The sequence below is a fragment of the Macaca nemestrina genome, chromosome 19, assembly GCF_043159975.1.
Source record: "Macaca nemestrina isolate mMacNem1 chromosome 19, mMacNem.hap1, whole genome shotgun sequence".
Lineage (NCBI taxonomy): Eukaryota > Metazoa > Chordata > Mammalia > Primates > Cercopithecidae > Macaca > Macaca nemestrina.
The window spans coordinates 73066760-73188655 of record NC_092143.1 but is presented as its reverse complement, the minus strand read 5'-3'; the positions used below and the strand labels follow the sequence as shown (position 1 = coordinate 73188655).

The following is a 121896-nucleotide window of genomic DNA, read 5'->3' as shown; positions in this document are numbered from 1 at the left end:
CTAAACTGTAATTTTCTCATTATGAAAATGTATAACAATTCCTGCCCTGCTTAACAAAAGATTGCTTGAAAAATCAAGTTACTTCATATGAAAATGGTTTTAAAATTATAAAATATTAAGGAATAAAAATATGGCAGAAGCTTGTTCATGATTTCATAATACCTCAGCTAAAGAAATGAAGTTAAACCATTCTATTCTAAATAAACTAGAGCTAAAATTTGAATGTAATTGATAAAAACAAATACAAACGAAAACAAAAATGATTTACATAAACTTTGCTAAACTTTATTTCAGGGTGTATTACTCAGGGTTCCCTAGAGGGACAGCACTAATATGTGTACATGAAGGGAGCTTATTAAGGAGTACTGACTCACACGATCACAAGAGGAAGTCCCACAATAGGCCATTTGCAAGCTGAGGAGCACGGAAACCAGTCTGCCTCCCAAAATGTCAAAAGCAGGGAAGCTGACAGTGCAGCTTTCAGTCTGTGGAGGAAGGACTGAGAGCCCCTGGCAAACCACTGGTGTAGGTCCAAGAGTCCAAAAGCTCAAGAATTTGGAGTCCAATGTTTGAGGGCAGGAAGCATCCAGCACGGGAGAGAGATGGAGGCCAGGAGACTCACGTTCCTTCCACGTTCCTCTGCCTGCTTTATCCTAGCAATGCTGGCAGCTGATTAGATGGTGCCCACTCATATTGAGGGTGGATCTGCCTCTCCCACTCCATTGCCTCAAATGTTCATCTCCTTTGGCAACACCCTCACAGAAACAACCAGGAACAATACTTTGCATCCTTCAATCCAGTCAAGTTGACACTCAATATTAACCATCACACAGGGGTCAACCACTTCAGGAGGTATTTGTTTTTTTCTTTTGAGATAGAGATCTTAACACAGGATATTTGATATTCCTACTTGTAGTATGTGTTATAAAACATTTCAGCATGAAAGTAATGAGAAGAGGCCAGGCGAGGTGGCTTATACCTGTAATCCCAGCACTTTGGAAGGCTGAGGCAGGCAGATAACTTGAGGTCAGGAGTTCGAGACTAGCCTGGCCAACATGGTGAAGCCTTGCCTCTACTGAAAATACAAAAATTAGCTGAGTGTGGTGGCACGTGCCTGTAATCCCAGCTACTCTAGAGGCAGAGGCAGGAGAATCACTTGAACCTGGGAGGTGGTGGTTGCAGTGAGCCAAGATCGCTCTATTGCACTCCAGCCTGGGTGACAAGAGCAAAACTGTCCCAGAAAAAAGAAAGTAATGAGAAGAACTCTCTCATCTTGGGTTCTTCAGTAGAACCCTCTTCAAGCACTGAAATAGAAATAATAAATATAATTTTTTGGACAGCCCAGTATAAAATTCTTTCTAGTGTAATTATAGCATCTATCTCAAAGGGGAGTTGGGAGATTAAAAGAGAAACAATATTTATGAACCAGTTTGAGTTCCCATTTCTTTAAGGAAGAATATTCAGAAATGCTGCCTTCCAAATATAACTTTATATTTTGCTGTCTAAAGATAAGGAAATGTGCCTTTTGTGGAAATCAGATGATATGTATTTAAAAAAAGCCCACACAAAGCAATACAATAAAATTTGGTGGCAGACAATAAGATCATAATAAAAAGTGGAAATACTTTGTACTCCTATCACTGTCTGTAACACTAAAATGAGCTAATTTTGAGCATGTTCTTAATTTAGTATCCGCAATAATGGAAAGTGATATTCATTCCTACAACAAAAACTCTAGCTATTAAAAAACTTACGAAAAAATAAAACTCCCAATTCAAATGTCGAACCCAGGAACTATGTTATTCTTTGGATTTGGAAATACGGTGTTCTTATCACTGGATGTTTTCGTTAACTAAATTTTAACTTTGGGCAAGCAAGCACAATTAGTTGTGCATTTCTGAGGAACAAAAAGAAAAAGGGAGGGAGGAAGGAGAGAGAGATAAAGACTTAACACTTAGCGTGAAGTTAAACTTCCAGATCCTTCTGTTTGATGATCAGGCTTATCCCTGACTGACCCAGGTTCCCTGTCATATTACCGGGCCATTCCTTCTGGGTTTGTTCTTACCCTGTTGCTTCAGAAGGCCTTGATTACACTTTTTTGTATGACTTTTTAAAAAAATATAAAGTGTATGAAAAAATGTGCACCACCAGATGAGCTATCTAGAATAGGAATATGTCATAAAGTTTGAATTTTAATTTCTATTTTTAGGCATAGCAGGACCCGATCATTAAAAAACGAGCCATCCCAGCACACACGAAGGTTTTCCTGCAAAAAAGTAGCAGCTGAATAAATATTTGAACTCAAATGAGATTAATCAGCCATTAGGTCATGAAAACAGAAAACATCTCAAATATCTAAAATAAATCCCCGAGATAAACAAAAACAACAAAAAAAATTAAACTGTATTATTTATCAGTATGATGCATTCAGAGTCCATGGACAATGAAAATATTTATTTAAAAAAACCTTTGAAACTTAATGAAGGTAAAAGACCCGTGTATAAGCAAGTGATGAAACAATGGGGAAAGATTTGAAATCATCTCTTGAGGTCTCATTATTGTTTAAAGATGCTGAAATTCTTAGTCTATAGAAATATGTAATGGAGTTTAAAACAGCATAACTGAGTCTAGAATAGATATTATCATAGCTTTGATAGGATTGTTTTCACTTTTATAGAAAAGTATTTTAAAATGTTATATATAATTACCTGGACCCAAAGGAACACTTGCTACCTGATTGGCCTTATTTGTTAAAGAATGATTTAAAGGAAAAGCTTTATGTTTCATGACTTAGGAATAATCTCATATGTCACAAACATCTTCTGCATGGCACATATCATTATCTGTTAGTGCCAAAGAGATCACTACAGCATATGCACGTGTTTTGAGAAAGACTGCTAGGAATTCATCTGTGGAGTGGAACTGAGAGTCATTCTGTCTGGGGTTAGAAATCTCAGGTTGTGAGAAAATAGAGACTTCATCTGGTATGCACACATCAGCAGATGTCTATCTACGAGTGCTGTTTCGAAGTTCAGCAGATGCACATCTATAAACAGAGTACATGTACACAATTTTTTTGGCTAATGCTTTTCTAATATTTCTCTTTCTTCTGAAATTGTGTTGGATTATGGAATCTTTGTCACTTTCTGGGAGGGAAAGAAAATTATTTCCTGGAGTATATAATTTTTGGTGTGAGCCAAGAATACTTCCAGACCTTCTGGGAGTGAGGATGCAAAGATAAAAACTGGGCTCTCCTGACAATTCTGGAAAGGCTAGGCAAGCTATTAGACAGCAGGTCTGTGTCCTTGAAAATAATTTCTATCTGTATAAGAGGAATGCATGATTCTTTCTTCCTTAGTGTTTCCATGTTACCTAAAGTTGCCATCAAAATCATGCAATAATTTATGATGCTGCATTAAAATTGCATGTTGCCTTTGTTTAGAAAAAAACACTCACTGTTTTAACTTTATAAAATCATAGAGTCGAGAGAAACAACAGTAAAACTATTTTTAAAGCACATCTATTTTATTCTAGGGTTTAGTATAATACGTGAAAAAAATGTCAATTTTTATTATTCTCTGCCTCAAGGTTTCTGCTGCATCCCTTTATCTTAGCTTAGATCCATACACATAAAAGAGGAATGTTTGTTTCCTTTTTTTTTTTTTTTTTCCTTTTTGGAGGCAGAAAAATATTCAATATGTACTGTAAGTATAATGAAAGGGGAAAATCATTTATACATTTGTTCAATACAGTCATAAATCTGCTGTGAGATGTTTGATGATTCAAATGCTTAATATTCTGTACAGTCAAGAAGAGAATCATACAGGTGCTATCTGGAACTATCTTTTTTGTATTTTGTTTGCTTTTCAATCTGATGTTGGTTTTCATCTACTTCTGATTCAATTTCCTTTAGCGCTTTTAGCCTTTTGTAGGAAATTGCTTTAAATGTTTCTATACGGGAATAAAATATCTTTAAAATGACATTTATGCTCCAATTTAAAAGTAATACATTTCCATAACTTTGGAACAAACAGAAAACTTTAAAGAATAACATTATAATTAGGCCTCTTTCACTATCTAGAGATAATCCTTGTTAGCATTTTGCCCTCTGGTCTTTTAAAGTTCATATGGAAAATATAAATCTATGTATAATATACATTTTTATTCATAGGAAATAGAAAAATACATATAATGTTACAAATCAGAGCTGTTTGTATTTACATATGTATATATTTAAAATTAAGTGAAAAAATAGCATTTTTTCACTTAATGTTATATTATTATGGTGGATTAAAGATCATTTGCCAATCCTTCTATTAAAAGAAAATCTTCAGCCAAATTAAATTTAAAGGAGTTTAATTAAGTAATGAATGATTTGCACAATCGGGCAGCCCCCAGAATCACAGCAGATTCAGAAAGACTCCAGGGTTGCCTCGTGGTCAGAACAAATTTATCGACAAAAAAGGTAAAGTGATGTACATAAATCAGAAGTGAGGTACAGAAACAGCTGGATTGGTTACAGCTTGGCGTCTGCCTTATTTGAACAGAGTTTGAACACTCAGCAGTGTATGACTGGTTGATGTATGGCTGCTGGGATTGGCGATGACTCAGGGATTGTTACACGGCATACTCCTAAATTAGGTTTTCAGTCCTGTCTACCTATTAAGTTAGGTTGCAGTTCATTCACAAGGACTCAAATATAGAAGTATCAAGTCCCTCTCAGGCCGTATTTAGTTTGCTTTAACACTTCCATTGAGAAGCAATCTCTTTTCCCTTCCCTTGAAACAAGGTTGGCCCTGGAATTTAATTTGATGAATAAAACACAGCAGCAGAAGTGATGCTGTATAATTTCTGAGACGAGGCCTTACGAGATCAATGGTTTCTGTCTTCGCTGCTTAGAACATTTCTTCTTAGGTTCTAGCCCCCATTCTTCCAGGGAGTGTAAGGAGCCACATGGAGAGGCTCATGGATGATAACCCACGTGCAGGCACATGAGGGCGGCCATTTTGGACCTTCCAGACATCCCAAAATTCTAGCCAAAATCTTGCAAAGCAGGAGAGTCACACAGTCAACCCATAGGACTGGGAGAAATAATAAACTGTTATAGTTTCAAGGCATTAGGTTTTGGAGTGATTTGTTATATAGCAACCTGACTGAAACAAATATTTTCATGCTACTAAAATCTTTATAAACATAATTTTGATGGCTTCATAATATTGCATTAGATATACACACTATAATTTACTATTTTTCTAATGTTAGACATTTAAGGAATTCTTATTCTTTTCTATTATAAAAATGTTATAAAATAATATTTGTACACAGAAATCTGAGGATGGGATTGAATCATTTCCTTGAGCTGGATCTCTGGAAAGGGTATTATTGCTTCAAATAATGTCAGCCTTTATAAGATCATTGGTAAAGCTTTCTAAATTGCTAAGTGGCTTCTGCTATCTCTCTCCTTTTTCTTCCTTTTTTGTTTTTGTATTTCCTTCAGGAACTTGTTCTACATAATTTGCGATTTGTGCAGTAAATTGAAGTTTTCTTTGTGGGCTGGTCATGGTCTATTTTTGTAAACATCTGATTTATAGAAGCATTTTCTACATCTGGGTTACAAAGTTCAGTATTTATTAATGTAACCTTGTTATATAGTTCAATTCTTTTCTGCCCTTATTTATTTTTTATTCAATTGATTTGTCAAAGATGGATAGTAGTGTGTTAAAATATCTCATGATTGTATAACTGTCATTTCTACTTTCACTTGTTACAGTTTTTCGTTATGTATTTTGATGTCATGTTATTTTTTGCAAAAGATTCTTGCCTCTGTCTCATTCCTCCATTCACCATTTATCAAATGCTGGAGATAAAAAGGTAAAAAGATATGGTCACTCCTCTAGAAGAACTACAGAGTTGTGGGGAACCCCACCAAGACAAATGATGTCAGTAGAGAGGGTTGCAAGAAAGGTGAGGGGGTTAGGCAGAAACCTAAACCAGGTTGGATGGAGAGAGGAGAGCTCCTGGAGGAAGTATCACCCGTGGAGACATTGCCTTCTTATGAATTGCATCATTTCGTCAAAGTGATTCTCTGATTTGTTTCATTATTTCCTCTTGAATTGTACTTCATTTCACAATTTCACCACTACATTTCCATTTTTTTGTATGCTGCATATAATTGGATTTTCTTATAAAATTTAACCTGAGAGTATGACTTTTAGTAAAACAGATACTGAGCTCCTACTGTTACTGGTGGAGGGTGTCCAGGTTCCTGGCATCTTGAACAAATAATTGGATAAAACGCACAAATGAGGCAAGGAAGGAATGAAGAAACTTACGGAAAATGAAAGTACACTCCACAGTGTGGGAGCAGGCCCGAGCATAGGGGCTCAAGGGCCCCGTTACCAGAATTTTTTGGGGTTTAAATGCCCTCTAGAGGTTTTCATTGGTTACTTGGTGTATGACCTATGGAGAGGATATTTTCTGTCATAGCTGAAGTGTGAATAGGCCATATGTTTCCTGCCTCCAGACCCTATTTTCCTGCCTCACTGGTATGTGCCAGGTGCCTAGCTAAGCCTGGCCATAAAGGACAAACCCTCCTCAAGGAGCTTGTAGTTCACTGCAGGCGTGGCAAATAAAGAAACTCACAAAGCACAAATGAAGCCCAGAGGAAAGGTTCCTAGTCTAGACATAGTCTTAAACCCTGAGAGAGAAGTAGGAGTGATCAACTAGATGAGGTAGGCAGAGGTGGGTGTTGCAGATGGGGCACACAGCATGTCCTTTGGCCAAGAGCTGAGAGAGCACGTGCTCCGTTTCAGGAACCGCAAGTACAGTAGTCCCCCCTTATCCACCGGGATACATTCCAAGACCCCCAGTGGATGCCTGAAACCATGGATAATATTAAACTCTATATATACTATGTTTTTTTCCCTATACATACATACTTACGATAAAGTTTAATTTCTAAATTAGGCACAGTGAGAGATTAAAAACAGTAATAAAATAGAACAATTATAACAATATGTCAGCATTGCTACTCTTGTGCTTTGAGGCCATTACTAAGTCAAATGAGGTTTACATGAGCATGTGCACTGCAGTACTGCAATGGTTGATCTGATCACTGAATCGGCCTCTGAGTAATAAATGGGTGGGGAGCTGAGGCACTGTGGAGACACTGACACAGGGATGATTCCCGTCCCAGGTGGGATGCAGGGATGGCATGAAATTTCTTTTTTTTTTTTTTTTTTTGAGACGGAGTCTCGTTCTGTAGCCCAGGCTGGAGTGCAGTGGCCGGATCTCAGCTCACTGCAAGCTCCGCCTCCCGGGTTCATGCCATTCTCCGGCCTCAGCCTCCCGAGTAGCTGGGACTACAGGCGCCTGCCACCTCGCCCGGCTAGTTTTTTGTATTTCTTAGTAGAGACGGGGTTTCACCGTGTTAGCCAGGATGGTATGAAATTTCATTATGCTACTCAGGAGGGTGTGCAATTTAAAACTTAGGAATTGTTTATTTCTGGAATTTTCCACTTAATATTTTCAGATTGTGGTTGATCATGGGAAACTGAAACCTGTAAAGCAAAAGTGGGTTGCAGGAGACTACTGTAGTTCAGTATGGGGGATCACTGGGGCTGAAAGACAACAGGAGTGAGTGGTGGGAGTTGTGAGATGGAGGTAAAAGATGGGGGCAGATCATGATGGACCCCATGGGAGGTTTAACTTTAAGTTGGTGAGTGGCATGACTGGATTAGCTTTTGAGTGCTTCCTTTAGCGATAGTGTCTTCTTCCTAACAGCTCTGATTCCTGCTCTTCATCCTGACTAGTACTGACTACTGCTGTGAGATACTATGCTAGTACAGTAGCAGTTTCTGCTGCTGTGTAACTCAACTTAATTTTAATTTTGACTTGCCCACGGCACCTTTCAGCGCAGCTTCTCCATTTTAGTTACCACTCCTGAGGGCCTGAATACTTCTGTAATTTCAAATTACAATGTCAGAGATCAAGAATCAGATCGATTCAAATTGTTCTCACGAGAATAGAGCTTTTTTGCTGTTGTTATCACTAGAATATCTCACGGAGCACCAGATGTTCTCATACATTCATGGGCTATTGCGTCCTGGCCCTCAGTTTCAAATCCCTTGCCAAATATGTTCCTGGATGCTCACTTCTGTACTCATGACTTCTTAGGAGACATAGGAGAGAGAACATTAGGGCATGTAAGAATCTCAGGGGATTTTATTGAAAACTTTTTGAAGGTTAGCAAACATTGAAACAGGCTATACTCAAACTTAAGCTCTAGTAAGGAAACTTATAACAATTTTTACATTACCCCATCTATGTCCGTGATATCTTATCTCATGTTCTTCCAATGATCTCCTCTGCCAACTCCATGACCACTCACATTCCATAGTGGACAGTTATAGCCATTGGCAAAAGACATAGGGTGAGAGAACTCTGATATTTGCTTTTTCAGGGGTCTTATGTGGTATATTTTTTCATTCATCATTACATAATGATTATTTCACCAATTTAGACAGCTAAATTAATGATGTCACCAACTATTCAGAATACCCAGGACCTCTGCCATAACATATCATCGCTCCTTACATGACATATCAAAGGGTTTAAATTGCCTATTTTTGCATATCAAACAGAGTCAGACTAAGTCAATAAAACCTCAAACCACTACAGAGGAAAAAGGCAAAGTCTAGGAAAGGGCATTATAGGCCAATGAGCTGGAAAAAGAAAGAAAAATCATTAGAGAAGTTAAAGAAGACAATAAAAGGAAAGACATCCGGTGTTCACAAATGGAAAGATTTATTATTAAGATAGCGATGAACTACAGATTCAAGGTGAACTACGGATTCATTGCAGTCTCTATTAAAATCCCATTGGTAATTTTGAAGAAATAGAAAAATCCATCCTAAAGTTCATAGTGGAATCTCAAAGGACCCCAAGTAGCCAAAACAATCTTGAAAAAGAAGAACAAAATTGGAGGTCTCACACTTCCTGATTTCAAAACTTACTACAAAGCTACAGTAATCAAAATAGTTTGGTACTGGCATAAAGACAGATATATAAACCAATGGAATAAAATGGAGGGCCCAAAAACAAACCCTCACATATATAGTAAATGATTTTTCAACAAGGTTAAGACCATTCAGTGGGGGGAAAGACAGGCTTTCAACAAATAGTGTTATCCAGCAATTCCATTTCTGGATTGTACCCAAAAGGATAGAAAATAGGGACTTGAAGAGATTTTGGTAAACCCATGTTCACGGTGGCATTATTAACAATAGCCAAAACATGAAAGCAACGGAAGTCATCATTAATGAATGAAGGGATAAAAAAATGTGGCACATTCATGCAACGGACTATTGTCCAGTCTTTAAAAAGGAAGGAAATTCTGACACTTGCTACGTCATGGATGAAATTTTTTTGTTGATGTTGGTCAAATGGTATGTCCTTTTAATTTAAATTTAATTTAACGTAATCATTTTTTAAAACTTTTATTTTAGAATCAGGGGTCCATAAGAAGGTTTTTTACAAAGGTATATTGTGTGATGCCAAGGTTTGGAGTACAAATGGGTCTGTCACTCAGGTGGGCAGCACAATACCTAATAGGTAGGCTTTTAACTCTTGCCCTGCTTTCTCCCTCTTCTTGTACTCCCCAGTGCCTATTGTGCCTAACTTTATGTCCACGTGTACCCAATAATTAGCTCCTACTTATAAGTGAGAACACATGGTATTTTGTTTTTCTGTTTCTGCGTTAGTTCACTGAGGATAATGGCTTCCAGCTGCATATGACGCGGATGAACTTTGAGGCCATGATGCTAAGTGAAATAAGCCATTCACAAAAGGACAAACACAGCAATGATTCCATGTATATGAAGTATCTAGAGTAATCGAATTCCTAGAGACAGAAAGTAGTACGGTGGTGGCCAGGGGCTTGGAGGAGGGGGTAGGAGTTATTGTTTAATGGGTACACAGTTCCAGTTTTGCAAGATGAAAAGAGTTCTGTGGATGAATGGTGATGATGGTTGTACAATGTGAATGTCACTGAATTTTACAGTTAAAAGGGTTAAGATAGTAAATTTTAAGTTTTTTTTTTTGTTTTTTGTTTTTTGTTTTTTTTTGAGACGGAGTCTCGCTCTGTCGCCCAGGCTGGAGTGCAGTGGCGCGATCTTGGCTCACTGCAAGCTCTGCCTCCCGGGTTCACGCCATTCTCCTGCCTCAGCCTCCCGAGTAGCTGGGACTACAGGCGCCCACAACCGCGCCCGGCTAATTTTTTGTATTTTTAGTAGAGACGGGGTTTCACCGTGGTCTCGATCTCCTGACCTTGTGATCCGCCCGCCTCGGCCTCCCAAAGTGCTGGGATTACAGGCGTGAGCCACCGCGCCCGGCCAGTAAATTTTAAGTTATGTATATTTTACATACATACATTTCAAAAAAGATATTAGACTGAGATTTGGAATGAATTTTAGATCCTTGGTTATGACAGAGAACAAGGGAAAGTGGGAAATCAAATTTTTTTCTTACCATTCTACATAGCCCACAGTAAAGATCTCTATAGAACATTAAATTTTTCTATGATTAAGATTAGCCCTTTGCAACAAACAACAGACAGTAGCACGATTAAATAATGGGCGAGTCATGTGTTCTGCCAAGAACTATTCCTCACAGGATCTTAGGTAGGATATAACATATTAGAAAAGAAGGCTTTGTGTGTTTGGCACCAGGACAGGTGTGCTACGGAAAGGAAGGATGTTTTAGGGTCAGTGGGGGAAGGGTGGAAGTTTAAAAGATGTATTTTAGGACAAATTGTGTTCAACATGGATATATCAAACATGGCATATATTACTATGGTCACAGATGAGTGAGCATAGGAATAAGAAAAATCCATTCTCACTCTTTTTCAGTCACTGAGAGCCTTGGCACATACATCCTTTTAGGATATTTTCTACCCTGAAAGGATATTTCTATTATTCATCTTAATAAAAGTCTTAGTGTACATCGTTAACTTTTAAATAATGTAATAATATATTTGACTCTTTCCATGTTGGAAAAAATAATTCTTGAACATCACCATAATTGGTTTGTAGAATTCCACATGATAGGGAGGCACAATTTGCCTAGTCAGTTCTCCATTATTGAACCTCTAATTTACTTACTCTCTCACAGGGAGCAGGATATGCTTTACAGTTTAGAAACATCATGCCAGTAGCTTGCAGTCAAGTTTAATTCTGCCACTTCCTAGCCCAGCTACTTTGGACAAATCACCTAACTTTTCTGTCTCATTTTCCTTGTTACAAAGTAATAATAATGATGATAATTATAAATCTAATTTTTACTGAAAGCTTATACCATAGGTGCGGTGCCACGTGCTTTTACATCCATTGTGTCTTTTATACATTAAACACAGGAAGTAGGTACTATACTGTTATTACCATGCTAGAGATGAATGCTGACTTAGGTATCTTGTCCAAGGTCATACATCTAGTAAACAGGAAAGCCAGGACAGTACCTGCTTCAGAGTTTCCATGACGACTAAATGGGAAAATATATGCAAACGTATCTTTAAAAGTGATTTTTCCGTGTAAACCCTGAGATGATTCCTACAGTTTTCACTGGGAAAATAAAATAGTGGCCAGAAGGTTTAGATAGTTTTTTTTTTTTTCTATTTTTAGAATAAAAACTAAATTCTGAAGCATGGTTCACATCGCCAGTTTGCTTAAATACTAGGCAATCATTTCCTGTGGTTGCCAGGATTAAACACCAATACCTCACTGACAATTTCTAGTTTGACCTAATGGCTCTGACAGTTCAACTCCATCCCTCCCCATGCTGTATACCTCAGCCAGAGTGGGTTCCCTACAGTTTTCTTCTTTTAAATTTATTTTTTTGATGCGTAATAGATGTACATAGTTTTGGGATCCATGTGAGAATTTAATACATTCATATAATTTGTAAAGATCCAATCAGTGTGCTTGGGATGTCCATCACCTTACATATTTGTCCTTTATGCTAGAACTATTTGAATTATCTTCTAGTTATTATGAAATATACAATAGATGACTGTGAACTAGAATGACCCTACTGATCTCTTTAACTCTGTCTTATTTCTTCTATCAAATCACATATTTGTACCCATTAATAAATTTTTTTTCATCCCCCTCTTCCCTACACTTTTCTGAACCTATCAATCTGTCTTTCCTTATCATCTTTGCATGTTTTCCCCTGTGTCTGGAATATTCTCCACCAGTCTCTAATTATTGATATTCTTCGAAATGATCTCAAGTGCCAATGTAGCCATGAAATCCTTTCTAATATTTACAAATGAATATACATTTCCACTTCTGCTGTTCTGAATTGACACTCACCTTACTGTGCCTTTTATTGTGAACATTCATTTCCTGGTGTGTAGGTGCTTACAAGCCAGGTTTAATGTACCAGTCATTTTTGCATCTCTTTCAGAACCTGAGATTTAAAGAACTGGAAGAAAGCCAGTGTGTGGGGATATGTGTAGGTGCACACATGTGGGAGTGCTGACGGAGGGATGGATCATTTCGTTAATTTCTTTCAACAGTACCTGAACAAATTATTAGATACCTGCCTTGTGAATTTTGCCTTAGGAATGTTATTCCTTTCAACGAGAGAAATTGAAACCAGAAAATACCAGGTCAAATAAGAATGAGGAAAGTTACTGTCACTTAACTGTAATTAAAATCTAGCCTAACAGTGAGAGGAGGTTCCAGCTGGGCTTCCTGGGTCGAGTAGGGGCTCAGAAAGCTGTGAAATTCACTCCTTTCCTGCATCAGGACTTACTTTGGTCCTGGATGAATAATATTAAAGATATATGCTTAAAATATTCCTAACATCAAAATTTGTGCATGTGTTTTCTTCCCCCAAGAAGCTATAAACAGCAAAACTTTTTTTTTTTTTTTTTTTTTTTTTTTTTTTTTTTTTTTTTTTTTTGAGACGGAGTCTCGCCATGTCGCCCAGGCTGGAGTGCAGTGGCCGGATCTCAGCTCACTGCAAGCTCCGCCTCCCGGGTTCCCGCCATTCTCCTGCCTCAGCCTCCCGAGTAGCTGGGACTACAGGCGCCCGCCACCTCGCCCGGCTAGTTTTTTGTATTTTTTTAGTAGAGACGGGGTTTCACCGTGTTAGCCAGGATGGTCTCGGCCTCCCAAAGTGCTGGGATTACGGGCTTGAGCCACCGCGCCCGGCCAACAGCAAAACTTTTGCCGTAAGCTTCTCTGTGTCCTCGCTCCCTCTTTCCCTTGCCCCTCCCCTGGAACTAAAAAGAATGTTAAAAACCCGTTTTTCTGTGACCAGCGGACCTTATTTATGCTCCCAATTCCAATTCCTTGTAAACAGGATTTGTAAAATCCTGTGAGATCCTGTCTCCTTTGCCATGCCGCTGCAAGGTTATAAAGTAGATAAAACTTAAGTTACAATTCCAGTTTTCCTCAAGATCTAAGACATGTTAATTGTCTTCGTTTCTCGCTCTGGTAACATCTTCCCGCCTCACGTATTTCCCGCCTTAAAGAGTTTAAAAGGTGATCGAAAAATCTAACACGGGCCCCCCGCTCGGGACGCCTTCCACGCTGTGGAAGCTTTGGGCTGTCGCTCTGCTCAGTAAAGCCTCCAGCTTTTTTCTCTTGGTCCATCCGTGTCTCTCTGTCCCCTCAGGCTGCCCCACACCAAATCTTTGGCGTGGTTAAGGCAAGAACCTTTGGCGTTACATTTTTGGTGAGCCAGCCAGGAGAATCTCCAGGAAAGGCATCTAGATCTTCACGTGGTGAGTAGGATCGGACCTCTTTCGCTTGCTATTCTGTCCTGTCCTTCCTTAGAATGCGGAGGCTACACCGGCAGCTGTCGGCCACTTAAGGGCGATTAGCGGCAGCTGAACTGAAGACACGGGTAACAGGCCGTCCGGAAAAGGGCGCTCTAACAACCCCTGACCCTGCGGGGCTGGGAATGTTGGTTAGTCTGGATCCAGTTCATACTCTTTCACTTTCCGTGGCGGTCCCGAAGTACACCAGGGAGTTAGCGGAGGTTCTAGTCTCCCAGACTTCCTGGATGAGACCATGGCCCTGCCAGAGGCTCCCCCTGCAGGGGTTACTGAGCGTGAGACCCCTACATCTTCTGAACCCTGTCTCCTGGGTCCTAATGTCCGCCGGCTAGACGTCTTTCCTCATCTCGCAAGCAAGGTTATTCCTGCTAGGCAGGATCAAGATTCCCTATTCAGAAGTCTTAAATTCTTGGGGTGGTGCCCAGAAGATCCCTGTTCATGGTGCCCTCCCGGGTTTAGGCAGGTGTCACCATTTGATGGCTCTTTGGAAGGACCAGTTCCCCACCGTAGTATACGGTCCCCCACATCAGGACAATTTAAGGACAAGTCTGTGATTTTCCTGTGGATAGTAGAAGCCTTAGGGCATTTCCTCCATTGCTCCCCAGGGAGACTTTCCCCTTCCTTGGGGCCTCTCAAGTACAATCTGTGGTGCACAGGTACAGCTCTTAGAGCCATCGAATTGCTATTTGAACCATTCAGTAGTTGGTATCGGAAGGAAGAAAATATAGTCAGTTAGGACACGGGATACTGGTACCGCCTTAAGAGAGGGGCTTACTCCTTTGATGGCAAGTGGGGACGGAAGGCTAGAGTATAGCAGCAGTTCTCTCAGCCCTGGCCTAGAGGACATCCACCACCCCCTTAAAGCTTACTAAACCTCTTGTCTCTGATTCAGAGATTCCTCCTTGAAGGACAGTTTTATGGCCAGGTACATGTAAATTGGGCCTTAGCATGCAAGCATCAGTGGTGTCCCAGACCCAGGCCTTGCCACCCTGGAACAGGTAGGATGCATTGGCAGAAGGACCACAATCAATCCAGCAGTCCTTCTGCCCCATTTAGTGGTCAGTGGGCGCACGGCAGGGGCAAGGGAAGTTTCCATCCCGCTGGTAAGCATGGTTAAATCTGGTAAGCATGGTTAAATCCGGTAAGCGTGGTTAAATCCGGTAAGCGTGGTTAAATCCGGTAAGCGTGGTCAAATCCGGTAAGCATGGTTAAATCCGGTAAGCATGGTTAAATTCGGTAGATGGAGGCCTCAGGAAAAGCGGCCATGAGCTTTGAGCCCAACTGGACCTGACCCTTGGGGGACGCCCTAAGGGAAGACAAGTCCAGGACTAACCAGGGGTGCGAGCATCCCTTTGTTTAAAATTCCAGATGGGCACCATACCTTCAAATCCGGACACTCCCTTGAGATGTATCCTGAATAACTGGGACAAATTTGACCCTGAAACCTTAAAAAAGAAGCAGCAGATTTTCTTCTGTGCCACTGCCTGGCCACAGTATTCCTTACAAAATGGAGACACTTGGCCCTACGAAGGAAGTATGAATGATAACACCCTTCTACAACTAGATCTTTTCTGTAAACAGGAAGGTAAATGGAGTGAAGTCCCTTATGTACAGGCTTTCTTTGCCTTTGTGACAATACTGCCCTGGGCCAAGCCTGCAAGTTTTGCCCAAATGACAGAAACCCACAAGTGTCTCCATACTCAGGGCCTCTTCCCTCAGCCCCAGTCCCCCCTCCCACTGACACTCCTCCATCCGGCCGCACTGAAGTGTTAAAGGCACACTGGAAAGAGAACATAAACTCCTGAGCCAGGCACCCAAACTATGTCCCTTATAAGCAGTAGGAGGAGAATTTGGGCCCATTCACCTGCATGCCCCCTTCACACTCTCAGATTTGAAACAAATAAAGGCAGATTTAGGGAAATGCTTGGATGATCCTGATAACGATATAGATGTCCTACAAGGATTGGGGCAGTACTTTGCTCTAATATGGAAGAGAGATCATGTTGCTTCTTGATCAGACCTTAAGTTCTACTGAAAAAGAAGCAGCTTTAGCAGCAGCCCGGCAATTTAAGGATCTGTGGTACTTTAGCCAGGTAAACCATCGAATGACCCTGGAGGAGAGGGAGAAAGTCCCCACAGGGCAACAGGCAGTCCCCAGTGCCGACCCTCATGAGGATACTGACTCAGATCATGGAGATTGGAGCCGCAAGCATTTGCTAACTTGCATTTTGGAACGGTTGAGAAAGACTAAGAAAAAGCCTATAAACTACTCAATGCTATCCACAATTACACAGGGAAAAGAGGAAAACCCTCCGCTTTTACTGAAAGGCTAAGGGAGGCCCTAAGAAAGCACACCTCCCTAACTCCAGATTCCGTAGAAGGCCAACTTATTTTAAAGGATAAATTTATCACCCAATCAGCGTCTGACATTAGGAGAAAACTCCAAAAGTCTGCTTTAGGCCCAGAACAACATTTGGAGACATTATTAAACCTGGCAACCTCGGTGTTCTATAACAGGGACCAAGAGGAACAGGCCGAAAGGGAAAAGCAAGATAAGAGAAAGTCTGCAGCCTTAGTCATGGCCCTCAGACAGGCAGACCTTGGTGGCTCAGAGACAACCAAGAGAGGAGCTGGCCAATTGCCCAGTAGGGCTTGTTATCAGTGTGGTTTGCAAGGACACTTTAAAAAAATTGTCCAACAAAAAACAAACCGCCCCCTCGCCCATGCCCATATGCCAAGGCAATCACTGGAAGGCACACTGCCCCAGAGGATAAAGGCCCTCTGGACCAGAAGCACCCAACCAGATGATTCAGCAACAGGACTGAGGGTGCCCGGGGCCAGCGCCAGCTCATGCCATCACCCTCACAGAGCCCTGGGTAGGTTTGACCGTTGAGGGCCAGGAAGTGGCCTTCCTCCTGGACACTGGCACGGCCTTCTCAGTTTTAATCTCCTGCCCGGGATGGCTGTCCTCAAAGTCTGTTACTATCTGAGGAATCTTAGGACAGCTTGTAACCAGGTATTTCTCCCACCTCCTCAGCTGCAATGGGGAGACTTTGCTCTTTTCACATGCCTTTCTTGTTATGCCCAAAAGTCCCACACCTTTTTTAGGGAGGGACATACTAGCCAAAGCTGGGGCCATTATCTACATGAATGTGGGGAACAAATTACCCATTTGTTGTCCCCTACTTCAAGAAGAAATTAACTTTGAGGTCTGGGCCTTAGAAGAACAATTTGGAAGGGAAAGAATGCCCATCCAGTCCAAATCAAGCTAAAAGACCTCACCACTTTTCCTTATCAAAGTCAATATCCCTTAAGACCTGGAGCTATCAAAGGTTTACAGAATATTGTTAAAAATTTAAAAGCTCAAGGTTTACAGAAAAAAATGTAGCAGTGCTTGCAACACCCCAATCCTAGGAATACAAAATCCCAATTGTCAGTGGAGACTAGTGCAAGACCTCAGAATCATCAATGAGGCAGTAATTCCTTTATATCCTGCTATACTCAACCCCTATATACTGCTCTCTTGGATACCAGAGGAAGCAGAATGGTTTACTGTTCTAGACCTCAAAGGTGCCTTCTTCTGCATTCCCCTGCACTCTGACTCCCAGTTCCTCTTTGCCTTTGAGGATCCTGTAAGACCCCACATCCAGCTTATGTGGACAGTCTTGCCCCAAGGCTTTAGAGATAACCCTCATCTGTTTAATCAGGCATTGGCCCAAGAGCTAGACCAATTCTCAAGTCCAGGCACTCTAGTCCTGCAATATGTGGATGATATACTTCTGGCTACCAGTTCAAAAGCCTCATGTCACAGGCTACTCTAGACCTCTTAAACTTTCTAGCTAACCTGGGGTACAAAGGGTCTAGGACAAAAGCTCAGCTCTGTCTACAACAAGTTAAATATCTAGGCCTAGTCCTAGCCAAAGAAACTAGGGCCCTTAGCAAAGAGCGTATTCAGCCTATATTGGCCTATCCTCACCCTAAGACATTGAGACAGTCGCGGGGGTTCCTTGGAATCACTGGCTTTTGCTGACTGTGGATTCCTAGATACAGTGAAGTGGCCAGGCCACTCTATACCCTGATAAAAGAGACTCAAAAGGCAAACACCCATCTAGTAGACTAGGAACCAGAGGCAGAAACAGCCTTCAAAACTTTAAAGCAGGCCCTAGTGTAAGCTCCAGCCCTGAGCCCCCCCACAGGACAAAATTTCTCTTTATATGTCACCGAGAGAGCAGGAATAGTTCTTGGAGTTCTTACTCAGACTCGCAGGACAGCCCCACAACCGGTGGCATACTAAGCAAAAAAATTGATGTAGCAGCCAAAGGCTGGCCTCGTTGTTCACGGGTAGTTGCAGCAGTAGTCATCTTAGTGTCAGAGGCTATTAAAATAATACAAGGAAAGGATCTCACCATCTAGACTACTCATGATATAAGCAGCATATTAAATGCTAAAGGAAGTTTGTGGCTCTCAGATAACTGCTTACTCAAATACCAGGCACTACTCCTTGAGGGACCAGTATTTCAAATGGGCACGTGTGCAGCCCTCAACCCTGCCACTTTTCTCCCAGAGAATGAGGAACCGATCGAACTTGACTGCCAACAAATTATAGCTCAGACTTACGCCGCCTAAGAAGATCTCTTAGAACTCCCCTTAGCCAACCCTGACCTTAACCTGGACTCCGATGGAAGTTCATTTGTAGAAAATGGGGTACGAAAGGCAGGCTATGCCTTAGTTAGTGATGCAGCAGTACTTGAAAATAAGCTCTTCCCCCAGGGACCAGTGCTCAGTTAGCAGAACTAGTGGCGCTTACCTGAGCCTTAGCGCTGGGAGAAAAAAGTAAATAAATGTGTACAGAGATAGCAAGTATGTTTATCTCGTCTTACGTGCACATGCAGCAATATGAAAAGAAAGAGAGTTCTTCACCTCTGGAGGAACACCCATTAAGTACCACAGAGAAATCATGGAGTTATTGCATGCAGTGCAAAAGCCTAAAAAGGTGGCAGTCTTACACTGCCGAGGCCATCAAAAAGGTGAAGGAGAGGAGGCAAAAAATAAAAACCGCCGAGCGGACACTGAGGCCAAACTTGCTGCCAGGCAGGGCTTTCCTCCAAAGCTGCCCATAAAAGGCCCCCTGGTGTGGAGCAACCCCCTTCAAGAAGTTAAGCCACAGTATTCCCCAACTGAAACAAAATGGGGACTTTCACCAGGACATAGTTTTCTCCCCTCAGGGTGGCTAACAACAGAGGAAAAAAAGATGCTCATACCTGAAGCCAGCCAGTGGAAAATACTTAAAACCCTCCACCAAACTTTTCATATAGGTATTAAAAGTACCCATAAGATGCCCACATCCCTATTTTCAGGGCCACACCTCCTCAAAACCATCTGGCAAGTAGTCGAAGCCTGTAAAGCGTGCCAAAAAGATAACTCCTGAGCCCACCATAAAGCCCCTCCAAAAGGACAAAGAACAGAACATTATCCTAGAGAGGACTGGCAGTTAGATTTTACCCATATGCCAAAGTCAAGAGGATTTCCGTACTTATTGGTCTGTGTTAATACCTTTACAAATTGGGCGAAAGCCTTCCCTTGTAAAACAGAAAAGGCCCAAGAGGTGGTTAAAGTCTTAGTTCATAAAATAATTCCTAGATTTGGACTTCCCCAAAGCTTACAGAGCAACAATGGACCAGCTTTTAAAGCTACAATAACTCAAGAAATTTCCAAGGCACTAGGAATACAGTATCACCTTCACTGTGCCTGGAGGCCACAATCCTCAAAAAAAGTCAAAAAGGCTAATGGAACATTTAAGAGACATTTGAAAAAGCTAGTGCAAAAAAACTCATCTCCCATGGCCCACTGTCTTGTGGTGGCAGGCACCTGTAGTCCCAGCTACTCGGGAGGCTGTGGCAGGAGAATGGCATGAACCCGGGAGGTGGAGGTTGCAGTGAGCCAAGATCACGCCACTGCACTCCAGCCTGGGCAATAGAGCAAGACTCTGTCTCAAAAAAAAAAAAAAAAAAAGAATTCGAAACTCTCCTCAAAGAATGGGGCTCAGTCCATGTAAAGTGTTGTATGGATGGCCTTTTCTCACAAATGACCTCCTGCTCGATCAGGAAATGGCCAATTTAGTCAAAGATATAACTTCTCTGGCAAAATATCAACAAAATCTTAAAAATTTACCTGCAAAGTATGACAGGAAAAAGGGAATAGAGTTGTTTCAACCAGGAGATCTAGTATTGGTCAAGTCTCTCCCCTCTGCTTCTCCATCTATAGATCCCTTATGAGAGGGACTACACTCGGTAATCCTCTCTACCCCCATTGCAGTTAAAGTGGTAACAGTGGAATACTGAATTCACCACACCCGAGTCAAACCTTGGACACCTCCTGAGGAACTTACAGATCATCAACTCAGGAGTCACAAGGTCAGCCAGACCAGCTTCAATACACCTGTCAGCTACTAGGGGACCTGTGTTTCCTATTTCGGGAAAAAAAAAAAACCTCCGACCAGAACAACTCCTGTAGTTAATCCTAAAGAGAAACTTCTTCCTACTTAAAAGTGGATAAGTAAAAAAACCTACCTGACCTTTGACATCTCTCCTTGCTCTCTTTAATAGAATCCTTCTACTGTTTCGTTACATTATTAAGCAGTATACTAACTATACTCTTTGCAGTAGGATTATATACTATAGCTCTGGCCAGGACAAAAATCCTAATCACATCAACCTTTCTTCTATCGTCCTTCCTTCTAACAGCAATTTACTCCTTTTTCCCTCCTCTTTCCTTCGACCGTCCCACCTACCACACGTCATGACTCCTCTTAGGTTTCCGGCCACCCTCTTTGTACTTATGTCCATTTCTCCAACTACAACACACCTCCCGTGTCAGTGTGCCTCCCCTGGAGGAGTCACCTAGCATTCTCTCAAAAACTCTTGAAGATTAGGTAGCCCCTTCCGAGCACCCACATTTTTTGCTGCATATACTTACATAAAAAAAGAATGTTATAAAACTGCTTCTCTTTGTTCTAACAATAGCCATACATCTCACACACACATACACAAAAATGATCCGAGGTGACTGCCCTGAGAAATGGGGGGCCAATGCTTGTTGGACATATTATACCCATATAGGTATGTCTGACGGAGGGGGTGTCCAAGATGAGGCTAAAGAACAGTGTATCCAACAAGTAATTAAAAACTTAGTCCAGCTCTCCAGTACTTCCAGTCCATACAAAAAATTAGACCTTTCCAGGCTACAAGAAACCCTTAACTCTCATTTTCATCTCTAGAGCCTGTTTAACACCACCCTTACAAGAATACAAAAAGCCTCTCCTAGTAATCCAACCAACTGTTGGATGTGTCTCCCATTGCATTTTCAACCATATGTCCCAGTCCCTGTCCCCGGACAGTAGAACTTATCCACCCCAGTCCTAAACACCACCAAATGAATCAGTCCCATAGACTCCAATTTACCAGCCACGCAGGCCTCAAATCTCACATGCATAAACTTCAGCATGGCTCTCAATAAAAATACCTCCCGAGGTCAGTCCTGGATATCCACAACCTCAGGTTTCACCTGTCTCACTTCAGGCATGTTTTTCATCTGTGATAACACAGCCTATCGATGCCTAAACGGCACTCCAAAAGAACTATGCTTTCTCTCCTTTCCAGCACCTCCCATGTCCATATATACTGAACAGGAGTCACAAAGTCCCGTTATACCCCAATCTCGCCACACGCGAGCCCTTATTGTCTATTGTAGGAGCCGAAATACTGGGAGGGCTTGGGACTGGAATTAGAAGCATAATCTCCTCTACCAATTCTATTATAAATTATCACGAAAATTAAATGATGACATAAAACGAATTGCCGACTCCCTATTGACCTTACAAAGCCAGCTTGATTTTCTAGATGTGGTAGTCCTTCAAAACCCAAGAGTCCTAGACTTATTAACAGTGGAAAGAGGAGAAACCTGCCTCTTCTTAGGAGAAGAATGTTGCTATTTCGTTAACCAGTCAGGAATCATTACTAAAAAGGTCAAATAAATAAAATAAAAAGTAAAAAAAAAAAAAAAAAAAAAAAGAGCTTGAACACTCAGGGCCCTGGAATATGTTTAACCAATGGATACCTTGGCTCCTCCCCTTTCTAGGCCCTGTGACAGCCATCCTACTATAACTTGCGTTGGGGCCTTGCATTTTTAACCTCCTTGTCAAATTTGTTTCTGCCAGGATCGAGGCCATCAAGCTACAAATGGTCCTACAAATGAAACATCAAATGAGCTCAACTCATTCCTTCTACCGAGGACCCCTGCATTGACCTGCTGGTCCCTCGCTAGCCTAAAAAGCTCCCCTCTAGAGGACACCACACCTGCAGGGCCCCTTCTTCGCCCCTAATCAGCAAAAAGTAGCCAAATCGAGTAGCCAGATCGATAGCCGCCCAGTTCCGGACAGCAGCTGGGGTGTCCAGTCTAGAGGGGGGACTGAGAGGAGGTTCCAGCTGGGCTTCCTGGGTCGAGTAGGGACCAGAAAGCTGTGAAACTCACTCCTTTCCTGCATCAGGACTTACTTTGGTCCTGGATGAATAATATTGGAGACATATGCTTAAAATATTCCTAACATAAGAATTTGTGCATGTGTTTTCTTCCCCAAGAAAGCTATAAACAGCGAATCTTTTGCTGTTTCCCTGTGTCCTCGCTCCCTCTCTCCCTTCCCCCTCCCCTGAAAACTAAAAGGAATATTAAAAGCCCGTTTTTCTGTGACCAGCAGACCTTATCTATGTCCCAATTCCAATTCCCTGTAAACACAATTTGTAAAATCCTGTGAGATCCTGTCTTCTTTGCCATGCGGCTGCAAGGTTATAAAGTAGATAAAACTTAAGTTACAATTCCGGTTTTCCTCAAGATCTAAGACACATTAATTGTCTTTCTTTCCTGCTCTGGTAACATCTTCCCGCCTCACGTATTTCCCGCCTTAAAGAGTTTAAAAGGTGATCAAAAAATCTAACACGGGCTCCCCGCTCGGGACCCCTTCCACGCTGTGGAAGCTTTGTGCTGTCACTCTGCTCAGTAAAGCCTCCAGCTTTTTTCTCGTGGTCCGATCAGTGTCTCTCTCTCACCCACGGCGGCCTCCACACCAAATGTTTGGCGTGGCTAAGGCAAGAGCCTTTGGCCTTACAACCGCATGTACCACCCAACCCAGCCTGGCCAAGCAATCGGACTTGATTTTCAGATCATCTTACAATTGGTAACAAATAGGGGTCATACAAGGAGAGAAAGCTTTGTCAGTTGATGTCTCAATCCTATTTTGAAGGAATAGGCACAGGACGGACCCATTACATTAGCACTGTGGATAGCAGCAAGCTTCCTGCTCACCTACAGAGAATACATAATGCTGCCTTCCTCTTCGGCTTGTAGTTTTACTCAGGGCCACACACACACACACACATTCCCACACACACTCCCACACACTGACCTTTCTTTTACCCGCTTGTCTCAGAAACCCCTTCTTCAGGAAAAAGTTTTTTCTGACTTTTTGAAAATGTAGCCTAAGTAAGGGATGAGCAAGGCTTAGGCTTCTGCTGAAATGGTGGGTGTGGAGAGAAGTGGACGGATATCAAAGGTTTCCCCTCTCCGGCTCTAGTCTCCAGCCACCGTTTTAGTTTAATCTTTCGTTTCTCACCCAGATTATTGCAACAGCTTTCTAATTCGTCTCTTGTCTGATATCTCCCTTTCAAACCAACGTACACGTGGCTACCAGAGAGAGATTTCTAAAATTCAAGCCTGAACATAACACTTCGCTTTTGAAGTGGCCCGATAACGTTCCACTACTTTCAAAATAAAGTTCATAATTAGTTTGGCATGCAAGCTTCTCTATTATCCAGCCCCTAGTTCTGGCTCCTGCCTCATCTTCAGATATATTGAACCTCTAGCAGTGCTGGGATACGGTCATGCCTTATTATGCTCTATGGCTTCCCACATGTTCTTCTCTCTCCTCTGAATGACTTCCCACCACCTGTTTTCCTAATTAACGTGTACTCTACCATCAGATCTCTGCTCAGTATCACCTCCCTTGAAAGGAATCCTGGTGCTCCTAATCTGATTTACATGCTCCTTGCTACCCAAGCAAGAGCTGAGCTAATTACCTGACCCATTTGCCTATCCCAATTCATTGTGAAATTCTTGAAGTCAGTGAGTATCTTGTTTCAACTTTGTACTGAATGGATTGTTAAGGTTCAATCGTCAATGGAGATGTAGTTGATACTTACCAACTATAGTATGTTAAATACAATTAAAATTTTATTATTCAGTATTAATTGATTATATGAAATAGATCTTTTAGTTTTTCAAATGTAGAGCTTTGTTGTAAATAATTTACAGTTATTTTAAAAGTGTTAGTTGCTGTCTGGCTTGGTGATTCCCTGATTGCTCAAACCATTGTCCCTTTGTTGTAGACATTGTTCCTTTGTTGACTGAGGCATTTTCCAGCCATCTGTTGGCACAAATGTTGGGCACCTTGGAAACAGTAACTAATGCTATAAAAACACAAGATAAATGACCACACTGAGAAATCACCGTATTTGCCTCTGATGATGTTGTAAAATTAGTACCAACTGGGGAACTAAAGTGTTGCAAGTGAATCTTAAGCTCCATGAGAAAATGATAATTTAATAAAGGCTGTTTTCTTTTACACTTTGACAATAGAAAGTTTCTGTTGTCATTTAGGGTTATAGCCATTACAGGTCATTCTAAATATTCTCTACTGTTCATTTTTAATTAAGTAATTTGCACAAGTTTGGAGAAAAATCTGACTACCCTGATTAGATTCTTAGGATTACCAGTATGGTTGTGAAAAGATGATTTCTGAGTTGTGACTTTTGTTTTTAGTTAAAAAAAAAAAAGTGAGATCCCTGCTTATAATTATTTTAACCAGTGTTGCAATGAGTGGCATGTAAATGATTTATTTTAAATACTTGATGGAAAAGCCAAGGAAATAAAAAGGGGTGGACCATTGGGGCAATATAAACTGAAAATAGTGAAACTTTGGTATACTAGAATCCCTCCATTTGGCCAGATAGATACACTTACTGAATTTTCATGTAAAATAAATAAGAAATATTTTAATTTTAATTTAAAAATAAATGTGAATTTAATAGAAATCTTAATAAATTTCTTCTGTTTGCGTAAAAAATAACTCACATGTCAATACGTACAAAAATGTACATGTTATCTTCTCCCATCAAAAAACAGAAAATATACCAATAACATTTTTAAAAGGCCCTATTAAGAGAAAAAGAGAAATAACATAACATTAATAATGTTTTGTTGAAATAGAATAAAGTAATTTTTTTTAAAGAACAAGTATGGTTTTACTTGGGAAAATAAGAAATTACTGATGTCTTATTGAACCCATGGAATTTGAATAACATTAATACTGCATTATTCAAGAGATCAGTGTATCAGACATCAGCTCACAATTCTAGGTGGATCACATTTGACTAACCATTGATACATGTCTCAAAATTAAAATTGTGACAAAATAATCACTTTTAAAACTACACCATTTCATCTATTTTGTTCATAGTTTTGCAACTTGATTAATGAAAAAATCATTTGCTTGGCATTCAAATTAAAGCTTTTAAATATACATATTGGTGGAATATATATATATCTCACATTAAAAAAACAAGGCATCAAACTATTACATAGTTACAGTCTATGTTGATAGCAAATTGTGGTTTGTAATTAAACCACAGGAAAAAAATGGAGAAATTTGATGTTTTAAGATGCGACATAAAATGATATTTTGAATTCAGACAATGAGCATTCTTATCAGAGGATATTTTGTTCAACACTTTTTATTGTTCACTCAGATAATTAAATGCAATTGATATCTTTAGTTAAATACTGAATATATTATAAAAATAATATTCAAGATGTTCTGAGTCATTTACAGAAAATGTTGTATCCTGTAAAACCAGTAATTAATGGCAAATTAAAATCAAGGCAAGCAGCTACTAATAACTTTACTATCAATTTAAGATGATATTAAGTTATAATGCATGATGAGTCAGATCATATTTTATTAAAAATGAATAGTCTTTGCACGTGAATAGTTTAGAGATGGCGAGTAGTCAACCTGCTCTTTTCAAAACTCTCACTTATGACTGTTCTTAGACATCACAAATTGATCATAGCACTGTTTTTATGGAACCTGAACTGAGCCTCATATTTCTTTCCACAACTCAAGGCATCATTACCAATCAACTGGATTTGACACTTGAGATGAAATTTCTTTACCGTCCCTGAGACAGACAATTCTTTTTCTCAGAAAAGGGAACTGAAAGAGGGATTATGTGACTTGGCTCAAATCACATCACAGCTCTGTGACTACATCCCAGATTAGTATCTGTCAGTCTACTGAGTTCTTTATATTCCCCAGTTTATTATTATTATTATTTACTGTATTTGATTCTCTGGGGGGGTTTAGTAGAGATTCTACATATAGTAGCCACTCAACAAATATTTTTAAATGACATGCTTAATACTAAGCTTAAGTTTCTCATTTCATTATAAAGTAAATGAAGCACATTAACTATTATGGAACCCATTAGGTAATCTTTCTCTTACACACTTTTGGCTGAGTGCAGATTCTGAGACACTGGTGCTTAAGGGAAAAAGGAGCACGTGAGTGACAGAAAGAGTGCTTACCGTTTACTTTTAGAGAAAGTGAAGCTGTGTAAATTTAAGGAGGTTTTCTGTGAAGTCAAGAATATACAAAATGGGAAGCCAAGATCATAAAATGTTAATTCATTTATTCAACTGTGGGGTTATGAAAAAAAGTAGGTAATAGCTTCTGTTGAATAGAGATATAACATAAGTTAAGAAAACAGCTTGGGTAAAAGGTATTAAGTTATAGTATAGATCTATATTTGCTAAATGGATAAAGTATTGATGAGGACATGCAAAGTAGGTTAGAATTAAAGCTGGGGTAGGGTTAGTTTGGGAAATTTGTGTTTTGGAGTAGAATTTTAGCTCTAAAGTGATTGTCTTCTCACAGAGCCAACAAGTTATATTAAATGTGTGTTGGTTTTTTTTTTTTTTTTTTTGAGATGGAGTTTCACTCTGTCGCCCAGGCTGGAGTGCAGTGGCACAATCTCCGCTCACTGCAACTTCCACCTTCCTGATTCCAGCGATTCCCCTGCCTCAGCCTCCCGAGTAACTGGGATTACAGGCGCCTGCCACCATGCCCGGCTAATTTTTTGTATTTTTAGTAGAGATGGAGGTTCACTGTATTAGCCAGGATGGTCTCCATCTCCTGACCTCATGATCTGCCTGCCTCGGCCTTCCAAAGTGCTGGGAATACAGGCGTGAGCCACCGCACCTGGCCATTAAATGTTAATTGCAGCTCACACTGATGGATTTTAATGTCTGATAAGCCAGTTGTTCTCTTGCCTTGTTGCCCTGGCTACAACCTGCAGTACAATGTTGAATAGAGTTGGTAAGCCTGGATATCCTTGTCTTGTTTCTGATATTGGAGGAAAAGCATCCAATCTTGCACCGTTAAGTATGATAAGTTAGCTGTGGGTTTTTGTACATGCCATTTTGATAAACCTCAGCCTGATGGTTGAGGAAGTTCTCATCTGTTACTATTTCGTTGAATGTTCTTATCAGGAAATGATGCTGGATTTCGTCAAATACTTTTTCTTCGTCTATTAACATGATCATGTAATTTTTGTTTTTTCATTCTATAGATATGAAGTATCTTTCAGATGTTAAACCAGCTTTGCATTCTTGTGATAAATCCTATTTGGTTATGATGTATAATTCTTTTGATACATTGCTAGATTTTGTTTGCTAATATTTTATTGTAAGTTTTTGTATCCATATTTATAGTTTTCTTTTTTGTGTGATGTTTTAGTCTGGTTTTGGTATGAGAGCAAAGCTGGCCTCATTAAATGAACTAAGAAATGTTTTCTCCTCTTCCATTTTTTAATGAAATGTTTGATAAGAATTGGTGTTAATTCTTTAAGTGTTTGATAGAATACAGCAGTGAAGCCATCTAAGCCTAGGCTTTCCTTTGTGGGTGTTTTTTTGTGCTATTAATTCAATCTATTCACTTGTTATGTCTATTCTGATTGTGTATTTCTTCTTGAGTCCGTTTCACTAGTTTGTGTCCTAGGGATTTCATCATTTAATCTAATTTATTGGTATACAATTTTTAATAGTATTCTTCTATAGTCTTTTATTTCTGTAGGTTCATTAGGAATGTCCCCTCTTTCATCTATGATTCTAGTAATTTGCTTCTTCTCCTTTGTATTGTGGTCAATATATTAATAGCTAATGGTTTGTCAGTTTTATTGATCTTATCGAAGAGTCAACTTTTGGTTTCATTAATTTTTCATATTTTTCTATTCTCTATTTCATTATTTTAACTATAATCATTATTATTTACTTTATTTTGCTTGCTTTGTACTTAGTTTGCTCTTCTTTTTCCAGTAACTTAAGGTGAAAGTTTATGTGATTTGATATCATCTTTCTTAATAGAGGCATTTACAGCAATATATTTTTCTCTAAGCATTGCTTTAGCTGTATCCCATAAATTTTGATATGTTGTATCTTCATTTTGATTAATCTAAAAATATTTTTGACTTTCCATTTTATTTCTGTTTCAACCCATTGATTATTTAGGCATGTGTTGTTTAATTTTCACGTATTTGTGAGTTTCTCAAAAGTTTTCCTGTTATTGATTTCTAATTTCATTCCATGGAGGTCAAATAATACATTTTGTATTATTTTTGTTGTTTTAAATTTGCTGTAGTTGGTTTTATGGCTGAACATGTGCTCTATCCTGGAGAATGCTTTATGTGTACTTGGGAAGAATATATATATTCTGTTGTGGTTGGATGGAATGTTCTATAAATATCCTTCAGGTCTAGTTGGTTTATAGTGTTATTCGAGCCTTCTATTTAATTGTTACTCTTCTGTCTAGTTGTTCTATCCATTATTCAAAGTGGGATATTAAAGTCTGCAACTATTATTGTTCATTTTTCTCTCTGTTTCTGTTAGTCTTTGTTTTGTGTATTTTGGTATTCTGCTATTATGTGCATATAGTTATAATTGTTATATCTACCTGATTGTCCCTTTTATGTGGGTGACAATAAATTGTTCCTTTTATTTCTAGCTTTTTTTTTTTTAAGGCGTATTTTGTATGATAGTAGCATAGCACTCCAGTGTTCTTTTGATTGTAGTTTGCATTGTATAACCATTTCTATCCTTTTACTTTCAATTTATTAGTACCTTTAAGTCTAAAGTGTGTCTCTAGTAGATAGTATATACTATAGTATATAGTTGAATTATGTTATAATAATATTATTATTATTATAATAACATAATTGTAATTATAATAATAACATAATTGTTATGCAGACTAACAATCTTTCCCTTTTGACTGGATTTTGTAATCCCTTCACATTTAATGTTTTCATTGATATAGTTGTATTCATGTCTGTCATGAGTAAGGGGTACCTGGTAGGTATCCTCTGAAGAAAAGGTAAAGGAAGAGAGAAGTGTAAGTAATGTGGACCTTTGTCTTTATCTCATGCAAATGACTTACATGTATATCTAGCATATGGTGAACTCTCAAGTACTTAGGATTATCAAAGGGGAGGGGAGAGGTCGACAGATCAAGGCACCAGCCACTTAGTGGAGTTATTCTACGTTCGGTACTTACTGCATGAAATTGAGTAAGTCACTGTTCTTTTTGAGCCATAACTTCTTTATCTGTAAAGTAGATGTAGCATTACCTACTTTGCAGGGTTGCTGTGAAAATTAAGTGCCCTGTTGTGTGCAATGGCACCTGGAACCGGGCCTAGCTTGTGGTATGTGCTCTCCACCCTTCTCCCTTTAGTGCTCCCCTTCGTGGAGGGATTTGAGACTATAGCATTGAATAGACACTTAAAAAGTTTTGCGAGTGATCCAGTACCAATTTTAACACATATAGCAACTCTCAGTAACCATGCGCATTACACTCTTGTGTATCTTTATAAAAGAAAAATTCTACCATGTGTCACTTCAAATAAATAGTGTGTAGGCCAAAGGGCCTGTTCAAAGAAAACCAGTGAGGATGCAGAACCTTGTTTAAATAAAACAAGATTCTAGATGACTAGAAGGTGAAAAACTAAACTAATAGTTCCAAAGTTCATGATAAATGAATTAGGAAAGTAATCAAAAAGGCTTAGCAAAGCAATGCAGTCATTCTTCATCTTAATGAATCTCTTAAAGAGTAAATAAAAGGAAGAAGATGAAAGTAATTATTGACTGTGTACCTAGTTGTTGGAGCTGCTGGTATCTCCACGGAATACAATTCATAAAGCTGAGGCTTTAGGTGAATATACATATATATCATGTAACTGCCTCAAAGCTGGGGAATGATATATCATGTTTACGTAGTGGGCGTATAAATACTTAGTTTAATGAACATGTTATGTAGAACTCCATCCCTCTGCCAGGACTGCTGAATTTATAGAGTGAGTTTCTTGGGTGTTAGGAGGGCTAGAGAGAACATGGCAGTAAGTGTCAGATGCTTGAGTTAGCTCTCATTTTAGCAATCCTTGCTGGATAGAGAAGACTTTAAATTTCCCTGCCTGCCATTGAACAGCAAAACAGTCAGAGGAGACAAATGAAGAAGAAAACATTTTTGACAAGTGTTCCATGAAAGGAAGAGGAATGATCCACAAAGTTATTATCGCTATGAGGAATGTAATAAATGTTCTTTCTGACTATTGGGTCGGAGGGTGGGTTTGCTGGTGCAGATTTTGTTTGAGTCAACCCCATAGAATACTATTAGAGCTGCCAAATTCCTGTTCATTTTAATGATGAATAAAGAAAATGCAGATTAGCCTGGTCATTTGGACTGACACAAAAATTAAGTCATCTTGTCCAATAAGTTGTATAATAACTCTGATTATATAACGATCACATTACTTTACATAGTGGGTGGGGATCAGAGCAGGAGGAGACCACACGATACTTCGGGGCTGGTTGCAGTAAAGTTCTGGATAAAAGGTAATGTGTCTAGGATGTGGTAAGACACCAATCAGCAGCTGGAAGTTCCAGAACAGAGAGAAGATCTGTTAAGGGCAGGTTGCTGGGGACCCAGTCAAACAGAATTCTAGTTCCAGCCCAGTTTTTAGTGTGGGCATATCCTGGTGTGTTGAGGATATTGGAGTCCTGACTGTAGCTGTTTTAGGAGCTCAAGTTGCAGACACTTGACTAATTTCTCTCCTCACCTCCTGGAGAAGGGAAGGTGCTAAATATCCAACAGATTTGGTTAGAATTGACAAAAAGATTGAATGTAGTTACTTTTTTCCAGCTGAAGCTCTTTAGGGCCTGATACTGAGCAGGGCTGAGCAAGGCTGAGATTGACATACTCTTTGTGTAAGTGTGGTAGAAATGACAGATGTGTGGCCCAAGGCTGCCTTTCGGTTTGCAGATACAACTGATATTTACAGAGCCTCTTATTGGCTGCCATTTAGGTTATGTCTAGACAGAAAAATAAGCCTGAAGAACAGTCAATCCAAAACTTCAGACATTTTCATAGCAGAATTGAATCAATTGTAATCAAATAGATATGTTATGTTTAAACCAATCCTAAGATGACCTTCCTCTAAAAATAAAGAACCATTCTGAAAAAGGTCAATTCTGTTGTACTGTGTGGTCAAGGTCTAAAATATTTGCCTCTTAAAATCTTTGTTCTAAAAGAATGATGTTACAGGGATGGTCACTAGGAACACCTGCCTCTTCTTGTTGTTTCCTTGATTCAGAACTATTATACTGTGGTAACATGGAGCCCATGACAGCAAAAGCTTGCCTCACGATTTCTAGGAAAACTTCTAGACCACATCCTCTCTAGCCTCCAGTCCATGGTGAAAGCTATACCTAGTTTGTTAATCACCAGGAAAACCATGTTCTTTCTTTAGAATCTCTAAAAGTATGACAATGGAAAACATGTGAACTATGTTTAATTTTGTTTGCTAATATTTAATAAATGAGTTAATCAATATGTGTAATCTTTTCCCAGCTTTGCCAAACCTTCAGAAAATTTTTAACAGTTAATATTGCTTTACTGGAGGAGATTTATATGAAAAAAATCTACGTTTTCCCCAAAATTAAAATTATGACGGCATATTAAAGGGAAATATACTACACATTGTGGGTGTCTAAACTCTAGGGACTACAATTTTGGCCAAGATTGAATTTCTACTTATACATAGTTTGTTATTATATTCTGTTATAGTGGTGAAATCTTTAAGATAAGGGAGAGAAGGAAGAAAGGAGAATATGATTATAGTTTATATGCTGTAACAACATATTTCTTATTGTTAAGTAAATTAGATCCGATATTTAAAATAGTTAGTGTTGGGTGATGTAAAACATTCAGCTATAGATTTACACGTTTATATCTCAAATCAGTATCATTGCATTCATATTTTGCAATGTGAAATTCTTTAAATTTAAGATAAACGTAATGAAATTCTGACCATTTTCAATGAACCCTATACATTTTCATGTACTATGATTCTATATTGCTCTCTCTCTAGTAAAATCAAAGTTTGGTTTAGTGGAAAGGGTGTTGGTCTTGCAGTCAGAGTATCTGGCTTTGAATCCAGATGGCTCTGTCTATTAAGTGTGTGAAATTACAAGGGTTAAGTTATTTAATCCTGTCAGGTCTCAGTTCTCTCATCTGTAAAATGGATACAGTAATAATTTCCTCACTAGGTAATGATGGAGATGGACTTTGAAAGCAACTAGACTAGTGTTGATGCTTGGTAGTGCATCCATGTGGTGGATGGATGGCTGTTCCAGGTAACCTTGAAAGTCATACCCAACTTTATTTTCTTTGACCAATGGGTTATATAGGGTCCTTTGCACTGTTTTTCATTCAAGTCACATACTGTTAGGCATTTACTATGTATCAGTTACTCGGCTGTGTCCTTGGTAGGTACATATGGGGGACGTGAGCACATGGGGAAAAGGAATACATTTGCCTCTTTTCTGCTTTGCTTCCTTGCCTTCACTGTGTACTATCACCTTCCAGCTCATCCAGAACTTGTCCCTTGTCTGTCTCCATTGACTGTGTCCAGCGTCCTATACTTTTTAGGACTCATTCCCCATCCTCTGAGGTTTTCTTGGAGGGTAAATGAATTAATACAATCAAACACTTAGAGCAGTTTCCTGGTATTAAGTAAATACTCCATAGTTTTAGTTATTATTGTTATCTGCTCATTTCTCCTGAGCTGTGGTTTATTCTACTGGGTTGGTCACCTTCTATTCAGGTTCTTTCTGGGCGAGAAGTTCCCTTACTGTCTGTGAGGAATACAAGAAAGATGAGAGCAAGAATAAGAGCGTTGATATTTAGGTTAAAAACAACATTGAGTATGACCTTTGTTAGATAATAAACTGCAGAGTTATCCATAGGACAAGCATGTCTTATGTGATAAAATGTTGATAAATAAAGTATTATTTGTAATTTATCATAAGTTTTATTTATTTCTCATACCTTTCATATTTCTAAGTTTTACAATCAATGTATATAAGATATCAAAAAATGAAAAAGACTACAGAGAAAAGCATCCATGCGCGTCACATATCTTCTGCATTCTCTAAACAACTCAGTTTACTTCCAACAATTGCATCAAAAAATTTCTTATCAAGGAAGAGTGACCTTTGAAAGGAAGGACCTGACAACCAGAAGAACTACACACTATTTACAGAGGGATTCAGTGGAATCTATTTCCCTGGCCCCTGGAGGAAATTATTCATTCTGGAAGGGCACAGTCGATTGAGGAAGAAAGACACTCAGATTGAACGAGACAATGCTTTGAACTGTGCTTTTGGGAAAGACCTTTAGATTCTCATCTATAAAGGGAGGTATTTGGACCAGGTTATTTTAAAGGAGCCTTCCAGGTCAAACAAGGTGAGCTCTGTTGTGCTAAGCTACACGTGTTTGTGCCACTTAGGTAGAAATCATAAGGTTGTTACCAGACTGCAAAGGTCTAGCTAGAGGAGTCCAGGAACTTCAGCGGACTAGTTCTTGAATGCCCAATGCATAGCCCAATACCTGGCCAGTCTTCTGTGCTCCGTCTGTGACACCTGCAGAGAGATACTTCCGCAGAGATGTTTTACCTTGCAGGAGTGTAGTGAGGGGGCAAGTAAGGTAATGCATTTAGAAGTGCTTAGAAAGCTGAAAGACTTTTTCCCCTTTAGAGTTATAAAATGAAGGAACTAAAGATAGAGTGAGGATATTTCTTTGATTTTAAGAAATCTAGAGCTGGAAGAAAATGTAAGCATAATCCAGTGCAACCTACTCATTTACAATGGTAGGAGCAGTTCTAGAGGTAAAGTGACTAGCCAGCAAGGTAGTTGGTGGCTGACAGATAATAGAAAGCAGAAGGTCACAGTTCTGAATTCACGAACCTGCAGTTTTGATCAGTGAATATCAACGCTTATAAAAGACCATAAAGAGACATAAAGCAAAAGAGATTACTTGCACCAGTATAACACTCAAGGTCATTGTGATGTTTGCACTTGAAGATTTCAACTAAATAAGTAATAGTCATTTTATGAAAGAAAGCTATATTGCAAGTCAGGCTTTTTTTTCATAAAACAGTGGAAATATAAGTTTAATTATGGGAGTAGTTCTACGCATCTTTTAGTTGGTGACTTTTGCTTTATGATGGGAGGCTTTGTACAGAAATTGCATTTATTTGCCCTCATTGAGTTCATTTGCATACATGCAGAGCACAGTTTAGTAGTAATAAACAAGGTCTTCATTTGGTGGTAACGAACCAGGTCCTCAGTTTGTTTCTTTTTTTTTTTTTTTTTTTGAGACAGAGTTTTACTCTTGTTGCCCGGGCTGAAGTGCAGTGGCACGATCTCAGCCACTGCAACATCCGCCTCCCGGGTTCAACTGATTCTCCTGCCTCAGCCTCCTAAGTAGCTGGGATTACAGGCACCCACCACCATGACTGGCTAAATTTTGTATTTTTAGTAGAGACGGGGTTTCACCGTGTTGGCCAGGATTGTCTCGAACTCCCGACTTCAGGTGATCTGCCATCCTCAGCTTCCCAAAATGCTGGGATTACCGGCATGAGCCACCACACCAGGCTGGTTTCTTTCATTTTTAATGACTATATCTAGTTATTTGTTTACCAGTGTACCAATGTATATTTTCAGCCCAAATCATTGAGAAGTTTAAATATATTTACTTCTTGTAGTTGCAACTTTTAAGTGAAATGTTTGAGAATGTCTTTGATTATCAGACTCAGAAGTGATTCTATAAGCTCAGAAAAATGCAAAAAATCTGCGCATGTTGTATGTGTGTATGTCTTTAGGATAATCTGAATTTTCAGAATTTATGCACAGGTAATTAGCATTGGTGTTCATTATCTCTCTGGAGTCTTTGCAGTGGGGATGGTTTGAGTGGGAACTGGCAATGTGGCCATTAGCAGGTGCGTGCTCAGAGAGACCAGATAGAAGCAGAAAAAAATCGGAAGGGTTAAGCATACTCTTCACATATATCTTTTAAAATAATGGTCTATTCTTATACATGCTCATTTTAGAACATTTAGAAAATACCAAAAAGCACAAAGAAATAAAGGAAAACAAATCCTGCAATCCTGTTATTCAGAGATAACAACTATTACCAGTTCAGTATGTAGGACCCCCAGACTGTTTTTTAAAAAAATATATTTAAACAATATGTATAAAGAAAAATGAAATCTTACTGTCTTATAATCAGTCTTCTCTACCTACAATACCAGAATTATATTTTATATAATTAAATACAACATATGCTTTCAGTCACATATTGAAAAAAGGATTTCTTAGGATCATTCGAACCAAATGCCACATATAAAGACTGATTTGTAAAATACCTTAAATTGTTTAATTCCTATGAAGCTTCCACCTTGCAGTGTGCCAGGGATATAAGAGATTTTACAGTGATGTTTTTTTTTTTTTTTTTTGTAATGCAGTACTAAGAGAGACAGTTTTGAGGATAATGGTTTGGATTTTTGCAGGTAACTTGTGGTTTTTAAACCTACAGCACTGGTTCTCAGAAATACTTGTAATTTAGAAGTAACAAGTCTTCTTCCCAGAAGTATTCCCTATATGTTTTTCCTTCGTAAGGTGAGGAGAAGTAGGGATTTCAGAACTTCTGGACAATGCATTATATGAGACAGTGTAATAAAGTTAGCTAGATTGTGATGGGGTGCTGTCTTCGCCTCAAGGAGAAATCTGTTTTGAGCATAGAGAATTTTTAAATAGCTAAGGCCATGGGCAAACCGTTTAATAACATTCTCTATAGAAAAAGAGAATTCTACTCATAGAAATGAATCTTAAGAGATTGTGGGCCATGAGGTTGGTCCATGAAGAGTAGAGTAGGGTGGGAATTTTAGATAATTGGGATACTTTATTTACCCCTGAGGTTCAAATTTGGTGTTGTGGCCATTATTGAGAGTATCCAAAATAAAAAGAGTGGGTACACATTTACATGGATAAAGACAGAGGTTCTTTTATTTACATTTGTTTATTTTGAGAGAGTGCCTTGCTCTGTCACCCAGGCCGGAGTGCAGTGGTGCAAACATGGCTCACTGCAGCCTCAACCTCCTGGGCTCAAGAGATCCTCCTATCTAGCCTCCTGAATAGCTGGGACTACATATGCATATATAAATATATATATATTTTTGCCTGGGTACTTTTTAAATTTTTTGTGGAGGTAGAGTCTCACTATGTTTCCCTGGCTGATCGTGAACTCCTGGGCTCAAGCGACCTTCCTGCCCCGGCCTCCCAAATTGCTGGGATTACAGACATGAGCCACCGTGCCCCTCAGAAGTTCTTTAATCTCCTAACCCACTCCAGGAAAGGAGAGCTGAAGGTGGGGAGGAGGATTCTCTTGCTTCTGCAGTGAGCCTTATTGATCAATTCCTATTTGCATAATGAGCACTGCCAACTTTGAGACTCTGTGCACAGCCTGTTTTTCATGGAATGTTTATCGCTTTACTTGTTCCAATTTCAGGCCTTTCAGAATGCAGCTCAAACTCGTTGCACTCTAAACTCCATGCAGAACTGTGAAGTGGATAAATATGTATCCAGTGCCCAGTGCGGTGTCTGGAACATTTTGCACATATTAAGTACATCTCTTCCCTCCAAGAATTCTAAACAAATTGAGACATAAAGTGAAGCGTAAATAAAAGAAGAAAACTTTAGTATTACTAGAGGCTAAATTGTAGCTCATAGTGAAGGGTGAGAAGCAGATATGCCTGCTAATCTCGCTCCTGAAAGAACAATAGGTAGAGTGGAGCCAAGCATGGCTGTTTATTCTCCCCAAGTTAATTAATTAGATAAGTCCCTCCACCTCCCAGGGATGGAGTGAGCAAAGGGAATTAGAGGGAATTTAGGAATGTGCTGTGGGAAAATCCCTCCTCATGAGAACCAGGAGTGAGGGAGAACATATTCTTCTCTATTAGCAGATTCTCAATAGAGAGTTTGAGTGTCAATGAATGACTGAATGCATGCATTAATGACTTGTAGATGTATACATACTGTTTCTTTCCAGACTCAAGTTTTCCTGGGTAATAGTCAGCTAACCACCCATCATGGGACTGGTGGTTCTTGGGGTCACCTTGGAATTGGTGTACCTGGTATGTTCAAGTGACCTTGTTACTAAATCTCACCTGCAAATAGCTACCTTGAAGCTTGGAATCTGGCTCTGTATCTTAGTCCCCAGACTGAGGAACTTGACCTGGGCACCTGGATCATGCTGGCCTCTTCCTAGGGGGCTGTTGTCCAGTTCCTAGGCTCTCTGAATTTTCTTTAGGTTACCATATTTCAGCTCTGATGATCCACTTGATTTTTAAAGACTTAAGTCATTTTGAAACATTGGTATTGTTCCTTTATTCATTTTACCCTGTAACAGTTTTTCACTTTTGTTAGTTTCTTTTTTTTTTTTTTTGACTTGATATTCCCTAACACTCTTTGAACTATAATATATGGACTTAGACTCTTTTCTCACTCTTCCATACTAGATGGGTGACAGCCAACTTCTTTGGTGGCTCTTGTTCACTTAGTTCAACTCTCTTAACTGCACCGCCCACCACAAATACTTTGGGGTTGAAACATCTACAACAGTTGTTTGTAAATTAGGTTGCAAGTCCCTAGAAAAATAAGGATCATACTTTAATCATTGTAAACTCAGGCAGTTAATTAGTACTTACCGTTTTATGTAAAAAGGAATGTCTGAGGAATACTGCTATTAGCTTCCCAGTAACAATAACCTGCTAAACAGTCTCCAAATAACATAAGGCTGAAAAGTCTCTGAGTGTAGGCCTTGGCGAACACAGCCAAGAAAAGCCAAAGCTAAGACAATTGAAGTAACCGATAAATCACTGACAAATAGGAAGACGTAGACCCACTAATTTGCAAAGTAAAGTCTCACTGCTGCCAAAAGAAAGTCTGCTGAACACTAAGCAGGTGAGAAAATGGAGGAGCCAGAGTATAAGTTACTCTCCTAAAGTTATGAGGCTGGCAAGTCTCAGGGGCTGGATTCAAACTGGGGTGGTGGGAGTCCAAAGCTGACATTCTTGAAGAGCCATGTTGTCTCCCTAGGGAAATTTGGTTTTCCTGGATTTAGTCTTCTTTTCTCAGGGAAGTGCCAGATAAATATTGCCAAGGTCTCATTTCTCATTTCTTCCACTTCCCATTTCTAGGTTCCAAGCTCACCATTGCCGTTTTGTTTTTAGAGTCTTCCTCCACGTAAATTACAACAGTATGGGTTGTTTCTGTTTATTAACTTACAAACATGTTCTAAGCCATTTGCTATGCTATTTCATCCAGTCTGTTTGGATTGTGTGTTAGGTATTTGCAAATCCTCTGGATATCCAATTATCCAGTGTCTGGATCACTCTCAGAGGGGCTGTCTCAAAGTGCATTCCTCTAATTGTGTGTGTGTTTAGCAGCTTTACTGCAACCAAGTTTCTGTCACTTCTAAGTTCTTGGGAATGCTTCTAATTGTTGTCTTAATTTACCATTGACAAGTAATAGATAAAATATGAATGGACAATAGTTGGACTATTGATGGACTGTTAAACCATTTAACTTTTGAAGAATGAGTCAATCCTTAAGAATTCCTAATTGTTAGCTGAATCCCAACCTCACAATTATCTTTCTAGTTTCATTACTAATTTTTATGAACTGGGACTGGCAAAAAAAAAAAAATCTTGCTTCTCTCAGTTTACTTCTTAAAAAAAAATCTGCACCTAGAGATTGTCTAAGAATAGCATGGAAGGGAATTTTCTATCTATGGTTTGTAATATGATCAATTTGCATCATCAATAATGTGAATCATGGCTGTTAAATGAGCTTAAAATTTCCACCAGTGTATATTATGTCCTCCTGCAAGTGAAGAGGTAACATTTGACTTGAATACTAATGGTAGGATGTATTTCAGATCCTCTAAGCAATTCCTTGAGATCTTTGGGAGGAAGGTGCTTTATATATCCTCCAACAAAGCATTTGAGACAGCCATTTGTGAATTACTAGGTGCTGACAACTTTATCTGACTGTACCAAAAGATGTGGTGTGGATTATGAATCAGCTTGTGGAGACAACTCAATTTTATGGACTGTCAATCACTTTAAAGACAGGTGAGGTCATTTAATAAATACCCCCGCTCCTCCAAAAATCCTTTGTGGATGCTCAGACCTTCTGAAAGCTTTGACTGGATTTTCCTGCCTTGGCAGTAAACTGTCAAATGATCAGCAAAGTCAGTTGTCACTTGGCAGAGTGGCAGGGCTGGCTGCTGCACTCACACCAACCGGAGGAGCAGAAGGGGATGAGATTTTCTAACCCGCTTTACAGATGTGAAACCTGGGTTACCCTTGGTGTTCCATTCAGTCTTTGGAGACGTTTCCATTCATAAATTATAAATGTTGTGTATGCTGTGCATGTCACGAGAGAATAGCAGATGATAATTCCAAGACTGCTATTAGAGGAAGGCAGTCCTTTGGGAGAAAGGGAGGTGGGATGAGAGACAAAGAGAGGGAATTAGAAATGCATTTAGACGTGAGAAGCTGAAGTAATGCTGTGATGACAATTATAGTTTGGGAATGTCAGCAGCAGATGGGATCTGCTGCCACTTGCCAATCGTAGGCTCTTTTGGGTCCCCATAACAAATACATGGTTCCTTTGGAGCAAAGGGTGATTTTACAGAGCAATAGCAGAAATGCCGAAGGAGCTTGAGACTGTGGAATAGCTGGTTAGCCATAAACAACCCCTATAGAGAGAGATGTACGGGGGAGCAAGACGAAACAGGAATAATACATAGGGGAGCCGGCTGAAGTTTAAGAATTGTGTAAGTCTTGTTTAAAACTTCATTTAGCCAGGATCATAAAAAATTCTTCTTTAACACTTTCTTGTGTTGCCTAGTTTTGAATGAAACAACCTGCCTTTTGTATTTGGAAAATTCGTTTTAAAGTAATGGCCCAGAAATCGGTTTCAAAATCAGATTTCAAAAAATAAAATCAGAGTAAAAATCATGGTTTTCCAAGTTCAATATACGTATTTTTCATATCACATGATGTACCACATTTTTTCAGATGATTTAATGCCAATACAACCCTTCCCTGCCTGACGCTCTCATTTGGTTGTCTAGCAGCCAGTCACAGGAGCTGGTAAGCAAGCAAACGAAAGGTAGAAGGGCAGCAAGAGGGAAGGCAAAAGCATTCTACGGAAGCGTATTGTATCTTCTGTCCTCCAGCAAATGGCATTAAGCAAGTACATTCTCTCTCACCAAATGAGGTGGTAAAGAAAAAACACTATGGTTCTATTTATTGTTCTGTTTTTCATTATCTGTCCCTTTCTGCACAGGCCTGAGTACCGTGGTGTGCATTAAGAGTTGAGCTTTTGTTTCTTTTTTGTTTTTCATAATACCATTTGTTAAGTAAAAACTGGGTATAAATAACTATTTAACTATGAGTATATTCTAACTATGTTAAGTGGGACTGATTATGTTATATTAAGCAATACAACTAAGTTCTATAATTTGATTCGGTTCTAAGGGTGTACCTCTCTCTCTCTCTCTCTCTCCCCCTGTCTCTTTCTCTCTCTTTTTCTGAGATAGCGTCTCACTCTGTTGCCCAGGCTGAGCGGCACCATCAGGGCTCACTGCAACCTTAACCTCCCGGGCTCAGGCAATCCTCCCACCTTAGCCTCCTGAGTAGCTGGAACTACAGGCATGCACCACCACGCCCTGCTAACTTTTCTATTTGTTGTAGACACGGTTTCACCATGTTGCCCAGGCTGGTCTCGAACTTCCGGGCTAAAGCCATCTGCCTGCCTTGGCTCCCTAAAGGGCTGAGATTATAGGCTTGAGCCTCTGTGCCTGGCCTATGGTCTATATTTTTCTCTTGGACCTAAGTTTGCTTGTAGAACTTTGCTTATTACTGCAACAATAAGATTACATATCCAGTGTTGGGGGAAATGCCCTTAAAGCCGCCAAAAAAACCTCTGCATTTTTGGCCAAAAGTCAGTGTTCTTTTAAAGGGTAGAAGTCCTGAAGCTCAATTTGAATTAGTTGAAATTAACAAATTTATATATTTTTATTGATTACTTTTAATATCAGGGAAATGATAAAGCATGTGATTTACTTCAGCACTACTGAAAGCCAGAGAGGAGAGGTTCTGGGTTCAGGTCTAATTTGACTTTCCCACACACACTATGGAAACCGACAAAGACATTGGTGGGGACTCATATCAAGGTGTCTGAGGCTTACAAGGGTCTGCCTCAGAGCAGACCAAATGAGACCCCCAATGTATGTGGATTTGTTCCATTGGTAATTCGAACGGATTTGAGGCAAATGCTGCAGGGGATAACAGTGATCTTGCAGAAGACAAGTGCTCTTCAAGGTGTGGCAGAACTCAGTGGAAGGCGTGTGGAATGCATCCCTGGTGAGGCAGGCAGTTGACAAAAGAGATCTTTTCTTGCAGAAGCAGAGTCTTTAGCCTTTTCGCTGAGGTTCTGGGGCAGAATTGTACCATCCAGGAGGAATGCTAGCGATTTTCAAGGTCCCAGTTGCGGAGGTAGGAGCCAGAGGGCTAACAGATAAAGAAAGCCACTCTGAAAAACAAAGTCCCGTTTTTGTTTTCGTTTGAAGAAGTCTCATTCTCAGCACATGCGGGTGGATCCCACACTTAGTTCCAAGGATGGGCCCTTGTTGGCCTAAATCAGTTAGCGCTTGTTATTCCTTTGGTCACAACGTTTGGTTTATGAATGAAAATAGGAAACAAACAATGAGGCATTTTTGAGGTTTCAGGAAGAGAGTTTTTCTCTTCTACTAGACTCAAACCAGAGAATATGTGAAGAGCTACAGCTGTCTTGCTACCACATAGATTCTTTTTTTTTTTTTTTCTTTTTTGAGACAGGGTCTCACTTTGTTGTCCAGGTTGGAGTGCAGTGGCGCAATCTCAGTTCACTGCAACCTCCACATTCTCGGTTCAAGCGATTCTCATACCCCAGCCTCCCGAGTAGCTGGGATTACAGGTGTGCACCACCACACCAGGCTAATTTTTGTATTTTAGTACAGATGAGGTTTCGCCATATTGACCAGGCTGGTCTCGAACTCCTGACCTCAGGTGATCCACCCACTTCAGCTCCCAAAGTCCTGAGATTACAGGTGTGAGCTACTGTGCCCAGCCACTACCATATAGATTCTAAGCATGGCATCAATACTGAGGACTTCGTAGCCAGGAGGTGGAAAGACAGGAATCAGATCCTGGTCATGTCGTTGGCTTTCCAGCATCAAGCTCTCTGGATAGGTTTCCTAGGATGCAGATACTGAGTCAGAGTTAGGAAGACAGAAGGTTTGCTGAGGAATAATACTAGTGAAAGAGAAGGACGGCCAAGCACGGTGGCTCATGTCCGTAACCCCAGCACTTTGGGAGGCTGAGGTGGGCAGATCACTTGAGATTAGGAGTTTGAGAACGTCCTGGCTAACACAGTGAAACCCCGTCTTTACTAAAAATACAAAAATTAGCTGGGCGCGGTTGTGCACCTGTAATCCCAGCTACTCGGGAGGCTGAGGCAGGAGAATCTCTTGAACCCAGAAGGTGGAGGTTGCAGTGAGCCAAGATCACATCACTGCACTCCAGTCTGGGTGATATAATGAGACCTCTGTCTCAAAAAAAAAAAAAAAAAAAGGCAGAAGCCAGATTGGACTGGGAGAGCTTTTGGACCACAAGGCAGACCTGACAAAGTCTGCCAACCCACGGGGAGCTCTGGAGAAAAGATGTCTCACTAGAGGAGTTTCCTGTTGCATGGAAACAATTAGGTCCTTGTACCAAAGATTTGGTCAGGCTCTAGGGCTGTCTCACTCTGTGGGCCCTAGACAGTTAATTTTCTCTCCACACTCATCAACCTGCTATTTGTGCTAGTTACCAAGCAAAAGCGTCTCACTGCTCAATGCACTAGCAGCCAATATTATGACACTAGGTTTCTGAGGACAGAAAAGAAAAGAAAAGCTTTCTTTTCTGACAGACAACCTCTTCTCCAAATGCCTTGCTCAGTCTTTGGCTGGGGGTTGCATAGAGAGAAACATGATCGTGGCTCAGAAGCTGATGTTGATCATGCCGGAGCTACCAGCTGGAAGGTAACTAATCATGCTCTGAGCACTGGGCAGCTAGTCCTTTCTCAATGGGTGACCTCAGAGGGGCATCACTGTGTCTGCCACACAAGCCGCTGAGAAAGCCAGTCATATGGTTTCTGTGACCAAACATATCCCCTTTAGTCTTGAAATACTGAAATGCAACGGAAAGAATTCTGACTTAGCGGGAGAAGTGGGGTTTCTGCTCTGAGGTAGCAGAGGAGAACATGCCTGTGAGTCTGAGATGCAGAGGTCTGCAGAGGCTGTTGGTCAGCACTGGGCAGTGAGGCCAGACCATCAAAAAGGGAAGGGGGTTTAGTGATCCCGCTGGATGAGGAACTGGAGAAGGAAGCTCATGTTTTTCCTGTCTCAGCCAGCTATGCTTACATCTGCCTTGGCTGATTTCAGTCTTCATGTGGATGAGCTTTCCAAACCCTAACCTCACATCCTTGACCTCATCTACCCTGGTGGCTCACACCTCGAATCCATTTTAACAACTTACCCAATAGCCCATGCTCTGAACTTCATGACCAAGTAGAACTGCTTTACCTCCCAAATCTTAGACTTCAAGAACTCATTTTACAATCACAAATTCCAATCCTTTCACCTTTCTCACTCTTTCTATAACCAATGTGATATTCAAAACATATAAAAATATCTAGATTTCCAAATCATTTTTTTTTCCCTTTCTTGTTCTAATTTTTAGGTCACTTTGGCTTCACTTCGAGTTCAGCATGGACCCTGTGATCAGTTTCTTAACTCTGCTCTCCTTCCTCCATCCAGCTGTGAATGAAGCGTCATCCAGGATTCTACTTTCTATCTGTTTGCTCTTCTTGAGTTGTATCAATTCCCATGACTTCCACTCTATTATTCATAGAAGACTCTCTCTTTTTTTTTTTTTTTTTGAGACGGAGTCTTGCTCTGTTGCCCAGGCTGGAGTGTGGTGGCGCAATCTCAGCTCACTGCAAGCTCCGCCTCCCAGGTTCACGCCATTCTCCTGCCTCAGCCTCCTGAGTAGCTGGGACTACAGGCGCCCGCCACCGCACCCGGCTAATTTTTTTTTTTTTTAATTTATTTATTATTATTATACTTTAAGTTGTAGTGTACATGTGCATAACGTGCAGGTTTGTTACATATGTATACTTGTGCCATGTTGGTGTGCTGCACCCATCAACTCATCATCCACATCAGGTATAACTCCCAATGCAATCCCTCCCCCCTCCCCCCTCCCCATGATAGACCCCTGTGTGTGATGTTCCCCTTCCCGAGTCCAAGTGATCCCATTGTTCAGTTCCCACCTATGAGTGAGAACATGCGGTGTTTGGTTTTCTGTTCTTGTGATAGTTTGCTAAGAATGATGGTTTCCAGCTGCATCCATGTCCCTACAAAGGACACAAACTCATCCTTTTTGATGGCTGCATAGTATTCCATGGTGTATATGTGCCACATTTTCTTAATCCAATCTGTCACTGATGGACATTTGGGTTGATTCCAAGTCTTTGCTATTGTGAATAGTGCTGCAATAAACATACGTGTGCATGTGTCTTTATAGCAGCATAATTTATAATCCTTTGGGTATATACCCAGTAATGGGATGGCTGGGTCATATGGTACATCTAGTTCTAGATCCTTGAGGAATCGCCATACTGTTTTCCACAATGGTTGAACTAGTTTTTTTTGTATTTTTAGTAGAGACGGGGTTTCACCGTGTTAGCCAGGATGGTCTTGATCTCCTGACCTCGTGATCCGCCTGTCTGGGCCTCCTAAAGTGCTGGGATTACAGGCGTGAGGCACCGCGCCCGGCCCAGAAGACTCTCTTTAAGGCTGACCCATTATCTCTAGACCAGTGCTTTCAATTTTCTACCACCAAATTCATGTGGATATTTCACTGTCATTGCACACTCACTCTGTGGGCCCTAGATAGTTAATTTTCTCTCCATACTCATCAACCTGCTATTTCTGTTAGTTAGCAAGCAAAAGCATCTCACTGCTCAATGCACGAGAAGCCAATATTATGACACTAGGTTTTTGAGGAAAGAAAAGAAAAGCTTTCTATAAAAAGTTGACTAACAAAGAGACAGGAGTCCAGCTCAAATCTATCGCCCTGTGCTGGCTTTAAGACAGTAATTTTATTAGAAAAGGTTTGGCCGGGCGCGGTGGCTCAAGCCTGTAATCCCAGCACTTTGGGAGGCCGAGATGGGTGGATCACGAGGTCAGGAGATTGAGACCATCCTGGCTAACACGGTGAAACCCCGTCTCTACTAAAAATACAAAAAACTAGCCGGGCGAGGTGGCGGGCGCCTGTAGTACCAGCTACTCGGGAGGCTGAGGCGGGAGAATAGCGTAAACCCGGGAGGCGGAGCTTGCAGTGAGCTGAGATCCGGCCACTGCACTCCAGCCTGGGCGACAGAGCGAGACTCCGTCTCAAAAAAAAAAAAAAAAAAAAAAGAAAAGGTTTAAGGGGTGGATTCTGAGATTAGTAGGTGATTGATGGAAGGAAAGGAAAGGTTTGAAAAGTCCTCAGGCATGTGCAGTTATCTCTTCATGCTTCTTCATGGATCCCTTGTGCAAATTCAGGGCAGTCAGCATAAAACATACAATGGAAATTTAGGCTGTAACATGAGCAAGCTCATTCTGTGCAATCTCGAGTTGGCTGTATTGGTTCAAACTGATTTCAGCCAGTTTTGTTATCTTACAAGTTTTGTTATCTTACAAGTTTCAGCATTTTAACAAGTTTCTTTTCTTATCTGCCATTTTGCAAACTGAAGAATTTCTGTTAGTCATTAGTTTCTTTAACTCTTTGGGGCCCGGTTTCATTTTTTTGTTTTCTACCCTTGTCTGAAATAGCCATCCTAGTTCACCTGGGCTAGTCATGGTTCTCCAGTGATTGCTCACTGCGTTCTGCCTCATTCCTCCCCCATAAAGTTCCTAACTGGGTTTTTTTGTTTTCGTTTTTGTTTTCAGTCACTGATGATTATTTTCTAGATTGAGGTTCAGCAAACACTTTCCTCAAAGCACCAGACAGGAAATATTTTAAACTTTGAAAGCCATATGGATTCAACTTTTCAGCTGTATTGCAAAGGCAGCCATAGACAACATGCAAACTAATGAGCCTAACTGTGCCCCAATAAACTTTAATTAAGGCACTAAAGTTTAAATTTCATGTATTTTTCATATATCATGTAATATTATTGTTTGGGATTTTTTTCCCCAACCGTTTGAAAATGTGAAAACCATTCTTAGTTCCTGAACCATACAAAAACAGGAGGAAAACCAAATTTGGCCAAATATTTTCCTTACGCCTGGTCTAGATCCATTATTTTACAAGAAGTTGCAAAACCAAGATACTCTAATTCTATAATGCATTCTACATTTAATACTGGAATTGTTTTATAAAGATGTTTGTGTCATCAGCTATGGATATCCATAGGCACATTTTGTACAAGAAAGATAGGATAAATGCCTGATTTTTGCCCCTTGTTTAGTAATTTTTAGAATAATGAGTTTGTTCCTAAATGTGATGGTTAATTTTATGTGTCAACTTGACTGAGCTACAGGGTGCCCAGACATTTGGTCAAATATTATTCTGGGTGTGTCTGTGAAGGGGGTTTTTGAATGAGATTAACTTTGGAGTCAGTTGACTCAGATTGCCCTTATCAATGTGGGTGGGCCTCATCCAACCAGTTGAAGGGCTGGATAAAACAAAAAGGTCAACCATCCTTCAAGTGAGAGGAAACTCTTCCTCCCTGGCTGCATTTGAGCTGGAATATTAGCTTTTCTCTATCTTGGAACTTGAACTGAAACTGTTTCTCAGGCTTTTGGACTTGGACTGGAATTAAACCATCGGCTCTCCTGGGTCTCATGTTTGATGACTTCTCCTACAGATCTTGGGACTTGTCAGGCTCTATAAATTGCATGAGCGCATCTCTTATAATAAATACTTTTCTCTACACCTCCTATAGGTTTTGTTTTTTGGACAACCCTCCAAAATAGTACCCCAAAATAATCAACGAAAACCTAAACTCATGATTTTTCACGTATTTTAGGTTTTATTACAGTATGCTAATTATTAGTATCTTGATGTTCTGCATAACTCCCCTTTGGCCAATGACAGCCACTTCAAGTTGAATCTGTTATCCTGTTGACATGGTGCTAGTAGTACTTTTTAGTTTTCTTGTTTTCTGGTATACCATCTTATATTCTAGGCTCATTAAAAAAAAACTGTTATTTTTAAAAAGAATTATTTTAAGGAGCAAATGATATTTTGGTATAACAGTCTTAGCCCTGGGGGGTGTTCATTGCTAATGCGTTTGTTGCTGTTTCTAGACTTTTTCAGTGAAAAAGCAAAGCAAGTAAATATGCATGTATTTTTTTAAAAAGAGAAAATATGTCATGAAGTAATACTTCTATTCTAAATTCAGAAATATTGTGTTACAGAAGCTACTTTTTATTTATAGGTTTGTACCCTTACATTAAAAACCTTGTTTCTTAATTACAGTAAATAATACTTACATGTTTTCATCTATAATTTTAAAATATCAACACCAGTATTATTATAAAAATACAATTACTGACCAGGTGCGGTGGCCCATGCTTGTAATTTTAGTTCTTTGGGAGGCCAAGGTGGGTGGCTTACCTGAGGTCAAGAGTTTGAGACCAGCCTGGCCAACGTGGTGAAACCCTGTCTCCACTAAAAATACAAAAATTAGACGGGTGTGGTGGTGCATGCCTGTAATCCCAGCTCCTTGGGAGCCTGAGGCAGGAGAATCACTTGAATCCAGGATCCTGGGAGGCGGAGGTTACCGTGAGCTGAGATCATGCCACTGCATTCCAACCTGGGCAACAGAGCCAGACTTCATCGCAAAAAAAAAAAAAAAACAACCAAAAAAACCAATTATCAAACATGGCTTAGAATTTATTTGCAGTTCTAGTTCTTCTTAAGGTATTTCCCAGTAGGAATATATTACCACATTGCCATGTTTTAAAGTACTTGAAATAATTATTCTCTATATTGAGAAGCTACAGATGTCACACACAGTTAGGTTTCTTTATCGATTTTGCTTTTGATTTTAGATATTAATGTTTTCATATTGATTTGATTTTGTTTTATAATTATGTAAAAATTATGTAAAACATTTGCATGGTTCTAAAGTCAAAACGCCATGAGTTACTTTCAGAGAAGACTAGCTTACATCTTTGTCCCTCCTATACTTTTTTCTCTTCCCCTTCCTACCTGCCTTATGCTAACAATGGGTATAACTTTTGATATATCTTTTTGCATTTTTAACAGAAGCAAATGTATACATGAATGCTTTTTTACACAAATAGTAGCATACTATAAGCAATATACTTCACCATGTTTTTCTCAGTTAATGCTATTTTTTGGCAAACCATCCACAGCTATATATAGATATATCGAGACATTCACATTCTTTCATTTTTTTCTTTATTATTATTATTATTATTATACTTTAAGTTCTAGGGTACATGTGCACAACATGCAGGTTTGCTACATATGTATGCATGTGCCATGTTGGTGTGCTGCACCCATCAACTTGTCATTTACATTAGGTATATCTCCTAATGCTATCCCTCCCCCCTCCCCCATCCCCACAATAGGGGAATATGTGATGTTCCCCTTCCTGTGTCCAAGTGATCTCATTGTTCAATTCCCACCTATGAGCGAGAGCATGCAGTGTTTGGTTTTCTGTTCTCGCGATAGTTTGCTGAGAGTGATGGTTTCCAGCTGCATCCATGTCCCTACAAAGGACACGAACTAATCCTTTTTTATGGCTGTATAGTATTCCATGGTGTATATCTGCCACATTTTTTAAATCCAGTCTGTCACTGATGGACATTTGGGTTGATTCCAAGTCTTTGCTATTGTGAATAGTGCCGCAATAAACATACGTGTGCATGTGTCTTTATAGCAGCATGATTTATAATCCTTTGGGTATATACCCAGTAATGGGATGGCTGGGTCAAATGGTATTTCTAGTTCTAGATCCTTGAGGAATCACTACACTGTCTTCCACAATGGTTGAGCTAGTTTACAGTCCCACCAACAGTGTAAAAGTGTTCCTATTTCTCCACATCCTCTCCTGCACCTGTTATTTCCGGACTTTTTAATGGTTGCCATTCTAACTGGTGTGAGATGGTATCTCATTGTGGTTTTGATTTGCATTTCTCTGATGGCCAGTGATGATGAACATTGTTTCATGTGTCTGTTGGCTGCGTAAATGTCTTCTTTTGAGAAGTGTCTGTTCGTATCCTTTGCCCACTTTTTAATGGGGTTGTTTGTTTTTTTTCTTGTAAATTTGTTTGAGTTCTTTGTAGATTCTGGATATTAGCCCTTTGTCAGCTGGGTAGATTGCAAACATTTTCTCCCATTCTGTAGATTACCCGTTCACTCTAATGGTAATTTCTTTTGCTGTGCAGAAGTTTTTTAGTTTAATTAGATCCCATTTGTCAATTCTGGCTTTGTTGCCGTTGCCTTTGGTGTTTTAGACATGAAGTCCTTGCCCATGCCTATGTCCTGAATGATATTACCTAGGTTTTCTTCTAGGGTTTTTATGGTTTTATCTCTAACATTGAAGTCTTTAATCCATCTTGAATTAATTTTCGTATAAGGAGTAAGGAAAGGACCCAGTTTCAGCTTTCTACTTATGGCTAGCCAATTTTCCCAGCACCATTTATTAAATAGGGAATCCTTTCCCTATTTCTTGTTTTTGTCAGGTCTGTCAAAGATCAGATGGCTGTAGATGTGTGGTATTATTTCTGAGGGCTCTGTTCTGTTCCATTGGTCTATATCTCTGTTTTGGTACCAGTACCATGCTGTTTTGGGTACTGTAGCCTTGTAGTATAGTTTGAAGTCAAGTAGCGTGATGCCTCCAGCTTTGTTCTTTTGGCTTAGGATTGTCTTGGCAATGCGGGCGCTTTTTTGGTTCCATATGAACTTTAAAGCAGTTTTTTCCAATTCTGTGAAGAAAGTCATTGGTAGGCTTCGTGGGCATGGGACCCTCCGGGCCAGGTGTGGGATATAATCTCCTGGTGTGCCGTTTGCTAAGACCCTTGGTAAAGCACAGTATTAGAGTGGGAGTTACCTGATTTTCCAGGTGTTGTGTGTCTCAGTTTCCCTTGTCTAGGAGAAGGAATTCCCTTCCTCCTTGCGCTTCCCAGGTGAGGCGATGCCTCACCCTGCTTCAGCTCTCGCTGGTCGGGCTGCACCTGCTGTCCAGCACTGACTGTCTGACACGCCCCAGTGAGATGAACCTGGTACCTCATTTGAAAATGTAGAAATCGCCCATCTTCTATGTCGCTCACGCTGGGAGCTGGAGGCTGGAGCTGTTCCTATTCAGCCATCTCCACATTCTTTTTTATAGCTATGATACTCCATTGTGTGACTGTACAATAATTTATACAACAGATCCCCTTTTGATGCACAGCTGGGTCCAGTCTTTGGCTTGTACCAATGGTGCAACAGTAAGAAACCTTATGCAAGTGTCATTTTGCATCTTTTTTTTAGCATATATTTGGGTTAAATACCTAGAAGTGGGATTTCTGGGTTACAGGGAAATTACATATGTAATTATTCTAGATATTGTCAGATTCTTCTCCAAAGGTGTTCTACTTTGTAATATTCCCTCAGAAATGCATGAGGAAGCCTGTTTCCCTACAATCTTATTAGAGAGTCTTGTTAATTTAGAATTTTTTGCCAATCTGATATTCAAAGAATAGTATCTCAGTGAAATTTTATCATTTATGTTGAGTAAGATTGGCATCTTTTTATATGATTAAGAATTGTTAGCCTTTTTTCTGTGAACTTTGTATCTTTCATTATTTTTTTTTACTGTGGTGATGATATTTTCCTATTTTTAAAGGTTATTTCTATAATAGTGTTTTTAATCTTTGTTATGTTACAATTTAAAATCAGTTTGTCATCTGTCTTTTACTTTGCTTATGATTTTGTTTTTGTCACAAAATACTTTTACAAAAATTTTTATGCAATCAATTTTATCAATTTCTTTTATCATGGATACCAAATTGAATCATGGTTAGAAAAATTTTACCCGGTCCCAAATCATAAAGGAATTCATTCATGTTTTCTTCTACTGCTTTTGTGATTTTGTTTTTTACATGTATGTTTCTTGTCCATTCAGTATTATCTTGCTATATGAATTGAATAATCTGATTCTATTATCTCAATGCCAGGTATTAAAAAAAATCAATTTGTTTCAACTGCTTTGCCCTTATCATACACTGTATTCATATGGCTTTATCATATCCTATATTTCCATATGCAATTTCTGAATTCTCTACTTTGTTTCCTTTATCTGTTTGTCTATTCATGTACCCATACTACACTCTTTTATTTTACAGAAACTGTAATATGTTCTATTTTTGGTGAGGCTAGCTTTCTTCCTCTTTATTCTTCTCTTCTTGAATCTCTCTGATTATTCTTGTACATTCTTTCAAAAGGACTTTCTATTCAAATTGCTTGGTTCGAGAGAGGAAAAAACTTGATAGTTTTTATTGGTATTGCATTAAATTTAGATGCTAATAAAAGGTGAATAAACTCTTTATGATGTTGTTATTATGCAAGAATAAGATTATGTCTTATTTTTTCATGTGTATTTTGTGTCTTTTAAGTCTGCAGTTTTATTCATACAGTTTTTGGACATTTAGTATTCATTTTTTGTCTATAAATTTTATTTTCTTTTGTTGTATGTTATTCAGTGGGGTTTTCCATTTTATTGTGTGTACATAGGAGGACTACTTTTTGCATTGTATAAGTATTTTTGAAAGCAACTTGGAAAAATGTATTCAGAGCCTTCCACATAATCACACTTTTGATGTATTGTTATTGAGTTATTATTGAAGTATTATCCATCATATCTTGAGCTTTTTATTACAGGAAGTAATGATGCAAATTCCTACTGACCGTTCCCACATTCTTCCTCCACTTTCTGTCTTTCCTGTCTCAGATTTCCAATACTATGTTTCTCATTTCCCAGTCCTCACTTTCTTTCCCATCATCTTTAGTCCCACAGCAACATTTTCAGGGTCTATCTTTGAAATATGTCTGGAGTCAACCACATCTCAACTTCTCTACCACTATAAGCCTGGTCCGAGCACAGTCATCTGTTACCTCCTAACTAGTCCTTTGGATTGCACTCCTGTGCCACTCTTGTTTTTTCTCAGCACAGGCACCCAGAGTGATCCTATTAAAAGATAGGGCACGTCATGGTCTTTCCCTGCTTAAACCCATTTTCTGATCATTCATCTCATTCAGACTCAAAACAAAAGACCTTGAAAAGCTGACAGAGCCCTTACTGCCTCCTAAGACTTGCTGTCTTTATTCTAGATGCAGTAGTTCCTTGAACAAGTCAAGCAAGCGACTTCCTCAGGGCCTCTCCACCTGTTGCTCCTTCAGCCTAGAGAACTCTTTTCCCCACAATTTCATGACTTGCTCCCCTGCTTCCTTCACATTCCTGCTGAAATGTCACCTTTTGAGAGGCTTCCGCTCTTTTGCTCTGTCCCCCTGATTCTGCTTTATCTTTCTTCATAGTTTGTATCCTCACCTGACATGTTATCTGTTTAATAGTTTATGACTTGTTGTCACTCTTAAACAGAATGTAAATCCTTTGGGCATCAGGCCTTTATCTACCTTTTCACAGCTGTATCTCTAGCACATAGAAAAGCGGCAGGAGCTCCATAATTACTTGAATTTTACTAATGAATATAATGTATTAAAGCCTCAAGGAGTATAAATTATGGTTTAAAATGAAGATAAAAATTATTTTAAATTATGTGATGTCAACTCTATGTCCCATAGGAGTCAGGGGAAAATCTATGTGGGATTGAATCATTAACACATGCTTTCTGGAGAAGACAGGGCTTGAACAGTGAGCTACATTTGGATACATGGAAGGAAGGGAAACAGAGGACATTTCTAGTGTTGAAACAAAGACAAAGGCACACAGGTATGTGGGAATTGTTATAGATATCAGTATAGAATCAGATAAAGGGTAAAAGCCATATTTACAAAACCCAAAAGAATAGCTTAGTTTATTTCTCAGTTTATTTGAAATGTTCTAGAATGATGTGTTAAGGCATTCTTTCATTGCTGTAAAGAAACACCTGAAGCTGGGTAGTTGATAAAGAAAAGAAGTTTATTTGGCTCATAGTTCTGCAGGCTGTTGTAACCATGGTGCCAGCATCTGCTTGGCTTCTGGGGAGGCCTCAGGGAGTTTTTACTTAAGGTGGAAGGCAAAGTGAAAGCAGGCATGTCACACAGCAAAAGCAGGAGCAAGAGAGAGAGGAGGTTGTGCCACACTCTTTTAAACAACTGGATCTTGTGTGAACTCATAGTGACAACACACTCATTGCCATGGGAATGGTGCTATGTCATCCATGAGAGATCCGCCCCCATGATCAAATCACCTCCCACCAGGACCCATCTCCAACACTGGGGATTACATTTCAACATGAGATTTGGGTGTAATAAAAATACAAACCTTATCAAATGAGTTGATACAGGTTATAGATAAATATATAGTTATGCTTTAAAAAGAAGGCATTTTGCTTCTTTTATTTTGCTTTTTAAACATCATCTTCATGTAAATAGGTCACATATTATTTTCATTGGCTTCATAAGCCTTCATGTTAGTATATCAATGGGGCTATCATTGCAAAGAAAGGAAGCTATTAAACATGTAGGCTATACATGTGTAGAGGAAGGTCTTACGTCAGCATGTTTAACGCACATGGTGGGGAGGTGTATCATTCTCTTTGACACCTGTTGGGTGGGATGGCTTTGGAGTAGGTGACGGCCAGGTCATATCGGTTGTGATTTCAGAGGCTCTTTTGGAAAGGGTGGGCCATACTGTCTCTGTCCCAGTTGCTTAACTCTGCTGTTGTAGTAAGAAATTAGCCACAGGCAATAGATAAACACTGAAGGTGATCATGTTGTAATACAGTTATTTATAAGAGCAGATGATGGCTGGATTTGTCCCTTGGCCATTGTTTGCCATACCGTACTTTAGGCCAAACTCAAAGTTGGACAAAGCTTGTCTCTTGTGTCTTCTGTCTTCCTCTTCTTAGTTGGCCTCTTGGCCTGTGCTGGCATTTCACTCCCCAACACCAATGATGCTCCCAGGTAGCTGACCTGGTTGGCAAGTCACTAGACAAGGTGGTCTGTGAATCTCAAGAGATTTACCCTCTAAGGATATGTTTGCATTTAATGTTTTTTTTTTCGTTTGTTTGTTTTTTGTTTTGTTTTGTTTTTCAGAGATGGGGTCTTGCTGTGTTAACCAGGCAGGAGTGCAGTGGCATGATCATAGCTCACCACAGCCTTCAACTCCTGGGTTCAAGTAATCCTCCCACCTCTGCTTCTCAAGTAGCTGGGACTGCAGGTGTGTGGCACCACACCTGACTAATTAAAATTTTGTTGTTGTTGTTGAGATGCGGTCTAGCTATGTTGCCCAGGCTGGTCTCAAACTCCTGGCATCAAGCAATTTTCCTGCCTTGATTTCCCAAAGCGTTGGGATTATAGGCATGAGCCACTGCATCAGGCCTAACAAAGGATTCTGAAGTTAAAATAAAAAGGCTGTTCTATGAAAAATACAGCTAATTTTATTTCATCTGGTCATAAAGATGACGCATAGTGATTATCAAAAACTTGGAAAAGGAAGAAGAAAAAATATCACAAATTCTACTATAGTCAACATTTTGGAGCACGAAAGAATTCATTTCCTGTTGGAGTATTTCAGGCTCTCAGGGATGCAGTTGGCATCAATACCTTACACACTAGGCTTGTCTTAAGCTTGACATAAGAGCAGCTGCTGCCCATTTTTCTAATTTGTGAGGGCAGCTCTATTTCCATAGCCTCTTTTACTCTGTCTGGCCCTTGCTTTCATATCTCTCCAGTGAGACAAATTCTTTGGCAGAAGTATTTAATTATAACTAAAGAAAGCAGAACTGAGATAAAATAATGTATGACTTGAGGCAAGTCACATATTATCTGTGGGTCTCATTTTCCTCTCTTGGTAAATGAAGGGGTGCACCTAGATGATGGTGACCACATTCTAGTATTTTGTGAAAACTATTTTGCCTTCGTGATCCTGAAGTCAGGGCCACTTTAGACGAATGCAATGAAAGTTAGCAAAAAGGTGGGCATGGTGGCTCGTGCCTATAACTCTAGTACTTTGGGAGGTCAAGACGAGAGGGTGGCATGAGGCCAGGAGTTCAAAACCAGCTTGGTCAATATAGTGAGACCCCTTTTCTACAAAAATAAACAAACAAACAAAAATTAGCTGGGTATGGTGGTGTGCCTCTGTAGTTACTCAAGGGGCTGAGGTGGGAGGATCGCTTGAGCCCAGGAGAAGGAGGCTGCAGTGGACTATGATGATGCCACTGCACTCTAGCCTGGCACTGCACTCTAACCTGGCACTGCACTCCAGCTTGGCACTGCACTCTAACCTGGCACTGCACTCTAGCCTGGCACTGCACTCTAGCCTGGCACTGTACTCCAGCCTGGGCAACAGAGTGAGATCCTGTCTCCTAGAAAAAACAAACAAAAAGTTAGCATGATGAGAGACAAAATTAAATGAAACTACTATGGAATTAAAGGCAGAACCGATTAAAGTAGATTCTGGGCCCAATAATATAATGATATTATGGGGTATACTTGCAAGAGGAAGCCAGAGTCAGAGTCATTGTGGGAAAAAATGAGAAATGAAGTGATAATTTATTTGGAATGAATCAGGTATTGCAAAATACAAGAACAGAGGAGGTAAGAATAATGAATACATCATTCATGTATTCACACCCAATATGTATCAACAGATACTGTTAACATATAATTACCATTTAGTCTAACAAGTGTTTTATTGGAATAGAGAAGTCACAAATGCTGGATCATCACTAGGTCCAAATGATGTTATAAAGTGGCAAATTTGAAGACAACATTCTATAAACTTATTCCTTCATTTTTTTTTTGTTGCTGGTGAATTTGTATCCATACAGTACTGCAGCAACCTCAATTCTTGCCTCCTCAGAAGAAAGAATTCAACTGAGGGGCATAAGGCAGAATGAGAGATTGTTTTGGAGCAGGAGTGAAAGTTTATTAAAAACTTTAGAGCAAGAATGAACAGAAGGAAAGTACACTTGGAAGAGGGCCAAGTGGGTGACCTGAAAGGCAAGTGCGTGGTTTGACCTTGGACTTGGGGTTTTACATGTTGGCATACTTCTGAGGTCTTGTGTTACTTTACCCCACTCACCCAACTCCTGAGATCTTATCAGGAAGCTGCTGATCACCAGTTTCTGGTGTTTTCTATCTATTAAGAGACTGCCTTTCCCTGGTATTGGCTGTGACCAATTATTACTTTACAAAATCAGTTAACAACTGCCCCACCGTGACCTGATGGTTGCCTGACACTTCTAGTGTGTGTGTGTGTGTGTGTGTTTGTGTGTGTGTGTGTGTGGCCTCTCCTGCCCTGCTCATACCTGACTAGCTACCTACTGCAACACTTTGAGAGGTTATTCACACCCCAACTTTACAAAACATGCTGAAACCGTATTTCCACGATTAAAGTCATTTACCCATTTAGCAACATATATGCAATGCCAGATTTTCACTTTGGGACCAAACCTTACTTTATTTTTTGGACAGAGATGGGGAGAGAGAGAATAAGGCCCTTAAAAATTAAATCTCGTAATTGCTGGAACAGTCTTCACCAAACCCAGCCAATAGCTTGTTATACTCTAAATATAACATGTCATCTTGTGACAAAATCCAATTTTGAGAGTAAGTGAAAATTCATTTCAATTTTCTGTCGTTTAGTGTACTTGAAAACCAGAAACTTACAGTTGGACTTTTTGCTATTTATTCTGTGTCAGGGGATAGGGAATGGTCTCCCCTCATGTCCCTAGAAGATGGTAAGATTGATGAATTGTTTACACAGGCAATCAGAATTCTGCTCAGACACCATTAAGCAATTCACTGTCTCGACTTGCTTTAGCTTAACGTGGTTTCACCCCTTAGTCATTTCTGAATGACACCCACAAGGAAATTTAATTAGTTGACCTTATTCAGTTCTATATAGTAGTTATGTGACAGTTAATATATTTCACAGCTGGTAATTATTCTTATTGAATTACTGAATTTTCACAATAATTTATGTTTCAGAGGTTAAAATGCAATATTTAATTTGCAATGTAAGAAATAAGCAACATTTAAAGCCTGAGGTGGAGGACAAAAGTATCATGAGGAGAAAAATTAAAAGAGCATAAAGAGGCTATAACAATGTGGTAACTTTGTTTCAAAACCATTATTTTGCTAACCAATGCTTAGGCAGACAGCCAAGCAACACTAAATGGCCTCATTGTCAACAAGTTAATGTAATCAATTTTCAATTACAAAAAGGTAGGTGAATTTAGGCCTTGCCCTTTGTTAATTTCTACTAGTTATGCTTCCTTTTTTTAGATCATAGAAGAAAATGTTTGAAAATTTTGTCCTTTTTTGACCCTAAATAAATAATTCTGCTTTTCACCAGATAAAACTATTAATAGTAGGATTTGACGGTGAGAGGTAAGAATATTTGCTTTTGTAGAGGAAAAGCCATTTCTGTACAGATGTTTATCTGTCTTCAGTGGTTAAGGATAGTCGTGTTTGAAAAGCAGGAACAGATAAAATGAATCAGTTCTCAAAATCTTGTCTAGCCTCTTTTATTTTTGTGCTTGGAAAATTGAGGTAATTTACATGCAGCACGATGCTTAAATATTAAGTGTAACCACTAACCAGCTCAAGGTGAGATACAACCCATTTTACTTAGAAAGAGAAGCCTCAAAATGTCTTCTTGCTCCTTGCTAATCAATAAGACTCTCCTAAGAGGTAACTATTTTTCCTGATTTCTGTCACGATAACTTAACTTTATGTTTTTGAACTTCATAGTTCGGGATGGTTTAGTTCTCCGATTATTCCTTTTAAAATCCTGTCCACATCATCGATACAAATTTGTTTAGGTGTCACAGTATTCCAGGCAGAATGCTTCAAATTCACCATGTTCTCACCCCTACATAGGATTTCCTGTCAGTATCATAATTAAAAGTGGATCACTTGTACTTCAGTTAAATGATTCTGAGCTCAAACGGAAAGCTGTGAGACAGTTAATCCTGGTAGAATGGAGCACCCTGGCTGATGCTGGAGTCAGAACTCACCGGCAGGTGACCCCGGGGAGTCGAGTAATGGGCACTTTTTCGAATCCGGGCCACCTGAGCAGAGAATACACATGGATCTGATTCCAGAAATGGAGTATATGGTGAGGCCCGCATTACGGGACGAGGACAAGAGCCCATATTAGAATCAGCGAGCAGCAGCATGAATGTGATACGCCTCAGAATCAGGGCCTTTCGGCCTGCCTGTATCCATTTCTTCTCCCAACATTGAGGTTAGTCCTTCTGCCTGTGAGGGTTAGTACCAGCCTGCAGATGGAGATCCAGTTCTGGGAGACACCATGCAAATGTTAGAACAAAGTGGTACTGTCTTTCCCAGAGAACCTGCAAAATAAAGGCTGGCTCCCCTGCAGGGCAGATTCACCCCTCATGCCAGGCCCATGCCTTGACTGGCTGGAGCTGCCAGCGCTCCGCCAGATGCATCCTGAGTTTCAGACAGTCAGAACTCAGTGCAAACTGCTTCCTCAGCCTCCCCTTCCTGCATTCCCACTTTGAATAAATAGCCGTGTGCAGACAGTGAGAAGGCAAGCCTGGAGGACTGGCTTGTCAGGGCTCCCATCTGAGCTCTGTCACTAGCTTTGTGACTCTGGACAAATTGCTTTACTCCTCCAACTCTCAGTTTCTCAATCTGTTGAAGAGGAACATAATAGTCTTACCTTATGGGTTAAATAAGATCATCTGTGCAAGTGGCTAGCAGCCCTCTTTGTCCCCTTTTACGCTGAATGAAAAAGAAAAAAAGAGCCTCTTTCAACGATTGGCCTTCAAAATTCAGCTAAAACACTCTCTACTCAGAGACCTGCCCTGATCCCACCAGCAAGTTCATGGTGCCTCCCTATTTTAAAAATTTTATTAATTATTTTTAGAGATAGGGTCTTACTCTCTTGCCTGGGCTGGAGTGCAGTGGCATGATGATAGTTCACTACAGCCTTGATCTCCTGGACTCAAGATATCCTCCTGCTTCAGCCTCCTGAGTATTAGGCACTATAGGAATGCACTGCCGTGCCCAGCTAATTTTTAAAAAAATTATTTTTTTGTAGAGATAGGGGCTTACTATGTTGCCCAGGGTGGTCTCAGACTCCTGGGCTCAAGCAATCCTCCCTCCTTCACCTGTCAATGTGCTGGGATTACAGATATAAACCACCATGCACCCAACCCCTTGTTTATTTTAAATAACAAACAATTTCCTTTCTAGCTCCTACTCTGGACAGTATACTACTGAGGGCAGTGATTGTGTCTTTCACGTTCATGGTTCTAGCACCGCTATGGTGTCCGGCACATGGTGGGCACACAGCAAATATTTGTCATATGCATGAATGAAATCTGTGGCCTGGCAATTATATATTGCACATCATTCATTTTAAGTATTTATTCTTTGGTATAGCATTCATGTTCAAGTTTATTTTGTAGGGAAGGTATGAGTTTCAGCGAATCCTTCAAATTTACCTGTGGAGCTCCCCTAGCTATCTTAAATTGGCTTGACAATCAACACCAACACAAAATTACTATTTATGAAATGATTCTCTGTTGAAAGGCTCTGCAGTGACACTGTGAAAATAGCTATAATTTAGCAATTGAGTAGCATTTGCCTTAGTGAAGGAGTAAGTGGAAATAATAACCTCAGTTCTGACTGATACCACAGAAACTGTCAGATCTCTGGGCTGAAGATTTACAGAGAAGATTGGCCATTAATTTCACATTATGCTTTAACACTTTTTATGATGAAAGTTAAGGTTCTGACTATAAGCCCCAATGCTTGCGAAATGAGACTAGCAACATAGGAAACACTCCCACCTGCCTGAAATACTAGATTCTGCTGTTATTATTAGATTATTAATACTGTGACCAAAAAAGTGCCCCTGTGCATGCCTCTCAGTAGTGATGGAAGCAAGCTGAAAGTAACGGGGACTTCCTGTAATGTTATTAGCAGTCTTCACTCATCTACCTAGCTCTTCCTAAGGTCCTGTCTAATTAAAACATACACACATGTCGTCTATGTACACCAACAGCATAAATTCTTAAAAGGAACTGTAAGAGAGGAAAAAGACTTTTTTCCTCAACCTTCATCAATTCTCAGTTGGAACAGATCCGTGTAACAAAAGACAGATTCACAAGAAAAGAACAAGCAGAAGCGTATTAACATGTATATTTCAATGTACAGGGGAGACACCCAGGGAATCAATAGTTCTCACAGAGGTGGCTTTGAGTTCCAGTTTATATGGTATCTTCAACAAAGAACAGTAAATGTTTAGAGAAGTGACAAGACAAGGGAAAGGGCTTTGCATCTCCAGGGGCAGTAATGTGGGGAAAGGCAAATAACTGGCAGATAAAGGCTGGTTAGTAAAGCTTGTTAATGTAGATTGCTCTGATGCAATCTTCATGCCCATAAGAGTCTAAAATTGTCTTCTGTGGTTAACCTTCGTTCTCCCTGTTAGAGAGGAGAAGTGAGATTTTTTGACTTTGTAAATTTATGTCCTGCTTTACGCCACGTAGACAGAGGACAGAGAGCTTTCCAGCATCTGCTGTTCCTTTTCCTTCTTCTTCTTTTCCTTCTTCCTCCTCCTTTTCTTTCTCTTCCTCCTCCCCCAACTCCTCCTCCTCCTCTTCTTTCCTCTTCTTTTTTCTTTTCAGAGGCAGGATCTCACTCTGTGCCCCAGGCTGGAGTGCAGTGGCACGATTATAGTTCATTCCAACCTTGAACTCCTGGTCTCAGGCAATTCTCCCACCTCAGTCTCCCAAGTAGTTAGGACTATAGGTGTGCACCACCACACTCAGCTAATTTATATATGTGTGTGTGTGTGTGTGTGTGTGTGTGTGTATGTGTGTATATATATATATATATTTTTTTTTTTTTTTTTTTTTTTTTTTTTGGTAGAGATGGAGTCTTGGTATTTTGCCTAGACTGGTTTCAAACTCCTTGCCTCAAGTGATCCTCTCTCCTTGGCCTCCCAAAGTGCCGGAATTATAGACATGAGCCATGGCACCCAGCTTGCATCTGCTTCTTAAATGCCATCAGCTCAATGATCTTGATGTCAAAGAGGAATATTTTGGGGTAGCATATTGTGGTCTTCCACAAAACAAAACGACTCATCCTTAAACTTATAAGACTGCAAGCAAGTGTTAATGCAGCAACCCGGCTTTGACCTCCATGACTGTGGCATTGTAGAGTTGATATCCTAACCATCTTTGTCCCAAAGTTCTGTTTCCCATGCTACTTTATTCAGGCACACACATAAATACTTCAGAACATGTATAATCATTCATGCTTCAGGGAAGTGTGAGGAATCACTGTTTAAAAAATCATTTAACACATCTTGATGTAATAATCCTCATAGCTCATGATTGTTATCCTGGGGACACAACATTGGATAGGAATAAAAATGATGTTTAGCTCCTTTTTTACATATATATACATATATATATATATATATATATTTTTTTTTTTTTTTTTGAGATAGGGTCTCACTTTGATGCCCAAGCTGGAGTGCAGTGGTGTGATCTCGATTTTCTGGGCTCAGGTGATTCTCCCATTTCAGCCTCCTGAGTAGCTGGGACTACAAGCATGTGCCACCATACCCAGCTAATTTTTTGTAGAGATCGGGTTTCACTATGTTCCCTAGGCTGGTCTTGAACTTCTGGGCTCAAGTGATCTACTCACCTCAGCCTTTTGAATTGCTGAGATTACAGGTGTGAGCCACTGTGCCCGGACCAATGTTTAGTTCTTAAATAAGATATAGGGAACTAGGAGAGATTTTACAAATTTAATATTGGTGCTGATACAGCTCTGATGACTGGAGGAACACCAGGGTCCTTGGTCTTGCTCCAATAGGATTAATGTCACAGACACACGTGGAGCGGTTTTGAGGAGTGAAAAGTTTAATAGGCAAGAAAGAAGGAAGAAAGAAGAGAACAGCTCCCCTGTACAGAGACAAAGGAGGGGGACTTGGAACAAAGAGAACCCTTGTGTGAGGCAGAAAGGCAGTCTATTATATTGGGAGGCTGAAGGAGGTGGTGTCTGGTTTGCATAAGGCCCAGGGGATTGGTTTGACCAGGTGTCTCCTTCATGTAGCCCCGAAAAACCTGACCCTCCTCCTTAGCCCTTTACTATGCAAATGCGGGTCACATGATGTTTTGAACACATGCTGTTATGTCAGGGTGGCCATGACACTTTTCACACCGAAGATGGTGGGAATCGCCATGTTGGGTAGACCTAGTTTCTATTTGCTGGTATTTGCATATCAAAGCTTGCTGGCCCGGCTCTTTAAGCCGCCTTTCTGTTAGTTTCCACTGAGAACTTTTACCCTATCTAGCTGCCTAAAAATTATTTCTTAATAACTCCTATATTAAGTACCAGGATACAAGCTTTTCTAGAAAAGGATATAGAAAATGAGGAAAGCTCATGGAATCAAGCTGGCAGTTTCTTTTCTGCATTGCTGTGATAAACCATTAATACCAATCCATTCTAACCTGTAATTATTGAGAATTCTTTGTTGCAGTCAGTCTCTTTATTCATGAACTTCTTAGTTTATCTGCTAATTACCTGTTTTTGAAATGACTGGAAATTTTGTTTATTAAAGTTTGCCACAGGTACATTTTTAGAAAGTGCATTGCTTTCCCTGTTTGTAATCAGCAGTACTCTGGTAACTGCTGGGCTTGAAGTAGTAATGCTAGCTATAATATTTGGAGCAACTACTGTAAACCAGGAAATTTACATATGTTGTATTTATTCTATTCTTAGAAAGCCTTGCAAGAAGGATCTTTTATCCTGCCATTCCAGAGTAGAAACCAGGTGTTCTTAGAAGCTGAGCAACTTGCCTGAGGTTAACCCTCAGTTGGAATTCAACGTCAGGCTGGTCTCCTCCCTAGAACCTCCGCTTTTCCTATCTACCATTCCCTGCTGTGGTATGATCTATTTGGAAAGAACACACATTGTCGAAATACAGTGGTTATGAAGGGGCTTGTTTTACATGTTCCCTCTGAAATCCTATAGAACGTAGTTGAATGTTTATGTTGCTGCTTCGGTAATGCTTCAGGTGTGAAGATGTAGTTCGGGTTATTCCTCTACCTTTGCACCTTCTTCTTACCAACTTTAATTTTGTTGCTAAAGATTTGGGTTACTTTAGATTTCCTAGCAATCACAAAGTCACCATAGGGTATTCACTTCAGTCAACACATTACTATTCTTGTATAGGCTTCTCAGAAAAAAAATTTTCTGTAAAAGATCAGTTACCCAAGGGCAAGAACTTAGCAGCAGATCCTGAAGGTCGCAAAGAAATGATTACCATTTAACTCTTCTGTCTTTATGATAAAAGTGACAGGAGCTGCTCTTACAGGTTCACATGCATGTGTAAATAGTGATGGAGAAAAATTTCATAACACTCCCAAACTGGAGTGTTTTTCATACTTATTTAATTTTTCAAGAAATAAAATGTCTTACAGGCATTCTGTGATTAATCTTCACATCTCCTGGCTTTTCCCTGATATTCTGATTAACTGGAATCGATAGTGTGTGTTAATTATATGGGCAAATTAAGTAGGCTGTATACCTAATGGTTAATAATCATTATGGGTTCCCATCTTAGCTCTACCGCTGACTGCTGTGGGACCTTAGTAAGATCATTAACCTCTCTATGCCTTGTTTTCTCCATCTGCAAAATGGAGCTGGAGAACAACTGCACACATTTCAAAGCTGAGTAGCAAGATTTAAAAATACAGTAAGCCAAAAAATGGTTGGAACATAGAAATCAATAAATATTAGCTATTTATTATTATATATTGTTGGGAAACTGGCTACAAGTAAAAATACTTCCATCACTTTTTTTAGGGAAATAAATATATCTTTGAATTCTTTGAGGCATGGAATAAACTTTAAAAAGGCAGTAGAGTGTGGTATAAATAAAATCAAATATTTCTGAAACATGAGAACACTTCAATGAATTTCAGCCCAAAAAGTATTGAACCGATATATTTGATCCATAAGCATTTATCATCTTCCAAGGTGTATAAGAGAAATCATATCAAGCCTTTGCTCAGGCAATTACAACCTAGCTGGGGAAGGCTGACACATTCGAGAAAAGAGAAATAGATGATTAAGCACCAAAATGAGAGGAAACCTGCAACAGTCATTCTGTAAAGGACGAGAGCAAGCAAGTCAGACTGGAATAGCCTCAGGAGGATAGCTCTGAGCTGGGAGAATATGGCTAGGTAAGAAAAGACTGTTTAGATGGGGGGCATCATTGTACAAACAAACCAGTGCTTTTCAAACATCAGTGGATGCATGAATCACCTAGCAGGCTTGTTAAAATGCTGAGGCCGATACCAGAGGATGGAGTGGATTCTGCATTCCTAACCAGCTTTCATGTGATGTTGTAGGAACTATCACCAGCTTTCTGGTGACATGGAGTCCAAGGAGAGAAACGACTTGTGTTTGGGAGACAGCAAGCCGAGGGTGTGGTGTTGAGAATAGTAAGAAGGCTGATTTCAGTAGTCCAAGCACAAAGTGAGAAGGGCCCAAATTGGGATAGTGGCAGTGGCAATGGAAAGAAAGGCAGAAGAGACTATTCAAAAGAGGAACAGAATAATGCGTAACACTTGGCAAAATACACAGGCAAACGGAAGCAGCCTCAATGATAATCTTTGGGAGATGAATGATGTCATCGGCACAAGGAGGGAAGGTTAAGAGAAGAACTGGGTTGGGAGGAGAGGGGAGTGATGAAGTAGATTTTTGGAATGTTGAATTTGAGGTAATGCTGAATGAAGCATTCAAGAGGAATATCTAGTGAAGGGCTGGAAATGAATGTTTAGAATGGATCTGTATAGAAGTGATAGCTGAAGTTATAAAGAAAGAATTCTGTCATTCTTTACAGGTCAATGAAGAGTGACAGGAGCAGAATGGAGGACAGTACAGTTGGGGACATCTCCATTTGAGATGTGAGAGAGAGAGAGAGAGAGAGAGAGAGAGAGAGAGAGAGAGAGAGGAGTCCCCACTTGGTGAGAGAGAAGCGGGAGAGGTGAGGACAGAAGGGAAGGACCTGGTATATTCGAGTATCCTTGCACTGCTATAAAGGAATACCTGACACTGGGGAATTTATAAAGAAAAGAGGTTTAATTGGCTCGTGGTTCTGCAGACTATACAGGAAGCATGATGCCAGCATCTGCTCAGCTTCTCGGGAGGCCTCAGGGAGCTTTTACACATGGCAGAAGGTGAAGCGGAAGTAGACACATCCCATGGCCAAAGCAGGAGCAAGAGTGGGGAGAAGGTGCCACACACTTGTAAATGACTACAAGAACTCACTATCATGAAGACAGTACCAGGCCATGAGGGATCCGCCCCCATGATCCAAACATCTCCCACTAGGCTCCATGTCCCGCATTAGGGGCAACAACTCAACGGGAGATTTGGAAGGGGACAAATATCCAAACTGTATCCCCTGGAATTGCAGATTCCTTGCAGATAAAAGTGCCCTTGAGAGTCCCGATGCCTCGTGAATCAAACCACAGCACAGAGGTTCCTTCAGCAAATCTATCAGTAGCATTCATTTCAAGGTTTTTCAATTTAAAAATATTGTATATTCATAGGATAAAATTCTGAAAATTTAGAAAATATACAAAAAAGGGTAATAAAAATCAAATGTAATTTTATTACTCAGAGAACCTCGCTATCCTTTTTGCGTACATATGTGTGCACACTGTTTTATGCCTTTTCCTTTGCAAATACACGTTTTTCACAAATTGGAATCATGCTATCTATACTGTTTTGTGTTTGCTTTTAAAATACAATGTATTTTGAACACTTCCCCCTGACCTGAAGCATTCAATTATAATATACTTTTTTGTGGATATATTCAGTTTGCCTGACAAAATTAGGAACTGAAAAAGAACCTGAAAAGCCATTTGCATCAAGTAAAGATTTTGTTCCATTTAGGAACAACCAGAATATAGCTGAGGGGCAAGAACCTGTGGAGTGAATGAAGAGAAATATTTGTTGAATGAATGAACAGAAAGTGAAGATGGTGAGAAGGCAGAGAGGGGGAGGTGACAGGAGAGCAGCGGTGGTCTTGAGAGGAGACAGGTATATTTCCCGATGGAAAAATATGTATGTGGAGCTAAAGAATTGGGCTGATGAAGGAATGCTGGATGGTATTAATATTTGCAATAAACGAATGAGTAAAGACATCTTTTAAGAAATGGGAGAGGCCGGGCGCGGTGGCTCAAGCCTGTAATCCCAGCACTTTGGGAGGCCGAGACGGGCGGATCACGAGGTCAGGAGATCGAGACCATCCTGGCTAACACAGTGAAACCCCGTCTCTACTAAAAATACAAAAAATTAGCCGGGCGTGGTGGCGGCGCCTGTAGTCCCAGCTACACGGGAGGCTGAGGCAGGAGAATGGCGGGAACCCGGGAGGCGGAGCTTGCAGTGAGCCGAGATCCGGCCACTGCACTCCAGCCTGGGCGACAGAGCGAGACTCCGCCTCAAAAAAAAAAAAAAAAAAAAAGGAGAAAGGGAAGTTAATTTTTAGAAAAGAATAGGATATTGGCATTGTTCCTAAGAGCATAAACCTGGAGAATTAAAAACAGATGAGGCCATGATAAACAAATGAGTATTGTGTTATTGCCACATGAACTCAGAGTACTCGGAAATACAAAAGATACCATAGGTATTGCTGAGAATTAGTGGGTACACAGATTTTATTTAAATGAATTATTCAAACCTGCTTGGTGCTGTTGCTCTCATGCTGCAGGTTCTTAAAATCCTCTGAAAATATACCTACAGAAGAAATCTTTATTGACTGGTGTAGTTTTGAGGAAGAAGAGATTAATGTATTTTATTCCTGTGTAATTTTTTACTTTTATTTTTCCCATAGATTTGCGATACTGGCCTCCTTTCTAGGTGAAGTAAAAGGGCTCAGACTTTTCAGACAAATCCTTTTATGTTATTCAACTCAAAAGTCCTCATTTCTTATTCAGAGACACATAGCAACAGACTTAAATACCAGATGTTTGGTCTGCTTTTGGGGTTTACTTGGTGCCTAGGAATTATTAATGAGCATTTCTGTATTTCTATAATAAAAATTCAGGCTGACAAGAAATAAACAATGAATCTTTTCCATTCTTGTTTCTCAATGATTTAAACATATATTTGTGTGTTTGTTTTTACTGCACACTCAGGTTGATACTATAGTCATGGTAGAAGAATATTTCCAGAATAATTTATTCTGTAAGTGTCAGTCCAAACCATCAGCTGTGGCCTGTCTAACACTGACCTTGGATGTAGGAGATGCCTGTTGTGTTCTGAGCTCTGCAGCCAAAGAGCCCTGGGGTTTTGAGAAAGTTACTTATCTTCACTTGTGGCTTTGCTAAAAGAAATGGTTTGACTTGATTATTTTTATAGTCCCAATCTAGGTCCTGAATTTCAAATCCATATTTAAATTTGCATAGCAGTACATCAGAATAATTAATACTTGTAATAATTGTGGCTGTAGACTGCCCACCTTGATACTACTGTGTAGATTACACCAGGGTGCAAGGGAAAATGACCGCTGGAATGAACCCTCAGGTGGCTTCGGGGATAACGTTGCTACTGCGGTTGTTGGTGTCTTAGGAAGCTAACCAGTGGTTTTAAAGGTCACCTATGTAAAGTTATTCATATTGTGAATATGTGTTTTTCCGTACCGGATAATCTTTATGACGCTACTGAATATAACTGAAAAAGATCACACGATACTCAATAATCCTAGGAAATGGTCATGCTGTACTAAAGGAAATTAAGGCAACAAGAGCAATTATTAGAATCACAGCAGTGAAGTGGAGAAGAAGGCTGAAATGACATTTTCAATTTAGAAATTCTATTTATAGTCACTGGAACTTTCCAATACTGTTCAGCTTTGGACTAACATGTTTTGGACATATTCTCGGCTTCAAAGTAAATTTATCTGAAAAGGCTTATGTAATTCTGTTCATTCATTTGAGCTTATGCAGTACTTCAGGGAAAACAAGCTGGCTTTTTTTTTTTTTTGAGAAAAATCTAAAGATATCTTCCCAGTATATTAAAGAATAGCTAGATGTATGACTTACATATAGTGACTTACTGACAACATGACTCATTTCAAACAAAGTTCTTAATGAGGCAAATCTAATTAAGTAATTCTAGAATACAATCTATATTTGATTATATGTCTATTTAGAATTTTTCTGGAACAAATACATTTTTTGCTGTTAGTAGGAAAATAGGCACCCTTTTTATTCCAGAAAGATAGTTGTTGAGAGAAAAGGCATCAGGTGATTAGAATCCTGTTTTTTTAATACACCATTGTAACAAGGAAATTCATGTAATCAATCAGTGAAATATACCGGCAACTCTTCCATCTATTAAGGAGCAGGGGACCAGCTGCGTGTTCTCCCAGATTACTTCATAAATACTTAATAACACATTCTATCATCTGGCTATTTGCTTTACAACTAGTTGGTCTGAATCTGATTTGCAACTGTGCCAGGATATTTCAGTCACATCTGTCAAAACAAAGTGCCATTGTCTCATAAAATAATAAAAGAAAGCAAAGAGTATACCAGAAATGAACGTTTTACCATTTTATGGTTTTAAGATAACAAGGAATGCTCCTCTGTTGAATTCATTTAGAAGAAATTGAAATAAGATGGAGAACATAATTTGCTTATCAAGTTATTATTGTACATGCTTGCTGGAAACTCCCATGGCAAAATGTGTAAACAGATAAGAGCAACTAAGTTTTTTCAGTTTGTCAGTCGAGCTGCTCCAGAGGGATTGCTCTCCGACTATTCGGCCCATCAGGAAATAGACATGGAGCAGAGGTAGAAGGACTTACACACTTTCGATTTATTTCTACATCGGAGGAATGTGGGCTCTCTTGTTAGTATTCCTATTTGATATCTGCAGACTGTGGAAATGCTGGCCTCTTAATACCTTGTTGAAGAACAACAGCAGCAACAAATGCACAAAGTCACTGTCATTTGTGTCACAAAACTTTCCTTTGATTCTTTGCGTTAAAAAGTCCAGTAGAAGCAAAAGTTTCAGAACATTTTACACCTCTTGGAATTTACATAATTTAACCATCTATAAATTAAATTATTAAACAGTATTAAAGGCAGGGTTCCCAGAGTAAATGATGCATCTTTGCCATTCATTTTGTTTGTCCCATTCAGTTAAATTTAACCAATAGGAAAACCCAGATGAAAACAATAATAGAAAATTACTGCAAATTAGACAGCTGGACTTGAGAGGCACACTGTAAAAACATGTCTCATCTATTTTCCTTTGTGGGTCTAAACTACTTTTCCAATTACTTGGTGAGCTCTCTCCAACTTTAAAAGGACTGTTAAGAGAGAATCTAATTAGAGATCTGTTCACTGAAGTACCTAGAGGGTCATTTTGCCAGGAGCAAAAAAAAGTTCTGTGCTCATGAGTCATGTTTGAGGAAGAATTAGACAGTGGGCTGCCAGATGGAATGAAGATCTCCATGTTCTCCTGAAATAGTCTCAGCCTAGGGAGTAAAACACGTGAGGACCCTTGGTACATATGTAGGGTGGAAGTCCAGCAAATCAGAGGTGTTAGAATCTAGCACTTCAAAAAATTGTTCACGTTTGAAAGCTTTTCCCTTTTCCTCCCCAGTGAGTCTACTTGGAAATTAAATCCAATTCCTTTTTTTTTGAGACAGGATCTTGCTCCATTGCCCAGATTGGAGTGTGGGGGCTTGACCACAGCTCACTGCAACCTCCATCTCCCAGGCTCAAGGGATCCTCCCACCTCAGCCTCCTGAGGAGCTGAGACTACAGGTGCACAGCACCATACCTGGATAATTTTTGCATTTTTGGTAGAGACAGGGTTTTACCATGTTGCCCAGGCTAGTGTCCAACTCCTGAGCTCAAGTGATCTGCCCACCTCAGCCTTCCAAATCTAGTTCTAAAACAGGTACTGAACACCTACTGTGCAAAGCATGGTGGATACAAAGTAGCAGAAGCCTACTCCGATTTTAAGGAGTGTTAGAAACAAAATGCTTGTTCCTTGGTGTGGCAAAGAAACAGCACTAAACATAAACTTAATGTTCTCAGCAAGGCAATTTTTACTTCTGAAGAAGGGTGCAATTCATGGATGGAGTAATGGCAAGTGCACACCTGGACAAGGGAGGGGAGGGAGTTCTTATTCCTGAGGCAGTTAGCCCCTACTTCTGTGTCGTTCCACTATTGGCTAGGGTTGGAGTGCACAGTCTAAGCTAATTCTGATTGGCTATTTTAAAGAGAGCAGGGGTATGACCTGGAGTGGCAGAGTGAGTAGTTTGGCAGGAAGGGCGGTTACAGAACAGGTAACTCAGGATGATTCAGGTCAGAGCAGGTGACCAGGGGAACAGATGTGAACCACTGATTAGAACTGGCAGCAAAGTTGTTTACTGAAACTAGAGGCAAGGGGGTGAAGAGAACCAGGAAGTTAAACTTTAAAATGGAGAATCAAAGAATAAGAGAGCTGAACATAGTGACATACTGATTCTTTGAAGAGAAACGTGGAGTTCACTATATCTAACAGGAGCATGCAGTCAAATGAAGGAGTGTTTCTTTAAAGGAATGCAAAGGACAGTGACTAATCATTGACCAGTAGGACACACCTAAAATTCCTTGCAATATTCTCCCTAAACATCTGAGTGTTCTGGTCACGTTCATCCTCTTCCATCGAACATGTCCCACTGACACACACAGATTTTCGCCCTGGACACTTGACTTGCCTTCTCTTCTAGGGGACAGACTAAGCCTGTCTTGCTCTCCACTATACCTGCAGTATTTAGTAGAGGCATTCAACACATTTGATAATTAAATGAATGAAATCATTTATAAGCCATGCAGATTTGATTTTTTAAAACCACCTTTAAGTGTATAATTCAAGGGCATTCAGTACATTTACAATGTTGTGCAAACATCACCACTATCCATTTCTGGAACTTTTTCATCATCACAAAAAATCTTTGTACCTGTAACAAAAAGTCTACATTTCCCCCCTCCCCAAGCCGCTGTTCACCTCTATGCTATATTCTGTCTCTAGGAATTTGACCATTCCGGGTACCTAATGCAGCTGGAATCATACAATATTTGTCCTTTTGTGTCTGGCTTCATCAGAGCTTCATTTCTTCTTATGGCTGAATAATATTCCATTGTGTATATATACCACATTTTGTGTATCAACTCATCCCTCAGTAGACATTTAGGCTGCTTCCACCTTTGGCTTAACGTGAATAAGGCTGCTATGAACATTGGTGTACTAGACCCTCCTTTCAATTCTTTTGGGTATATACTTAGAAGTGGAATTGTTGGATTATATGTTTAACTTTTTGAGGAACCATCAAACTGTTTTCCAAAGCAGCAGAATCATTTTACATGCCCCCTCGCAAGGCATGAGAGCTCTAGTTTCTCTATATCTATATCCCTCCCAAAACTTGTTATTTTCTTTTTTATTCTTGTGGATTATAGTCATCCTAATGGGCATGAAGTACTATTTTGTGATGATTTTGATTTGCAGTTCCCTAATGCAGAGATGTTACAATGTTAAATATCTTTTCATGGTTCTTATTATTCTTTAGAGAAATACCTATTCAACAGATTTGATCTTTTAATGATAGCTGTAGTTTTATTGGTTTCTAAGGAGTAAAATCTTGGGCAAGTCAGGTGAAACTTTGGTTATCTCTGTGTTGCCTATGGGGGAATGTTCTGGGTAAGATGAAAGTCTGTTCCACTGTAGAAACATCTGTTGTTTTTGCCTATATTGCACCCATTGCCCCTTCTAGTAACATACTCTGATTTGGCTTTTGCTTTGAGGAATATTTTTTTCATTGTATATCATCTTGGTGGCCCTGTCAATCAAGATAACCAACCCTCTCTGCCCAATAAATAGTCACGTGATCAAGGCTAGGCCAATCCGATATTCTCCCTGGAATGTAGACTCTGTACTGAGCAACCCAAAGGATTTGATTGAAGTTGATTCATCCTGATGTATTGGTTTTCTATTGCGACTGTAACAACTTACTACAAACTTAGTGGCTTACAAAAACATGACAATAAATATTGCCTTATATTAATAATTCTGGAGGTCAGAATTTGGACAGGGGTTTCACAGAGCTAAAATTAAGGTGTTGGCAGGGCTGTCAGGAGAAGCTGTTTCCTTGTCTTTTCCAGCTTCTACAGGCCTCCTTCTTTCCTTGGCCCCTTTCCCCTTCCTCCATCTTGAAGGGCAGATCAAATCTTTTCATAGTGCCCCTCTCTGATGCTGCTGCCATCATCACCTCTCCTCTGACTCTGCTCGCCTGCCTCCCCTTTCCACTTTTGAAGATCCTTGTGATAAAATTGAGCCCACCTGGAAATCCACGCTACTCTCTCTGCTTTAAGATCAGATGAGTAGCAACTTTGATTCCATCTGCAACCTTAATCACTCTTCGTTATGTGATATGAAATATTCCCAGGTCCTAGGGAATAGGATGTAAGCATCTTTGAGGAGGGCCATTGTTTTGCCTTGAAAAGTCTGTTACTAGCTCCTTCCCACACCTCAGGAGTGCCCTGGTTGTCATCCCAAGGACTGGTTTTTGGAATTATTTTCTGATTCTGTAAACTACTTTGCATTTTTCCAATAAACTTATTCTTTTTGCTTAATTTAGCTAGAATTTTGCTTCTTTTGCTTTTGAAAAAAGAACCCAAATTGATATACATGCTTGTTAGATTCTCTAGCTGATACATAAGGCAGCTGACAAAAGAGCCGATTTCAGCCTTATTCTCCCTCTGTACTTGCTTCGTTTCTGATAGAGGATTCCAGTAAGACAAGGCAGTGCAGAGTCTCGTGGCTTAGAATCGTGTACCCTTTAGCAAAAAGATCCAAGGAAGATATTTAGAAATGAGACTTTCTACGTTAAGTTGATGAAGAAGGCTGAAGCTCACTGCACCTCTCTTGTAAGTGACAATGAACAGTACTGGATCCTGTTTGTTCATGCAGGAAGGAAGTGCTGAATAAGAAATATTCAGAACCAAGAGCAGAACACACAAGAAAGTAGGAGTTTCTGTTTGTGTATCTACTGCGTAAAAAAATGCATAAACCATAAAAATTGAGTCCTACAAGCTACTATTGTCTCGAATGGCATCTGTTTTCACTCTCACCTATCTGCTTGTGTGTGGGACTAATACAGTCACTTAGTTTTTTAAAGAAAATAATGTTAACATAATGTATCATTTTTCATCCTTTCAATTTTATCCTACCTATGTGTATATATTTAAATGTGATTCTTACAGGAAGCACATAGTTGCGTTTTGCTTTTTAGAAATCTAATCTGACAATTTCTCCCTTTTAATTGGAATATTTAGACCATTTATTTATACTTCATGTGATTGTTGATATGAATATGTTTAAGTCTCTCTTGCTGTTTGTTTTCTATTTCTGATGGGAAATCATCTGTCTTCCTTCTCTTCCTCTCCATGTAATGTGTTACTTTGAAAATTTTCTCTTTATCAGTTTAAAAATTATTTATTTATTTATTTATTTTTGAGACAGAGTTTTGCTCTTATTGCCTAGGCTGGAGTGCAATGGTGTGATCTTGGCTCACTGCAACCTCCGCCTCCCCGGTTCAAGTGATTCTCCTGCCTCAGCCTCCCGAGTAGCTGGGATTACAGGTGTGCACCAATATGCCTGGCTAATTTTGTGTTATTAGTAGAGATGGAGTTTCACTATGTTGGTCGGGCTGGTCTTGAACTCCTGACATCAGGTGATCCACCCTCCTCGGCCTCCCAAAGTGCTGGGATTACAGGCATGAGCCACTGCATCTGGCCTCTTTATCGGTGGTTTAGACTGATTTGGTTCCCTTTATAAATAGTTTTGACTGCATGTTGTTTTCTTCATGTTTCCTCTGCTTGGGGTTTGTTGAGATATTAGATGTGTTAGTTTATAGTTTTTATCAAATTCGGCAAAATGTTTGGCTGTTATTATTTTTTACTTTGAAAAAAATTTATTTTTTAGAGTAGTTGTAGGTTTACAGTAAAACTGAGAGGAAGGTATGGAGATTTCTCATATACCTCCTGCCTAAACACATGCATAGACTCCCCCATTATCAACATCCCTCACCAGAGTGGTACTCTGTTACAATTGATGAACCTACATTGACACATCATTGTTACCCAAAGTCTGTAGTTTAGGGTTCACTCTTGCTGTTGTACATTCTATGGGTTTGGACAAATGTATAATGACATGTGTCTACCATTACAGTACCATATGCAGTATTTTCACTGCCCTCAAACTTCTCTGTGCACTGCCTATTCATTCCCCGTCACCCCTTATACCACGGATCTTTTTACTGTTCTATAGTTTTAACTTTTCCAGAATTTCATATACTTGGAAACAGACAGTATGTAACCTTTCTAGTTTGACTTTTTTTTCATTTAGTAATGTGCATTTAAAGTTTCTCTGTTTCTTTTCATGGCTTGATAGCTCATTTCTTTTTAGTACTGAATAATATTTTATTGTCTAGATGTACCATAGTTTATCCATTCACCTACTGAAGGACATCTTAATTGCTTCCAAGTTTTGGCAATTATGAATAAAGCTTATATAAACATCCATGTGCAAGGTTTTGTGTGGATATGTGTTCAATTCCTTTAGGTAAGGACTAAAGAGTGCAATTGCTGTATTGTATGGTAAGAGTATTTTTAGTTTTGTAAGAAACTGACAAAATGTTTTTCCCAAGTGGTTGTACCAATTTTCATTCCCAAAAGAAATGAAGGAGAGTTCCTGTTGCTCCATATCCTCATCTGTCTTTTGTGGTATCGGCATTCTGGATTTTGGCCATTCTAACAGATGTGTGGTGGTATCTTATTGTTTTAATTTGCATTTGTCTGATGATATATGTTGTGCTGCATCTTTTCATATGCTTATTTTCCATCTGCATGTATTTTATGGTGATGTGTCCATTAAGGTCTTTCAACCATTTTTAAATCACATTGTTTTCTTGTTGTGGTTTTAAGATTTTTGCATATTTAGGATAAAGGTCTTTAATCAGATATGTCTTTTGCAAATATTTTATTCTAGTCTATGACTTGTCTTTTTCATCTCTTCATGTTGTCTTTCACTAAGTAGAAAATGTTAATTTTAATGAAGTCCAATTTATCAGTTCTTTCTTTCACAGATTATGCATTTGGTGTTGTATGTGAAAGGTCATTGTCAAATTCAAGAATGTCTAGATTTTCTTCTATGTTATCTTCTAGGAGTTTTAAAGTTTTGCATTTTACATTTAGGTCTCTGATCCATTTTGAGTTAATTTTTGGGAAGGGTATAAGGCTTGTTTCTAGATTCATTTTTTTTTTGCATGTAAATATTCCAGTTGTTTCAGCACCTTTTGTTGAAAAGATTATTTTTTCTTCATTGTATTGCCTTTGTTCTTTGTCAAAGACTGGTTGGCTTTATTTATATGGGTCTACTTCTGAGTTCTCTGTTCTGTTCCATTCATCTACTTGTCTATTTTTTTGCCACTGTCACTGTTTGGATTCCTTTCATTTTATATAGTGTATTATCAGTCCTCCAACTTTATTATTCTCATTTAATATTGTATTGGCTATTCTGAGTCTTTGCCCCTTTATGTAAACTTTAGAATCTACAGAATAACTTGCTGGAATTTTGACTAAGCTCACATTGAACTTATATATCAATTTGGGAAGAGCTGACATCTTGACAATATTGAGTCTTTCTATCCATGAACGTGGAATATCTCCCAATTTATTTCATTCTTTTTTTTAAACAAAGTTTTATGATGTTTCTCATATAGAGCTTGTACATATTTTGTTAGATTTATTATTTTTTCTTTTCTCTCTTTTTTCTTTTTGAGATGGAGTTTCGCTCTGTCACCCAGGCTGGAGTGCAGTGGCACAATCTCAGCTCACTGCAATCTCTGCCTCCTGGGTTCAAGCAATTTTCCTGCCTTGGCCTCCTGAGTAGCTGGGATTATAGGCACATACCACCACACCAAGCTAATTTTTGTGTTTTTAGTAGAAATGGGGTTTCACTATGTTGGCCAGTGCTGGGATTACAATGTGAGCCACCACGCCTGGCTGATATTTTGTAGATTTATTTTTAAGTATTTCATTTTTAAGGGGATGCTAATGTAAATGGTATTGAGCTTTTAATTTCAAATTCCACTTGTTCGTTGCAAGTATGTAGGAAAGTGATTAACTTTTGTTTATTAACCATTGGTTAAAAAGAAAAAAACTTCAGTCAAATTAAATTTAAAAGAGTTTATTTGAGCAAAGAACAATTTGTGAATCAGGCAGCCTCCTGAGCCAGAGTGGGCTCAGAGAATCCAGCACAGCCACGTGGTAGAAGATTTATGGACAGAAAAAGGAAAATAATGTACATAAAATGGAAGTGAGGTACAGAAACAGCTGGATTGGTTACAGCTTGGCATTTGCCTTGTTTGAACACAGTTTGAACAGCTGGCCACATTTGATTGGCCAAAACTGGGCAATTGGCACAAGAATAGTCTATAGTACTTGGCAATTGGCACAAGAATAGTCTATAGTCTGCTTACATTATTATAGTTCATGTACAGAGAAGTCTTTAGGTTGAACTTAAAATATGTAAGGAGGCAGCTTTAGGCTAAATTTGATTTAACACCATACATTCTGAAACCTTGCTGTAATTGCGTCTTAGATCTCGGTTTTAATAAATGAATTCTTTTGGATTTTCTACATAGATGATTATGTCATCTGCAAACAAAGTTTTATATTTTCCTTCCTTATCAGTATATCTTTTATTTTTTATTTAAAAATTAAGTTAATTGACACACAATAATTATACATATTTATGTGGTACCTAGTGATGTTTCAATTCTTGTCCCTAATCTGTATAGTGATCAGATCAGGGTAGTTAGCATATCCATCATCTCAAGCATTTATCAGTTTTTTTTGTCTTGGGAAAATGCAATATCTTCCTTTTAGCTATTTAAAACTATAAATTATTGTTAACTTTAGTCATTCTATGGTGCTTTGGAACATTAGAACATATTCCTCCTATCTAGTCATAATTTTGTTTCCTTCAGCCAATTCGTTTCTATCATCCCCTCCCCATTTCCCTTCCAAGCCTCTAGTATGCTCTATTCTACTTTTTACTTCTATGAAAGCTGCTTTAAGCTTTCACATATGAGTGAGAACAAGCAGTGTTTATGTTCCTGGCTTATGTCACTTAACATAATGGCCTCCAGTTTCATCCATGTTACCACAAATGACAAGATTTCATTCTTTTTATGGCTGAATAGATTTCCATTGTGTGTATATACTACATTTTCTTTATTCATTCATCTGTTGTTGGACACCTATGTTGATTCTGTATCTTGGCTATTGTGAATACTGCTGTAATAAACACTGGACTGCAGATGTCTCTTTTATACACTGTTTCTTTTCCTTTGGGTAAATGTCCAGTAGTGGGATTGCAGGATCATATGGTGATTCTATCTGTGGTTTTTTGAGGAGCTGCTGTACTGTTCTCCATAGTGGCTGTATTAACTTGCATTCTCACCAACAGTATTTGAATTCCCTTTTCTCCACATCCTCACCAGCATTTGTTACTTTCTGTCTTTTTGATAGTTGGCATCCTAACTATGGTGAGATAATATCTCACTGTGGTCTTGTCTGTGTTTTCCTGATGATTAGTCATGTTGAACGTTTCTCACGTATTTCTTGGCCACTTGTATGTCTTCTTTGAAGAAGTATCTGTTTCAGACCAATAACAAGCTCTGAAATGGAATCAGTAATAAATAGCCTACCAACCAAAAAAAAGCACAGGACCAGATGGATTCACAGCCAAATTCTACCAGATGTACGAAGAACAGCTGGTACCATTTCTACTGAAACTTTTCCAAAAAATTGAGGAGGAGGTACTCCTCCTTAATTCATTCTATGAGGCCAGCATCATCCTGATACTGAAACCTGGCAGAGACACAACAACAAAAAAGAAAACTTCAGGCCAATATCCTTGATGAGCATTAATGCAAAACTCCTCAACAAAAACTAGCAAACTGAATTCAGCGGCACATTAAAAAGCCAGTCCACCGTGATCAACTAGGCCTTACCCTGGGATACAAGGTTGGTTAAACCTATGCAAATCAATAAATTCAATTCATCGCATAACATAAACAGAACTAAAGACAAAAACCACATGATTATCTCAATAGACGTGAAAAAGGATTTTGATAAAATTCAACATCCCTTCATGTTAAAAACTCTCAACATACATATTGAAGGAACATATATCAAAATAATAAGAGCCATCTTTGACAAACCCACAGTTAACCTCATACTGAATGGACAAAAGCTGGAAGCATTCCTCTTGAAAACTGGCACAGGACAAGGATGCCCTGTTTCACCAATCCTATTTAGCACAGTATTGGAAATGCTGGCCAGAGCAATATGGAAAGAGAAAGAAATCAAGGGCATCCAAATAGGAAGAGAGGAAGTCAAACTACCCCTGTTTGCAGACCACATGATTCTGTATCTAGAAAACCCCATAATCTCAGTCCCAAAGCACCTTAAGCCAATAAACAATTTCAGCAAAGTTTCTGGATACAAAATCAATATACAAAAATTACCAGCATTTCTATACACCAACAACAGTCAAGCTGAGAGCCAAATCAGGAAGGCAGTCCCATTCACAATTGCCCCCAAAAGAATAAACTACCTAGGAATACAGGTAATTAGTGAGGTGAAAGATCTCTACAATGAGAATTACAAACCACTGTTCAAAAGAAATCAGAGAGGACACAAAACAAATAGAAAAACATTTCATGCTTATGGATGGGAAGAATCGATATCGTTAAAATAGCCATATTGCCCAAAGCAATTTGCAGCTTCAATGCTATTTTTATCGTTACCAATGAGGTTTTTCATGAATTAGAAAAAACTATTTTAAAATTCGTATGAAACCAAAAAAGAGTTCAAATAGCCAAGGCAATCCTAAGCAAAAAGAACAAAGCTAGAGGCATCATGCTACCGGGCTTCAAACTATACTACCTGGCTACAATAACCAAAGAAGCACAGTACTAGTTCAAAAGCAGTCACGTAGTTCACCAGCAATGGATCCAAACCAAGAAGAAATCCCTGATTTACCTGAAAAAGAATTCAGGAGGTAAACTGAAACCTGTGCGAGTTTGCTCCAAGCTTTGCCTCATGGAGGGATCAAGGACCACGGAAAAGATTAAAAAAAAAATAATAATAAATAAACTACTTGCCCCTTCTGAGCAGGACAATTATTCCCATTCATTTCTAGACCTTCAGGCAGTACTCGGGAGTGACCCCAGCCAATTGCCCTCAATTTCCAAAGAGTTATTGGAAACCAGCCACTGCAAGACTGTAAGAGAAAGACAAGAAAAAAATAAGAAAATGAAAGAGACCCAGGTTCCTTAAGCAAACCGGCGGTGGTGGCCAGGCTTCTCCACAAGGAAACCTCTTAGTTTCACTGGCCATGGCCAGAAACCTGCAGCTGCTTCCATGTTTAGGTGCTGCCCACCAAGGGCCCCAGGTTGGAAATGAAAAGAGATTCCCTTGTATGGAGTGGAAAAGAAAAGCAGAAAGGAGAAGAATAAATTCCAAACTTTGGGCTTTCCTCTTCCTCCTGGCTGGCTCACCAAGATGTGTTAACGGTGGGGGGCATCTAGGTTCTTAGTAGCATCTTGAAGAAAGATTTGAACAAAATGCACAAACAAAGCAAGGAAGGGATAAAAGGATTTATTGAAAATGAAAGAATACACCACAGTGTGGGAGCGGGCCAAGCAAAGGGGCTAAAAGGCCGTGTTACAGAGTTTTTGTGAATTTAAATACCCTCTCTACTTGGGGTATGCCCTATGTAAATGAAGACAATGAAGTAAAGTTACAAAGTTACTTACATAGTGTATGCCCTATGGAGAGGATATTTCCTGTTATAACTGAAGTGTGAATTGGACTTATATCCCCTGCTTCCAGACCTTATTTTCCTGCCTCACCACTACAAGAACTGCTAAAAGGAGCTCTAAATCTTAGAAACAAATCCTGGAAACACATCAAAACAGAACCTCTTTAAAGCATAAATCTCACAGGACCTATAAAACAGAAATACAATTTAAAAAGCAAAAACAATAAAGAAAAAACCAAGGTACACAGGCAACAAATAGCACAATAAATGGAATGGTACCACACATCTCAACAGTAACATTGAATGTAAATGGCCTAAATGCTCCACTTAAAAGATACAGAACTACAGGATGGATAAGAAATCACCAACCAAATATCTGCTGCATTCAATAGACTCACCTTGCACATAAGGACTCACATAAATGTAAAGGGGTGGAAAAAGGCATTCCATGCAAATGGACACCAAAAGTGAGTAGGGGTAGCTATTCTTATATCAGACAAAACAAACTTTAAAGCAACAGCAGTTAAAAAAGACAAGAGGGATATTATATAATGGTAAAAGGCCTTGTCCAACAGGAAAATATCACAGTCCTAAACGTATATGCACTTAACACCAGAGCTCCTAAATTTATAAAACAATTACTAATAGACCTAAGAATTGAGATAGACAGCAACACAATAATAGCGGGGGACTTCAATACTCCACTGACAACACTAGATAGGTCATCAAGACAGAAAGTCAGCAAAGAAGCAATGAATTTAAATATATCTTGGGACAAATGGACTTAACAGAGAGACACAGAAACATTTCATCCAACAACCACAGAATACACATTCTATTCAACAGCATATGGAACTTTCTCAAAGATAGACCATATGATAGGCCACAAAATGATCTTCAGTAAATTTAAGAAAATTGAAATATCAAACACTCTCTCACACCACAGTGGAATAAAGCTGGAAATCAACTCCAAAAGGGACCTTCAAACCCATGTAAATACATGGAAATTAAATAACATGCTCCTGAATGATCATTGGGTCAAAAATAAAATCAAGATGGAAATTTAAAAATTATTCAAATGGAAGGACATTAATGAAACAAGCTATGAAAACCTTTGAGAAACAGCAAAGGTGGTGTTAAGAGGAAAGTTCACAGCCCTAAACGCGTATGTCAAAAAGTCTGAAAGACCACAAACAGACATTCTAGGGTCACACCTTGTTTGAGAAACAAGAACAAACCAAACCCAAACCCAACAGAAGAAAAGAAATAACCAAAATCTGAGAAGAACTAAATAAAATTGGAACAAAAAAATACAAAAGAGAAATAAAACAAAAAGCTGGTTCTTTGAAAAGATAAATAAAATTGATAGACCATTAGCAAGATTAACCAAGAAAAGAAGAGAGAAAATCCAAATAATCTAAATATGTAATGAAATGGGAGATATTACAACTGACATCACAGAAATACAAAAGATCATTTAAGGCTAGTATGAACACCATTATGCACATAAACAAGAAAACCTAGAAAGGATGAATAAATTCCTGGAGAAATACAACCCTCCTAGCTTAAATCAGAAAGAGTTAGATACCCTGAACAGACCAATAACTAGTAGTGAGACTGAAATTGTAATTTAAAAATTACCAATAGAAAAAGGTCCAGGACCAGATGGATTCACAGCAGCATTCTAACAGACATTCAAAGAAGAATTCGTACCAATGCTTTTGACACTATTCCACACATAGAGAAAGAGGGAACCCTCCCTAAATAATTTTATGAAGCCAGCATCACCCTAATACCAAAACCAAGAAAGGACATAATCAAAAAAGAAAACTACAGACCAATTTTTTTTTTATGAACTTGATGCAAAAATTCTTAACAAAATGCTAGCTATCTGAATCCAACAGCATATCAAAAAATCTGCCATGATCAAGTGGGTTTCACACTAGGGATGCAGGGATGGTTTAACATAATGCAAGTCAATAAATGTGATGCACCACATAAACATAATTAAATACAAAAATCACATGATCATTTCAATAGATGCAGAAACAGCATTTGACTAAATGCAACATCCCTTTATGATTAAAACTCTCAGGAAAATCGGCATACAAGGGGCATACCTCAATATAATAAAAACCATCTATGACAAACCCACAGCCAACATAATAATGAATGGGGAAAAATTGAAAGCATTCCCCTCTGAGAACTGGAACAAGACAAGGATGGCCACTCTCACCACTCCTCTTTAACATAGTACTGTAGTCCTAGCCAGAGCGATCAGACAAGAGAAAGAAATCAAGGGCATCCAAATTAGTAAATAGGAAGTCAAAATGTCACTGTTTGCTGACTATATGATCATTTACTTAGAAAACCCGAAAGAGTCCTCAAGAAAGTTCCTAGAATTGATAAAAGAATTCAGCAAAGTTTCCAGATACAAGATTAATGTACACAAATCAGTAGCTCTCTTATGCACCGACAGTGATCAAGTGGAGAATCAAATCAAGAACTCAACTCCTTTTACAATAGCTACAAAAAAAAAAAAATACTCAAGAATATACCTAACCAAGGAGGCAAAAGACCTCTACAAAGAAAACTATAAAACACTGCTGAAAGAAATCACAGATGACACAAACAATTGGAAACACATCCCATGCTCATGGATGGGTAGACTCAATATTGTGAAAATGACCACACTACCAAAAACAATCTACAAATTCAATGCAACTCCCATTAAACTACCACCATCATTCTTCACAGAATTAGACAAAACAAATTTAAAATTCACATGGAACCAGAAAAAAAAGGGCCCACATAGCCAAAGCAAGACTGAGTAAAAATAACAAATCTGGAGGCATCCATTATCTGACTTGAAACTATACTGTAAGGCCATAGTCAGCAAAACAGTATGTTACTGGTATAAAAATAGGTACATAAGCCAATGGAACAGAATGGAGAACCTAGAAATAAACCCAAATACTTACAGCCAACTGAACTTTGTCAAAGCAAATGAAAACTTAAAGTGGGGAAATGACACCCTTTTCAACAAATGATGCTGGGATAATTGGCTAGCCACATGTAGGAGAATGAAAGTGAATCCTCATCTCTCACCTCATACAAAAATCACCTCAAGATGGATTAAGGACTTAAATCTAAGATTCTAGAAGATAGCATTGGAAAAACCTTCTAGACACTGGCTTAGGCAAAGATTTCATGACCAAGAACCCAAAAGCAAATGCAATAAAAACAAAGGTAAATAGTTGGGACTCAATTAAACTAAAGAGCTTTTGCATGGTAAAAGGAATAGTCAGCAGAGTAAACAGACAACCCACAGAGGAGGAGAAAATCTTTACAATCTGTACATCTGACAAAGGACTAATATCCAGAATCTACAACAAACTCAAAAAAATCAGCAAGGAAAAAACAAAAAATCCCATCCAAAAGTGGGTTAAGGACATGAATAAACAATTCGCAAAAGAAGATATGCAAATGGCCAACAAATATATGAAACAGTGCTCAGCATCACTAGTGATCAGGGAAATGCAAATCAAAACCACAATGCGATACCCCCTTACTCCTGCAAGAATGGCCATAATCAAAAAATCAAAAAACAGTAGATGTTGGCATGGATGCGGTGATCAAGGAACACTTCTACACTGCTGGTGGGAATGGGAACTAGTACAGCCACCATGAGAAACAGTGTGGAGATTCCTTAAATAACTAAAAGTAGAACTACCACTTGATCCAGCAATCCCACTGCTAAGTATCTACCCAGAGGAAAAGAAATCATTATATGAAAAAGATATTTGCACATGCATGTTTATAGCAGCACGATTTACAATTGCAAAATTGTGGAATCAACCCAAATGCCCATCAATTAATGAGTGGATAAAGAAACTAGTATATATATACCTTGGAATACTACTCAGTCAAAAAAAGGAATGAATTAATGGCATTTCTGGTGACCCGGATGAGATTGGAGACTACTATTCTCAGTGAAGTAACTCAGGAATGGAAAACCAAACATTGTATGTTCTCACTGATATGTGGGAGCCAAGCTATGAGGACACAAAGGCATAAGAATAATACAATGGACTTTGGGGACTTGAGGGGAAAGGGTGAGAAGGGGGTGAGGGATAAAAGACTACAAATAGGGTGCAGTGTACACTGCTTGGGTGATGGGTATACCAAAATCTCCCAAATCACCACTAAATAATTTACTCATGTAACCAAACACCATCTGTACCCTCAAAACCTATGGAAAAACAAAAAACCAAAAACAGTCATATAGACCAATAGAACAGAATAGAGAACCCAGAAATAAGGCTGCATACCTACAGCCATCTGATGTTTGACAAGGCTGACAAAAACAAGCTATAGGGGAAGGATTCCCTATTCAATAAATGGTGCTGGGATAACTGGTTAGCCATTAGTAGAAGACTGGAACTGGATACCGTCCTTACACCATATACAAAAATCAACTCAAGATGGATTAAAGACTTAAATGTAAAACCCTAAACCATAAAAGCCCTGGAAAACAACCTAGGCAATACCATTCTGGACATAGGAACTGGCAAAGATTTCATGATGAAGATGTCGAAAGCAATCGCAACAAAGCAAAATTGACAAATGGGATCTAATTAAACTTAAAAGTTTCTGCATAGCAAAATAAACTATCAATAGAGGAAACAGACAACCTACACAATGAGAGAAAATATTTGCAAACTATGCCTCTGACAAAGGTCTAATATCGAGCATCTATGAAGAACTTAAACAAATTTACAAGAAAAAAAAAACTCATTAAAAAGTGGGCAAAGAACATGAACAGACTTTTCAAAAGAAGACATACATGCAGAAAACATTCATATGAAGAAAAGTTCATCATTGATCATTAGAGAAATGCAAATCAAAACCACAATGAAATACTATCTCACACCAGTCACAATGGCTATTATTAAAAAGTAAAAAAATAACAGGAGCTGGCAAGGTTGAGGAGAAAACGGAACACTTATACACTGTTGGTGGGAGTGTAAATTAGTTCAACCGTTGTCAAAAGCAGGGTGGTGATTCCTCAAAGAGCTAAACATAGAACTACCATTTGACCCAGCAATCCCATTATTAGGTATATACACAAACGAATATAAATTGTTCTGTCTCAAAGACACGTGCACATATGTGTTCATGGCAGCACTATTCACAATAGCAAAGACATGGAATCAACCTAAATGTCCACTGATGGTAGACTGAATAAAGAGATGTGGTACATACACACCATGGAATATTATGCAATCATAAAAAAGAATGGGATCATGTCCTTTGCAGGAACATGAATGGAGCAAGAGGCCATTATCCTTAGCAAACTAACATAGGAACAGAAAACCAAATACCACATGTTCTCACTTATAAGTGGGAGTTAAATGATGAGAACACATGGACACAAAGAGAGGAACAACAAACACAGGCCTACTTGCGGGTGAAGGGTAGGTGGAGGGGGAGGATCAGAAAAAATAGCTATTGGCCACGAGGCTCAGTACCTGGGTGATGAAAGAATCTGTAAACCAAACCCCCATGATATGGTACAAATTTGCTTATACAACAAACCTGCACATGTACACCTGAACCTAAAAATAGTTAAAAAAAGATTAAAAGTAAAACAAAACAAAACAAAAACACAAAAAACAAGTGTCTGTTCAGATCATTCTGAATTTTTTTTTTTTTTGCTTGTTTTGAGTGAATGCGTAAATCTGGTCTGTGCTACTCTATTTTGCTTGTAGGCAAAAAACCTACTTATCTCTAAGTGAAAAGTTTTGAATATTGGGCTTACAGAGGGTTTGCTAATTTACGACTTGATGATTCTCGGTAACTCATATTAATGGGATTTTTGCTGCATCTTACTGGTAGATAAAATCTCAGGTATTTTATCCAATAACACTTTAGAATTATTAAAGAAAAATACCAGTAAGAATATATTTGAGATAAAACAATAACAAATGACTTATTTTTTCTGGTAATCAACTTTTAAAAGTGTAATAGAGAAATGTTGAGAATGATGAGTTGATATTGAAAATTGGGGCATCTTTACATGTGCTGGGGCCTTTAGGAGAGGAAAACATTATTTATTTATTATTGTAATAAAGAGATATAAACCTAAGCAAGAGGAAACCTGCTTTGGTCCCTGTGCTTTTGAGGGACTCCCTGTCACCTTTCTGGTCACACTTCTCATTAAGGAGAAGGAGTCTGTGGGTCCAGGTAGCCTGCAACCTCCCATCTACCATATTCTAGGTCCCCATGACCCTAGAATCCTTTACACACATAGCCCTAAGATTGCTTGTAGAGCCTGTGTGGGCCTCCTACCTCCACTGGCCTCCCAGGGGTGGACCACAGCTCTGATGTGCACATTTGAGACCTGAGTGGAGGCCAATCTGCTACTCACATGGCCCTGAGATGGCTTCTAGGGCCCATATGGTCCTCTTACCTCCCAGAGGTGGAGCACAGCTCTGATGTGCACATTTTAGGATGAGAGGAGGCCAAGAGCCTGTAGACAGAACTTGAACTTGAGGGTATCATATGCACGTTAGAGAGATATTTCATTTAAAATCAATATAAATATATGTGTATAGTTTTTTCCTTATGATGCAGATAGTAGAAGAGCAGGCAAGGGTCTGGTCTTCCCACACCACTGCATCCTACCATGAGAACCTGAGAATTCTAAATTCAAACCAGGCCTGCTATGTTGTTATTAAAAATATGTTTGCAAAGTTAGGGCAATGGAAGCGATTTTGTTAAACGTTTTGTTATAACTATAATTTTAAGATATTTAGACATATGGAAATGAGCTTCCATTTGTACCCTTGCCTTGGGCTCCACAAGCATCAGGTGTGGCCCCGCTCACAATAACAAGTGGTGTTCCAGAGCTCCCTGTCAATAAAGAATTGCGGGAAAGAAGATGAATGGACCCTCTAGTGCTCTTTTTGTCTGGCCATTCATGAGGGATAACTGTGAATCGCGGGACTTGTAGCCCAAAGCCTGATCAGTCATGTTTAGTGATTGGGTAGTCTTTCCTTAGTACAGAGCTTTTCCCTGAGAAGATTTTGTAAAATAAGATTTTAATGTGCTTCGAAACTTGGTCCAATCAATAGATGTGTGCTATATTTTCACTGGAAACGTGAAAGAAGAAGGGGGCTAGAATGAGGGGTGCTACAACCAATGAATAATACTATTTGTCACTTCAGGAGGTTTGAAGTGACTTTTTCTGTGCGTTACCGCCATTTTGCAAAAGACAGCTCTTTGTTTTAGCAAAAATGGTTATGCTAGTTTTTAGTTGTTTGCATTAAAGTTGCTTAAAAATTTAGAGCGCTTAATAATCCAACGCATGAAACCATCTGATAAAATCTACATAAATATATATGCATAGTTTTTTCCCCTTTCAATGACTTATAGCTTATTCTTAGCACGACACATACTTCCTTATCAAACAAGAGGGTCTCATTAAATTTTATCCACAGTTCGAAACTTCAAATGTCTCACCAAAGTTTTAAAATTGAAAACTAACAAGGACAGCACCATACAGGCCTAAAATAATTGGTAATATCGAATGTAATTCATTTCTGAGATTTTCATCCCAGTTAGCTTTTTGTTCGGTTGAAATGTGAAAACAGAGGTTGACTAATAATAAGTTTTTGACAACATTTAAGTACTTAAAAGCAACGTTAAAAATGTTGTGTGTGTGGAAATATCAGGGTCTTTCAGGTCAGGGGAATGAGTTTAAAATGGCATTATAGAATTTGGCATCAGTGGACCTAGCCAGGGTTCACACTTCACACTCAGCTTCTCTCTGACTCGGTTTCTCTTTCTACAGATAATAAATGCACCCTGTTTGGTAGGGTTGATTGAAAGATGAAACATGACAATTGTTTACAAAGTACCTGTAAATTCTAAAATTTTCATTGCATTATACAAGTGTTAATCCTTAATAATGCTGCTTCTTTGGGTGAGGAAGAGAGAAGGAAAAAACTTACAATAAGCATCATCTGTGCGACTGGCCTGCGCCTGGCCTATGTTACAACAATCCCAAGAGACAGGGATTGTTTTCCTTATTTTACTATTGAAGAGATGGAGAGATGGAGGAATCTGCCAAGGACCACAGATTTCATCAATCTGTCTGCCTGACGCCGGAGCTTGCGTGTTCTCCGGCAACACCACTTGGTAATTTATATTTTTATGTGTCACCTTTTCATGGAATACATTCAAGAGAAATATTCTTCCTTTTCCCCTTTCTTCCTTACAATATATGCGGGGTCACAAAAGCCTTTTCAGAGTAGACTGAGTCTTAAAGGATGAATACATTAGCAAGCAGACAGAAAGTGAGAAAAAAGTTCAAGGAGAAGGAAAATCATTTGCAAATTCCGAGACTCGGGGCATATTGTTCTCAAGGGATTGCCGTCAGTTTAGCCTGACTAGTGCTGCTGTTCTGTCTGTGTGAGGAAGGGGCAGGAAGTAGAAGAGAGAGTTTCAGGAGATGAAGCTGAAGAGGAAGGAGGAGTTAGAAGGTCAGGAAGGGACGTGTGAGCCACATTAAGGACTTGGGAATGGATTCTGTTGGGGATGGGAAGCCTTCATGGGTTCCCCCAATTCTTAGGGAGAATAACTTATTCAATCATGCATTAAAAAGGTATTATGGGGTGGTGTTAGTTACTTTACTATCAATTCTCATCAAATGGATGTTTTAAACTTACAGTATTTGACCTAGAAAAAGTATAGAAAATGCAAATTCCGATTGGGTGTGGTGGCTCATGCCTGTAATCCCAGCACTTTGGGAACCTGAGGTGGGTGGATCACAAGGCCAGGAGTTCAAGACCAGCCTGACCAACATGGTGAAACCCTGTTTTCACTAAATATACAAAATTAGCTGGGTGTGGTGGTGCATGCCTGTAATCCCAGCTGCTGTGGAGGCTGAGGCAAGAGAATACCTTGAACTCAGGAGGCGGAGGTTGTGGTGAGCCTAGATGGTGCCACCACACTCCAACCTGGGCAACAAGAGCAAAACTCCATTTCAAAGAAAAAAAACAAAAAAATGCAATTTCCTCTGAAGCCCTCCATGGGAATGCCTGATGCCTAATTTTAAGATTTCCATCCCAGCACTTTGGGAGGCCGAGACAGGCGGATCACGAGGTCAGGAGATCGAGACCATCCTGGCTAACACGGTGAAACCCCGTCTCTACTAAAAAATACAAAAAACTAGCCGGGCGAGGTGGCGGACGCCTGTAGTCCCAGCTACTCGGGAGGCTGAGCCAGGAGAATGGCGTAAACCCGGGAGGCGGAGCTTGCAGTGAGCTGAGATCTCCCCACTGCACTCCAGCCTGGGCGACAGAGCGAGACTCTGTCTCAAAAAAAAAGAAAAAAAAAAAAAAAAAAAAGATTTCCAGCCCAGTACCCACGGTCTAGTCTCTATTCAACTCTCTCAGTCTCTCTTAGTATTCACTTTGAGCTTTCTGCTGGGAGTGAACCTCAAACTCATTTTCTGATGTCATAGTCCCCTTTTGCAGTCAACTCTGATTTACTTCAGAATGTCTTTGTTTTAGTAATTTCGTTTGAATTCACACTGACAAAGATGGAACACTTTGGCATGAAATAAAAGTTAGAAATCATCATTTTCTCAGTGGAAATGTATTCTGACCACTGGAAATAAATGTGAACAGTTGAAGATCGGTGTGATGGCTCACACCTGTAATTCCAGCACTTTGGGAGGCCGAGGTGGAAGGATCACTTGGGCTCAGGAGTTCAAGGCCAACGTGGCCAACATGGTGAAATCCCGTCTTTACAAAAAATACAGAAAAATGAGTCGGGCGTGGTGGCTTGTAGTCCCAGCTATTTGGGGGGCTGAGGTGGATATCACTTAAGCCAAGGAGGCGAGGTTGCAGTGAGTCCAGATTGCACCACTGCACTCCAGCATGGGTGACAGAGTGAGACCCTGTGTCAAAAGAAAAAGAAAAAGAAAAAGAAATGTGAATAGCTGTAGAGTCCAGGTGAGCAGGGAATCTGTAGCATGCTTGAAGGCCTGAGAGATGGAACGTACAAATACATAAGGCCAACCGTGTATTAAAATAGAACTCTGACCCATGACCTGCAGCAGCCACCCTGGGAGGCCAAAACTATACACCCTGCACCAACCAGCCCAGGAAGCCAGACCACAACCTCTGTAGCAATTGGCTCAAAACAGCAAGGGCTTGGTCAGTAACTGACAGGCTTCCTAATGCTTCTCTCCACTTCCAGTGTGAGACCACACAAAGAAAGTCAAATACGCTCCCCTGACCAAACACATAGGATGCCTACTTCTAGTGAGTCGCCCTCAGCTTTCCCACACCAATGGCCTCTGCTCAGCATGTACCTGAAGCCTTCCTTATTTCCAGGATGAAGCTTTTCAGCTCCTCTGCCTGCTTTTGAGTCTCTGTCAAATGCAAGTGACTGTGGCCGACTCCTGTGCGACAGCAAGCTCTGAATAAACAGCTTTGCTTGTTCTCATCTGGGCAGCCTTCATTTATTTCCAAAGGCTCTTTCAGTAAATGAATATTTGCTGACCAGGTAGGTGGTTCTAGGAACAGGAACCTGTCACCGCAATCTCCCTGGTTAGGATATTTTGCATTGACATCTGATGGGATTCTTTAAACTTAGGTTTTATAATGGCAACAAAAAAGATGAAACACAAATGAATTTATACTTTGATTTGAACTATATATGCTAATCAAACCAGGTGACAAGATGAAAAATACATACATGTGTGTACAAAACTACAATGACAACTTGATGTGTATATGGCATTAACTCCAGTTCTCCTTCCCTAGGGGATTAGTGGAATTGTTAAATCTGCCCTGTTCTGTCTTAATTCTCTTTGTTCTTTAATCTCTTCTGTGTTTTGGTCTGACCTTATGCTGTTCTCAGATGCTCTCTGTCAAAATGCTGCTCTGCTGACTTTTCCTTAAGAATACTTCTTTACTTGAGAATGGTAAAGATGATGGGGTTATAGAACTGGAAAAAACCAACAACAAAAACCTTATTGCTTGCTTTACCTAAAAAAAAAAAAATCTTCCTCACCATGCAAAAGTAACTGATAATATCTCTTCTCTGGTTCTATTATTAACTGGTTAAAAATCTGGGATTTTTTTTTTTTTTTTTTTTTTTTTGAGACGGAGTCTCACTCTGTCACCCAGGCTGGAGTGCAATGGCACAATCTCAGCTTGCTGCAAACTCTGTCTCCTGGGTTCAAGTGAGTCTCATGCCTCAGCCTCGTGAGTAGCTGGGATTACAAGCATGTGCCATCATAGTTGCCTAATTTTTGCATTTTTGGTAGAGACAGGGTTTTGCCATGTTGGCCAGGCTTGTCTTGAACTCCTGACCTCAGGTGATCCTCTTGCCTTGGCCTCCCAAAATGCCGGGATTACTGGTGTGAACCACCACGCTTGGCCAGAATTCCGGGATTTAAAAAATCTTTTAAATGTCCACTTTTTCTGGGTTGTCATGTGGCTGCTTCATTTCTCAGGGGTTCATAGCTTCCTTAAACGATTTTGCCTTTTCATTCCCTCCTTTTATCTCCACTCCCTCTAGGCCTTCTTTCCATGAGTCTTTTCTTCTTCTTCTCCTATAATTGCATTATAAGCAGATGTTAATGCCAGAATTTCATATTCTTATATGTGGTTAAAAAAAAAAAAAAGGGTCAGTGTTTGCAATAGGTTATTCCACCTGACACAAGGCTGACAATTCTAAAACAATTAAAAACTGAAGAAGGCATTTGCCAGAAGTTTGCAATGTGTTATTATCCTGTAGTCTTGATAATGAAAATGCGGTTGGTACTTTTGGCTGTTGAGTAGTTTTTTTTTGGTTTTGATTAATGTTTTAAAAGGTATATTTTCTCTTTTTAAATATGAGAGCTCTGTGAGGGTAAGGATTGTATCTTACAAGATTAAATGTACAGCAGAATTGCTAGGAATGTAGTGGATGTATGCTTGGTCTTCTCAACACATTTCCTTTGACAAATCGCCGTTTACCCATACTTTTTTTTTTTTTTTTTGAGAACTTTATTGCTTTATGCCTGTATTCCTAACCAACCAACGTGTCTCCCTGACCCTCTGCATCATCCCAGCCACAGGAAAACACACGTCCGGCCACCACCAATCACAGCCCCTCCGTCCCTTGCATTAGGGACTGGTCCAAGGCCCACCCTGGAGGACAGGTGGAACTGGGTGGTTGCCCAGCAGCTCTCAAGTACAAGCCCCTGTCATCTCTTCAGATGTACATCCATGGTGCTCAGTGCATCACTAGGCTCACAGTCAATGCCCCAGGAATGTTTAGAGAATGAATCTTGGAGATGACTGAATGCCATGAGGGCACTGGAATTCTCCTTCCCTGGCACCAAGTATTTCTTTCTTCCCCTCATTCTCTCCATGCCTTCCTGTACTGTCATTTACATTGCTCCTTTGAATTGGCATTTTTTTCCTAGAAAGTTTCAGTGTACAGACAAATACATTGCTTAGGAAAAGATTCGCTTTTATTTTCTCTTTCCCTTGTTGTTGACTCACAGAAGAGGCCCCAGCTGCTGCACTTGGAACTCTGGCTGCCTGTTGGAGCCTCCACTGTGGGCCCAGCACTGTCCTAGTGGGGGAGGAGCCTCACTGTCATACCCCAGCACCTGGCCAAGCTGCAGAGTCTGCTGGTGTCCTGTTACGCTTCCAACTGCTCATCGAACTGGAGATTAAATCTATCTGTGGCTACCCTCACTCACATCACAGATAAAATTCCTTTGAAAATTTAAAAAAAGAAAACCTATTGAAAAAGGGAATATTCTTTTTTTTTTTTGAAATGGAGTCTCGCTCAGACACCAGGCTGGAGTGCAGTGGTGCGATCTCGGCTCACTGCAACCTCCACCTCCCGGGTTCAAGCGATTCTCCTGCCTCAGCCTCCCGAGTAGGCATGACTACAGGTGCGCGGCACCAGGCCCAGCTATTTTTTTGTATTTTTAGTAGAGACAGGATTTCAGCATGTTGAACAGGATGGTCTCAATCTCTTGACCTTGTGATCCACCCACCTCGGCCTCCCAAAGAGCTGGGATTACAGGCAAAAGAGAATATTCTTTTAACATACAAATGTACTTTTGATAATTTCTTATTAACTTCCTACTGAGCCTAATTTCAAGAGGACGTATTTTAATTTTAACTTGTCTCATACATTCTGATAGGCATTACAAGACTGAAAGATAGTCTAGAAGTATGGAGGGGTGAGAGGATGTTGGGGGTGTGTGTTGCTGGAGAGAAAAATTAATATCCAAAGTCAGAGGCTGTTGTCATCCTTCATCTGTGCTCAGATTCTCAGTGTCTTCCACAGTACATAGCATAGAGCTGGTGCTCAGTGATGAGGCAGAATGAGAGAATAAGACCACCATTGACACAGTTCTATGCCAGGCACTTTTAAATACAGCTTTACTGAGATATAATCGATATACAAATAGCTGCATATATTGAATGTATGTGATGTTTTAAGTTAGGACATATCATACATCCTTGATACCATCACGACAATTAAGGTAGTAAATATTTCCATCATCCCCAAAAGTTTCTTTATGAGCCTTTCTTTTTTTTGTGATAAGAACACTTAATGTAAGGTCTACTCTCTTAAATTTTTAAATGCACAATACTGTATTGTTAACTATAGGCACTCATTTTCTATAACTATAATTTTATGCATATATATATAAAATATATATTTACAATGAAATATTAATCAGCCTTAAAGAAGAAAATCCTGCCATTTGCGACAACACAGATGGATCTGCAAGACTTTACACTAAGTGAAACAAGTCAATCACAGAAGAACAAATGCTGCATGATTCCACTTAGATGAGGTATCAAAAGTGGTCAAGCTTATAGAAGCTGAAAATAGAATAGTGGTTGCCAGGGGATGGAGGCTGGGGGAAATGGGGAATTGTTGTTCAAGGGTATAAAATAATAGTTATATAAGATGAATGAGTTCTAGCAATCAGCCAGGCATGTTTTTCTTATAGTCTCTCTTTTAATCCTCACAACGTCACTTCAAAGCTTTTATCATTATCCACATTTTATAGTCGAACACACAGAGCTTGGAGAGGCTAAAACAGGTGCTGTTGAAAGGCTTTGAATTCAGGGAGGTCTGTGTTAGTATCTGAATTCTGCGGTATTCCAGAACCATGATGTTGAGCAAATCACTTAACCACTGCATTGCCATTTTCCTATTTGTCAAATGGGAAAATTCATAGACACTTTGCAGGATGATGGAATCATTTATGATGGAATCATAAATGCAGAGGTCCAGCAGATGCTAGAAAATAATTGGGACTTTTAAGGCCACTCAACCACTAAGTAAAAGATCTGGCATTCAAACCAACTTCACCTGGCTTCAAAGCTGAAAGAAGGGCATGGACCTCAGGGATGCCATAATCTGTTAACAGAGCATTTAAAAGTACTTTATAGGGTTCTAGTGGATGGAAACTATTTGCAGAAATTATGACAGTTGTATTCATGTCCTGTTTATCTTAGAAGATACTCCAGATAGAAGCAACTCTTTGTGTTGTGGTCATCTTATATATCTTTATATTCTTTAATTGTTTAAAATACACAGTATTTTAAATTTTTTTTGCACAAAGTGGTTAATTACTTGAAAAATGTATTGTTTCCTAACATATGCATTAGGGAAATTAACTTCCTGTTGGCTATGTCCTGTTTTGAGCTCTGTGTTTCCTTGGCTTTTCCATTGAGAATCTAGGGTCAAGTAGATGCAAAATAGCTGAATATCTTAATTTGAGATACTGTAATAATTTCTTAAATACCATATATATGTAATTATTTTAGGTTAAAGTATAGCAGAGATAAAGATAATAGAGATAATGGTACATTTTAAACTGCAATATTCACATTACCTGAAACCCTTATTTTGTGGAACACAATCAGCAAAAGCTTAAATGGATAAAAATGTTTTCTGAAACAAAGGAATTTACACAGGATTAAAATTTGTGTAAAATGAGTCTCTGGTTTGTGCAAATAAACCCATTCTGTGATATATATATATATCTCCGATACATATACCATTCTCTGATATATATATATATACACACACACACATACACACACATATATACATACATATATATATTTTGGAGGGAATGATGACTTTTGCCTTGATAAATATGAACCAATACTCACTGAGGTACAAAAGAGATTTTCTAGTTGTGCCAGCAACTAATGTAATTGTTTCTCGAAGCAAATTTGTTAAATGTCTCAAATTGAATCGTTGCTGGCTGAAAATCTGACTAGGTGACTTGTGAGGCAGGTCTTTAAAATTGCATGAAACAATGAAGATTCTGGTGTTCAGACAAGAAGCTTGCCAGAGAACTGCATTTTTGCACAAAGCAATTATCACAGAGAACATCAACACAAAGCAATTCTTAATTATAAAATTCATATATCAGGAATTATTTGCACAAATCAGAGGCTCATTTTACACAAATTTCTATCCTGTGTAAATTCTTTTGTTTCAGAAAATATGTTTATCTGTTTAAGTTTTTGCTGATTATGTTCCACAAAATAAGCGTACGCAGGTAATGTGAATATTGCGGTTTAAAATGTACTATTATCTCTTATTATCTTTATCTCTTCTATCCTTAACCTATTAAAAAATTGTCTTAATGGATAGAAAAATCCTACCAAGTAAAATAGGAAAAATTACCAGTTTGAAATAAATTGATGATATTTTTTGGTAAACATCAGACTACAAATACAAATTGAGGGCTATTATGTGTAACCCATTGTGTTGAGTACAGTACAATAAGGATGAACATGTTCTTTCCTGATGGACTTTTTTTTTTTTCTTTTTTTTTTGAGATGGAATCTCTTTCGCTCTGTCTCCCAGGCTGGCCTACAGTGGCATGATCTCCGCTCACTGCAACCTCTGTCCCCCGGGTTCAAGTGATTCTTGTTCCTCAGCCTCCCGAGTAGCTGGGATTACAGGCGTGTGCCACCACACCTAGCTAATTTTTGTATTTTCAGTAGAGACAGGGTTTCACCATGTTGGCCAGGCTGGTCTCGAACCCCTAACCTCAGGTGATCTGCCCGCCTCCGCCTCTCAAGGTGCTGGGATTACAGGCGTGAGCCACCACATCCAGCCTCCTCACTCCTCGTGGACTTTTAATCTAGTTGAAGAAAGAAGACGTAAATTTACTAAAAGAAATATGACAGTATATAAAGCAAGTCGTTTTTCAGTGCAATAAATAGTACAATAATTGGATAAATACGATAGATTGATAAATTGTAATATAATTTGGCAATCATTTGACAGACAAGAGGGATCCAGAGTGAGGTTTTACTGTGAAAGTGTCTTGAAGAGAAAAAATTTGAATTAAGTCTTGAAATATGACTAGGTTGCAGATAAACTGAGAGGAAGATATTGTTCCATTGTTTTTTTCATTAGATAAAGGCTCTTGTTCCCAGCATAAACATATTCTTAATCTTTCATACACAGTTTTCTGGCTAAATTTTGGCATTATTCTGTTAGCAAATTGTAATTTTTCTTAAGTATGATTTGAAAACATTTGCCACATGCTTTTTAGTGTATTTTTAATCTGGTTGCAAAGTGATATGTGCCTATATGGAAAAATAATTGTAAAGAATGTAAACACCACCTAACTTCTACCATTTACATTTTGGCATATTTTCTTCTATTTTTTATTTTTATTTTCTTCTGATCATAAAAGTAATAGGCAGGGCACGGTGGCTCACATTTGTAATCCCAGCACTTTGGGAGACTGAGGCAGGTGGATCACAAGGTCAGGAGTTCAAGATCAGCCTGCCCAACATAGTGAAATCCTGTCTCTACTAAAAATACAAAAATTAGCTGGGCGTGGTGGTGGATGTCTGTAGTCCCAGCTGCTTGGGAGGCTGAGGCAGGAGAATTGCTTGAACCCAGGAGGCAGAGGTAGCAGTGAGCCGAGATGGCACCACTACACTCCAGTCTGGGTGACAGAGCGAGACTCTATCTTAAAAAAAAAAAAAAAAAGTAATAATATACATTTGGTATGAAATCAATTATGTATGTAATGCACAGAAAGTAAAAATTTCCTGTGATTCTCTGTGATAACCACGTTAGTATTCCTAGGCTGGTATTAACAAATTTGGAATAAACTTTTCAGAGCATTCAGACTCAATGTGGCAGATTATGCAATGATAGGGCATGGTGAGGACTGTGGCATGCTTCTGAATGCACACTCCATCCATGGTGCTGAAATGCAAACTTTGCTGAACAATGACCAAACAAAATACACTACTGGGCTGTTTGGTCCTGCAGTATTCTGTTTTCAGCACCAATTTAGATAAAATGACATTGAAATTTCTTTTAAATATAATTTTTCTGGCTCCATGATTTCCAAGTTTTTATGTTGTGATTTACTGAAATATTTCCTTTCTACTATTATTAGGCATTCCTGATTTTCTAAATCTCACAGTGTGCATAAAGCTTTCCTACCTGGATGTATAACAGAAACCTTAACCTCCCCAAACTGAACTTATCATCATTTCTACTCAAGCCCTTCCTTTGCCAGTGTTTTCTGTTTTAGTGCAATAGAGTATAACAGAATATCTGCAAACCCCAGGTTATCTTCTGTGTTGAGGTGTTTTTTGCAGGGAAGGATGGGTGGTGGTGGTGTCTATATTTCTTCTAAATCAACCTATAAAGCTGGCCATTTCTGCTGTCTTGTTCCCATTTCTTTCTCTCAGCTGCAGTGACTGCTTTCCACAGTTCTACTCCATATTCTTTCTCCCCTCATCCGTCCAATGCCACTCTCCAAAACCATTACCATGTACAGAAGATTTTAAAATACAATCAACACTTAAAAATTAAATATTTAGGCCAGGTGAGGTGACTCACGCCTGTAATCCTAGCACTTTGGGAGGCCAAGGCAGGTGGATCATGAGGTCAGGAGTTCAAGACCATCCTGGCTAACACGGTGAAACTCCGTCTCTACTAAAAATACAAAAAATTAGCCAGGCGTGGTGGCGGGCACCTGTAGTCCCAGCAACTTGGGAGGCTGAGGCAGGAGAATGGCATGAACCTGGGAGGCGGAGCTCGCAGTGAGCCGAGATCGTGCCACTGCACTTCAGGCTGGGTGACATATTGAGAGTCTGTCTCAAAAATAAATAAATAAATAAATAAATAAATAAATAAATAAATAAATATTTAGACATCTCTGTTTCAATGTTACCTGGCCTTTCCTGCCACAGGGTATTTCCCACTGGTAGACATTCCTTTAGTCCCCATTCACATATCTGCTCTTTTCCCTATTTACAGACCCTGAAGACACTACCCAACTAGGGTGATAAAGTTTGGCTCTGTATCCCCCCTAAAGTCTCATGTTGAATTGTAATCCCCAATGTTGGAGATCCATCCTGGTCGGGGGTGATTGGAACATGGAGGCAGATTTCTCATGAATGGTTTAGCACCATCTCTCTTGGTACTGTCCTCGAGATAGTGAGTGACTTCTAGTGAGATCTGGTCATTTAAAAGTGTGTGGCAGCTCCTCCCTCTCCCTCTTGCTCCTGCTTCTGCATGCAAGACTTGCCTTCTGCCATGATTGTAAGTTTCCTGAGGCCACCCCAGAAGCTGAAGCCACTATCCTTCCTGTACAGCCTGCAGAACGTGAGACAATTAAACCTCTTTACTTATAAATTACTCAGCCTCAGGTATTTCTTTACAGCACTGTGAGAACTGACTAACATCTTAAGCAGTAGAGTTCATTTTTCTTGTTTTGCACTCACTCATTCAGACTCATTAAGTGTAAAGAGTCAGATGCTGTACTAGGCTTGAGAGGGGACTGAGAATAAGACACCCAGCCTCGACTTTCTGGAGCTTGAACCTACCTCTTTCCTCACTCTTGCCTCTGTCCTTGTTGCCATGGCCCTTTCCTAAGTCATCATCTTCTCTTGAGCACAACCATAGCCTTCTAGGTGGACCCTTGCTTCCAATCTTGCTGCTCTCCAGATTTTTCCTTCTTGTACTTTCTGCCTTCACTGCTTCAGGGACAATGATTTAAAAATGCAAACCTAGCCGGAATCTCTTTTGCAGGGTTCCCAATGCATGTAGGGTCAACATCCATCCAAATTATGTAAATGGCTTTTAGAGTGCTCTAGAATCTGCCTCTGTCCACTTACCCAGACTTCTGAATGCTATTCTACACTTGTCTTATTCTAACTAAACTGGTTATCTTTTTTTTTTTTTTAATTTGTATGAATTTAAGGGGCACAACTGCAATTTTGTTACATGAATATACTGCATAGTGGTGAAGGCTTGGCTCTTACTGTATCCCATCACCTGAATAATGTACACTGTAGCTATTAAGCAATTTATCATAAACTTTCAAGTCCTAAACCTGCCCTACTCTCCCCCAGCTGTGAACTGTCCACTGTGGTGCTAGTGGTCTGCACTGCCTTCCACCACATCTTCACCTGGCTCAGACCAGTCCTTCAAAGTTGAAGCATAAACTTGACTTCCTCAGGCACCTCTTCCATTCAAGATTACGTTCTTCTTTAATTAGATGTCCCAATTGAAGTTTATAAGTTCAGTTTCACAGCATTCTCCACACTTAAAATTATTTTCAGAACACTTTCTAGATTTGGAATTTGCCTAGTTTAAGGGTTTAAATACTGTATAGACCCTTGTCAAATGCCATCCAAAGCAGTGATAATTATACTCCTATCAGGAATGGTGTATACTTATGAAGATTTTTAAAAACTTACATTTGGGCTCAATATTTTCTTAATCTGTCTCTTGATTTATGTTAAAATCTCTTCTTCTTGCTACATTTGATGTATATGATAAGGTTTAGTATATAGATGTGTTTTATAATATGTTTTCAGAAAGGCAGTTTTTTTTCTGTGAAGTAAGCTATGGCTGCCAGTGTAGTAAGTCAAAATGAAGCATAAGTTTTCATTTAACACACATCATGTCTGTTAAAAATCTTTAAAGTTATTTTTTCACAGATATGATTTGTTATTTACAATCATTGTAAAAATACCACTTAATAACTTTTTTCTATGACATTTTTATGCTGTTACTTTGCTTCTATAAATATAATCATCAAGGACTACTTAATGTAACCTTAATTTAAAATATCATAATATATTACCCTATTGCTGAAAATTTAGATTTTTTACTGTTTTATGTGATGCTGAGATAAACATCTTCATGAATACAGATATTGACAAATTTGTGTTCTTGATTTCCTAAAAGCGAGATTGAGAGTTACAAGTGCAAGGGTATTTTTATTCTCCTTCAGTTATTTTGTCAAATGACTTTCCTAGAAGAAGTGATACAGCATTATTGTGGCTAAAAGCCTGGACCAAGAAATGAGACAGCCCGGGTTTAAACCCTGCTCCATCAGCTTTTCAGCTGTGTGCCCCTAGGCAAGCTACTGACCTTGTCTCAGTTTCCTCATCTGTATGATAAGAAGATCAAGATAACTTAAAAGAAAAAAGATTTGCAAGGATAAAGTCCTAGTATGAGAAAAGTACTTGGAAAATTCTTAGCCTGGCACTACTAATGTACAAGAATATGAATTTTATTGAATTTGTACTAAAATAAATTTTGTTTGAAACAACTTTTTAAATAAAAAATAATAGTACTTCTTTTGATTTATATTTTTCTAATTTTTTTTCCTCTCAAAAAGGTTTTTCAAAAGCTACTTGTATAAAGATCAGTTTCTCAACAGGGAGTAGAGAATGCAGAGGAATTTCTAACACCCTATTTACAAGTAAGTTGAAAGCAAATCATGCCTTTCTAACGAACTGTTTGTGGAGTAATGTCTAGGGGAACTGTTGGTAGCTTAGACTTCAATGTCTTTTAGATCAAAGAGAGGTCTTGGAAACAATGTAAGAAAATGAAATAATGAATGTTGCTTTATTTTAATTTCCACATCTGTTCTTCTCTCATGAATTTGAATTTGTGCTTTTACTGTATTATCTTTTTGTGTGCATTTAGATTTTTTTTCCACAAGGTAATTCAAAGTAAAAGATTGTAAAGGGGAGTGATAGAATCACAGTATTCAGTAGTGGAATGTGACAGCTGTTTCAGAATGGTCTGGACTAATGGGGCTATCATGAGACAGGGTGGGTGGGGGAAGAATGGGCGGTGTCAGGGGTCAGTGAAGGGTGAGGAGATGTGGGACAGTTTTTGCTACCAAAGCTCTTCTGGTCATCAGTGAATAGGGAAAAATTATGTTTTAGTTCATGTGTGCTGCTACAACAAACTACCTGACATTGGCTAATTTATGAAGAAAAAAAATTTATTTTCTCACAGTGCTAGAGGCTGGGAAGTCCAAGATCAAGGTGGCAGCAGGTTTGGTGCCTGGTGGGGCCTGGTCTGTGCTTCTAAGATGATGCATTTTTTGCTGTGTTCTCAAATGGCAAAAGGGCAAAAAGGGCTTTGATAGTTCCCTCCACTTCTTTTTAAGGCACTTATTCCATCCCTGAGGGTGAAAATCTCATGGCCTAATTACTTTCTAAAGACCCGTCTCTTAATGCTGTTGCCTTGGAGATTACATTTCAACATGAATTTTGGAGGGACACGAACATTCAAACCATAGCATGTCACCATTGAAAACTAAATTTTCAGAAGGTGAAAGCAGACTGTAAGGTGACTGTCATAGAAACGGACTTAAAGAACCACAGAAAGAAGCCCAATACATCCAAGATAAAGTTGAAGAATGAATAGAGAGTATCACAGACTTGTATTAATAGAATGGCAATGTTATGAGGTAGTTTCAAATTGCTATTCAAAATCTTGTGGAAATTTTATTTGGAATGCTCTGATCTATACCTTATGAAACATATCAACCTGGAAAAAACTTACTGAGGCAGTCTGCAAAAGTTTTATGTTACTAAATATGATTCAGGTAATCTAGATAAATTTTATGTTCTATGGCATAAATAACAAAGTTAGATATCCAAAGGAGAAATGTTTCAGGTTTTCTGAGATTAAATGGAAAATTAACGCTGTTATTTAAAACTTACAGGAGTTTTCGCTGCCAGAACCAAGATGTTTGCAGAGCTGGTTTTTTCTTTTTACTCTTCTGTCATACCAAAGAAAAGGCCGGAGTTGCTGGGAGCTGGGTGCCAGCGGATGCTAGGCAGAGAACCAAAGTTAATGTGGGAGCTTAGAATGGAGGGGCAAGTTAAGAATTAGAGCAGAAAAGGCACATATTTGAGAGAAGGCATGCTTTAAGGGTCACAGCAGATAGTAGGGCAGTAATGAAAACGATTACACATTATCAAGTATTGTCTGTCAGAAGACAACAGATGACAAATTCAGGGCAGGCAAGCTAGTTGCAACACGGTATCAATGGTTCAGTTGTCACAGGATGTCCTGATCCTAGGTTTAGTTCTGATCCAGCTGAAGGCTCCTATGCATTTTCTGCTGCTCCTAGGGAGAGCTCAAAGCAGATAGACCTTTTCTTGGGATATAACTTGAGCATCGTGAGATGGTTATTGAAAACAGGGGAGCCATCTCCTAAAGTCTGTGTCGTGGCAGATGACCTAGCAGGGGCGTTTTGAAAAGGAATAGTGCAAGTCCTGAAGTTGAAGAGCTGGGACCAGGGCCTTCAACTGCCACGCACCAGCTTTGTGACTTGGAGAAGATTAAGGGCTTTGAGTCTCGGTTGTCCAGTTTACAAAAGTGGGATACTAATATATTATATACACACATGGTATTTTCGAAGGCAGTGTAGGCTGAAATGTTTTATACTAATGTGCTGTAAATAGTAGCTTACAATGCCTGAACTTGGGATTTTAGTGAACAGAGGCTTAAGTTATTTGATGTCAGTTTTTATTCAAGCTGTGTTTAATAGCTACTTAATCAGGGTTAAATGAAGGAAATAATGTTCAGTGAGGGCAAGCTGCCACGTGTAAGAACAATGTCCAGAGATTTGTAATGAAAGATTGGGATTCAAGTTCTGAGTGTCACTTACTAGATTAAGAGGTGTGCGTGGTGGCTCACGCCTGTAATCCCAGCACTTTGGGAGGCCAAGGCGGGTGGATCACGAGGTCAGGAGATCGAGACGATCCCCGTCTCTACTAAAAATACAAAAAATTAGCCTGGCGTGGTGGCGGGCGCCTGTAGTCCCAGCTACTCGGGATGCTGAGGCAGGAGAATGGTGTGAACCTGGGAGGTGAGCTGGCAGTGAGCCAAGATCGTGCCACTGCACTCCAGCCTGGACGACAGGGCGTGACTCCATCTCAAAAAAAAAAAAAAAAAAAAAAAGGGGGGGCATGGACTTAAACTAGTTCCTTAATCTCTGAGATTCAACTTTCTTCCTCTGCAAATAAAGATAATTATAAATGCTTTATATGCTTTAGAGATGTGTCGATGGGCTTTACCAAGGATGGGTTTACCAAGGAGTTATGATGATGGATGCTACCTATCCATCTCAAGCAGAAAGATACTCTATCTGAATTTCTACAAACGTAGGTGAGTGATAAATTGCCAGAATAGATTAACTAGTTGGCAAGTATGTAGGGCTTCAGCAGCACCAGATATAATAATTACATGTTTAGGTACAAAGAGCAGGTAGGACAGACTTAACTCTTTCTTGGCTGGGAGTATGATCCACTCTGCCCTTTCCTCTGGGATATTATTCTGTTGCAGGAAATCCCACAAGTCTTAAAATGAAGTGTGCTTTTGGATAAACTCCTAATTTTTACTATATTAAAAATCAAACCCCTATATACATATACCCCTGTATGCCTCTTAACTCTTAATGTATCATAGAGTGAAATTTCTGAAGACTACATATTTGTTAGGGTCAACCCAGGATTTGCCCTGCTCTTGATTTAAATACATGAGAAGGAGAGCTGATGTCACAACAGGCAGGAGGAGCCTTTTTGCTTCTGTGGAGTTTAGAGTATCCAGTTCCAATCTATTTTTTCATTCATTATTAATTTCCCTTGCTTATTATTTGGTTTCCTGGTGGGATTCATAGGTTTGTTCTAGCTCATTTCCTGAGGGTTTACATTCTCTCTTTTGGTTGAGAGCATTTTTATTTCTTTAGGAGCATGTCTTTTGTTTTGTATAACCTCAAATGATATTTCCAACTCTCTTCTGACCGGTTGCATGTTTAAAGGAAAGAAATACTGTACTAAAGCTAAAGAGACTTTGAAGCAACAGGGCATTTATTATTTATGTTGAGGAGGGGTTGACAAGGCCTTCTCTGGGACCGGTGGATTTTAATGCATTTGAAAAGCTCAGATTTTCAGAAGGGAATTGCATAAACGTTCTTTCAGATTTGTAAGCTAGATCAATTTGCTTAGATACTTTTAGATAAGAGCACTTTATAAATATCTTTCATTTCAAACATCAAAATACAATTGAAAGTGGGAGCATGTCGCTTTGACTTATTTTTCTCTATAAGTGGAGATCAGAGGGGCAGCTGCAGTGTAGCCAGGGCTGCTTGTCCCTCCTGGCAGAGTCGGTGCTATACCCCATGTCTATCCCTGCCTGTTTTAGGGCTCTCAGCAGAGAAAGGCAGCACAGGCTTCACATTCCTGGACCTGTGGCCACAGGAGAAAGGACCAAGGGCAGTGCTCAGGAGGATTATTTAGGAGTTCTACTTAAATAGAATTTGAGCTGTGGGTGAGTAGGAGTGTGTGCGTGCATGTGTATATGGAGTGGTTGGGGAGGTAAACGTCTGCTCTCAGAGGTCATTTGCACTGAAGATGAAAAAGACAAGACGGCAAGGAGCAATTGTTGAGCACGTACTGAAAGGGGAGCACTGTGCTTTACATATACAATTTCATTTAATCCTCAGTATAACACTAGAAGGTGATATTTTGATGCTGAGGGAGCTGAAGCCCACAGTGTTTGAGTAACTTCCTCATGCTCAGAGAGTGAGTAAATGGCAGCGCTGGATTCTGACTTCTAAGTCCTCACCTTTCTGGGACATTACACTGGGGAAATTCAGGAACAGCCCTTCTCTAATCTTATGATTGAAAAAGGTCAAGTCAAGTTTAAGGATAGGAACCCGATCTCTTCTCCAAGGAATGATCCTCCACTGAATGCTGTCAGTGTATTGACACAAATACAGTCTCCCTGATGACAGAGCAGGCACTTCATGTATGGATCCAAATTGCCATGACTTGATCGCTACAAACGAACTTGTCCTCCCTCCTTCTTGTTCTGCCTTCTGGTTTTGTCCCTCAGCAACTCTCCTATTGGTCTACTTTGTCACAAACCATCCTGGCACTCTTCCATAATTACTTGCTTATTTTCCCATATCCACTGCTAGCTCGCTGGAGGAAGAATAACATTTTTGATCACTGTTGCAGTCCCAGCAACTAGAACAGTGCATGGCACGCAGCAGGCATTCGGGGTATCTGAATTCAGGCACAGTAGTTTCAAGGACTTCTGAGAAAGGTGGGTTAGAACCCCACTGTGATCCCAACCATCCCAAGTAATCACAAGATCTAAGTATAAACAGTGTCCTCACTATGTGAACACAGCTTCAAGACAAGTCCCCTATCTCTCATTCCCTCCAGGGAGTTTCCCTCAGTTCAATACATATTGAATGACACTGTAGTGTCACTCGAGTAGCTGTTTAGATGTACAAAGGGACAAAAGTATAGACTTTACAAATGAAAGTGCCTGTATTTCTTCCTTTCCCTTCCCTTCTCATTTCTTCTCTCACCCTTGTTTTTTGTTTTTTTTTTAAAGAGACAGGAAAAAATTATTGCCCTAGGCTTTTGATTTATGAATTCTAACTTAGAGATTATTTTAAAAGATTTGAAGACAATGGCAAAACCAATATTAATTCCTACATCCTAAAATGGATAAAAATACACTGGTATTTGATGTAAATGACAGCTTCAGTTGAACAGGAATAATAATTATTATCAACAAGTGTACCCCCCACCACTGGGTATTGAACACCACTAATGCTAATAAAATAATTATTAATACATTAATTCTTTGTGTATTAGAGCAAGAGTCTGAGCTTTGGTTCTATCTGGTTCTAGTAATATGGTTTAGATTCTGGGCACAATTAGGATTCCTGGTCTTGTTGGAGGTAATAACAAGGAGTTATTATGATGGATGCTACCCATCCATATCTCCAAGAGCTACAAGGCTCTTGTAACAGCCTTGTTTCCTGTATACAAAGAATCATTTACATTACAAAAAATTTCTTCAGCGAAGAACACTTGATGAATGCTTAATGTCTGTGCAACCCAATCCCCCTAACTACCCTAGATCAACTAGTTTCCCCTCCATATATCTGTAATACTATCTTTCTGTCTTCAGCTTTAAACTTGTGAGAAGATCCTTGTTATTTCTTGGCTCAGAGAAAGGTAGTTTACCTTCTGACAGTAACAAAAATGTAGGAGTTAGTATAAGAAAGAATTAAAAGGGAAAGGAGGACCTGGAAACATAGTCTTGGCATTAAGATACTGCCATCTTTGAATAACAGTTGAATCGCTGGAAAAATCAAAGCCTTAGAAGAATGAAGGGCTGTGAATGGATTTTATTACATTGCCAATACAGTTGACCCTTGAATAAAGTGAGGATTAGGGGTGTGAACCCCCGTGCAGTCGAAAATCTGCACAACACTTTTGACTCCCAGAAACTTAACGACTAAGAGCCTACTCTTGATGGAAGCCTCACTGGTAACACAGTTGATTAACACATCATTTTGTATTTTATATGTATTATATACCGTATTCTTAAACTAAAGTAAACTAAATAAAACAATGCTATGAAGAAAACCATAGGGAGAGAGAATAGATTCACTCTGCATTAAGTGGAAGAAAATCTGTGTATAAGTGGACTCGTGCAGTTCAAACCTGTGTTGTTCAGGACTCAACTGTTCTTCCAATCACAGTTCACAGTTTCACAGCACAGCTTTAGGGCCATTTAAAATTATTATTCTTGGTTGGGCGTGGTGGCTCATGCCTGTTATTCCGGCACTTTGGGAGGCCAAGGTGGGCAGATCACCTGAGGTCAGGAGTTTGAGACCAGCCTGGCCAACATAGTGAAACTCTGTCTCTATTAAAAACATAAAAATTAGCTGGGTGGTGGTGAGTGCCTGTAGTCCCAGCTACTCAGGAGGCTGAGGTAGGAGAATTGCAGGAGAATCGCTTGAACCCAGGAGGCAGAGGCTGCAGTGAGCTGAGATTGCGCCACTGCACTCCAGGCTGGGCGCCAGAGCAAGACTCCATCTCAAAAACAAAAAAATAAATAAAAATAAAATAAAATAATTATTCTTTGAAATTATGACAGTGATTCTATAATATATACACAGAAAAATAACGTAATACATAAAATTAATGTGACAGAACTTGATACACAAACTTATAATAATAAATTTTGCACTGAAGAGAATCTCAGGAGTAGAGTAATCACACTCTCCCGCACTAAGTACTCACCATGAGGAAAGAATCCTGGGGTTATGTATGCCAGGACAGGGAGCCTAGAGAGTCTGAAGAACCTCTGCCATGGATGTTCACTTGGAATGCTTTTCTTTTTCACTCACACCAGAGTTCCTCTCAGAGCTATCTTCAGGGACCCTGATAGATACCTAAAGGACGGACGTTTAGCAGGATATGATGACCAGTGCCATCTGTGGGTCAAGGTGTCTTAGTTATCTCAGGCTTCTATAATATAACAAAATGCCACAGACTGAGTGTCTTATAAATAACAGACATTCATTTCCCATAGTTCTGGAGGCTGGAAGTCCAAGATCAGTGAGCTAACGTTAACATAATCGGGTTGTGGTGAGGGCTCTCTTCTGGGTTGCCGACAGCCACCTTCTCCTTGTATTCTCATGTGGTAGAGAGCAGACAAAGCAAACTCTCATGTCTCTTATTTTAAGGGCACTAATTTCATTCATGAGACCCCTTATGACCCAGTCACCTCCCAAAAGCCCTACATCCTAATAACCATCACACTGGGTGTTAGGATTACAACTTATGAATTTTGCTCATGTGAAGAATGTTCATAGGAGCATTTATGAACATTAACAAACATTCAATCCATTGTACTGCGTATTGACATCTCATAGATTCTCTCTTCAAGTTGCTGAACTGGAGGGCATCCTTGCTGTTTTTAAGTTACCTCCAATAGGGATGGGAATGCTAGGCAGAGGTGAATTTGACTATCAATACTGGTATTGTGGAGTGAGGGCAGCATTGAGGGGTAGCTGCTCCTGGGGACCAGGGAAGGGTCTTAATGAGCCGTAAAACTGTGAATTTTGAATTTTCAAATGGAAGAATCTACCTTAGATTCAGAACAGAATGATGATTATGTTAATTGTTGATTAGGAGACTAACACCCACCATATTCCCAAAGATGTGGAGAAATGACTTGAAATTTTGCATGCCACTCAGAAACTGTTAGATTTGAGCATCTCAAGACTTCCCCCTTGGTACACAACAATCTTTCAGAACATAGTTTTATTTCATTGATTTTTGTCAACATATTGGTTTAGATTTTGTCAGGTAAAAGCTTTGGAACTGCAGAACAGGGCCTTTGTTCCTTTTACATCATGCTGCCTTTTATTTTCTGTTATGGCATTCTCTCTAAATGATGCGCCTTAAGATTCATTCAGAATGCCACCACTGACAGATGGCATTCTCTCAGTCTGACTTGGTGCAACACAGCGGGGCACTCTGTAAAAACTGAGAAGTCAGAGCTCTCCTGATTCTCTGCTCAAAACTGAATACCTATTGAGGAGCCTGGCTGCCGCTTAGCAGCTATAGTGTGGGGTCAGGAACTGGTGTTCAGGGTTAACAGATGTACGTGGGCACAACAGCCCTGCTCTAGGTTTCCTTTGCCATGTTCCAGGATGGGCTACGTGGTGGTCTCTGAGACCAGTCAGCAGAGGCAATGTTTCCCTGTGGTGATACATTTCAGTGGCTTACAACATCCAAGCCTTATTTTCGACTCTCATTTCATGTTCCTTGAGGGTTGACTTTGTTACACAAGTCCCCATTCCAGGACCCAGGATGATAGACAGCCCCTAATTGGGCCATGCCAGGGCTGTGGCAGAGTGAAAGGGGCTAGAATAACTCATAAGGGCTTTTAAAGAATCTGCTCAGAAGGGGCTCGTGCCACCTCCTACATTTCATAGGCCCAAATGGACTTGGTCAATGTGGGAAGAATTATAATCTTCCTACACAGATGGGCTGCCGACAAATGCTGGATAGTAAAACAAATGACCACAGGCTTTCTCCAGCCTTATCTCCCACCTCATTCTCCTGTACCCAGGATTCTAGGCCCATGGTGCGACTTGTGCTTTGCGAGAGCCTTGTGTTCTCACGACTTTCCATTTGCCTTCCCCTGCCTAGAATGCCCCATTCTCTTATTCACCTGGAAACCTTCTTCTCCTTCATGTGCCACCTCTCCAGGGATGCTTCTTCTCTTTTTCTTTTTTTATTTTATTTTGTTTTTAGAGACAGGATCTCACTCTGCCACTCAGGCTGGAGTGCAGTGGTATAATCCTAACTCATTGCAACCTCCAACTCCTGGGCTTAAGCAATTGTCCCTCCTCAATCTCCCAAGTAGCTGGAACTACAGGCATGCACGACCACACCCACCTAATTAATTTTTTTTTTTTTTTGTAGAGACAGAGTCTCAGTATTTTGGCCAGGGTGGTCTTGAGCTCCTGGCCTCAAGCGATCCTCCCGCCTTGGCCTCCCAAAGTGTTGGGATTACAGGCTTGAGCCACCGCACCTGGTCAGGGAGTGCTCTTCTAATCCTTCCAAGGAATGTGTGGTTCTTTTTCCCCTCTCTACCAGGGCTCCTGGTACACAATTCTGCCCTACTGTTTTGTAACCATAGGTTATCTACCTGTTTTCCTCAAGAGACTGTGACATTTTTGAGGACAAGCTATATGTTTTGTTCATCCTTGATCCTAGCTCCTAGCCCAGGGCCTGCCGTGCATTCGGCATTCAGCATTTTATTGAGTATTAAATAAATGCAGTAATGCAAGACCAGATGGAGAAAGCTATTTTATACCCCAGTCCTTGTTGAGACTAGTGCTTCTCAAACTATCTGTGATGAAGGACCACATCTGTAAAATTTCTAATTTGATGCAAACTGATACTCTTGTAAAATACAATAAAAATTAAGTTCTGGGGAAAAGACCAAGCACATGTCAAATTGTTATCAAAGTTGGTAAATGCTTACTCTTGATTTCTATATTTATCTCATTGCAGACCAGTAATAAACATTCTGTGGTCAGCAGACCATGCTTTGGATAGTGCTATGTTAGATTCATTCAAAGACATTTACTGAGTTCCCTCGTGTGCCAGGCAATGTTCGAGGGGCAGGGGATTCAGCTATGAACAAGACAGACAAATTCCCTGCTCACAAAGGGCCTACTTGCTAGTGGGACAAGTGGAAAATAAGCGACAGACAAATCAATAACTAATGTGACTTTGAGTAATGATTAGTGCTACCAGGGAGGTAAAAGCAGATAATGAGATAGAGAGATTATTTATGAGTCGTCAGGGAAGCTCTCTCTAAGAAGGGGACATTTTAGCAGAAACCTGAGCATTCTAGGCCAGGAAAGCAGAATGTGTTGAAGTCTTGAAGGAGAAAAAAGCTTGGGGCAATTAAGGAGCCGAGCGGCCAGTGGGACAGGTGTTCAATTATCATGGAGAATCATGGGAGAGGTGGAGTCTGAGAGTCAGGCCAACGCCAGACCATACAGGACTTTGTGGGTCACGGTCAGATGCTTTGATTTTATTAAAAGTGAAATGGAAGCCATTGAAAGATTCTAACTGGAGATGCATCATGGTCTGGTTTATTTAAAGCAAATTACTCTGTTAGTCTATGTGGCAAACAGGCTGTGTGGAGAAAAACCGATTAGGTAGAAGGTTATTTCAGAAGTTCACATGAGAGATGGAGAGGACTTCACTCAGCAGCAGATGCAGGATGTCTTCTGAAGAGAGGGCTGCTGAGACCCACCGGCAGGCTAGATATTAGATGTGAGGGAAAAATAAAATTAAAAAATGACTGCTAGTTGAACCAGGTGTGGTGGCACACCTGTAGTTCCAGCTGCTTGGGAGGCTGAGGTGGGAGGATCAGCCTGGGCAACATAGCAAGACCTCATCTCTTAAAAAACAAAAAGAAATGATTACTGCTAGAGTTTCAGCTTGGCATTTGATATTCAGTTGGTGAATATGTTGTTAACGGAGATGGGGAAGATGGGAAAGGAGGTACAATTTAGGTGACAGGAGGGACTGTGCCTGGAAATGAATGAAATTCATGTAATGTTTCTTTATTAAATATGTTTGCAGTCAGTTTTTATAATATAACCTCTATGAAATTACAGAAATTTCTTTCATTTTATTTCTGAGTGGTATTTAAAAAATCGTAAATAGATGCTGAAATTTATTGAATGTTCCTTATAAGCTTCCTAAATAATTTATTTTATTTTTTTCTTAAGTTTTATATTATATTACCTTGAATGACTTTCTAATATTGAACCAAAATTTGCTTTCCATGATAAACGCTATTGGTCATAAAACATAATAGCACACTGTACAAATAATTGGAGGATACACGGTTATGTAAACACACGCAGAACTTACTTATGAAAATTGGCCTTGTTTTAGGTCATAATCTTACAGAATTGCTGTTATACATTTTATGATGACAATAAAATTGAATTAGAAATAAATAACAAAATGATAAAAAAATTCCACTTACATTTGAAAACTAAGACATGCTTACAACTAATTTAGATGAAAATTAGAAAATACCTAGAACAGAACAGAAATGATCATACTGCATATCAACATTTGTGTGATGTGGTATAACCTTAAATATTTTTATTACAATTATTGGCTTGCAAATTTTAGGCCAACTAAATATCAAGATTCTGAGTTAAAGCACACAAAAAGTCTATCATTTGCCATAGATTCTAAGAGAAGTCATTTAAAATTTTATTTGTTTGTTTTTTAAACAACCCATGGGCAGTTATGCCTAGCTAGAGAATGTTCCTTGCTATTTTTTTCTGGTCTTTATTTCATGTTATTATTTTCACATCTCACCTTTGAATCCTAGCTTTTTCTGGTGTGGCCTCTAAGCAAGGTTTGGGCTTGCCCAGGACCAAAGAGGCTGGTTAAACCACAGCAAATGAAACTGGGGTTCACACTGGCGACTCCCCTCACACACTGAAACTGTAGGTCATGGGGGGCATATGTTTGTATATACTCCCAAGTCAGCCAATGGTTTCAGTGTTTATTTACTTTCCTGGACTGATGTTCTGTTTTGTACCAGGATTAAATTTTTCCTGTCTTTTCTTCCAAGCTCATCCATTTATTTAAAAATTTACTCATTTTCAATATTTTCTTCTAAGCACTTAAAAGCGTTACATAGCAACAAAGTTTCAATACTTCTCGCCTTTTGCTCTACCAGAAACTTCAATCTATCCCACTATTTTTGACATATACTGCCTTTCAGTTCTAAATATTTTATTATTTCCATTATGCTTCTTTCTTTATATTTCATGATGTGGCTGCATTTGCAGCATGTGCGGTTTTTTCCCCCTTTTTATTGAGTTTCATTTTTATCACATGATGACAACATCACTGGGTTTGTATTAAACGGTCCCTTTGATATTCTTGGAAACAGTTTAAAGGGAATGTGTGATCAATTTTTAAAAATATTCAATTATTCACTTAAAATATGCACTCTCCAGTTTTGGGGTATAGGATTGTATTCATGTAAAGCTTGTTAATCGTGTAATCACATTTTTATATCTGTGCTAATTTTTGCATTCTTGACCTATCAACTGCATTGAGAGGTGTGTATCAGTATTTCCCTGCATGCCTGTGGATGTGTCAATTTCTTATTATTCTGCCACATTTTCATTCATATATTTGAAGCTCTCCTTTTGGATCTCTGACTGGAGTTGTTTGATAATTTTACTCCAAGGCAGTGATATCATTAACTCACTCGTTTACCTCTGGCGTTCCATTTCCTCTCCCTTTCTGGCATTCTTTATCCATTTGAGCTTCAGTTAATACATTCAAAATCATTTTACACATTCCATCTAGTACTTCTAAAGGCTTGAAATGGGAGAGTTGTCATACCGCCAGAGCCTGAAGTTTACAGATTTCATTTAACCTATAAAACAGGATGAGATCACTTAGGGAGAGAGTGTGAAATGAAGAGAAGTGCAGAGAGGAATGATCCACAGGAAACTCCAATATTTAGAAGATGAATGAAATGAGATAAATTGGAGTATGATCTCCCTTTATTCTAGAATTTTTGCAAGCTCTCTTCCTGTTAGAGGGTTCATGAATTCTCAACGATGTCAAAAAACAAATGAAACGTAGGTAATAAAACAGAGGCCAGCCTTCTACAAACACTCATTAATATCTTAACCAAATATTAAATGTGATAATAAGAGCATTGGCAAATATTATGTCTTTGGTGCATGAAGGCAGCTAGTTTTTTCTTGTACATAGAGATGTGTCAAAATCACTCTTCCTTTTATTGAGTGTTAAAAATAAGGAAAGCTTCTATTGCTGGCATATTATAAAAGTAATGTGATGTCTACTTTCATTTGTTTTATATTGAACCCTCTGGCAAAGCATAGTCATTGCTTCTTGTCAATCTTCAGATAGGGAGGAGAAAATGCAGAAAAATTTTGAGCTGGTATCCTCTGAAACAAAAAGTAATAGAAAGAATGGCAAAAACAGATAAAAGACGAGCAGATATACAACCTTGGTATGGTTTGGCTCTGTGTTCCTACCCAAATCTCATCTCAAATTGTAATCCCCGCATGTCCAGGGAGAGACCTGGTGGGAGGTGATTGGATCATGGGGGTGATTTCTCCCATGCTGTTCTCATGGTAGTGAGGGAGTTCTGACAGGAGCTGATGGTTTTAAGTGTGGCACCTCCTCTCTCTTTCTTTCTCTCTCCTACCGCCATCTAAGACATGCCTTACTTCACCTTTGCCTTCTACCATGAATGTAAGTTTCCTCAGGCCACCCCAGCCGTGAGGAACTGTGAGTTAATTGAACCTTTTTTCTTTGTAAATAACCCAGTCTCAGGTAGTATCTTTATAGCAGGGTGAGAATGTTTAGGGATGAGAAAACATGAAGAGACCCATAGTACAATGAGATGAGAGTAAATCCTGAAAGTTTTGAAAGATTTCAGAGCTCTATGAAGCTTCTTGGGTAAAAAAAAAAAAAAAAAAAAATCAACCAGAAATGTTATGAAACAATTCCTCTCACAACATCTAGAATGCTTCTGCAGTTCCCAAGGTTAATCATTACATTATGCAGAGACAGAATTAAAAACAAAAAATTATCTAAGGGTATAGAGTGAATGTGCTCATTAATAAGAATTTAAATTTGGGAAAGATATAAGGGAGCTATAATGCTGTGACTGATACTATTTCTAATGGAAAAATACCAACAAGTTGCTTTAAAAAATGAAGAAAACTTCTTTGCAATGACTGAGTTTTCAGATGTACACATCAGTTCTCCAACATTCTTAAGTATATTAAACCCAATTTGCATATGGTTATATTAAATCAAATTACTGAATAATACTTAAAATATTTAATTTGGAATGTGTGCAAAAAAAGGCTAAAAAACAAAAAAATGTATAATTCTATTCCATTATTACAATTTATTACAAATATTCTCTAATAGAGAAGTAGTATTTTTTTCAAATTTACTTCTTTAAATTAACATATAAAATTGTATGTATTTCTTGTGAACAACATAATGTTTAAAAGTATATATACATTGTGGAATTGTTGAATATAGCTAATTAACAAATGTATTACCTCACCTAGTTATCATTTTTGTGGTGAGAACATTATATCTAGTCTCAGCATTTTTAAAGAATACAATATATCATCATTAACTGTAGTCACCATGCTCTACAAGAGATCTTGTAAAACAATTTGTCCTATCTACCTATAAATTATTTGACCAACATCTCCCCAACCATTCTTCTGCAACTACCACCCCAGCCTCTGGTAACCACCATTCTGTTCTCTAATCTATGAGACCCACTTTTTAAGATTTCACACATGAGTGAAATCATGTGGGATTTGTCTTTCTGTGCCTGACTCATTTCACTTAACATAATGGCCTCCAGGTTCATCTATGTTGTCAGAAATGATGGGATGTTTTTCTTTATTATGGCCGAATACTGTTCCACTGTGTATGCTATGTTTTCTTTATCCACTCATCCGTTGATGAACACTGGGTTTATTCCGTATCTTGGCTATAGTGAAAGGTGCTGCCACAAACACGGGATTTCATTGACATACTGATTTCCTTTCCTTTGAATTATCCCATTAGTGGGATTGCTGCATATAGTTCAACAAATTTATGGGGGAATTAGCATTAAGTGCTTCTTGCAGCCTGGGAGTGGGGCTTTTACTAACAGCAGATATTTTCCTCCTGCTACTGCCTGAGTGTTGAACACTCCCACTTCCTGGTTCTGAGCTTCTTGCACTTGAGCAACACTGTCACTCTTACTCCCTTAATATTGTGATAACTGGTCCTCAGAGAGGACCTTCTGCTGTTGTCTACATTTGGGCCTACTTTCCTTCCCCAGACCCTGCCCAAGTCTTGGGGATATATCTGTTTCTAGACTGTAGACACTTCCATTCTTCCTCATCCTACCATCAACAGTCCTGTGCCAGGTCATGCTTTTAGATCCAAAGCCTTTGTACATCCTGATCTCTCTGCTAGAATACTTTTCTAGCCTCTTCTCCTGCTCTCACCAACTATTCCTTTGGATCGAGGCTCCACTTTCTCTTCCCCAGACACTTCACTTCCAGAACAGGCTTGGTTCATTCTTATTCTATAACAGCAGCCTGTACCTTTCCTTCATAGATGTTGTCTCTATTTTTAATATATATTCCTTGAATTGCTTGATGAATACTTCTCTCTGTCAGTAGACTGTGAGCTCCATAAAGCCAGTGTCTAATGGCTTTATATCTCCAATGGTTAGCACCAAGGGTGGCACATAGTAGATATTAATAAAAACATCAATTGAATGAAATGTATGAAATATGACACTTAATATTGGCCATTTGCTTTGGATCATGTCCTTAGCCCACTTTTTGAAAGGATTGTTTGTTTTTTTCTTGCTGATATGTTTGGGTTCATTGTCAATTCTTGATATTAGTCCTTTGTCGGATGTATAGATTGTGAATATTTTCTCTCACTCTGTAAGTTGTCTGTTTACTCTGCTGACTGTTCCTTTTGCTGTGCAAAAGCTCTTTAGTTTAATTAAGTCCCAGCTGTTTACCTTTGTTTTTATTGCTTTGCTTTTGGGTCTTGGTCATGAAATTCTTGCCTAAGCTGATGTCTAGAAGGGTTTTTCAGAAGTTATCTTCTAGAATTTTTACAGTTGCAGGTCTTAGATTTAGTCCTTAATCCATCTTAAGTTGCTTTCTTATAAGGTGAGAGGTGATCATCCCATTTCATTCTCCTACATGTGGCTAGCCAATTATCCCAGCACATTTGTTGAATAGGGTGTCCTTTCCCCACTTTATGTTTTCATCTGCTTTGTTGAAGATCAGTTGGCTTTAAGTATTTGGGTTTATTTCTGGGTTCTTTATTCTGTTCAGTAGGCCAATGTGCCTATTTTTATACCAGTACCATGCTGTTTTGGTGACTATGGCATTATAGTATAGTTTGGAAACAGGTAATGTGATGTCTCCATATTTGTTCTTTTTGCTTAGTCTTGTTTTAGCTATGCAGGCTCTTTTTGGTTTCATATGAATTTTAGAATTGTTTTTCCTAGTTCTGTGAAGAATGATGGTGGCATTTTGATGGGAATTGCATTGAATTTATAGATTGCTTTTGGCAGTATGGTCATTTTCACAATATTGATTCTACCCATCCATGAGCATGAGTTGTGTTTCCATTTGTTTGTGTCATCTATGATTTTTTTCAGCAGTGTTTTATAGTTTTCTTTGTAGACGTCTTTTACCTCCTTGATTAGGTGTATTCCAAAGTATTTTATTTTATTATTTATTTATTTTTTTTTTGAGAGGGAGTCTCGCTCTGTCGCCCAGGCTGGAGTGCAGTGGCCGGATCTCAGCTCACTGCAAGCTCCGCCTCCCAGGTTCACGCCATTCTCCCGCCTCAGCCTCCCGAGTAGCTGGGACTACAGGCGCCGCCACCTCGCCCGGCTAACTTTTTGTATTTTTTTTTTTTTTTTTTTTTAGTAGAGACGGGGTTTCACCGTGTTAGCCAGGATGGTCTCGATCTCCTGACCTCGTGATCCGCCCATCTCGGCCTCCCAAAGTGCTGGGATTACAGGCTTGAGCCACCATGCCCGGCCTATTTTTTTTTGTTGTTGCAGCTCCTGTAAAAGGGGCTACTTCTCGATTTGATTCCCAACTTGATTGCTGTTGGTGTGTGGGAGAGGTACTGATTTTTATACATTAATTTTGTATCTGGAAACTTTGCTGAATTCTTATATCAGTGCTAGAAACTTTCTGGAGGAGTCTTTAGGGTTTTCTAGGTATACAATCATACCATCAGCAAACCGTGACAGTTTGACTTCCTCTTTACTGATTTAGATGCCCTTGACTTCCTTCTCTTGTCTGATTGCTCTGGCTAGGACTTCCAGTGCTATGTTGAAGAGAAGTGGTGAGAGTGGGCATGCTTGTCTTGTTCCAGTTCTGATGGGGAAAGCTTTCAACTTTTCTCCATTCACTATTATGTTGGCTGTGGGTTTGTCATAGATGGCTTTTGTTACCCTAAGGTGTATCCCTTGTATGCTGATTTTGCTGAGAGTTTTAATCCTAAAGAGATGCTGGATTTTGTCAAATGCTTTTTTATGTCTGTTGAGATAATCATGTGGTTTTTGTTTTTAATTCTGTTTATGTGATGTATCACATTTATTGACTTGCATATGTTAAATCATCCCTGCATCCTTGGTGTGAAACCCACTCTATCATGGTGGATTATCTTTTTGATATGTTGTTGTATTAGGTTAGCTAGTATTTTGTTAAGGATTTTTACATCTATGTTCATCAGGAATATTGTTCTGTAGTTTTCTTTTTTTGTTATGTCCTTTCCTGGTTTTGGTATTAGGGTGATATTGGCTTCATAGAATGATTTAGGGAAGATTCCCTCTTCCTCTAAATCTTCCTATTCTTGTGGAATAGTGTCAATAGGACTGGTACCAATTTTTCTGTGAATGTCTGGTAGAATTCAGCCATGAATACATCTGGTCCTGGACATTTTTTTTATTGGTAATTTTTAAATTACCATTTCAATCTGGCTGCTTGTTATTGGTCTGTTCAGAGTATCTCATTTTTCCTGATTTAAGCTAGGAGCATTATATCTTTCCAGAAATTTATCCATCTCCTCTAGGTTTTCTAGTTTATGCACATGAAGGTGTTCATAGTAGCCTTGAATGATCTCTTTTATTTCTGGGGTGTTAGTTATAATAGCTCCCATTTCATTTCTAATTGAGTTTATTTGGATTCTCTCTCTTTTCCTGGTTATTCTTGCTAATGATCTATCAATTTTATCTTTTCAAAGAAGCAACTTTTTGTTTCCTTTATCTTTTGTATTTTTTTATTTCAATTTCATTTAGTTCTGCTCTGATCTTGGTTAGTTCCTTTCTTCTGCTGGGTTTGGGTTTGTTATTTTCTTGTTTGTCTAGTTCCTTGAGATGTGACCTTAGATTGTCTGTGCTTTTTCAGACTTTTTGATGCAGACATTTAGGGCTATGAAGTTTCCTGTTATCACCACTTTTGCTGTATACTGGAGGTTTTGATAGGTTGTGTCACTATTGTTGTTCAGTTGAAATAACTTTTTAATTTCCATCTTGATTTCGTTCTTGACCCAGTGATCATTCAGGAGCAGGTTATCTAATTTCCATGTATTTGCATGTTTTTGAAGTTTCCTTTTGGAGTTGATTTCCAGTTTTATTGCACTGTGGCCTGAAAGAGTGCTTGACATAATTTCAATTTTCTTAAATTTACTGAGGCTTGTTTTGTGGCCTGTCCTATGGTCTATCTTGGAGAAAGTTTCATGCACTGATGAATAGAATGTATATTCTGCAGTTGTTGTGTAGAATGTTCTGTAAATATCTGTTAAGTCCATTTGTTCCAGGGCATAGTTTAAATCCATTGTTTCTTTGTTGACTTTCTGTCTTGATGACCTGTCTAGTGCTGTCAGTGGAGTATTAAAGTCCCCCACTGTTATTGTGTTGTCTATCTCATTTCTTAGTTCTACTAGTAATTGTTTTATAAAGTTTGGAACTCCAGTGTTAGGTGCATATATATTTAGTATTGTGATATTTTCCTGTTGGACAAGGCCTTTTACGATTGTGTAATGTCTATAATGTCCCTCTTTGTCTTTTTAAACTGCTGTTGCTTTAAAGTTTGTTTTGTCTGATATAAGAATAGCTACTCCTGCTCACTTTTGGTGTCCATTTGCATGGAATGTCTTTTTCTATCTCTTTCCTTAAGTTTATGTGAATTCTTATGGGTTAGGTGAGTCTCTGGAAGGCAGCAGATAGTTGGTTGGTGAATTCTTATCCATTTTGAGATTCTGCATCTTTTAGTGGAGCATTTAGGCTGTTTACATTTAATGTTAGTATTGAGATGTGAGGTAGTGTTTTTTGCCTGTACACCTTGCTTTTTGTGTGTGTGTTTTTTTAATGTGCATTTTTGTTTAGGTCCTGTGAGATTTATGCTTTAAAGAGGTTCTGTTTTGATGTGTTTTCAGGATTTGTTTCAAGATTTAGAGGTCCTTTTAGCAGTTCTTGTGGTGCTGGCTTGGTAGTGGTGAATTGTCTCAGCATTTGTTTGTCTGAGGAAGACTGTATCTTTCCTTCATATATGATGCTTAGTTTCACTGGATACGAAATTCTTGGCTGATAATTGTTTTGTTTGAGGAGACTGAAGATAAGGCCCTATCCTCTCTAGTTTGTAAGATTTCTGCTGAGAAATCTCCTGTTAATCTGATACATTTTTCTTTATAGATTATCTGGTGCTTTTGTCTCACAGCTCTTAAGATTCTTCCCTTGGTCTTAACTTAAGATAACCTGACAACAATGTGCCTATATGACGATCTTTTTGTGATGAATTTCCCAGGTGGTCTTTGTGCTTCTTATATTTGGATGTCTTGGTCTCTAGCAAGACTGGGTAAGTTTCCCTAGATTATTCCCATAAATATGTTTTCCAAACTTTTAGATTTCTCTTTTTCCTGAGGAACGCTGATTATTCTTAGGTTTTGTTGTTTAACATAATCCCAGACTTCTTGGAGGCTTTGTTTATATTTTCTTACTTTTTAAAAATTTGTCTTTGTTGGATTGGGTAAATTCAAAAACCTTGTCTCTGAGCTCTGAAGTTCTTTCTTCTGCTTGTTCAGTTCTGTTGCTGAGATTTTCCAGAGTATTTTGCATTTCTATAAGTGTGTCCATTATTTCCTGAAGTTTTGATTGTTTTTCATTTCTTGTATCATTCTTTTGATTTCTTTAAATTGGGCTTCGCCTTTTTCTCGTGCCTCCTTTATTAATTTAGTAACTGACCTTCTAAATTCTTTTTCAGGTAAATCAGGGATTTCTTCTTGGTTTGGATCCATTGCTGGTGAGCTAGTGTGATTTTTTTTTTGTGGGGTGTTAAATAATCTTGTTTTGTCATATTACCAGAGTTGGTTTTCTGATTCCTTCTCATTTGGGTAGGTTCTGTCAGAGGGAAGGTCTAGAGCTCAAGGCTGTTGTTCAAATTCTTTTGTCTCACGGGGTGTTCCCTTGTTGTAGTACTCTCCTCCTTTTCCTATGAATGTGGCTTCCTGTGAGCTGAACTGCAATGATTACTATCTTTCTTCTGGATCCAGCCACCCAGCAAGTCTGCCAGGCTCTGGGCTGGTACTGGGAGTTGTCTGCACAGAGTCCTGTGATGTAAACTGAATGTGAGTCTCTCAGCTGTGGATACCAGCACCTGTTCCAGTGGAGGTGGCAGGGGGCATGAAATGGACTGTGTGAGGTTCCTTAGTTTTGGTTGTTTAATGTTCTATTTTTGTGCTGGTTGGTCTCCTGCTGGGAGGTGGTGCTTTTCAGGTTTGCAATTCTAATCTCTTATTTTTTTCTCTGTTATCCCAAACTCATCCTCTTCCCCCCTTTTTTGTTCATGTATCACCCCATTGCAAGACATGTCCCTAG

At 39.2% G+C, this 121896-nt stretch overlaps 1 long non-coding RNA gene across 1 annotated transcript; it reads left to right on the top strand.

The window, feature by feature from the left end:
• Nucleotides 1-12989: 12989 nt before the first annotated feature.
• On the top strand, nt 12990-101489 carry LOC139360062 (uncharacterized). The gene is made up of 3 exons (XR_011617056.1): nt 12990-13234; nt 13681-13789; nt 101408-101489. It is a non-coding gene; the product is annotated as an uncharacterized lncRNA (long non-coding RNA).
• The last annotated feature ends 20407 nt before the right edge of the window (nt 101490-121896 follow it).